Source organism: Elgaria multicarinata, chromosome 3 (genome assembly GCF_023053635.1).
Source record: "Elgaria multicarinata webbii isolate HBS135686 ecotype San Diego chromosome 3, rElgMul1.1.pri, whole genome shotgun sequence".
In the NCBI taxonomy this organism is placed as follows: Eukaryota; Metazoa; Chordata; class Lepidosauria; order Squamata; family Anguidae; genus Elgaria; species Elgaria multicarinata.
Window position 1 is genome coordinate 52046999 of NC_086173.1, and position 142147 is coordinate 52189145.

At 42.9% G+C, this 142147-nt stretch overlaps 8 protein-coding genes, 1 long non-coding RNA gene and 1 other non-coding gene across 12 annotated transcripts; 5 read left to right on the forward strand and 5 right to left on the reverse strand.

The window, feature by feature from the left end:
• Nucleotides 1-4793: 4793 nt before the first annotated feature.
• Nucleotides 4794-4866, reverse strand: TRNAR-UCG (transfer RNA arginine (anticodon UCG)). Its single transcript has one exon. It is a non-coding gene; the product is annotated as a tRNA-Arg (tRNA).
• Nucleotides 4867-12672: 7806 nt separating this feature from the next.
• Nucleotides 12673-17596, reverse strand: ATP5PD (ATP synthase peripheral stalk subunit d). Its single transcript, XM_063120261.1, has 6 exons — nucleotides 17537-17596; nucleotides 16686-16816; nucleotides 15957-16053; nucleotides 14403-14474; nucleotides 13021-13083; nucleotides 12673-12888 (listed from the first exon to the last, which is right to left on the reverse strand). The coding sequence occupies exons 2-6, from the start codon at nucleotides 16805-16807 to the stop codon at nucleotides 12757-12759; spliced, it is 486 nt and encodes a 161-aa protein (XP_062976331.1). The 5' UTR covers nucleotides 16808-16816; nucleotides 17537-17596; the 3' UTR covers nucleotides 12673-12756.
• Nucleotides 17597-18756: 1160 nt separating this feature from the next.
• KCTD2 (potassium channel tetramerization domain containing 2) lies at nucleotides 18757-30182 on the forward strand. Its single transcript, XM_063120295.1, has 6 exons — nucleotides 18757-19231; nucleotides 24126-24234; nucleotides 25143-25234; nucleotides 26123-26218; nucleotides 28391-28516; nucleotides 29620-30182. Exons 1-6 carry the CDS (start codon nucleotides 18908-18910, stop codon nucleotides 29647-29649), a joined length of 777 nt encoding a protein of 258 aa, XP_062976365.1. The 5' UTR covers nucleotides 18757-18907; the 3' UTR covers nucleotides 29650-30182.
• Nucleotides 30183-30617: 435 nt separating this feature from the next.
• On the forward strand, nucleotides 30618-33595 carry LOC134394667 (uncharacterized). Its single transcript, XR_010025192.1, has 2 exons — nucleotides 30618-30965; nucleotides 30997-33595. It is a non-coding gene; the product is annotated as an uncharacterized LOC134394667 (long non-coding RNA).
• A 3724-nt stretch (nucleotides 33596-37319) lies between these two features.
• Nucleotides 37320-59394, forward strand: LOC134394659 (E3 ubiquitin/ISG15 ligase TRIM25-like). Its single transcript, XM_063120291.1, has 6 exons — nucleotides 37320-37939; nucleotides 40910-41005; nucleotides 41807-42040; nucleotides 47225-47387; nucleotides 49081-49143; nucleotides 58630-59394. Exons 1-6 carry the CDS (start codon nucleotides 37355-37357, stop codon nucleotides 59166-59168), a joined length of 1680 nt encoding a protein of 559 aa, XP_062976361.1. The 5' UTR covers nucleotides 37320-37354; the 3' UTR covers nucleotides 59169-59394.
• Nucleotides 59395-65877: 6483 nt separating this feature from the next.
• Nucleotides 65878-84913, forward strand: SLC16A5 (solute carrier family 16 member 5). 2 transcript variants are annotated; one of them, XM_063120262.1, is made up of 5 exons: nucleotides 65878-66030; nucleotides 70434-70681; nucleotides 75442-75585; nucleotides 76473-77327; nucleotides 81269-84913. In XM_063120262.1, exons 2-5 carry the CDS (start codon nucleotides 70462-70464, stop codon nucleotides 81508-81510), a joined length of 1461 nt encoding a protein of 486 aa, XP_062976332.1. In that variant the 5' UTR covers nucleotides 65878-66030; nucleotides 70434-70461; the 3' UTR covers nucleotides 81511-84913. The 2 variants fall into 2 exon arrangements, with proteins under 2 accessions (XP_062976332.1, XP_062976333.1); XM_063120263.1 differs by lacking the exon at nucleotides 65878-66030 and adding an exon at nucleotides 70282-70295.
• Nucleotides 84914-88847: 3934 nt separating this feature from the next.
• Nucleotides 88848-100670, forward strand: ARMC7 (armadillo repeat containing 7). Its single transcript, XM_063120266.1, has 5 exons — nucleotides 88848-88969; nucleotides 90467-90561; nucleotides 90669-90812; nucleotides 93680-94088; nucleotides 100562-100670. The coding sequence occupies exons 2-4, from the start codon at nucleotides 90471-90473 to the stop codon at nucleotides 94015-94017; spliced, it is 573 nt and encodes a 190-aa protein (XP_062976336.1). The 5' UTR covers nucleotides 88848-88969; nucleotides 90467-90470; the 3' UTR covers nucleotides 94018-94088; nucleotides 100562-100670.
• On the reverse strand, nucleotides 94986-100867 carry NT5C (5', 3'-nucleotidase, cytosolic). The gene is made up of 5 exons (XM_063120264.1): nucleotides 100684-100867; nucleotides 97174-97274; nucleotides 97030-97090; nucleotides 95396-95510; nucleotides 94986-95290 (listed from the first exon to the last, which is right to left on the reverse strand). The coding sequence occupies exons 1-5, from the start codon at nucleotides 100852-100854 to the stop codon at nucleotides 95142-95144; spliced, it is 597 nt and encodes a 198-aa protein (XP_062976334.1). The 5' UTR covers nucleotides 100855-100867; the 3' UTR covers nucleotides 94986-95141.
• Nucleotides 100868-103693: 2826 nt separating this feature from the next.
• Nucleotides 103694-119935, reverse strand: JPT1 (Jupiter microtubule associated homolog 1). Of its 2 annotated transcripts, none has more exons than XM_063120268.1 (5): nucleotides 119773-119935; nucleotides 113501-113646; nucleotides 113128-113222; nucleotides 108216-108237; nucleotides 103694-104747 (listed from the first exon to the last, which is right to left on the reverse strand). In XM_063120268.1, exons 1-5 carry the CDS (start codon nucleotides 119826-119828, stop codon nucleotides 104599-104601), a joined length of 468 nt encoding a protein of 155 aa, XP_062976338.1. In that variant the 5' UTR covers nucleotides 119829-119935; the 3' UTR covers nucleotides 103694-104598. The 2 variants fall into 2 exon arrangements, with proteins under 2 accessions (XP_062976338.1, XP_062976337.1); XM_063120267.1 differs by having other exon boundaries at nucleotides 113128-113225.
• Nucleotides 119936-124699: 4764 nt separating this feature from the next.
• On the reverse strand, nucleotides 124700-132396 carry SUMO2 (small ubiquitin like modifier 2). The gene is made up of 4 exons (XM_063120269.1): nucleotides 132166-132396; nucleotides 129839-129970; nucleotides 127021-127092; nucleotides 124700-125321 (listed from the first exon to the last, which is right to left on the reverse strand). The coding sequence occupies exons 1-4, from the start codon at nucleotides 132184-132186 to the stop codon at nucleotides 125259-125261; spliced, it is 288 nt and encodes a 95-aa protein (XP_062976339.1). The 5' UTR covers nucleotides 132187-132396; the 3' UTR covers nucleotides 124700-125258.
• Nucleotides 132397-142147: the final 9751 nt, after the last annotated feature.

The window sequence follows — 142147 nt, forward strand, 5'->3', positions numbered from 1 at the left end:
GTGCCCAAGGGAGGTTACTCCCTTGACAGACTCTAAGAGAGTGCCCATAAGAGGAGGTTCCAACATAAATTGACTTCCTGTTTCTTGAAGTCTTTGCTCTGAGAGGGCATGTGCTTGCCATCATTTTTGGATGAACAAAAGGACTATTTCCTAAAAACCAAGTGAGGTTAGGAAGATCCTTCAGGGCAAATGACATCACAGCCCAGGTAACATGTAGAAAATCTGCATTGTTATATGGATGCTATTTTTAAAGTTGTGTCACTTCTTTTACTTTTAATGCATACCAATCCTATATCATTAAGATCTCAGAGCGGCGTACAGATAAAAACATACAGTATAAAACAATAAATATACACAGTTAAAAACAAATTAAACCATGATCCAAGTTAAAACAGTATATAATTTAAAAGCAGTTCAAACAGTTAAAACAATGTGCCAGTGAGTTTAACCATCAAAGGCTTTGTTTAAAAGCCATGTTTTTATTTGGCGTCGAAATGAAATCAATGTTGGCGCCAATCGGGCCTGATAGGAGCTGGATGATAGCAGCTGTAGTCCAACAAGAGCTTGAAGGGCATTTGTTTCTCCCCCATGCCATGTTCTTTGCCATCTCATTCTTTTTGTTTTCTTTTGCAGCCAAATTTTTCATGGGCATTTTCCTCTTGCTGGTTTCTAGCCTCCTTGAGAATTACGTAACCATGTCTCTGAAGGTAATGGAACCTCCTTCTTGGTTTCTCAAATGTGAGAGATGCCTTTGTTTTCAGAGGAAGAAGAAAACTTCTGACAATCCTGATCCTCATCCTGGTCAGTACCCAACAAAAAGTAGGCTTTTTATTGGGCAGCAAAGAACTTAGAGCATCATCAGACAAGTGTTTTAACGCATGCTCGCTACTATTTATTTATTTATTTATTTATTTATCATACTTATACCCCGCTCCTTAGCCAAAAAAGGCTCTCGGAGCGGCTTACACTTAGCAAAAAAGACAGTCCCTGCCCTCAGGCTTACAATCTAATAAAGACATGACACACAAGGAAAAGGAGTCAAGGAGGGAGGGAGGGAGGGGAGAGAAAGAAAGAAAGAGAGAGAGAGAGAGAGAGAGAGAGAGAGAGAGAGAGAGAGAGAGAGAGTCCAGCAGGAGCAGGCCCCGATGTTACTTCTGCCTGCTCCTGTCCCCTCGGTCCTCCTTCTTCTCCACAGGGCCAAGATGGCAGTTTGCCCTGTGGGGGGGGGAAGAGTCCAGCAGGAGCAGGCCCCGATGTTACTTCTGCCTGCTCCTGTCCCCTCGGTCCTCCTTCTTCTCCACAGGGCCAAGATGGCAGTTTGCCCTGTGGGGGGGGGGGGAAGAGTCCAGCAGGAGCAGGCCCCGATGTTACTTCTGCCTGCTCCTGTCCCCTCGGTCCTTCTTCTTCCCCACAGGGCCAAGATGGCAGTTTGCCCTGTGGGGGGGGGGAAGAGTCCAGCAGGAGCAGGCCCCGATGTTACTTCTGCCTGCTCCTGTCCCCTCGGTCCTTCTTCTTCCCCACAGGGCCAAGATGGCAGTTTGCCCTGTGGGGGGGGGGGGAAGAGTCCATTTACTACCCATTTACGGATGTTCACGCATCCTTTAGGTGACGTTGTCCGACTCCCATGCAAAATAGACCGCTTTTAAGCTGTCTTTTAAAAAGACGTTGCTTTGAAGCAATGAGTAAAAGAGGATAAGAGAATATTTGAAGAATGTTTATTTTATTTACATATATACATACTGAGAGAGAATCTGGGGAACATAAGCCAGCAGTTTGCTTGGGGTGTGGGTGTGCTAGAATGACCAGATACAAATGAGGGCAGGGCTCCTGCAGCTTTACCTGTTGTGATGAAGAGGGGATTTCACCAGGTGCTGCATATATACAAATGACACCTGCTGAAATTCCCTTTTCTAGACAGCTGTTAAAGATACAGGAGCCCCGTCCTCCTTTCCATATGGTCAGCCTAAATAAAGACACCATTATTTATTATTTAAATATTTTTACTCCACTCTTCAACTGATAAGGCTCTTAGAGGAGCTCACCTGAGAACAATAATTTATCATTAAACGAGTAAAAATAGTCTATTTATTGAAGAGGTTTGCTTTATCATGGGGGAAAGAAAACTTTCTTTCCTGAGATTATTCAGAATTTTCTTACATTTAGTTTTGTGGTGGCTGCATTCCCTCCCCTCAATGCCCTGTGTGGAATCCTAGGTATATGAAGGATGAAAAATGAGGCGGGGGGGGGGGGGGCAGGTTGCCAACATAGTTGATGCTGTTGCCACTTGCATTGGCAGTGCAACAAACAAACAAACCCAAAACCCTTAGGAAAAGGAAAACAAAGAAGCTGTTCTACAACCCTTGCCAATGGAGATGCCTACCTGTGAGAAATTGTTGGAGAATTTCTCCTCTCCCTGAAGACATTTGGTGAAATTGTCCCCCAAATTTCTCCATCCACAAATAGGGTGGAGAATTCTGAGTGGCCACTTGCGCACAGCTCTAGTTCTAATGTTGCTAAGGACAAAGTTGGTGCCAGCTCCAGGTTCTTGAGGGCAAGGCCCCTCCCTCAGTGAGTCTACAGTGTCACCAGCTGCTTTGGCTCCTCCTCCTCCTCATTGCTACCACTTGTTTGCTTGACAGGCAAAGAGCCAGTGAGCACGCAGGCATTTGCATCTACTGCTTCTCCTTCCCTCTCCACACCACCAATTTCTGGGCCAGAGTGAGAAGGCGGTGGACAAGCAGGAGAGGAGAGTGACAAGGAGGTGGACAAGCAGGTTATGATGGTGAGGAGGAGTATCTCCAGGGAGCTCTTGTCAGTAGGTCCCTGGTGAGCTGTGGGCCCTTGGCAGATGCCCAATGACCCTTGGTGCCAGCCCTGGCAAATTGTATATTAATAAACACATTCGTAAAGAAGCCCTGACTTCTATAAATGAGAACATCCTGGAAAGCTGTAATTTTAAGTGAATGTGAATGAATTTTAAGCAGCAGAGTTGTTAAGCTTTAAAATAGTATCAAAAGCCCTTTGATAACATCCACCATATATTGGTGAGCCATCTGGGGTAGCAAAGTTGTTACTTCTTTCCCAAGGCTTCCTCCAACGATACCAAATAAGAATTTGCTGTGATGTGTGCTTCTTTGTATTCTAGAAGAGATGGTGCAAAAGCAGGAAGAGCCCAGTGGTCACATCCTGGCAGGCAAAGGACGTGGAGAAAAAGAAGCCTATGCATTTCTCAGAAACATCTGCGATGAGGTGAAACTAATGAGGGAGCACCTGTCTGCTGAGAGAAGTGAAGTTCCTATTAATGCGAAATGGAATGGGTTTGTGCATCGTGTGGAGAAGCTGTTTTGCTATGTTCGGCTGGTTTTTTCAATATTGTTTATAACATACATTATTCTGAAATGGAAGGAGTAGACTCCTTAATCCTTGCAAATGAAATGTGGCTAGATGTAAAATCAAGGAATTATTATTCACATATATCATGCCCTTTCCTCAGCAGCTTTGTAAATGTTTATTTATTTATTTATTTATTACATTTATATACCGCCCCTCAGCCGAAACTCTCTGGGCGGTTTATAACAGTTAAAAATGGTAAACATTAAAAAGTATACAAAATTTAAAAAACATCAAAAACATAAAAACAAGATCTACTCTAAAAGCCCAGATGCCTTACCTTCCCAGAGGATTGCACAATTCTTAGAATCATAGAATAATAGAGTTGGAAGGGGCTCATGAGGCCATCAAGTCCAACCCCCTGCTCAATGCCTTGCTAGTGGCTGTTATTAGCCCCTTGAGGGAATCAGCTGTTATGGTGAAGTAGGCCAGGATGTTTTTAACGACTTACTACTCTCTGACACATTAATTATTTTTAAAATATGAAAATGTTACACTCTAAAGTGCAACACTGGGTGTATGAAATAGGAATGTAGCCAGGAGAAACTGAACAATTCAGCCAGAAAGGAAAGTCAAGGAAGTTATCTTGTGCAATAAATGAAAAGGAAATCTGGGTGATATTAGAATAATAGGTGGAAATAACGACAACATACACAAAACTAATGAAAGTTTCCAAGTTCTAAATGCTAACTTCTTTCACTACCTTGGAGTAATCATATAATAATAATAATAATAATAATAATAATAATAATAATAATAATAATAATAATAATAATAATAAAATAGTTATTCACTCTTAAATTTATTAAAATATTTATATGCCACTATGCCCAGTTGCTCAAAGCTGTTTCAAACATTATATATATTAAAAAAACTTTACGGGTGAAACAAATTCCAGAGGAGTAGCTCTGTTAGTCTGTTGTAGCAAAAACAAGAGTCTTGTGGCCCTTTAAAGACTAACACATTTATTTAGGCAAAAGCTTTCGTGGACACTGTCCACTTCAGCAGACAACATCAAGACAAACTAAAAAATATTAAGAATATCCAGTAATCAGTTGTAATAGGCATAAACTTTAACCAAAAGAGGAGGAGAAGGAGAAGATCTGTAGCCTTTGAGAAAACAAAATAAAAGATAGTTATCCAAACCTTCATTGGAAGGAGGTCCCAAAGCTTCTGTATGGCCAGGAGAGGTGGTCCTTGCAGATGGAGGGTCCCAGCCATGTAAGATTTTAAAGGTTAAAACTATTAATTAATTGAAGGAATGCAGTCTAAGAACTACTGAAATTACTTGGCTACTACCACACACACAGCATATACACAGTATATTTATCTCCAATTTCTACAGTGTTTATTACTATCCAAGGGGAGAAAAAATTATCTTCCTCTCTACAGGAAATTAAGACCAACCACGAAGGGACTCGAACCCTCAATCTTCTGATCCGAAGTCAGACGCCTTATCCATTAGGCCACGTGGTCATATATAGAACCTTTTTACAAAAAATCTTACTTACCTGATGCCCCCTAACTCAGGGTCAAGCGTATGCTATATAGTACTATTGCAAATAGTGACAGTGTCCCGTCGGTAATTTTCACCCAATGATCGAACTCCTGCAAGAGCTTCTTTTAAAAAAAAAAAAAAAAAAATCGGCTGCTTTGCACAAGAGAAGTTAATATCGAAATACTGGCTTACAAAATAAAATAAAAAGGTGGGGTGCCGAAGATTCTGGTAAGTAGCATAGAACGCTTTTTAAAAAATGCATATTCCTGGGTGCATCACCGAAATAATTAAATGGAAGCATTAAAACGCTTGTTCCCCTCTCCTTAACTCTGGACTGGAGGGACAAACGAAGCGGCGGGGGTAGGTGGGTGGGAATGCTTAGTATTCTGAATGCTAGGAAAGGCTGGATGTTGCTGTTTTAAAATAAATACAAGATGGAGTTGAGAAATGTAACTGGGGGAAGGCAGGTCCCACCGGATTAGCTCATCCACTCGACCCTGCGGATGAGGCTCATTGCGCGCCTTTAAATTGGAAAGAGTTCCCTCGTCGTTCTGCAAAACCAATCCCGCATCTCCCCGCCCCGAATTTGGACACGCCCGCCCAGACCGGGCTAGAGCGCCTCTCTACTTCTAGCCTGCTGAATTGTGTGTGTATGTTCACATAGTCCAGGCCCTCAGCAACAGCAGCTGAACTGGATCATCACGGGGTGGGGGGTGGGAGGTGGGGGGGGGGGGGAGAGAGATGATGCGTTGTCCTCCTTCTCTTTTTGCTCTTTGAGAGTTTTGTGATTAAGAAAATCGGGACGTGTTAAACCAGGGGTAGGGCACTGTGGCAGGATACCCTGGAGAAGATGCTGATGCTAGGGAAAGTGGAAGGCAAAAGGAAGAGGGGCCGACCAAGGGCAAGATGGATGGATGATATTCTGGAGGTGACGGACTCGACCTTGGGGGAGCTAGGGGTGGCGAAGGCCGACAGAAAGCTCTGGCATGGGCTGGTCCATGAAGTCACGAAGGAAGCGACTGAACGAATAAACAACAAAAGGGCACTGTGGCCCGCCAGATGTCGTTGGGCTGCAACTCCCATCAGCATAACCAATGGTGAGAGATAATGGGATTTGCAGTCCAACATCTGGAGCAGAGCTTTCCAAACTGTGTGTCGCGACACATTAGTGTGTCAGCTGCAGTGTGTAGGTGTGTCACACAAACGTAACGAGAAACCTCTGAGTCTATGTGAAATAAGCAATACCAACTTGCATGCATTTTTACGCAGCAAAGGTGCCGATTAACATGGTGCACTAGTGTATTCCCCTTCCGTCATATCCGTGTATGCACACCACAGTCGAGGGATCATACAGGTACTGCGCATGTGCAGTATGCATAATCGGGTCGAAACAGCTGATTCCGCTTCACCTCCAGTGATGCGGCTGCACCTGAAGTGACGCATTCGAGAAATTCCATGGGTCCAGTTTTTTGATAGAACACCGTCTCAACCGCCGCTCGATCGCAGCTCGACAAAATTGGTTTAATGTGAAAAGACTTGGAAATGTATGTTACCTTGCAAATCATATACCGTATTTCTTCGATTCTAAGGCGCCATCGATTGTAAGATGCACACTAATTTCAGTACCACCAACAGAAAAAAAGCTTTGATTCTAAGAATTAATAAACGCACCCGCGATTCTAAAACGCACCCTGTTTTTAGAGATGTTTATATGGGGGGGAAAGTGCGTCTTAGAATCAAAGAAATACGGTATTTTAAAAAATATAAATGAAAGGTTTTCTTGAGATATGTTGTGTCCCCATCAATTTCATTATTACAATTTATGTATGTGTCCATATCTCTTATAAGGAGTTAGTTTAACCTCCGGTTTGCCAGTAAAACTGAATTACTGTGTCGCGAAATGATGCATGTCTAAAAAGTGTGTCACCAACATGAAAAGTTTGGAAAGCTCTGATCTGGAGGGTCACATATTCACTAACCCTGTGTTAAACCATAGGCCGATTAAACGATGGTGCAAATGGGAGGTCTCTCAATACTCATAATTAACTCAAGCGTGTTCACAACAAGTACTTTTTAGCATCTTATTATCATTATAACTACTACATTACCATCGGTAAAGCCCTTTTTGAGTAATTACAGCCACGACTGCGCTATGTACAGAGATGACTTGAAAAGCAAGTAACTCCCCTTGCCTTCTCCTGCCTACCACAGAGAAATGAAACCTCTCTCAGCACTGGGTAAGGGAAAAGTCTTGTCTCCCAGGGCCAGCCCTATTATTAGGCAAAGTGAGGCAGTTGCCTCAAGCAGAAGTTGGGAGGTAGTGAGGTGTGAGGAAGAGCAATAGATGCTACGCAACCTGGAATGGCTTGCCAGGAGAGATTCGTCAACTTAACAGTCTTCCAGAATTTAAGAAAGCCATAAAGACTGATCTCTTCCGGCAGGCCTACCCAGCTGAATTTTAAGATGCCTTTTTTAATGGTGTACTTCTTTTAATGGTGCACTGGTTTTAAATGTTTGAATTAGTTTTCTGTATTTTATGTTGTTTTTAATTGTGTTGTACCCCACCGCGATCCAGAGGGAGAGGCTGGTAACAAATATATTATTATTATTATTATTATTATTATTATTATTATTACCACCCTGCCGCCCCCCAAGCAACCTTGCTGTCCTCAGGTATAGTGGAGGATGCTATCCCATTGCCAGTGTTGACATAAGATTTACTGCATAAAAGTCAGTTTATTTTTCAGTTCAGGTAGGAAAATGTCTTGGGCCAGCCCAGTTATCTCCAATTATTGCTTCCCCCGCCCCCAATTGCTAACCTTTGCTTTTGTTGTTCCCATGTATACAATGCTGTAATGTAAGATTTAGATGAGCAATGAATGGAAAATCCATTTCTGCTGTTCTCGGTCTTCTAGTTATTAAAACCATTGACAGAGAAAGGTAGCTTCCATTGCTTTTTGTATATATTCTGTAAGGGTAGTAGAAAACCTTCACACTAGAAACAGAGTCTTCCAATGATGGTGCTTATTGTACCAATTCCTGTTAAGACGTTGCTCCCTGTCTCCAACTTCGGGTTCTGGATAGCCGAGGAGGTGCGGTTGTGTGCTCCCTCAGTTCTTGAGGTACTTTGGAACATGTTTCCTATGAACTTGGTCTGTGGCGGGACCATCTGCCACCCTTGTTCTAGCCTTGGATTGTGCAACAGAGCAAGAAGGTGCTTGTCGAGAACCAACCTTTATTAAAAAAAACATCCATCATAGAAAACCCAAGGGAGAAGAGGGATTTTACAATATCCCAGGGATCAAAAGATGCCAGATCGGGATACTCAAGATCTGTGGTACTTTGTGACAAAAAAAAAACACACAGAGAGGAACAAGTAGCCTATAGGGCAAATCAATGAATCTTCAAGAAAAATAAGAGACTGCTTACCTGACAATGTGTGGCACTAATGCTACCTGCCACCCTCCTGGAATCTCTTTCCCCCCTTCCTGTCCTTGTTTTTTCCTCCCAGGCAGTGCAGTTGCATCTCCTCCACCTAATGGGAGCACTGAGTACCTGATTTGCTCATGAGTGATGCACAGCCTCCAATTTAGCCATGCTTATAAGAAGTGTGGTTGACATGGAGCAAGCCAGGAGTCTAGCTGAGCATGGGGGACTTGAAGCAGCTGCATGCAGCTCAGCAACACTGCTTGCTACCTCATGAATAGGCAAGCAAGTACCTGATGGAGCAAACTGCAGGGATGGGCAGTGTTAAAGTCAAAACTTCTGGAGGGCATCTCCCATCAGCCCTCACCATTGACTATGCTGACTAGGGCTGATGGGGGTTGTAGGCCAAAACATCTGGAGGGCCACAAGTTGCCCACCCTTGTGGTAGAGACTGGCTTGCTGAGGCCAGTACTCATTTACCCCCAGCCTATATGTGGCCCTTTCTTCTTGTTCCTGCACTGGTACTTTCAATGAGAAGACCTTAAGTCAATGGTAGAGCAGGTAGAGCATGTGCCTTGCATCTAGAAATTACCAGGTTCAATCCCTGGTCTAAGCAGGTAGACCCCTAGTCTGACATCTTGGGAAAGCTGCTTACCTGTCAACATAGACCATACTGAGCTAGATGGATCAAAGGGCTGACTTGGTAGGATATAACCCGAGCTGACTTTTTGCCTGGAAATTTGATTATATAGATTAGGGATTGTTTGGCAGATCCCAAAAATAAACTGCATTCCCAATGTATTTGCCCACCTAAGAAAAAAGTTACAGAGAACGTAATATTACTTGCTTTCAATTTGTATCAAGGTATTTACTAGAAGTATTTTTATGGTGCTCCTCAGCCAAAAAGGCTCCCAGAGATGTACGTAGAGTTCAACAGGACAGTCCCTGCCTGCCTGCCTGCCATCTTCCAATCTAAAGACACAACACACAGGAGAAGAGAAATTGGGGGAGAAGAGTGTGGGGGTGGGAGGTGATTAATTCTTCTAGCAGGGCTAGCGGAAGAGCCCTGCTTCCTTCTCTCATAGCCTGGTGGAATGGCTATTGGCAGTGACAGCTGAAGGAGGAGGAATCTTCACAGGGTGGGGTGGGGTATCTTGGGCAGGACTGGTGGGACAAGAGCCTGGTTGAACCTCTATTTGTTGGAAAGAACCACAATGCTCTGGCATTAAGAAACTGCAGTTATTATATAGTTACTGAATTAGGTGAGGTGGTGATTCAGAACCATAGTTTCTGGGCAATGTGAGACCAATAAGAGGCAGACAACGGCAACAGCGCCAGAAATGAGCTGACTAAGGAAAAGAAAAATATGTTTTCATAGAAGTCAACCAGGGACATCAGATATAAAACAAACACTGTGAGCCAGAATGCATCCACAATAAAGTTTGCTCATTTTTCATTTATATCGTATAACCCTCATCCCCTCTTATCATAGTTTTACTCTTGTGACTCATAACGTTAGCAGCAATTTCAAAGGCTGGTCCCAAGAGTTTGCTGAGTGCTTTGAGCAATTAGCATTGAATTCTTCATGAAAGCAATTTAGATCTTTCATTGCAGCAACTTCCACCCGTACGTTTTTACATCACATCTCTAACTGCACATCTGGAGTGATGTCCTATAGGTAACTCCTGGGGCCAACTAGAAAAGGGGGAATGTGGGGTATTTTCTCTTGGTTTGTTTCCAACAATTATGTTATAGTTTTCTGTCTTCTTTCTACTCCTGAGGGCAAGGAAGGGGGATGAAATTAGTGTTTATAGTCTTCTTGAAGTATACTTGGCAGAAAGTGCCTATTCCAATGTATTAATGCTAGTGCAAAATTTCAACTACAAGTCTTTTTGCCCTCTACTTGTGCTGACTCCACAATTGTTGAATTCACAGAAGACTGAAGCCAAGTTTTATTTCATTAGGGACAGATACTGTATAGTACAGATGTACACAAGTACCATGCTGTTGCAGAATACCTTTCAAACACAGTATTTTCTATCATATTTAACACCCAAGAAAGGCTGGAGAGAAATCCTGAAAGTGAAAATGGGTTTTACAGTAAATTCTATCCTGCCAATTTTAAGGGAGCACGGTCTCTCCAGATCAGGAAATAAAGCAGCAGTGACTAAACTGCAGTTGACCTGAACGGCTTATCTAAAAGGGCAAAACTATACTGTTAACCAGGGCTGAGGAACCTATGCCCCACCTCAAGATGCTCTTGGATTCCATCTCCCATCAGTTCTTGCCAGTATGCCCAATGATTGAGGATGGGAGTTGTAGTTTAACATCTGGATGGCCACAGATTCCCTACTCCCTTCTATTAATGAGCAATGGATGAGCGATCTGGATTCCTACTGCCCCCATCTTGCTTGATTAGGTTCATGGATGGACTAGGTGACTGCCATGTAATCTACACCTATGTCATCATGTTCAAATTGTTTTAAAAATCTCTATTGATAAATTTAATTTTCTCAGTGCTTCTTTTACAGAATCATCCTGGGAGAGGGGGGGGAGGCGTTACTAAAAGCCCCAAATCCACCAACCCAAGTCTGGTGCAAAGACAATCATTCTACATAATAAGTACTCCTGGTTATCCCAAGCTTTCTTCATTGCATGAATATAATTTAGGGGAGGGGTCATTTTGTTGCTGCAGATGATAAGCAATTGGAATCAGAAAGCTTTGATGATCTATTCAAATCACCCAGAGATATACTAGTAGATCTAGATCTACTTTCTTCTCACCTCTGCCCTGAGGACTGATTATTCCTAAATGAGCCTGTCCATGAACTAAGATCTTCAGAGACCCTTCTCCAAGCTATCCCACCATCAGAAGTGAACTGGATGGTGACAAGGGCCAAGACCTTTCTGTAGTGGCACCTAGACACTGCAATACCTTCCCCAGAGGTACATCTGCTCCCCACCCATTCTTTTAGATGCAAGTGAAAACTTTATTTAAAAGTGCCTCTACAGAAGGAGGGAGCTGCTGTTCTGTATTCCTTAGTTTTGATATCTCATTGTTTTGCTCTTAAAAAAAATATTATGTGATGTACCTGTATTAATAGCTTGTTAATGGAGCCGGATGGCAGGATTTACAAATTAGTATCAGCTACATGTACTTAAGTCGGTTTGCAATTACCATGATATAAGAACATAAGAAGAACCACACTGGATCCGACCAAGGGTCCATTTAGTCCAGCATTCTGTTCACACAGTGGCTAACCAGCTGCTGACCACAAGCAGGACTGCCAAATATCACTGATGAATTCAAATACCATTAGTAGGCAATGCCTTACATTACAGAAAGCGAATGAACAGAAACACAAAGCCAAGAATAAACTGTGTCAGTGGCACAGTTCGATAGAATATCACTCAGTGGGCAGCAAATATATATGCATGTGTGTTGCCATGTTTATACATATAGTGCTGCTACAGATTAATAAATGTAGTTTACACCTCACATTGAGAGGAATTAAAATAGGGATGGACTAGGGGTATGAACTACTCTGCAAAAGAAAGTTAATACCCTAATACCTGTTTGTTTGTGTGATCTTTACAAAAGCAGAGCCCACTCTCCCTTTTCCCAAGGTGCCCGTGTTGACCACCAGAGTCTGGTTACCTGCACTACAGGAAGCAAGAGATAGGAAATTTGGCATATCCTCATATGAATTTACCCAGTTTATTGCTCTTGGGAAAGCATTCAATACTTTCCATTTTGGGGAGAAATAGTTTTAAAAATTCTAACAGATCTGTTTTACAGCAGTCTTCCTCAACCTTGCACCCTCCAGATATTTTGGACTACTATCCCAGCATTCCTGACCATTGGCCATACTGGCTAGGGCTAATAGAAGTCATATTCCAAAATTTCTGGAGGGCACCAGTTTGTGGGAGGCTGTTTTAGAGGTACTGAATCCATTCACCCAAACTGGCATTTTAGAAAACCAACATTAAAAATAAGGGTGGGGAGGAAGGGTGGGAAAGTCTTCTCATTCCTTTCGACTGTACTCCTTCCCTACCCCCATGTGAAGTCAGGTCAATATTTGTTAAAGGATAACAATATTTCAAAATTTTAATGGTGACAAATAGTCTTACAAGATTAGACAACTGACCCAAGTTAGAATCTGGGGCCAAGATCAACAATTTTAACTGAACCACTTTTCAGAGCTCAAAAATGAAGATGAAGGCAACAATCTGACATAGTCTAATTTAGGATTAAGCTATATTGAGCTCAGCAAGTAAACATGCACCCGATATAACTTACTTCTGAGTAAACATGCCCCCAATTCAACTGCAAGATTCAGAGAGTAGACACAGATTGCTAAGGCTCCAGGACAATTACTTTATTTAATAATAGATTTCTGAAGATTGACGGATGCTGCAAAGTACTTTCAGTCAGCCAGCTTTTACAATTCAGCAATAGGCTTGTGTGGCCAAAATGGATATTTTTCTTTGTCCAACCTGGTTTCAGGAAATGCCTCATGGTAGTCCTCTAGTGTCATCTGTTCAAAAGGTATCATGTTTCTAAGCTTCTGAAGCTTGAAGGGAAGGAGAGATAATACCACAATTACCATATCATAAAGAGGAATACTTAAAAGGCATGGAGCTTTTTCAGAGAGAGCACTGCGTGGAGCAGCAGCCTGCTTGCATCATCAAGACCACCAGCTTACCTCCTTCTCATGCTCGACAATGCGGGCTTTAGACGCTTGTATAAAGGCAGCAGCACTCTTGTCCTGCAAGACAGCAAATTATTCAGTGACCATATTAGTGACATTATCTGAGACACTGAACAAGTATGGGAGGCTTGGCTTTGGACTCAAAACCTATAGCTCAACAATATTCAGTCCTATAGTTATCCTCTTGTGACGTGGATGGCTACTAAGAAGAGGGCCTTTTCTGCTGTGGCACCCCAGAGAGGCTCACCTGGTGCCTACATTGTGTTCTTTTCGGCACCAGACGAAGACCTTTTTATTTTCCCAGGCATTGTAATCCTTCAGTTTCTGTTGTTTTATGTCTATTACTGAATTTTAAATATTTGCACTCCTGCTAGCTTTTACTTTGGTTTTTATTTTATACTGTAATTTTAAACTTTTATATTGGATTTTATCATGTTGTATGTTATGGTTTCAATTGTTGTGAACCACTCAGAGAACTTCAGCTATTAGGCGGTATAGAAATGTAATCAATCAATCAATATGTGGGAAAACATGTAGACTTAAGGCAATTCACATACCCAGAAATAATGTGCATGCAGTGATCAGCCTATACACACCCACCCACACACCACTGCAAGTAAACCGGTATACATGGGATATGCATAATTCCTGTATTCCTTTTTTAGAGGGAGAAGGATCAAAAGAACTAGATATATCATCCATACATTGTACATACATTACCGCACTTGTGTGGTGGCAGGTGCATAGCCTCATTCTAATGGTGTGAACCAATCTTAAGCCATTGCCACTTATAACTTACAGCAAATAATTACCAGTAGGAACAGATGTCAACAAGGCTTAAGTGGAATCCACTACAACTAAAAAAATAAATAAGGAAATTGCTACTCTCTCCCTGATTTTGCAAGCACGTTCTAATTTTCTAGTTTTACCCTGACTCCCAACCTAACCTGATCTTCGGCTGTGGGGCGGTATATAAATGTAATAAATAAATAATTATTATTATTATTTTAAAATAAAAAATAAATATCAACTTGTTGGGTGTGGGCAGGAGAAAGTAGAAGGCCTCTATTACCTTATGCAACAAGAACACAATCTGAGGCCTGCAACTCTTGTAGTTAAAAAACATCCTCACCAGTGCCACAATTCCAGAAGAGGAAACTCAGAAGTATGGCTACTCACAAGCACATCGGATATGATCAGTGGTGAACAAAGAATTATGTCCAATCCCATTTGCTAAAATGAGATTTGTGAGAAGCTGTGACCAGAGATTAAGGTTGAGCACTACCTGGCAAAATCCCATGGGCTCCTCTTCTGCACATATCACTCACATGCACTCAAGAAAATTCACATAACTGGACAAAGGAGCAAACACTTACAGCCTCTTGTTCTTGGACATTTATCTTAGCCGACTGGGTATCCACAGGCTCAGCAATCTTGAGCGCCTTGAACTGTGAAATTAAAGGGGGTGGTGGTGGATATTTTAAGTGTGTTGCTTCCAATTCTGTCAGCACAATATTTGCTTCTCCCAAGCATCCCTGCCTGCACCCTTGAGCTACAGACCCTTTCTGCTCAGTGATAGAGTGCATGCTTGGCACTTGCTAGTTTTTCAAATCACTAGTCTCCTTCCCATCAGAGTCTTGAGAGTTTGATTCAAGACCATGCACGTCTGAAGTAGTGAGCTACATAGATATCTGAAGGGCTACAAGTTACTTACAGAAATCAACTGACCTTGCTGAGTTAATTTGCCAGCATCTTCATTATGCACAATGAAGGATACAGTTCTATATGCTACTATTAAGAATGCACAACATCTGCAGATTCTGTCCATAAAAAGTGTTAGGCTGCATGTTGAAGTTTTATTGCAATCCATAGAACTTAAACATTTAATGGACTTGATGTCATCTAACATTGTCTGAATTGCACCTTGGATAGCTTCTTTAGTGTTAAGCAAAAAGCCAAAATATTGAACCTAGTGCAAAAATTCCAATTTGAGCTAATTCTAGTTCCAAACTAGTTCCTTATAAAATTTGAAAAAACATGCAAATGCATAAACGGACAGGTGGAGGTGGAAGAGAATGACCAAATGAATCCTTCTTTCCAAGAGATTCACTTTGTTTAATATTATTTCTAGCTAACAGTGGGACAACAAAGCCTTTAGCTGAAACCGGAACAGCAAAGTCTCTACTATTTCATGTGGTTTGATGGAGCAAGTTAGAAAAATTGTAAGAGCATATCAGGACAACTGAAACCTTATTGGCTCATTCCTTTCTTATCTTCAGGTTTACCCCAACTTCAAACAGGTTACAAGTTCTTTTAGCAGGTATCCAGAAAGAACAGTAGTAGGGATCATCAGAATTTAATCTATACCTTTTCCTAGGGAATAATTTAGTATGAAATAGGAGCACAACAAAGCCAAGAAGTTCAAATGTTCAAAATCAGGCAATAGTCTTTACAAAACAAAAGTAATACTAAAAAGATCAACTTATCATCCAGAAAAAAATGATAAAACAACCAGAAATCTGGAGTATGAATAAAGTGTACATAGAACATTGTGGACTATAATGGGAATATGTACAAGGAATTCCTATATTCTCCTCCTCATATTGAGCAGATTGAGTGTGTATACTTACACAGCAAGCTCATACCCAGCAAAGAAATCAAAAACAGCAGGATTATTGCTTCAAGTTTAGGTTTAACATATCCTCCACAAGGCAATGCCTGCTGTTGCAGAAGGTGGGAGAAAAGTACTAATGCCCCAAGGAAGTTACAACCACTCCTATAAGCTTTATAGAAGTGTTCCATCACCGAGCTGCACCACTAGTGCCAACATTACCCAGAAAAAATATTACAATCAGTGTGACTTCCAGACTATGTGACATCCTGAGAGCTTCCATTTAGTTTCAGAAACATTCCAAGTATCGTAGTCTCACCTTTTTCTCAAATTCATCCACCATGCCAACTTTGGCAACAGCTGTCTTATAAAAAGCCCAGTCTATAGCTGGGGGAGTCTCTGGCAAAGAAGCAAGCCTATTGAGATGGAGAAAATAAATTAGAACAATTACTGGACAATTTAGGCATTCCTAGTTCTGCAGCCATCTCTCATTCTTGTCACTCACCCTAAGAGCAGCTAATCAAAGCTGCCAACATTCTCAGCCATTCAGGTGCAACCATAAATAAGCCTTGGAAGCCATTAACAAGAATGAATGATGGGTAGGCAACATATTTGGCTTTTAGACAGTATAGAAATGAAATGAATAAATATCCTCATTTTTATTTAACTATTTTTATGTTAAGTCTAGCCCAGTAGACTCACAGAGATAGTTCTGTCAGAGTTTGATACAAGGGTTTTGTCAAATCTTAAGGCAAACAAGCTTTAATAGTTACAAGAGATAGCATGTGGCATCTAAAATCTCACTCTTGTTATCATATTTTAATCATCCTTAAACTAAGGATTTTGCAACAGCAGTGAAATATATGACAAAGGCTAGTGAACAGTGTGGTGATTAAAGTAACCTGTAAAAATGCAACAAATCACATTAATATCACTGATAATACATAGCTTAAACCCACCCATCATACACAAACACAAAGATAGCTGAGCTGAGAAAAACCAATATCCTTTTGCCCACAGTGCCGTTCTCACACTGGGAGATACTCACTTGGATGACAGAACATCACTGCGTGTTTTCAGGGCATTAAACATGGTTTTCTGATTAGGAGGCACTCGCTCAGCAAATGCCATCCAGTCTATTGCTTTCAGAGCAGCTCTGCGGCCAGCCATTGTTACAATCTAGAAAATCAGAAGGCAGAAAGAAAACTAAGCAATAGGGAGAGAAAAGGGGAAATGCTGTATGTCACAGGATAGTTTTATAACCTGTAAAGCATAAAGTAAGAGATAAACAAAGAATAATAACCATACAAACAGATAAGCATTCCCCTTCATTTTAAACGAAACTCAAACTAGGACTGCAGCACAATGCATACTTATTTGGGTGTAAACCCTACGAACTCAATGACCTTTAAGTAAATACAATAGATGTACCTTGTAAAACTCAAAAACATGTACTTGCTTATCCAATAAAAAGTAAAGAAATATTATTTTCCTTACTCAGAGGAATAGTTTTATACGACTTTTACTTCATAGATAAAGATGCCACAAAACACTGTTTCTATGGGTTATATCCAACGTAAGTCTAATTTAAGACCCATTCATTTTAATGGTTCTCCTCTAAGTAAAACTAACACTGCTTATGATTACCCAATGACAAAATGCACAGTTTAAGAGAAAAGCTGCATTAAAAGAGCATCAAAAGGCAAACCAACTTGCAAATTCTTATCTCAGGAAAGGACATTAAAAAGTACTCCTGTCAGGACAAGGCTTAAGGACAACGAAACCCCAATATCACATCGTTATGAAGGAAAAAAGAAGAAGCACGGATAACAAAGAAACAGAAAACTAACAACAGGTTATTCCCAACCTCACCGCGACGGACGGCTGTTCTTCACTCACCTTCAGCAACCCTTTACCCCCAACCCAGCGCCCGCCGGAAACGTGTTCGCGGAAATGGAGCCTGACCGTGACCGGTGGGACCAATCAGGACTAACATCCCCGGAAATACTCTGCTGCACACTCGGCATCATAGAGAGAGAGAAAAATAGAGCACACTTTACTTTCTTAGGTGGGGAAAAGCCCAACGTGCAAAAGTCAAGAAAAGCAGCGCACACAAGCGCGGCTCTATTCAAGCGAACACGGGCTTTAGGGTTGGGCGCTTAGGCCGCCATCCTGGAAATAAACCTCATTGAACTCAATGGGCTTTACTTCTGAGTAGACACGTATAGGATTGGACTGGTAACTAGATATACCCTTGCTGCAATCGCGGTGTGTTTTGTTAGCGATTAAGCTTCTGCTGCACTGTCTGTTGTCAACATGCCGGTGTGAAGATTTTGGATCATTTAGGCATGCATGCGAAGACTGTTAGCTAAACGAGCTCGCTTGAAATATCTCTGTATCCCATGATACGATGGCCTGCATTATGGGGATGATAACACGAGACTACGCTGCAACACTCAGCCGCTCTCCAACCCCCAAAATAGGCATAATATAAGCCTTACTTCTTCTGTTCCCCATATCTGTAATATGAAGTAAATAATTTTGGACAGTTTTCTCTGTTCGGGAAGCACTAGCAATAAAAACGCACACTGGAATTTATTTATTTTTACACCCAAAGGCAAAACAAGTATTTGGCTCTGACTGGGGTGGGGGGGAGGACACGCAAGCTGCCAAATCAGAGCTTCGATAGAAGCCTGAATTTCTCTATTATAAGGAGCTGTCTAACTCAGCTCACACGGGGGGAGAAATGGTATCAAAAGTAACCAGGAAGTCCCATCTGCAGTAAAAGAAAGCGCCGCTCTCTAACTTTCTTGTGTCTACGGTTCATATTCGGAATGGAGAGGCGTATCTTTTTCCTTCCGGTTTCTGTGTGGGTATTCTTCCAATATTATTTCTAATTGTGCTTGAAAGTATATCCTCGTTCTAATTGTAGATTACTGGTGGGTGGGTGGTTGTTGTTGTTTTAAACAAAATCCACTCCTGTTGCTTTCCACCAACGTTACTGTTTCTTTAAACGCACGTGCGGCGGAGGGTAAGGCACAAGCTGCATAATATGGCCGGAAGTAGGTCGTTGTGCCCGGAAAGCTGTTGGTGACCCGGAAGTGACTTTTCATCCCGGAAGTCCGGCTCTCCCTGTCAGCAGGGACTAGGGTGATGGCAGCGGAGCCCCGTCGAGTGCAGCTCCAGTTTCTCCGTCCCGGCCGTTGAGCTGGAGCGGCCGCTGACTGACAGGCGGGAGTCCGACGCCCAGGGAAGAAGCTGCAGACAAGAATGGCGGAGTTGGCGGCAGGGGAGGGGCCGCCGCGGGGCCGCACTCCCAGCCCGCTGCCGCTCGCTGGGCCGCCCAGTCCTCGTCCAGCCGCGGCCCCTGCCTGCCCGGTGCGCAGCCCAGACCCCCCAGCGCCCGATAGGGCCATGCCGGGCGGCGGCGTCAGCAACAGCGGTGGGGGCAGCAGCGGTGGGGGCTCCAAGTGGGTCCGGCTCAACGTGGGCGGCACCTACTTCGTGAGCACCCGGCAGACGCTCTGCCGCGAGCCCAAGTCCTTCCTCTGCCGCCTCTGCTGCCAGGAGGGGCCTGAATTGGGCTCGGACAAGGTGAGCAGCGAGAGAGAGCCTTTAACCGCCCCGTTACTCCTTTCTTATAGTATCTCCACGGACAGCGTATTTGCCCACCCCTCAAGCCTTCCCCCTTGTCTCTTTCCTACTACTCATAGCGAGTAGCTTCTTCTCGCTGTTTTTGGTGGAATAGGCTTATTTGCATGCTGTTCGGTCCTTGTAAAGTTCCCGGCTCCTCAAATCCTCGATCGGACCAGGGAACAGAGGCTGCTCACAAGAGGCATGACCCTATAAAACATAGTACTGTAGGACTAGAGCAGACTTTAGGCTTATGGAATCTACTTTGTGTTTCACTAGAACCACAAGATCCACCACTTGGAGCCAGGGGCAGCTGCTCACGAGGACAAACATAAAAGGAAGAAATTAAAGCAAGGATCCGTGAAGTTATGAGGATCCTCAGGTATCCTCATGATTTCATATGATACACCCAGAAAATCACCATCCAATCACAGAGCACATCTGCAGCCACAGACTGAACCACTGTGCAAAAACATGGAAAACAGTCAAGGATCCTCAGGGGTCCTCATGATTTCATGCGATTTTTACAGAGCAACCCCCACCCCACCCCGGACGAACCAAAATCCAATCACAGGGCCCATCAGTTTCCATGGACTAAACCACCAAAATCAGGGATCCACCACTTGTATGGATCCTATGCTTCTCAGAGCCAGGATGGGTGTGGGGGACGATTCAAGATGCAGTTCATTATGAGTCCACGGGATTTTAATGTAGTGTCCCCACAAATGCACTGTTACAGCACAGGGCACATCATAAGAACCCTGCTGGATCAGACCAAGGGTCCATTTAGTCTAGCATTCTTCACACAGTGGCCAACCAGCTGTCGAGCAGGGACCCACAAGCAGGACATGGTGCAAAAGCACCCTGCCACCAATGTTCTCCAACAATCTGTGTATACAGGCTTACTGCCTCTGATACTGGAGGTAGCACTTAGCCATCAGGGCTAGTAGCCATTGATAGCCTTCTCATCCAGGAATTTATCCAACACTCTTTTAAAGACATCCAATTTGGTGGCCATCACTACATCTTGTGGTAGTGAGTTCCGTAGTTTAGCTATGTGCTGTGTGAAGTAGTTTTTTATCTGTCCTGAATCTCCCACCCATCAGCTTCATGGGATAACCTCTTTAGGTTCTAGTATTATGGGAGATTGCATGGTGGGGCTTGTGTGCAAGAATCATGAGGACCCTGGATCCATGCTGATTTTTATGGTGCACTCCATAGATAAGAGTGTAAAGTGAGAGTTAACATTATATTTTAGGTGTTCCATGTAAAAACTATTAAGATGGTTCAGGAAGATCCATTCCTCATATACCTGTTGTTCTGTGGGAATACCTTGCTCCAATTGATACATGCTTTATAGAGGCCAGAGTGTATAGAAGGATGACAGCTGTTTTGATTATGGATTTGGGGCTATTTCTCTGGCTTGTTCACAAAGAGAAAAACCAGACTTCCTTGTTTGCATATCATGAGAAACACCACAAGGACGAAACATGACTGAATTATTTAGTTGCTCTTAGGTCAGAGCAGAAGAGATCAGGCAGCATGCAGTAGCATGCTGACTCATTGATTAAAAAAAAGCAGGGTTTTAAAGAAATTACTACATGTTCAGCATTTTAAGGTTCAACTTTGAGGATATGTCCCTCAAATTAATGGTTTTGTACTGCAGTGGAACACTCAAATACATGATCAGTAATTTGGTTCACACTGAACAGTGTGATCTATGATTTGATTATGGGTCTATGTGGATCTCATATAAGATTCAGATCCATGTTTTTGTGTCGTAGTCACACCCATGAATGGTGGATCCTTGGTTTTTATGGTTTAGTCCATGGAAGCAGATATGATCTGTGATATGATGGTGTTTCAGTGTATTTGTCTTATAATCCTGAGGATCCCTGCCTCAGAACCATGTTTTTGCACTGTGGCTGCGCTCATGAGTGGTAGATCCCTGATTCTGGTGGTTCAGTCTGTGGAGGCCGATGGACTCTGTGATTCGATTGTGGTTTGGGGTGGTTGCTCTGTAAAAAGCATATGAAATTATGAGGATCCTCATGATTTCATTGGATCCTTGTTTTACTCTGACCCAACGTAAAATAACATTACAAAAAAAAGTGACTCTGAGGATATGCTCAGCTCAGGAATTTGTATTCAGAACCTGAACTGGAACTCGTGCATGTATCCTTTCACACTCTTGCTCTCTCTCCCCCACCCCAAATTTCCTTCATTTCAGTAGCTTAATTTAGAAAGGGAAAAGGTCTTTTTGTTTGTTCACCATTGGGGAAAAGCTCTGGCTAATGTACTGCAAATCACCTTGAAATCTACCAGTAAATTCCAATCTACTTTATGCCTGCCCCGTTCTACACTGTGTGTGAAAGTGGGGTGCATAGTATTTTCCTTTAAAAATTGTAGTCCCACCCATACCATGAAGCACTTTGTAATATATATAACACAGATTTGTTGTATTCTGGCAAAGGGTGAACCAGTTACCAACTGAAACTTACAATAGTGTATGTTTGACTTCTTGGTAAGTCTGTTGTGTGTGCAAATTTATAACCCTGTCAACTGGTAAGGTGAATATTACCATATCACAGGGGTGGATGTGTTGTAAAGTAGTGATCTCTACATCAACTCCAAACGTATCATAAGTAGTCATTTCTGTAAACTGAGACTCTGTCGCTACAGATGTTGATTGTACTATTTCAGGGTTGGGCGACTTGTGGCCCTCCAGATGTTTTGGCCTACAACTCCCATCATTCCTCATCAGTGGCTATGCGGACTATGTCTGATTTAACTTGTAGGCCAAAATATATGGAGGGCTCTAAGTTGCCTACCCCTGTATTATTTGGTGATCTTTATAAGATAGGGTAGGAGACCTTGATATTTGGAGGGATCACCCTTAAGTTGCAATCGAACACACACTTAAGTGGTGTATTCAGTTGGACTTTTCAGTAAACATGCATAGGATTATACTTTTAGAGCTGTACTTATGTGTATACTTTCTCTTCAAAAATAGCATCAACAGTTTCCACACACAGATTTTTGATATCTCTGGGGGTTGGGATTCTGGCAATTGTTGCTCCAGTCTTTTGCCCCTTCTTATATTGTATATATGTAGAGTCACTATTTTCTTTCCCTCCAAGTCAGCTAACCTATTCCCATCTCTTCCACCTCCTTCAATGAGAACATCATTTCCAGTTTGTAATTGCAACCATGATACTAAGTATAAGCAATTATCTGCAATTATTTTTCATCACAAGCACTGCTTCACTTTCTTTCTGTTGTTCCTTATGGGTGAGGTGAGGGAAGATTGGAAGCAGACCATAAATATGAACCTGCTTTCTTATACACAGCTGTCAAAGTATAACCTCTCAATTCAAGAGACTATACTCTTCTTGCTCCACAGGCCGTAAGACAGATTCTGCATGTGAGGCTTAATTTTGTTTGTAGCATGGCTTCCATTTTCACATTAGTGAAATAAGGAAGAACTTTGAAAATGAAATCAATACTCATACTTCAAAGTAGCTTGTCCAACTCCCATCATCAGTACTTAAAACTGTATGCCGAAATAGAGTTTGTTTAGAGTGGTTGCTTTCGGCATATAATGTTAAAATACTATGGAGGATTTTGAGTGTCCTGTAGTACATAATTATGTTACTTTACAGTAGAATTTTAATTGAAAAATCAGATGCTTACAGCATACTGTCTTAGACTGAAATAAACATAATTTAGTCATAAAAAGATACCTAAGCTGTGTTCCTTACTTACAGTTTTTGTGCAGTGCAATCCTATACACATCTACTCAGAACTAAGCCCAAAATTAATGGGACTTATTCCCAGATAAGAGATTATGAGATTGCAGCTTCCGGATGAGACTTTTATATCATTGCCCTGTGTTTACAGAATTTTACTGGGGGAGGGGGTGTCAAGACATCATTTTCCACTTGTCTCACCATGTTTTCCCACTGCTTCTGTCTTCTTTTCTTCCCGCAATAAATCCATTAAGGAAAATAAGGTAGCTGCACAATGTCTTCTAATTATTAGCACTAGGAGCCCTCCATCTAGAAGTACCCTTAGGAGCAATCCTGTGCATGTTTAGTCAGAAAAAAATCTCTAACTCCCAGCATTCTCCAGCCAGTTGTAAGACTTTTACTGTCTGAACATGCATAGGATTGCAATCTTGTGATTTTTCTAAAAGTATGTTCCAACCAGTAGCCAAATGAATTGTGTAGACTACGCTGATTGTATGTAGCAGATGTATTTTATGTATTAGAAAGTGCTGATGTGGTATATGGTCCATCTTTTGCTCTACATATGAGAAGATTCACAGTATGGATTGACAAAAGTGTTTCTTAGGTAATCAGTATGATGGTTGTATGCACTTTTACCTGTTCTTTCTTTTTCTTCTTGTTGCTCATAATTGCTGTCAAAACTTGGTGGCAATTCAGGAGCAGAACTCTCACCAATTTTGGAAAATGCCACTGATACAGATTTAAGAGCAGTTTATTTCAAGTAAATAAGCAAATGATTAGATCATTAGGTCTTTATAGTGTCATGGTGTCATCTAATAGTAAAGGCAGGAATAAAGACTTTTTGCTGTCCTGTGATGAAGTTACTTGGAACTCAAGTAGACATCTATGCCCTGCATTATAACCATAAGAACATTTTAAACCTAACTTCTGTCTTCTATGGATTATTCAGAATAGATTCAACTAGTTAAAAAGAACGCGCTTGCTTTGCTGAGAGGAGTGTTGATTCTCTGCAGAGAACCAAATTCCCATGCGTGTCCAGAGCCAAATGTCTTCCATTGAAATGTCCTTCTTGGCCTCAGAATCTGACACTGGTGTATCTCTAACAGGATGAAACGGGGGCATATCTCATTGATAGGGATCCCACATATTTTGGTCCAATCCTGAACTACCTCCGGCATGGAAAACTCATAATAAACAAGGAATTGGCAGAAGAAGGTAAGAAAAGGGGATTGCAATGCTTTGTCTGGCTTTGGCAAAGATATAAATCAATCTATATCCTTGAAAACCAGAGGGATCCTTAAAGTATGTTGGCCTCACTCCAGCCCAGAAGTACATGGGCTTAAGCCCACTGATTACATTGTATATATGTTCTGTTTCATGAGAATGTGGTTTATTTTAGACTGCCTTATCAAGGAATAATACAAATCCAACTTTGTTCATGGAGGCATGCATCTCTGACCACATTATCATGTGGTTACTGTCTCAGTATATAATAATAATATGTATGCATCACTTCCCACCATAAAAAGAAATCTTAAAGTAGCATACACACACACACACAATACAGAAATGTTTTGATTAATATAACGGGAATAAAACAAAATCAATATAAACCATAACCAGCACAATAATGCAAATGAAAATTATCATAAAAACATAAAGGTTCTACTAAAGAATATTCCAGAAGGGTTTGTTTTTCACTGGTGTGTGGTCTGCAAAAGCATATTTCTTTTTATGAAGAGATTCAAATGGGGGCATTTCTTGAATCCCCAGATTATTCTAGTTTTCTGTTGTGGGAAGAGGTATGCACAGATAATGCTGCATTAATGACACAGAAGTTTTTTCAGATGTTTGTGGTAGCATTATTAAAATCCTTTTTGTTTTTACTGCTATTAAAATGAGATTGTGTTATCATAACATATCTGTTGATTTGCCAATTAGCTATTGAATTAAAATATACATTTGTACTGTATATACTGCCATATTAAGAAAATGCTGCAATTTTGGTGCATAACATTCTGTGCACAGGAGACTTCAGGATTAGCATGGGGATAGTTTGCGGCATTCTTCCCTTTTTAAGGCTAGCAATGATTTCTAACTCTGTTTTTGATTCTTGCTCTTAGGTGTGCTGGAAGAAGCTGAGTTTTACAACATTGCATCTCTAGTGCGGTTGGTAAAAGAACGAATACGGGACAACGAAAGCAGAACTTCTCAAGTAATGCATGTTAAAAGGGGAAGGGGGGAATTTGTAAGAATTAGGAGTCCACAAATATTGACTTGGCCAAATATTATTTGTAGTTGCTACCAACCCCTAGCCTTTCCTCAAGTTCTTGGCGTGTGTAGAGAACTTGAGAAGAGAGTGGTGTTCTCTCTGCCCCTGTGATGGGCTTTTGCAGAAGACACAAGAACTATCTTGGTACTGCTACGAAAACAGGGAGAAATCACCCTTCCTCCCCATGGAGGAAAGGAGGGGCATTCTCTCCATTGTGTTAGGCTTGTGCAGGAGGTGCCAGCAGTGCCTCACTGTCAGTGCCGAATGCTCGGCAAGAAGACAGAGAAAGCAGCCCTTCACTCACCCAAATTTCCCATGAACTGCAGATAAATTCTGGCAGATGAGTTGCATTGCATTGGTGGCAGATGAGATGCATTATCTTCCCAAGAGTTAGTTCACGGAGGATTCGAGGGAGGAGATGTTTGTATTGGGCCAGTAGGGCAAGGCACGCATAACTGGCAGGCAAAGGAGTGGGTTTAGGGAATTGTGCGTGGAATTTAGGCATTCATAATCACATAGGCTGCCAAGTCAGAAAACCTGAGTCAGTTTTCATGTTTTCTCAGAACATTTGAGGGGGTTTAGAATTAGATTGCAACAAAACCCTGCCACATGTTTCAGGCTTTTCACCATCATAATAGCTAGAAATGTCCTTTAAAAATTATTTTAGAGGCATATATTCCCAGGTGTGAGCAGATGTTATGAAATGCCATATTAATTTTCTTGAGGCTAAGCGAGAGGTGCATTTACTTTTTCAATAAGCTGTTGGTACTTAGCAAAGGGACAAAGCCACTGATTTCTGATTTGTGGGTTGGCTTTCACCTTGTGTTCCAGGGACCTGTCAAGCATGTATACAGAGTCCTGCAGTGCCAAGAGGAAGAGCTCACGCAGATGGTGTCCACTATGTCTGATGGATGGAAATTTGAACAGGTATTCAGTGCTAATGAATAATTCCATATCCAGAACAAGGGCCCAATTCACTGAGTTGGGCTTATCTGCCCCTCATGAATTATGAGTGTATGTGTGTATTTTCCTTGCAACCTTTTCAGAATGTAGAGAGTATGGGTTTTCTAATGGAACTTAAGCTGTGCCTAGCCTGCTGATGCCTGGGGAGAAGTCTGATTTCCTAGACTACAGCAGATATTGCTGATCATCATCTGAGGAAACTGAATACAAGTTCCTTTCACCCCCATAGCAAGTTTTTTCCCCTCTTCCTTTCTCTCCCCCATCAGTTGATGGGGGATAGGGTAATGCTTATTAACGGCAATCATACATTCAGTACCATACATTCAGCACAGCTTGCTGGGACCAGTGCATCATTGGGGAAAACTGTTGCAAAATCCACTCTGGCCAATACTCTTCATCTTCAGATTATTGGTTTTGGATTGATACCTAGCTTGTGCAGTCCAGTCAACAGTTTCCATTTCTTCTTAATAAACTGGAATTTGTAAATTTTTCAGATTAGAATATTGTATTATGGTGAGCCACCTTTAGGGAGCTCTGTAGAACTTCAAGCCTTTTACCCAAGAAAATGCAACTTTGGGGTATTTCCAGATGACAGCTTCCCACACTCCTGATTTGAGGCAGTGTAGGGTTTGACCAACTCTGAAAGGCATCCTTCTCCTCCCCACCCCCCACAAATGCCTCCTGCTCAACTCAGCCACCCATGAGGCTGAATATCCAGTGCTTGTCCCTGTTCTTCTGTGTCCTGACAAGGACCAGGGCAAGTTGAGTCAGCATGCAGCACTGGGTGGCCAAAATCAGAACCGTTGAGCTCATTCAGTTTATGCCTTCAGAGTTACTCATCCATCCACTTACACAATAAAATATCATTTCATTCCTATGAAATAAGGTTTGAAGTACTCGTCGTTATACTCAGGATGTCTTTAAATCTTAGCGAGTTTTGCCCAATACAACTTCCCACACTGGGTTTTTTTCCTCTCCTACTATCTGGTATAACGCTGTTGCTCTCTGAACATTCAAATATGTTTTATCATATTGTGCTATCTTGCATGTCGTTGTCCAGGTGGGCTTTTTCTTTTAATAACTCATGCCTGTTGCCACTCCCTGACTGCTTATAATGATAAACACATCAGAATCCTGTTACTCAATACTGCTAGCTTCTGTACAAATGCCTTACATTTCTGTTTTTTTACTCTACTGCTGCTTGCATTTATCTATTTCAATTATATATATCTGTAGTTATGTACACATACAAGTACTTGTGTATCCCTCCTAGTACACTATGATTCTAAATCCTCCATTGTTTTGTTGGTGTTTACCCAGATGTATCTGGAGCTTGTAACTACACTTTTTATAATTTTAAAAGCTCCTCATATTTTAAATAGCATTGGTAGTGTTTTAAACAACAGTGGGAAGAACAAGGGTCATTACCATAGAAAGTTGAATTGATATCTATGATCAGTGTTACTCATGCGATTAGAACCCATTTAGAATGCCAATTGCACATATATGTATCACGGCAACAATACAGAAGATCCATTTGCCAGTACAATAGCAGAAAAAAAGTTGCACGGCTTACTTGTTTGGTTTCAGTGTATGACAGTATTTTTAGGACTTAAGCCAGGAGTGTTGAACCTCAGGCCTGCGGTCCAAATCCACCCTTCCAGCATTCCCTAGATGGCCATGCAACTTTCTGCTAATTCCATTCCCGTTTCCTGACTATTGGATGGTTTCCTCATTTTTCTTCTGCTGCCCCCTGCCCTTCTACAAGGTTGAAATGCCTATTTTACTGCTTAATTACAGTCACTAAGAGCTTTCTTCAAAACTACGCTGGTATTTTGGCCCCACACCTTTTGCCTTTGGCTCCACCCACCATTGGAATGTAGGCCCACAAGAGCGTCTCTAAAGTGTACTTTGGTTCTTGGGCTGAAAGAGGTTTAACAATCCTGTTTTAAGCCATCTAAAAGCTAATAAGGAATGTAAAGAAGCACAGAGTGCTTTGTCTTGGCTTTGTACTCTTTGGTGCTTCCCTCTGAAGGTAACTAGCCACTGTTGTAAACCGGATACATGGCTAGATGACATAGAATTTCCCTCAAATGTTGTTGCTTTTAACCTTTTCATTGTTTTCCTTTTTATCAGCTAATCAGTATTGGATCTTCATATAACTATGGGAATGAAGACCAAGCAGAATTTCTCTGTGTTGTATCCAGAGAACTCAATAACTCTACCAATGGCATTGTCATAGAGCCTAGTGAGAAAGCAAAGGTGAGGAACCTGTTTGTGATTGGATTCCTTAAGGATCATATTAATCTTTCCTTATAGAGGAGAATGAATGAATAAATAAATAAAAGAAGACAGATTGCTTTGATGCAGTTCATGACAGTTAGCATTTTGATAAAGTTTGTTGTAGTGGCCATTAACTGAAGTGTCCTAAATCCAGGATGGTCGTGGCTAATATTTCTTAGTGCATCAACCAGTTATTTTCCCAAAACATTTAGAGAAAAAGCTGTCCCAAGTTCTCAGTATGTTCCTCTAAGACCATCTCCAGAAAGGGTTTCTCTCCCCACGTTGAGTTTTTGTAAAGTTTCTGAGATAGAGTCTTAGAGGGTTTGTAATGCTTACAGCGCAATCCTGTGCCTGTCTGCTCAGAAGTTAATCCCATTGAGTTCTGCCAGTCATATTCCCAGGTAAATGTGTAAAGAATTTCAGCCTTGGATTCAGGGAGGATGACCTGCTGTCTGGCATTAATGCCATTGTGAATTTGGACAGAAAACATATCTTCCTTCTATAATGTGGACATAATATTTCTTGCATAGAGTTGTTGGCAGTGATTCTTTTAACATTTGTAAAATATATTAATGCTGTAGTCTCTAAAACTTATACTGGTGCTTGAAAATGAGAAGTGAGAGTGGACATGAGAGAAATTATGCGTAAAGATTGTACATGCGATCCAACTAAGGTGCAGCACAAGTAGAGAGCAGGAAGGGCCAAAGCACATCAGAGCCAAAAGTATTCACCAAGATGAGCTATGACCTTGACAGACTCAGCTGATGGAGTGCACCAGAAATGCGCCTTGCAAATATCAAATATTTTAGCACGGCCCATTTTCCCCGTACTAAATAATTGATTCAATTTAGCATTAATAAATAACCCAAATAAAGGGATGTGGGCTAATTTGGCCAGTGGGTTAGTTTGGCCCATGATTAATAAATTTTCCCTCTAATGCTGTGGCTAAGAAGCTCGTTGCTAAATACCAGGGAACAATGGAAGTTCAAAAGTTGCCTTCCAGTTGTTTTTTCCTCTGTTCGATGAGACACTGCTAAACTAAATCCTAGCTAATTGTTGTTCTACTGCTTCTCTTTTCCCAGATTCTTCAGGAGCGAGGATCACGGATGTAATCTAAGCATCTAATACTTTAAAACTCCCAGAGTTGTCAAAAGGGCAATCTAGCTGGGCAGAGCATTTCTCCTGCAGTCCAACCTTGCTTTTGTACAGTAATCAAACTAACACAAAGTAAAGCTGAGCCTGTCCTGCCAGTGGAGAATTAATCCTGGTAGAAAACATAGGCTCAACCCACTCCGTCTCAGAAAATGAAGAGGAAAGAAGAGAATCTTCCAGCCGGATAGTCCCTTTGCCCCACTAAACCTATTTCTTTTTCTTTCTGCCTTGGCACTGTTATGATTTTTTTCTTTTATTTGCAGGGGAGGGGGTGCTCTCCTTGGAGCCTTTTGTGAGGGCTACTCAGATTCCTGGGCTCTTTAAATCATTCCAGGCATCACTAGTCTTTAGTAAGGACAGTGAAATTTGGTTATACAGTCCCATTTGTCATGCTTATGTTAGGAAATTTGTCTCAGTTAGACTCACCCAGATCCGACAAACATGGATTTGGAAGAGAATGTCTGAATCAAGAACATCCTTTCTCCCCCCCCCCCCTCAAAAAACCTTTTCTGTTCTTTTTTTGGATTTGTTACTGGCTCATATAACTATTAAAGGCAAGGGTGGGACCAAGTAATCTTCAAAAATATTAGTAAAAGTTTTATTAAAGTGCCAGGTGCCTACGCATTTCGAACGCGGTTGCGTTCTTCCTCAGGGCTTTATAACGTTCGTGCAGCCTAGCAGCTTCTGCAGACAACTGCACGAACGTCATAAAGCCCTGAGGAAGAACGCAACCGTGTTCGAAACGCGTAGGCACCTGGCACTTTAATAAAACTTTTACTAATATTTTTGAAGATTACTTGGTTCCACCCTTGCCTTTGGCTATTTTTTACTCCCCTACGGGGTTTTCCTTACTTTCGCACTTTTCATATAACTATTTGACAGAAAGCTGCAGAGGGGTTTTTTGTGGGGGGCGGGGGGGGGAACCGCGGGGCCTTGGCTGCAAGGTTTTTCTTCTGATAACACTAAAAATATAAGCTCTAGATATCTCTCACAGTGTGGTTTGGTTGTCACCCTTCACACATCTTTTAAAATGTATGATTATTCCCAAGTTTCAGATTCAATTGTACTGTCTCTTCTTCTCTCAGTGTCAGTGGAGGGTGGTGATCAGGCATACGTCCCATTTCTCCTGCCAGAACCCTGAATATAGGCTCTTGGCTTATTAAAGTTGCTCTTTGATCTGGGGGGATTTGTTCCTGCCAAGTTCAGCTTTGCCTTCTCTTGTCTTCAACAGCATGAAATTATCCCCTTGTTCTCTTGCTGTCCTGCATTAAAGCAGGTTTTCTTTTGTACTCTAGTTATTTCGGTAGGATTTAACAACTCTTATCCAATACATTCAGGGGCAGAGGGTCCCTTATTTACACATGGTTATTCTGCGCTTGCAATTCCCCAAACCCCCCTTATTGTGTCATCTTACCCAAAATAATTAAGGGGCACTGCACAGGTTGGGGAGGGGGGGAGGGAAGGGGGTGATGAAAGTTGCCAAACTATAGTGATGTTTCTTGTCCAAAGTGGTGTGGAATTCTGTAATTTTTTTTTCCCTTTGGAATGCCTTGAATGGACGTGAAAATATTGTGCCTCTCTTGAATTCTAATCTTAGCCAAATGGGACTCACTGATCTTGTCAGTGAATTTGTGCCATCCCTAATCAGTGGAATGTCCCCTCCTAGTTGTTGGTAAATAGAATCCCCTTAAGCATTTGCTGCATGATACTCCTCCCCTCCACATCCTGGCTTCGTTCCTTGTTGGTTATCTTTGGCTTCTGGGCCTTTGAGTTAAGCCCCAAACATTCAAACTAAACTGTCAGATAAACTGAAATGATTTGGTCTCCCCAGGCAATAATCGAAACTCCCACATTAGCCTGTGATCAGAGGAGGATCCCTTGTATTTCAAGTGGTGTGCTTGGGCTATCTTATCAAGGAAATTGTCCTCTGTGTATTTTTCATGTTTTATGGTGTGAGGTAATGAGGCTTCCCATTCCATTTCTTCCTTGACAACATAAAGGGTGAGGGCAGTTGGTGGGGGAGGACAGTGTGTGCAGTATTACTGAGGCCATGGAAGACCTCATCGTAAAGCAGTAAGTGAGGTTTGGCACCAAATTCCCCCCTGCTCCACATTCTCCATTACTCTTTAGTGTTTTTGTGCATATATCACTGAGCTTCCCCACCAATTCTGCCAATATACCTCCAGTAAGGTTTTGGTGGGTCAGGGTTTGAATAACATGTACTAGTTCAGTCGTTGTAACAACAGACTGTACCAAAGGTCTTGAGGTCAGTTATTGGCTGCTGAAACTCAACTGGCTCCATACTGTGTTGAATTAAACCAACTTTCTTGTCTTATTCCGCCCTTCCTGTTTATAATGTGTTGGTATTGGCATGGTTAGACTGTACGTCTTGGCTGGATTTAACTAACACTGTGATGTGTACATAAATCTCTTGAGTATCTTGTACCTTCAGCCGTTGTCAGTGTATGTCCACAACTGAGAATTAACCAGATGTGTGTTTGCTGTGAGGAAGTATAAGAACCGCAGATGTATAGCATTCACATATACCCTCACAATCTCTCCTCAGGGAGGAGGAAAGAGCAGGTTGTGGAGATGTGAACTAGTTGAAAGAAAAAAGGCTGATGCCAAGAATAGCTGCCATTTCCAACATGGCCTAACCCAACTCATTCCCCACCTTGCTGGGCTCGTAGCAGTGTTAGGTTTGCTTGGAAGGAGACCTTACTGTGTAGCTTTAGTTAACCAAAACAAATACCTCATTGCTTTTTTTTTATGGTCACCAAAAACACCATGCATGGGGAAGCCCCATTAGAGGAGTGCCTGATGTCAGGATAATAGACTGGATTAAAACAACTCTTGTTTTGTTGCCATTGGGAACAGCTCCATTATAATCGGAGGAAAATCAGATTGTGAGATGAGCTGTAACTGGCAGGGTTGAAGGCTGTTCCGTGGCAGCAAAGTTGGAGCAAAACTGAGAATTAGCTGATAAATGGGGCAATCCTGTTGTATATACTCCACTTGCTGCTGACAACTAGTGAGAGGTTTTCAGTGGATTTAGTTTTTCACTGGAACACAGTTGCCTTCTCCTTCCCTTCCCTTGTTAAGTATTCTCAGCTAAAGTATTTAATCTTGTTGAGACCCTCCCTGGAGTGGTGAGTTCTGTTTAGTTGGAGATTGAAACAGTATTAGGGATTGGAAAAGCTGTTGGCTTTCCTAGTATAAGGGCTTGAAATCCAGCTACAGCAAGACACCATTCTAGATCATTTGCTTGTGATATTCTTTCCCCATCATGACAGGTCAATTTCAGGCCCCGTTAATCTCAAAGAACTGGCTTCCGTGTTCTGCACCAGTTGTATCTCTGCCTCTCTAGCAACAGGGCTTTTCCTTCCATTTGCCTTTTCTCGGTCAAAACATTCTCGCCGAAGCTAAAGCTGGAAAATAAATTATTTCCCCTACAGAAGGCAGCAAATGGAAAGAGAAGCAAATGGCAGGGTGGGTAATCATCTGAGTGATTTGCATCTCTTGAGGTTTTCTTTAAACCATTAGCTAGCCCCTGGGTACCAGTAGCAGGTCCAGTTTCCCAGTGGCCAATTGTTCCGTTACAGCAAGGTTGGAGCTAACCTTCTCTTAAAAGTGTCTTTGTTTCTGCACATTTTTAATCAATTTTTCTCAGGGGTGACTGAGTGGTCCGAGGGGAGGGGGCTACCCGCAAAGGGGTGGGCGTGGCTCCTCGGACCTCCGCAGCTGGGCCGTGGGCTCCTCACCCTCAGGTTTTGTCTGCAAACCTAGAGGTTTTGTACAGTTTGTCACATGTCAGTGCCCTTTGCTACTGTTTCTCTTTGTTTATTAAATGTGTTTGAATAATAATGGAGATGCTGTGATTTTTTTCCAATAAAGATTCTGACATGATTGAGCGTCTGAACTTTGTTCTTGTGCCCTGCTGCTTTGCTTGTACTGAAGAAAGCTTGGTGTGCCTTTCACAATGTTTTTCTCCATAGCAAGGGATGACAGCTTGTTCTTTCCTTGGTATTTAATACTCTTCCTCAGTTGGTGTCAAGGAAAGCAATAGCTTCTGGTGTCAAAGTTCTGTTGTTGTGAAAGCTTACAATCTCTTCAGCTTTACCAACAATTTGCAAGAGGAACAAAAGCAACGGTGCGACGGTGGAATCAGTTACCTAGAGAGGTTGTGGGCTCTCCCACACTAGAGGCCTTCAAGAGGCAGCTGGACAAGCATCTGTCAGGGATGCTTTAGGTTGGATTCCTGCATTGAGCAGGGGGTTGGACTAGATGGCCTTGTAGGCCCCTTCCAACTCTGCTATTCTATGAAGACACTGTAATGGAATGGATAAAAACCCCCAGCAAAGATGAAGAAAAACGTGTCTATTCACACTGTCTACTTATCTGACATAGATTGAAAACTAAGAGCACGGATGCTGATATATTGTCACCAGTAAAGCTGCCACATCTTAGATTAAACAATTTGGAGTCATTTCTAGTACTGTACTTCTAGTAAAATAGTGAAGCTACAATCTGTTAGGCAAAACAAGTAGTAGCCTGCTGTCCAGTAGAAATTTGCATCCTAGGCCTTTGAGAAGTGAATACTTATGTTTATTAGAAAAAGTAATGCAATATTTTCAAACGTACCAAGCAATGGTGAGTTGTCTTCCTTCTCTGATGACTCCAAGACTATAGAATTGGATTGTCTTAATCCAAACAAGCCACTGCCCTGCATTTTTCTCCTGAACCTGGCCGAATATCACTAAGGAATCACTAAGACCATCATATAAGGTGATATTAGCCTAGGGTCTCCAAAAAGCTCAAAGTTATAATACTCTGGAGTTTTTAACATTTAACTAGCATGTGCTGTACACATGTATCCCTTCTATTCATCACCATAGTTGCCTTGAGCAACTCCCATTGTTTCAGAGATAAACCATACTGTGATAATCCTATTTTACTTCCTTACTAGCATAACAAATGGATGCTACTAGAAGTGCATGGTATTTACCCCACTTTCTGCTGAATGCTAAGCAGTTGTATTTCACTCCAGAACTAGATACCTTAAGCAGGCAATGCTTCCAATGACACAAAGAATAAACCGATACACTGCATTTAAGGAGGAAGTGCTGGACCGAGTTGTACTGGTGCAATAATGCAAGTATATGAATCCTCATGGGATCTTCCTGAAATAGAATGAGGAGCCTAGTAAGATTCCAAAGACAAGCCCTGTAAGATTCCATCAGAAATTGATCCTGTAAAAAATACCCCTTTTGTGTGTGTATCATGAACCATTCTGACAAATCTATACCAAATTAAAAGGATGGGCTGAAACATTGTGCGGTCCACTCATTATCATTTCTCTGAGATGCCTGTAAGTCTACCTCCTCTTGCAATGGCACTGCAGAGTGGATCTTTAATAGTTTCACTTGGGTCAGCCTAGTAATGACATCATAACCACAGTGGTTAACTCCCTCTCCTTTGTAGTTTGAACTGTGATGTCAGCTAACAAATCCAAACCCCATGAAAGGCTGTAAAGTAGCAGGAACTGAATAGGAGCTGTTGCTTTGGGCCAAAAGGAACACGAAGTGAACCTCTGGTCACAAGCTTGGAGAGTCAGTTCTTCTCTGAATGGAAGAGTTTTTCGCTAGTACTCACTAGTGGCTTATTTTTTTTGCCAGATCATTTTCAGTGTTACTCAGCTGAACAGGTGAGTGTGTAATTTGTAGTACTGATCAAAATTAATCCATTTGTAGAATTATAAGATTACAAAGTGCAGGAACTGAAGGAATATGCATAATCTAGTTGAGTTCCCTCTACTGAGAGAGTACATTCTGTTTCCAAATCATGTTATCCAGTTATCCCATATGTTTTTGTCATATGTAGTACAGCAATAATTCCAAAACAAGTGTGCTGTGAGAAATAAATGTATGGAATAATTAAAGGCTGATACATGTAAAAGACTGATTGATGAAAAAGTGTAACAGACGATCTGTCTGCAAAGGAGGCTGCGAATTGCATCTCAGCATGAGTAAATTGCTCTGAGCTTGTCTCCTTCCAATGAAGAGACATGCTCAGGTCAGAAACTCATGCAAATTCCCAAGGTAAGCCTTTTTTCAGCCAGTATGTAGTATACTTCAAGGGGAACAATAGCTCAGTGGAAGAGCAATGCACCCAGCAAAATGCAAACAATTGTGCAGAACGACCCCTAGATGGACCACAGCATTGTTCACAAAGAGAAAAGGTCTGGTGTTTAGAAAAAAATCTCCATATCATTGTAGGTGGGAATAATATCCTTCTAATCAACTGAGGATGCCCATAGGTAAACACACACTTCATGGCTAGTGCCATGCAGAACATCAAAGTAGATGGCCATTGGGGCTGTGCATGGATCTGGCACAGTTGCCCTTTCAGGGAATGTTGCCTTTTTGAATCAGGTTTCCAGCCTTTCTTTCTTTCTTTTTGGGAGGGAAAGGCTTGAAAAATTGCAAGAGTGTGTATGTGTAAAGGATTTGTCAGAGTGTTGATTAAAGGATTCAGCTACAAAGATCCTTGAAAGACCTAGTAGATCCACCATGCTGCCTGTCTCCTTGCTCTCTATTGCCCTTGTCCTTGTGAAAAGAATTTGAGGCTGCAACCCTATAGACATTGATCTGGGAGTGAGCTCCCTTGGCCACAATGGGACTTACTTCTGAGTAAACATATGTAGGATTATTTATTTTGCAAAGCAAATTCTTTTTTGTAATATATCCAGTCCGGATTATATTGAGCAGTGTCTTGTGGCTTTTAACATCCACGTGAATCTAAAACAACGCTTCAGAATTTCTACAGTGTGCACTATTTAATACTGGGTGATCATTTAACCTATGTCTTCTAACTGGAATTACAACAGTGTAATGGCTGTATTAATTGAGTAAAAAAAAAAAAAAGACTAACCCACTCCCATTAACCTGGCAACACATTTAAATCTTTTATTTATTGTAAAAATAAGTTCATAATGTAAATGTAAGGGGCAGGTGGCGTCTTTCCCATTGCCCCTTGTCTCTCTCACGAGTGGGGTTGCGTTTTCTATGATTGTTCATGCTACACACTGAGAGCCAGTGTGGTGTAGTGGTTAGAGTGTCAGACTGGGATTCAGGAGATCTGGGTTCTAGTCCCCACTCAGCCATGGAAGTCCACTGGGTGACTTTGGGCCAGTCACAGACTCTCAGCCCAACCTGCCTCACAGGGTTGCTTTTGTGAGGATGAAATGGAAAGGAGGAGGATTATGTTCACCGCCTTGGGCTCCTTGGAGAAAAAAAGGTGAGATATAAATGCAATATCTAAAAAAAAAGAATAAAATATATATCATTTGAAACAGCCTTCTGCAACCTGGTGTCCTTCTGATGAATTGAAATGCATCTCCCATCATTTCTAGCCAGCATGGTCATTGGGAATGATGCAAGTTAGAGTCCAATGCATCTGGAGGTCACCAGGTTGTGGGGGAAAGACAGCATTATTCCCCCCCCCAAAAAAAATAATTTTGTAAGGTTTAATCAATCAAAATTCATATGGTTCAACAGCTTCTTCTTTTTTTAATAGGTGATAGCCCTACTTTTTACATTTCCCTAAGCTTTGCAAGCCTACACGTATTGGCTGAGTCCAAGCCAAAAATAAAAGTGCCCCATTGGGATGAAAAGAGCTAGCTTTCTTTTCCTCGAAGACAATATTGTGTGTCCGATATGCCTTGAGGTGTTCACCGACCCCGTCACCACGGCCTGCGGGCACAACTTCTGCATGGACTGTCTGCAGGATTACTGGGACCACCAAGCCATGATTGGGGAATGCCCCTACTGTCCTCAGTGCCGCGAGCCGTTCAGTTCGAGACCGCAACTCCGCAAAAACATAACCCTGGGAGAAATTGCCCTGAGATTCACCCGAGAGGAGGCTCAGGAGTCCTGGAAGCTAGCGGGTTCGAAAGATGTCCCGTGCGACTTTTGCTCCCCCAGGAAGTTCAAGGCGGTCAAGTCTTGCCTGCAGTGCATGGCTGCCTTGTGCGACGACCATCTCCGGTCCCACTATGAAGACAAGACCTTCAAGAACCACCAGCTGATAGAGCCTCTCAATGACCTGAAGGCCAATATGTGCCTGAAACATCGAAGGCTGTTGGAGCTGTTCTGCAAAATGGAAGGCGAGTTCATTTGCCAAATTTGCGTCCGGGAAGAACACAAGAACCACGAAGCAGTGTCTCTCAAAGAGGACAGAGGCAGGAAAGAAGTGAGTATTGTGCCCACTTTATACATATACCCTGTAAGGTCAGCAGCTAACTTTCCTGGAAGGCAACAATGAGAAGAGTACAAGCGTCTTCTCCATTGCTCCCTAAAAGTACCCCATCACCACAGGTGCCATTCTCTTCTTGTACCTCTGCATTGGCAACAGGGAGGAGGGGAGGGCAGGCATCCTCCCTCATAGGGCCCACATGGCTTCCAGTAGCACAACCTAATTTATACCTTGTTTCTCTCGTTGTCCTTTCTCAACATTTCTGCTCTTACCAGCAGCAGGCTCAATTTGCAGTTCCTTGTTCTTTATCCCAGAAGACACATTCATATGCTTCCAAAATGTGTCGCCTGTCTGTACCGATATGCTATATTCCACAGGGCATACTTTTTAACCTTAAAATCCTGAATGATTTCTGCATATAGATCTTTGAGTCAAAACATCAAGGGACTGATGTTTGGGATGGGAGTTTGGAATAGGGAAATCCCACTCAGACTACTTCCCCACCCCCACAAGATGTCCCATAAAAAGTTAAGACAGAGAGCTTTACTACACGAGGCTGTTCATCAGCAGTTAATCTACTGAATCTACTCTTGGTTTTGTTGCCTAATTGAGATCTGAACACTAAATGAATAGTGTTTCCTTTCCTGTTTTTCTGCTACATAACTTATAGGTGGCACTGTGATGTAGTGGAATAGCATGAATAAACAAGTGAACAAAGTGGTTTCTTTTGCAATTAAATACCACATTTTCCCTGTTATAATTTTTTTTGGGAGGGGAGCAAAAGTGCTCTATAGACACAGAAGCAAAACTGGAGGATCCCAATGTGGTCTAAAGAACCCGTAAACAACCATGAGTAGGGTGGTTTTTAATACCTCATGAAGAAAAGCCCAGACTCTCACAACTGTTAGTCTTTGATGACATGGGTGTAAAAGAAAATGGGCAATATCTGTATTCCATCTATGTTTAAAGGCAGGAAAAGAAGCAATGGGTTTTGAGCTGCAGGAATTCTATCCTGATAAATACGTTTCTGCAATTTATTTATTTATTTATTTATTTAGAATATTTATATACCACTCCCCATTGAAAAATTTCGGAGCAGTGTACAAGGTAAAATGAAAAAAAAACCAGTTAAAACAAAATTTAAAAAGAAGCAAAAACAGAAATCCAAGGCTGCATGTTAAAGAAAGACTTCTTGGAATAAAGATGTTTTCAGGAGGTGCCGAAAGGAGTACAAGGTTGGCGCCTGCCTGACTTCCAGAGGCAGGGAATTCCACAGGAGGGGTGCCACCACGCTGAAGGCTCTTCCCCTGGTGGATTCCAATAGGAGGATGGATCTAGGTGGAACCACCAGGAGCAGGCCCTCAGATGACCTCAGTGACCAGGCAGGTTGGTAAGGGAGAAGGCGCTCTCTCAGATATCCTGGTCCCAAGTTGCTTTTGATAATTGCTTTTGATATGCTGGATCTGATGCCACTGCTATGGATGGCTTATGTGCTTTTTATATATCCTTTTTTTCTGTTAGCCACTTTGTGATTCTAGATCAAAGGGGGGAAATGAAATCAAAAAATTTTTTTTTAAAAAGCGTAGTCGTTCTAGAAGGTTAGATTTCTTTTAATGGCATCTCTTCCTAACTTTAAAAACAGCTGGGCAACAGTACAACATTGGCTTGGTTTGTTGTTTGCTTGTTTTTAAGCTGCCGTCCTAGTTTAATTGGCTACATGGGGAAAGCTAGCCAAGGTTATAAAAGCAGGTCAGGCTTGCAAATGAGCCAGCTCTATCACCTCAAGAGGGAGCCCCAGCTGATGAAATGTCTCAGGCCCAAAGACAAAGTGTCAAAGTAATATGTTAAGCCAGGGACAGGCTACCCCTCTTGGGCCCATGGACACATCAGGCAATTTGAGGAACTGTCCTGAGCACCACCACAAAAAGGCTGCCATGGGAGGTATGGCTGGCTAGTCACGGAGACAACTCACCTGCCCAAAAGGCTGAGTATGAAGTCTGAGCCTCAACACACTAAGAAAAAAGGGAAAGGAACCTCCCATGCAAGCACTGAGTCATTACTGACTCTTGGAGGGACGCCAGCTTTCACGGACGTTTTCTTGGCAGGCCTTCTAGCGGGGTGGTTTACCATTGCCTTCCCCGACCGTTATTACCTTTCCCCCAGCTCACTGGGTACTCATTTTACCGACCTCGGGAGGATGGAAGGCTGGGTCGACCCGAGCCAGCTGCCTGAAACCAGCTTCCGCTGGGATCGAACTCAGGCCATGGGGAGAGTTTCAGCTGCAGAAACTGCTGCTTTAGCGCTCTGCGCCACACGAGGCTCTCAACACACTAAACAACCCCTTTTAAAACCTGCAGCTTTCAGCACCTTTTAACAGAAAGCAAACTCTTTTCCTCTCACTCAACCCTCTGCCAGATTGGGTTTTAAAATCTTTTTTTTAATTGTAAGCCTTTTGGAAGGAATAGAAGCTTTTATAAATATAAATAAATATTGAAGTGCTTAAGAATAGCAGCCTTACTAGCTCATTCTAATGGCTGCCCTTCTAACCTGGTACCTTGCAATGGAAGTCCAACAGCACCCTTTCCATGAAGTCAATCGAATTGTAATATAATTCCACAGCACATTTAAAGGGGTTTCACATGTTACATTGTGAATATGTACGCTTGTAGTTATTCACATGTAACATTCAACATGTGTACAATCTATGCACACTGTACAGATTGATGGTCTGTACACTTGAACAGTTATTCACATGTAATGGTGTGTACATGTGTTTCTGACATGTGACAGAATACTGTTAACTGTTACATTGTTGCTGTAATCAAACTTATTGATTAAAAAATGTAAATAAGGATTGTTCTGTCAGCAAAATTTGGAGGATACAGAGTGAAGAGTATTTAAAGAGGTATATGGAGGAGGAATCTCCCAGATGCTTCTTCTTCTATGTTCTAATTCTTTCTTTCCCAGGCAGAGGTCAAGAGAATACATGCCAATGTGGGAAACCAGATCCTGATTTTGGCAGCAGACAGTCAAAAACACCGGGGGAGAGTGAACTACCTCACGGTGAGAAAAGTGCCTGAGGGTATATTGTGCAAAGGGGCCAAGTACATGACACATGATCCAGCGTCAGTGGCACATATTAGTCCTGTTCAGGCATTCGCTGAGTTGGTCCTGTAAGTCTCATCACTGATGTGTGTGTGAGTTTAATGCATTGAGCTTTTACTATTTAGAAAAATAAAAGCAGCTAAACATGTTTTGCTTGTTGTGAAAGAGGCCACAATACAAGGCTACATACAGACATATCTGCAAATAGGAGTGTGAATACGGACAGTGTGAATACAGGGTTTCCTGCTGTGGGTGAGCTCAGCATTAGCCTGACTTTGCTCCTCAAGTGACAGATGAAGCAGATGCCAGAAAGCTAATTCCCTCTTCCTCTTCTCCCTGCCCTGCCCTCCACATGCTTCATGTGGGCTTCTCACTTTAAAACCATATAGAATGACTAGGATGTTTACCTGCTTAAATGTTTGTTTGGTGCCACGTTATTGTTTTTGTTCGATTTAAAAAAAAAACAGCCCTTTTTTAGGTTCCACAGTGGGCAACAGCTTTATTAGGACTAACCAAAATGCTACAAAAGGTTTTGCAAGCTCTCAAGAGAAGAAGGACATTGATAGCATGAGGACCAATTGGCTGGACAAAATAGGGTGAATGGGGTTCCATAATAGCCTGTCCACTTAGAAGGTGTCTTGTCTGTCTGTCTGTCTGTCTGTCTGTCCTTGGGCTGCAGCACCTTGCCTGAGAATTTCAGATAAATGGGCAGAGGGTAAATGAAAGTACATTGTGCTTGGCATTGCCTTTCCATTTCAGAAAGTGGTGAAGACTGCCAGAGATGAAGTGAATCGGGCCTTTGCCGAGGTGATGAAGGAACTCAAGAGATTGCAGACCATGGTGGTGGACTTCATAGACCAAGAGGAAAGGTTGGCCTTAGTTGGAATGGGAAATTCCATTCAGCAGAGGCAAGAGCAACTGGCCGATCTCAGGAAGCAGAACCTGTGGCTGGCAACGCTTGCGGGCGACCCAAGTGACCATCAGTTCCTGCAGGTAGAGTTCACTCCCTTCCACTCTGTGATGGGAATGCAGACAGCACCACTAGCGCCTGCCTTTGGCGGCGTGGTCTAGCAGCTCTCGCGTATCCATGCAATTTATTTATTTATTTATTTATTTATTTATTTAAAACATTTATATCCCACCCTATATCAATAAGATCTCAGGGCAGCATACAGATAAAAGCATACAATATAAAAACAGTAGATATACACAGCTAAAAACAAATTAAACCATAAACCAAGTTAAAACAATATATAATTTAAAAGCAGTAAAACTATTAAAACAGTTAAAACAATGTGCCTAGTGAATTCAGCCATTAAAAGCTTTGTTAAAAAGTCATGTTTTCACTTGGGGCCAGAATAAAATCAGCTTTGGCGCCAGTCGGGCCTCCAAGGGGAGGGCATTCCACAGTCAGGGTGCCACAGCAGAGAAAGCCCTCTCCCTTGTCCCATCATAGCAAATGTGTTGTGCTGGTGGGATGCGGAGAAGGGCTCCTCCAACAGATCTCAAGTCTCGGGCAGCCATATATAAGGAGAGGCGCTCCCTCAAGTATCGAGATCCCAAGCCATTAAGGGCTTTAAACGTCATTATCAACACCTTGAATTCTGACCGGAAGCGTATAGGCAGCCAGTGCAATTCCTTTAAGACCAGTGTTATGTAGTCTCTGTAAGATGTACCCACCAGTAGTCTAGCTACTGCATTTTGCACTAGCTGCAACTTCCGAGTCATCTTCAAGGGCAGCCCCATGTAGAGTGCATTGCAGTAGTCTAATCGGGAAGTTACCAGTGCATGCACTACTGTGCAATGATGTCTCTTGCGTTGTAGAGCTCTAGGCAATAATGTAAAACAGGTCCGGATGCTAGTGGCCTGTGTGGTCCAGTGGACAAAACACTGGCCTTGGGCAGCCTTAACATGGGCAGGGTAGAGGGCTTGCTTTGAATGCAGAACTTCCCTTCCTCGGTGTCTGGCAATTAGCTTCATTTAGAAGGATCACTTAGCAGATGTCACGAGAAAGCCCCCTTTCAGGAAGAGAACTGCTGCCATGACAGAGAAGGCAAAACTGGGTTAGATGGACAAGTACTCTGACCTTGTATAAGCTTGTTTCCTATGCTCTGAGTTCCCTGCCTCAGTCTCATTTCAAGTATGTGACCTGGGTATAAGAAGGTCCTACCTGTGAGGTCTATTACAAGGAGAAATGGGCTCAAAAACTAAAGTGTGCTCCACACCTTCCCCAACCTGGTGCCCCCCAGATGTGTGTTGGACTCCAACTCCCATCATCACATAACCTTGGAATGGACAGTGCTTCCTTTGTACTGTTGCTACATACGCTATTAGCATAGGAGAAAGAGAATGAATCTATCAGTGATTGTACAATGTTGGGTGGACCCACCTCCATGACCTTCTCCCTCTCTGATCTACTGGGTAGAGTCCCAGGAGCAAGGTCGTGTTCACATGGGCAAGCTTGGTGCAAACTTTTATCACCTGCCCCCCGTCATTTGATTGCTCTGCTTGTGTGTTTACAAAATACATTTCTCCCCTGGCACCAGTACGAGCCAGATCCTGACTTCAGTGCTGATAGTGGGCCCTTTCTTTCACCACAAAGCCATATTGGGCAAGAGACAAAGTCCTCTTCCTGCCCTCTTGTATGCTGCTGCTCATAAATGTTTCTGCAGCACCTCCTGCCTTGATTTTTAAAATCTCCAGCAGAGAACTCTCCTTTTGCTATAAACATGCCAAAAGAGTGTTATTTTATTTTGTTCAAACAGCTGGGAAATGTTTCTCTAATCTAAGTCAATACGGAAATACAAATAAATGGATCTTATCTAATCTCTTTTTATGCTTTTAAATTTTGTATATTGGTTGTTAATGTCCAGTGTTTTAATCTTTGTAAACCGCCCAGAGAGCTTCGGCGATGGGGCGTTATATAAATGTAATAAATAATGAAACAGAATCTAAATCAGACTTCTACTGAATATTGTGTCATGTGAGTAAAAGGGCCTCTGTGCCATTTGAGACAAGCTATGAAAACACGCACAAAAATTAGCTGTAGGAATGGACCTGTTGGCGTTTACCAAATGGATTTAGCCTATAGCAAAACAGTGATGAAGCACTCACTGATATTTCCAGCTGCCTTTTATATTTCCTAGTGGTATGTAGGGTATTTCTTGTGTTCGTTTGATCTGGAGGTTGGTTTGTTTTTATCAATTTTTTATTGTGAATTTTTAAACAAAATAAAAGGCATAAAATAAAATAATAAAAATAAATGTATACAACTACATACTTCAAAAGCCTCAGTTTCAAATATCACCATTTCTAAATGAAAAAAGAACAAAAAGAAAAGTAGCATATATACACATAGACATCGGGAAAGGCAGACCAAATGTCTGAGTAGAAGTCCATTCTTAAATGATGCCTGTATGCCACTTGTTCAAATGTTGCTAATGTTATTGTTGCTTTTTATACTTTTGGTGGTTTTAAATTTTGTATATCCATTTTCAATGTTCACTGTTTTTAACTTTTGTAAACCGCCCAGAGAGCTTCGGCTATGGGATGGTATATAAATGTAATAAATAAATAAATAAATAAATAAATCATTCAGTCTTCAATCCATTGCATTATAGGAAGTGTGGTTTTATCTTTATTAGTTGTAGAATAATTCTTTTGATGGTCAAAAGTGCTGCAATAACTTGTTGCAATCTATCAGCCAATATTGCAATCAATATTTTGATATCCACATTAATTAATGATATAGGTCGATAGTTAGCACAATTGGTATGGTCCTTGCCAGGCTTAGGGATCATGGCAATATAAGCATCATGATGAAGAAAGAAAGCCTGATTAAAAAATATGATTATAAAGACAACAGAGCTTTGGAGCTAGAAAGCTAGAGAATGTTTTATACCACTCAATTGAAACTCCATCTGGATCAGGTAATTTCGCCGTGTTCATATTCATTAATGCATTCATAATTACCTCCAAATATAGAGGAGCTAGAAGAAGCTGTTGTTGTGATGAATCCAAGCATGGAAAATTAATATTAGGGGGGAAAGCCTCCATGTCTTGCTCTGATATCTCGCTATCCTTACTGTAAAGATCAGTATAAAAAATTTAAAATGATGAGTTTATATCTATAGGAGTATATACTTCATCATTCTCATCCTTAATAGATGAGATAACATTTTGATGTTTTTGCTGCTTAAGTTGTGCAAGGATCTTACTAGGACATTCACCGTTTTCCCAGTATACTTGTCTTAAGCAAGTCAAAGCGAATTCCGCCTGTTGTGAAAGAATAATATTCAATTCATGCTTAGCGTTCTGCAATTCTTGGTAAAGTTGTGCAGTGGAGGAGATGGCAAACTGAGTTATAAGGGATTTCAGCTTCTTACCTAGATATATTTATTTATTTATTTATTTATTTAGATGAGCAACATAGGCAATAATTCAACCCCTGATAAAGGCTTTGCTAGCCTTTGATCTGGCGGTTGAGATCTTAGTCTCCACCAATGGTATTTTCTGCCCAAACAGGGTATCTTTTTTATTGTTATTTCTCTGATACATGTTGCACCCTTTTTGTGAGGATCTCAAAGCCGGTAGTTTAACCTTTCATAAGCACTGTCAAGCAGCATATGTGTTGTAACTTGCCCAAAGCCACTGAATGTATCACATAGGTGAGCAGAAATTTGAACGTGGATTACTGAATGTAACTCTTGATCCAGTGCACCACACCCATTCTTTTAGAGTGTTCCACATTACCCAGGACTTAAGGATCGCCTTTTGCATTTCCTACAACTTTATTCTACTATCACCTTTCTGTTCCTCCCAGGACCTGCTCAGTATTCTCCTCCCAGGATCCTGTTACTTCCTCCTAATTCTTTTCCTTCCGCTCCATCCCATCCATCAACAATCTCCTCTTTCCTTATTCTGTACCTCAGTGGTGCAGAACGTCATGCCCATGGGCCAAATCCAGCCTTCCTGGGGTCCCCAGATGGCCACGCCTCCTGATCATTTGGTGGTTTCCCACCTTTTGTGCAGTTTTTTTCCTTATTCTCAAAGGTTGAAATGCCTCTCCTGGCAGTAAGAGCTTTAAGTGAAAATACTTTGGGTTTGGGGCTCTGCCCATTTGCCCTCGCCCACCTGCTCCCCATCGTCCACTGGAATGCAGCCCCCACCACCACCGAGAGCTTTTCTGAAATGGAACTCAGCTCTTGGACTGAAAGAGGTACAAACCCCCTGCTTCACCTTAGTAGCAGCAGTCCAGTGCTCCTCATAGGCTGACCATCCAAGACTAATATTCAAGGTGCAACTACGAGCTACAAGGAAAACTATTGTGGTGGGGTGAGAGAGTCCTCCATATTTCCCTCATCATGTGAGCTGGTATTTGCAGGGAAGAATTGTTGGGAATGAGCGGCAGTGTGTAAGCCTTCCCCCGCACATTTCCTTGCAAATGCCTCCCAGTTTTTGTTCCTCATCCAGGCTCCAGAATCAGCGGTAAGAGCAGCTTGGGGAACCATTCCCAGGTGAGTTAAGTGTGTGGTGGGGGCGGAGAATTAAGTTGCCCCTCCCACCCACCAGTTCTTCTTTGTAAGTGCCTTTAGTATCTCAGCAAACATAGGTCAGCAAACACAAACACACATTTGTCCAGATGTCCTGCAGAGCCCCACCAGAGCCACAGAGAAGAGACAAGAAGCAGTTGCATATTATTTAATTATTACATTTCTCTCCAGCCTTCCAAGGAATCCATGGGCTTCCTAGGCAGTCTCTCATCCAGGCACTGGCCAGACCTAGACCTTAGCTTCAATAGGATTGATTCTGTGTACCTTCAGGCTATGCCCGGTTAGTTCTCTTGGGAAATTGGAAAGGGAAAAAGTTGATAACATTTTATTTTATCCCGCTTAAATATTTCTAGCATTTGCACAAGAGAGTGCAAAAACTTTATAATATTTCCCAAGGGATGGGTGGAAATATATATCAAGCTCTCAATGTGCCTTGTTATTATGATCGTGGCATTTCTGTACCCAGAGGATTATGCATGTCTGAATGCCCACATTGTTAGAGAAATTGTGCCAAACAAAAAGTTTCCTTTTTTTTTAACCAAGGAAATATAAATGTATTTATATTTATATTTTCCAATATAAATTGGAAAATTGTAATTCTTCTAAAATCTGTTTGTTCCTACAGGACTTCCCAAAGATAAAGATAATGTCCGGTTGCATGGAAGCCTTGGCTGGTCTGAAATGTGAAGAACCTACCAGTTTCGTAGGGCTTAAGCAGACACTGAGTGACTTGAAATCCCAGATGTCCATGACTGGACTCTGCTTTATCAACAAAGTCCTTCAGAAAGGTGAGTTAGCTTGGCACACTTGGACAGATCTCCTGCATTACACATTCCTGGGCTCAAATTACTTTGTTACCATTACCCAATTTACCTTTCAATCACTTCCGTCTCAATTTAACACCAAGAACCCCTTCAGAGTGGTGCAAGCAGGGCTAAAACACTTGAAATTGTGGGTCATTGCACCTTTAACATATCTACAAATTTAAACTGGTTTGTGTCAAGTTGTGCTGTTTTGTGACTGGGATACAGATCTTGGGGGTAATAGTGAATAGCTCCATGAAAATGTTGATTCAGTGTTTGACAGCTGCGAAAACACAAACTCCGTGCTATGGACTGTTAGGAAAGGGCCGAAAATAAAACTGATTACTTCTTCATAATGCAAATCTATGATGCGACCACACTTGGGATACTGTGTACAGTTCTAGTCACATCACCTCAAAACAGATGTTGTAGAACCAGAGAATATACAGAAAAGAGCAGCCAAAATGGTTTGGGACTAGAATAACTCCCTACACTGATGCAGCACATACAGTTTCCCCAAGCCATATTGCAGCCCATGTGGACACCCTGGAATTCCCCATGACAGATTGGGGAAATTAGCAGAGTAGATGGATTATTCCATCCACCAGGAAGAAGATCTGAAGAGTCCCTCCCAACACCCTAGTTTTGCAATAAAACTCCATGATCACTTGGAGTGTAGGGAGCTCCCATGGGAAACTGCTACCGTCTGTGCTACGTTATTCTGTCTAGTCCTAATTCCTGGCCAATGACACTTAGTTTTATGTTGTTTATCCATTTAATTTGAATGCAGGAAAGTAACTGAGCAAAGAAATGTTGCTGGCTCTTGCCACTTTTAAATATAGGCAAAGTCTTAGGAACAGCAACCGATTATGAGATAGCTCCTGGCACATGTCTTTTTTTAGTCCTGACATGCCAAAGGAGTCTGTTGTTTAACTATAACCGCCCCACCCGCAGATGGAATGCAGCCCCTGAGACCTTTCCCAGATTGGAATTCGGCCCTCTGGCCAAAAAAAGGTTCCCCATCCCCGCTATAACAGATTAAAATGGCTACTCTTCTGGAATAATAATTGGGGACTTTTCAGGGTAATGATATATTTGTTTTATTTATTTATTTTTGCCATTTGTATACCACTGAATATAGTAAAATCCCTCAGTGATTCACTATAAAGGCACCTACTCCTACTCAAGAGTAAAAGAGGACTTTCAGATGGGGGAAAATCGCATTTCCTTACCATCACTCTGCTTCCTGGTTCTCTTCCGCATTTGACATGAGCAGAATTACACGGAGAAGAGAGCAGCAATCATGTGGCCTCTACATTTCAATGGGACAGAGCTCTCTAGTGTTCATTTTATTGCACAACCTCACCTGCACACAGCAGGAAATCTTGACAAACTCAGCATATCTCAGAAGAGTCGGGTTTTCTGAGGTTTAGTTTGTGTCACTAAAACTGGAAGAAGAAGCGGGAGACACACAGGAGGCTCACGGCATCACCAAAATGACCCGTGAAGTGGCCAGTCTATAAAACACTCATTTAAAGAAGCCCCAAAAGTAAGTTTGAAACTTGCAGTTGTCCTTGCCATTGAGGGCAACAACTCAATTCTTATTTTTATGTAACACCACTGACAGGCCATCCTATATGCCCAGAATAAATAACTCAAAGCACTTTTATTCTTTCAGGGATCACTATGGTGCCTTATGAACTGATACCAGCACCCACAGACCGGAAGAGTCTCCTAAAGTGTAGGTGCTTCAGTTACATTTGTTTTCTCACTATTGTCCTCTGGATTGTCTTAAACTTGGAAGTAGTCAGTGTGTTGACTGACAGATCTCTACAAATTAACCTTGTTAGAGTTGTTTTTGTATGTGCCAGCCTATACATTCTTAAGGTATCAAAATGCTTGTGGATGATGAAAGGCCCCATAGAATTGTGAAGAGTTGGGCTCTTGCATTGTATCACTAAAAGTGGCATTCTTAGAATGCAAAAGCCATCAAAGCTGGGTTCACACAACATGCTAACTCACACTCAGTAGTTGAGTGTGAGTTGTTGTTGTTTTTAACTGTGGATTGTTTCTTGAACTGTGGGCATGTCTGAACCCACAACATTTCCTGCAAGACAGCTTGCTAACCAACCTGAACAATCCAACAACAAACCATGGATTCTCAAGGGGACTTGTTTGGGAAAAATAAGCCACACTGTAAGGTTACAAGTCACCCTGAAGAAAATGTCCAGGGTTCACACAACTCACTAACCCATGGTTCAAAAAACAAGCCACACTCAACTACTGTGTGAGTGAGCCTGTTGTGTGAACCAAGCCAATGACTGTGGCAATTAAGAAAAAGAAAAAGAACTGGAACACACAAATGCAAAATATTTTAAAAATACAAATACCAGAGAGTCAATAGGAATTCCATGTGCTGACCTACAGCAAAATTAACAATGCATAAATGGTGTTCAACCTGCCCTAAATTGGATTGCCCTTTCCCCAGAGGGGCAAGTTCGTAGTCTGGAGATGCTCATAGATCCATTTCTGTAATTTGAACCTCAGTGGCCTCATTGACATGCAATACTTTTTATCAGCATATATACCAGCTTTGACCCTCCTGGAACAGAGATGCTGTTGCTAACCACGTACTTGCAACCTCCTGCCTAGATTATTGCAATGCATTATATGTGGGGCTATCTCTGAAGACAGTCTGAAAACTTCAGTTAGTGCAGTGCAGAACAAAGAAAGGCTGCCTACTGGGAGAGGCCATTTCGAACCTATTACTCCAGTGCTACATCATCTGCACTGGTTGCCCATCAGGTCCTCCGCCCAATTCTACATGTCGATGCTGACCCCTAAAGCCCTAAGTGGTTTAGAATCTCCTACCTGAAGGAGTGCCTTCTCCCAAACATTTCTGCCTGATTGCCAAGATCATCTTCAGAGACTCTTCTCTGGGTGACAGGTGGCTACTAGGGAATGAGCCTTCTCCATAGTGCCCCATTCCATCTGTGGAATGCCCTTCCCAGGTGAGCCAGCTGGCACCCTCACCGTACACATTTAGACACCACTGTATACATTAGTGCCATCGTCTTTAAGCAGGAAAGCAGGAGTTTAATCTTTAATCTGTTGCTTTGATGATTAATTTTATTGCCGGCTCCTTAACATTTTAATATGTCCATTGTTGTATTTATTTTTTGTTTATGATTGTATACTGTCCTGAGGGCATCTACCAGTAAATAAACAGCCGAACCTCACCATGGCTTATCACGCTTAGGGAAATTCACTTTGATCTGTACCGCTGCTAATGCAGAGAAGGCATTCATGGAAGAAGTCAGGGTATTCTAATTAAACTTACAAACCAAACCAGCAGTTTGTTTTACAAAGGTGGGGGGAAGAATGTTTGTTCTGTTTTCTTTCTTCATCTACTTCCCCCAGCCCCACTGAATTCAGATGTGAAATATAAGAAGCATGATCCTATGCATGGAGGGAGGTTGCACACCATTAGCTGGCTGCAGGCAGGGAAGTGCATTCATGGGGATTTGGGGCTACTTGCCATAGTCCCCCACCTTGTACAAATTGGCTCAGCCTCCTTAACTGTGGCTTGTGCTACGTTTTGTGCATAATAATCCCATTAGATGAGTTGCCTGGGAACTAGCGTCATCCTGAGCCTCTTGACAGCAGCACGTGCTTTAATTCTGTGCCAAAAATTGCATTAAGGCCCTGATACAGAAAAGCCCTCAAGACAGGCACTTGGGTAAGATGGATATAAGTGTCACATTAGAAAACAAACCGCTTTCTTTTTTCGTAATCGACAAACAAGGACCAAAAAGCAAGGACCTCATTCAATATTATGAATTCTTCACATACACACACACACGCACACACACACACACACACAGAGAGAGAGAGAGAGAGAGAGAGAGAGAGAGAGAGAGAGAGAGAGGCCATAGCTAGACCTAAGGTTTATCCCTGGATCATCCAGGGGTCAAACCTGTTCATCTAGGTGACACCCGGGATCCAGTGCTCAGGCAGGGGCGAACCCTGGATGATCCCAGGATAAACCTTAGGTCTAGCTGTGGCCAGAGACAGAGACATTTTTGTTAAAGAAGAGCAGTAAACCTTGGTAATAGTCAGAATGTAATTTGCAAATGAAGACTTGGTCCACTTCTGTTTTGTTTGCATTATTCCAACTGTTGAAGCTGCATAATGTATGTGAATCTGAAGTCCAAGGTACTTGGTACACAATGCAGAAAGGAAGTGCAGGGCAGCTACATTATTGGGGGCAAAAGCAAGCTAGGGCTTGCCCATTCTTATTTTTCTAACTTCTTTCCTTGTCACTGCAACTGCACTGGAAAAGCCAGCCCTTGTGAGTTTGTGCCTGTTAAGCAAAGTCTCTGAAGTTTGGTCTGAAAAAGTAAATGGCAAACCCAAGGGAGACACTGACAATGTCATGAAAAATGGTTGCTGGGCCCACATTTTGGAAAGCTATAGTCCAGGGCATTTCCGGGAGAACTTTGCTAGCTCCTGCAAAATGTGCTATTAGCACAGAACTGCTGGTTCTAAGGCAGTGCTCATATGAAAAGTTACAAAAATAATCATAATTTTTAGAATGACTCTTCATGCAGTAAAGTATCCATCAGGCTTGCCAGCTTTTCCCATGACAGAAGCTACCCTAATCTTTAACTAGCAATTAGAGTATCTGCGTACATACATTCCTTAAAAAAAAAAAAAAAGAACATTCATCCTGGCTCTTGTTCCTGCAGAGCAGGCCTGGCTTCCTTCCCCACACCCACCTCCACCTCCACCTTTCACAATGCTTTTGATGGATGTACTCATCAGAGCATCACACTCTGATTCAATTGTCTGTCTGGCACCTCCCCTCATGTTTCAAAAAGTGGGGGCGGGGCGGGCTGCATCTTTCTTTTCTTTTCTTTTATGTTAAGCACCACTTGCAAGTTTAGTCTACTTAACCTTTGTTTGGTGTCTCATTTTGTAACAAAACAAAAAAGTTGAAAAATTGCTCTTCAGGAGTGGGGAGGGTGATGTCACAAGCCCCCAGGCTATCAGTGCTGTGCCCAAAGCACACAGAACCCATTCCTCCCCCCCCCCAGGGGAGAAGACTGTATGTATGAACAAAATGTTGTGATTGTGCTTATTTAACACACTGTCAGTTTCTCAGCAGAAGCCCTTTCCATACATTCATTTGGGGGGGGGGGCGGTGTTTACTGACCTCTTCACCTCATTCCTCCACAATCCCAAAGGTACTGTTTGCCCAGAGCCTAGTGGATGAGGGTACCTGCAACCAGACAAGTTGTTCACCACCTCACCCACTTCCATTGTAAGGACCTCTGGAGTTCCTAGAAGGAAAAGCACTGAATCTTATGTAATCTGAAATTAAGAGCCCTTTTTACACGGGGCTTACGTAGTGCAATAAAGATTGGCTCCTGCGGATGTTTGTGGTCCTTTTACATGACATAGTCAACCTTTAGGGCCCCTCCCACAGTTTATGACATTTATCCCACTTTCAAAAAGATCGGAGAGAACATGATACAAAATATTATTCTGATCAATCAGCCATATGAAATGCTGGTGTTGCGCTATAATTCAACCACTGTGTAATTGAAAAGATAGAAAAAGGAAATTTTCAATTAAATTCAAATCACATGCCCACCATGTAAAGGAACCTATCATAATCCCAGAAAGAAACTGGAAGCAGAAAGCCCCAGTAAGGGGGCCAGATTTCAACCTTGTGTGGTGAATCCCTGTAAATGAATTATAAACTGGGAATGAAGACAAGGCTGCAATTCTAAGCATGCTTGCTTGAAAGTTAACTCCATCAAAATCAACTGAACATACTTCAGATAAAATATGTTTATGAAAAAAAAACTGTTACTTCTCTTTCAGAAAAACCTAACATGTAGGGCAAAACTTCTTCCACCAGAGAAATAAACTTGCCACTTCTATCCCCCCCCCCCACAAAAAAAAATGTTTTCAGGTGCTGCCATAGTTCCACATCCACAATGGAGGATCCCAGAATGCCTGCATGGGAGCCTTCTGTGTATTTGCAAATGGTGCCTTTGAACATATAGACCAGGTTTGCACAATCATTGTGGGTTAAACGAGCCATTGTGATTGTACAAACAACCCAATAGTATGGATTCAGATCAAGTTAGATGTAGTTAGAGCCAACTGAAATTAGTGTGAAAAGATAGTCTTAACTTAAATTCCATTGACTTATTCTGCCATAAGCTTTCATGGATACTTCCACTTAATACTTCATGCATCAGATGAAGTGGATAGTGTCCATGAAAGCTTGTGCCAGAATAAATTAGTTAGTCTTGAAAGAGCCACAAGAATCATTGTTGTAGTCTTTCGTGACATCTTACTTAAGAGAAATCTCCAGTTATCTGGATACGGTTCTCCTGCCATCACCTCCCATTGACAAGCCATCAACCAAATATCTTGGCTTATTATCTAACAAAGGAACAGTCTGCTAGCAAACTGCTGTGGTTTTAGAGAATTGTAGAGATCCAACACTGACCCAGTTCTGACACACCAGCTTTGCCACTGTCCAATGTATTTTGGCCTAGCTTTGAAAAACACTTCAAGTTCTAGCACTTTACAAAATGTTTTAGGAAGCATTTCACTCCAAGTAGTGTAAGGAGCGGGGGGGAAACATTTTAAAAGTTGTTCAGAAGAGTGCTATTTCACCGCATTGTCACTCACTGGCAGAGATCCTGTTCTGTGCCTTGAACAGCTATATGAAGTTCAACAAGAATGACTCCCACACTAGAGGCCTTCAAGAGGCAGCTGGACAGCCATCTGTCAGGTATGCTTTAAGGTGAATTCCTGCATTGAGCAGGGGGTTGGACTCGATGGCCTTATAGGCCCCTTCCAACTCTACTATTCTATGATTCTATGTCTTTCCCAATCTTTGTATATCCATGCTGGGAAATTACGCCCGTTGGATTTCTTGTCTTCCCAGAGGAAAGACATTTGCGGTAAGTGGTTAATTATGGCCCACACCCAGAGACTCACTTGTAGCCTTATTTTATCCTAGTCCTATCTGGCTTTCTCTGATCCTGTCCGAGTACTTAATCACCATGAAATGCTTCGTGCCCTGGGCATTTCAACATTGACATTTATTGATGTTCAGCATTCCAGAAGGAATTGGATTAGCAGAATAATATGACAAGGTTCTGGAAACAATGAATACACATCTCTCTCCGCTATTGTTGTGATTGTTATTTTAATACTGTAATTTTTTTATATGCTCTTTTAACCAGTTTTATGTATTATATTTAATGTTGTTCCCTGCCTCGATCCAGAGGGAAAGGCAGGTAGGAAATATATTTAAATTATTATTATTATTATTATTATTATTATTATTATTAGGGGACCACCACATCTACACTAAGGATATCGATAATAATTTGGAGAGGGGGCATAGGGATGGGACTGTATTGTTTCCTCCACTCAACACAAACAACATGAACATGCCCCCCCCATGCATTTGAATGTGCACATGTTCTCATTTATCTATACAAATATCACATACAAATGCACATGTACACATGAATATGCATTCTACAGTAGACATGAAGAAACTGAGTTGGTGAAATATATGGGAGAGAAGGAAGAAGACCTTTTGACCTTCCCTCCTCTCTCTCCTCTCTCAGATTTTGTTCCTGGGCAGCATTTGGGGAGAAGTGGGGGCGGGCGGGCGAGGGGGGGGAGTCAGTTTAGTTGCTATTATTTTTTGCAGAGATAGAACATCTTGGTAGAGACACCCCCGCCCCTTTATTTTTGTCTTAGGCAATCATCACCAGGACTGACCAGGCTTGGAAATAGGATGCAGATACTCAGAATTTATGGAGCGCTTTTCCTAAGTCCTCTATGTTTTTCGCAAACACTGTCTCAGGGTGCTTCCAGGGTGCTTTTATTGTGCTATCGCCTCATTTGTTCACGGAATTTGGGGGGGTGAGATTAAGTTGTCTTCACACCACCAACACCCCGCATGTTTTCCCACCACTTCTTCCATCCTTTTTCTTACAATAGAAAATCAGTAAAGAAGCAGAAGATGGAATAGCAGCATGATGCTTCCTGATTCGTAGTACTCAGTGCCCTCTGTCTGGAAGCCCCTCAGTCAGTTTGGCGTGCATTGCAGATGGGCGCTGGAGATAGAGAGGCCATCAAGTGAGTTAATGGATAAGAGAGTGAGCTGGAAAGTCCCTATTTCAGCTCAGCCACAAACTCACTGGGTGGCCTTAAGTCCAGGGTGACCATATGAAAGGGAGGACAGGGCTCCTGTATCTTTAACAGTTGTATAGAAAAGGAAATTTCAGCAAGTGTCATTTGTATGCATGCAGCACCTGCTGAAATCCCCTCTTCATCACCACAGTTAAAGCTGCAGGAATCCTGCCCTCTTTTGTAACTGGTAACTCTAGCTATACTCCTGAAGCTTTAACTGTGGTGATGAAGAGGGAATTTCACCAGGTGCTGCATGCATGCAAATGAAGGAAAGGAAAGGAACATCTCGTGTAAGCACTTGAGTCATTGCTGACTCCTACAGGGACGCCTGTTTTCACTGATATTTTCTTTGCAGACTTTTTGTAGCGGGGTGGTTTGCCATTGCCTTCCCCAGTCGCAGTTACCTTTTCCCCAGCTAGCTGGGTACTCATTTTACCGACCTTGGGAGGATGGAAGGCTGAGTCAACCTGAGCCAGCTGCCTGAGAACCAGCTTTCGCTGGGATCGATCTCAGGCTGTGGGGAGAGTTTTGGCTGCAGTAACTACCGCTTACCACTCTGCACCACACGAGGCATGCAAATGACACCTGCTGAAATCCCCCTTTCAATACAACTGTTAAAGATACAGGAGCTCTGTCCTCTTTTCCATATGGTCACCCTACTTAAGTCTGGGCCCTACATCCCCACCCTCAAAGCTGTTATATGGGAATACCTATTCCTACTTTTTCTTTTTTTCCAAGAAAGGGCTAAGAACGGAACGACATTAAGCACTGTTTGGGGTTTCAGGAAGAAAACACTGGGGCCAGAAACTTCTGGTACTCTACCTCTGGGAAAAAACAACATCCTTGTACTAGAGGAAAGGTTAATGTCAACATTAATCTAATGATTAATAAGACTCACATTAAAATACCAGCCTGCAGTTACCAGCTTGCAATGCCCCTCAAAGAGAGTCAAATTTATGACTTCCTGATCATACAATGTGTGTGTTTTGGTTAGGGTGACCATGTGAAAAGGAGGCCAAGGCTCCTGTATCTTTAACAGTTGCATAGAGAAGGGAATTTCAGCAGGTGTCATTTGTATGCATGCAGCACTTGGTGAAATCACCACAGTTAAAGCTGCAGGAGTATAGACAGAGTGATCAGATACAAAAGAGGACAGGGCTCCTGCAGTTTTAACTGTGATGATGAAGAGGGGATTTCACCAGGTGCTGCATGTATACAAATGACACCTGCTGAAACTTCCTGTTCTATTCAACTGTTAAAGATACAGGAGCCCCGTCTTCCTTTTCATATGGTCACCCTATCCTCCACCACACCTGAGGGCAGCAGAATGGCTTAGGGGATGCAGGGACACTCATGCTGTGTAGCTTTGTCCTCCCAAGTGGGCTGAGGAAGAACATCCAGGCCACTGTTAGCACTGCCTCCTACTATCATCTACTGCCTGAGGCAGTTGCGTCACTCCTTCTAACGGTAGGGCCAGCTTGCCTGTGAGAACAATGGCTCTAGTGACATATGCTTGCCAGGGTGTTCCAAACACCCCATTTCTAGACTTCCAAATTCCAACACTGCGGCACAGTGAGGGCACAAGGTACATCTGCCAAATTTCTCCTTCTATTAAGACTACTATCCCCGATGAATTTAGATATTTTTTTTAAAAAAAAAGGTTATGGATGCAAGAATTAATGACTGTAAATTGGTACCTGAATACATTCCAAATGAAAATCATGAAAATATTTTCTACCCATTAGAAGTGTAACATGTAGCAATATTATTCCACATAGTGAAAGCAAATAAACTGGATATAAATGTTATTTTATGCTTTTGATTGCTTCAGTTGTGGTCCATTGGTATGAAAACCAATCTTTGAATTTCTTCCAAAGATACTGTCTGTTTGTTTGTTTGTTTGCTTCCGCTTCTTCAAAAATTGTCATGGTTGGACATGGGATGCTGGTGGAACCAATATTTCTTATAAGCCAAGAAGATGTTTTCCTTAGAGATGCTTTGCTGAAATCCTTAGGACTTGTGATTATTACATTTGGGAATGGGAAGGAATTTCTGTTCAGAAGAGGTGAGGCAGGAACTTTGGAGCTTTATCTTTCCTTCCGCTTTGTGGTCTTGCTCATTTGATTTAACCTCCTGGATTGCTTTACTTAACCCCCTCTTCTACTCAGATAGGCGCCTTTGACATGGATCCCTTTGTTTGCTGTTGCTGACCGCTTGTAGCACATATAAACACTATAAAGAACCAATGGGATGTTGTGGAAACTACGAGAGACCTAGGTACAAATTCCCTCACAGCCGTGGATGGTTCTGGATAAATTTATTGCCATTCCCTTTCGCAATCCATCTCACAGATGCCTTTTAATAATGTATTTGTTTTAAATGTTTTAATCAATTATATATATACTATGGTGTCTGCATTTGTGTTGTACCCTGCCTCGATCCAGAAGGAGAGGCGGGTAACAAATACATTGTTGTTGTTGTTGTTGTAACTGTCAGGATAAAAAAGGGGGCAAAGCTTCCTTTATGCTATCCTGAACTTTTTGGAGAATGGCTAAAAATAATACATGTGCAATAAATGAAGAGGATTGTCTACATTATTCTGTAGGGTGCTTGATGTGTAATCTGGATGTGGGACAATTTGTGGACATTCTTGCCTTGGGCAAGTGGTGGAGTAGTGGTTAGAGTGCAGGGCTAGGACTGAGGAGACCTAGGTTCAAATCCCAGTTCAACTGTGTAATAGATCTTACTGTGTGACTTGGGATAAAATGAGTCATCTAGAAAGGACCATGTATGCTTTCTTGAGCTCCTTGGAAAATAGGTGGGATATAAATCTAATAAATCAATAAATAAACACCTTCAGATCCCTTCTAGCCTCAGTGACTTGCTGGAACATGCGTTGATCATTCTGGGCCTCCTCACCTTTCTTCTCTTTTCTGGATTGGCTGCTTTTGACAATTCTCTGTTCTTTTTCTTTCCCCCCTTTCACAAACAGCTTATTGTATCCTGAATTTTGATGCCAGCACTGCCAACGAAGAGCTCTTCCTGTTTAAAGAGACCCACTCCGTGCTGAACCTGGGGATCTTGTTGGAGAACTGTTCAAAACCCAGCCAAGGCTTCAACCACTGGCCCCAGCTGCTGTGCACCCGCAGCCTGTGTGAGGGCTGCCATTACTGGGAAGCCGAGATCTCAAATGCGTGGCTCTGCTTAGGCGTCACCTACAGCTACAGGCATAGGACTGAAAAAGCCTGCATGATGTACCTGATTGGCAGGAATAGCAATTCATGGTGCCTGGAGTGGGACTCAGTGAAGTTCTCCGTCTGGAATAACAATATCCAGACTGTGCTGCAAGGCAACTACTACAAAACCATCGGGGTCTTGCTAGACTATGCTGCTGGATCTTTGACCTTCTATGGCATCGCCGATACCATGAACCTCATCTACCGTTTCCTAACCACATTTACTGAGCCGCTATATCCAGCTGCCATGGTAAGCAGCGGGGCTTCCATTACTTTGAAACAGCACCCAGAGTAGATAAAAAAAAAAAAAAACCCACCATCACCCACTCCCTAAAAGCAAAGGCTGATAAAATTAACTTTTGTCTCATTCCTATGCTGAGGGAGAATTCTACTTTATTTTTTTAAAAAAAAATTACATGGCTACAAGCAGAAACGAATGTTACAACTAAGTGTTTGAGTTTACAATGGTGTTTTGTTATGGGAGATTTTGACTTGCTACACATTTGGAGACATGACAGAAACTCGCTTAGTGCTTTGTTACCACTTTCCCTTTCTCCCTGAGTTTTCAACTGGCCTCACCAGAGAAAAACACACACACACACACTTTTCTTGTGTTTAAAGATGCTCTGTAACACTCTATCTACAGACTAACATTTTCATTGTTTCAGCTATCATAGCTTCTCTTAAAGAATCCTGTAAATAGGTGGATGGCTGCTGAAAACTCTTTTGTTTAAAGTCCATGGCTTTCCTACAGTGCTGTGGTTCTTGGAGATCTCCAGAGAGAGGAAATTATTATTATTAAACCACTTTAATTATGTAGATTAGATACGCCTGTTGAGGCACAGCTATGATATGTATTACAAAAAAACAACCAAAAAGGTTACTTTCAACTCGCAGTACCATTTTTATTAGCAGAGTGTGTATATTATTATTATTATTATTATTATTATTATTATTATTATTATTATTATTATTTGTTACCCGCCTCTCCCTCTGGATCGAGGTGGGGTACAACACAAATGCAAACACCATAAAATACATATAACTAATTAAAACATTTAAAACTAATACATTATTAAAAGCAGCACATTATTAAAAAAAGGCATCTTAAAATTCAACTGGGTAGGCCTGCCGGAAGAGATCAGTCTTTATGGCTTTCTTAAATTCTGGAAGACTGTTAAATTCATGAGTCTCTCCCGGCAAGCCATTCCACAAACTGGGAGCGGCAGAAGAAAAGGTCCTCTGGGTAATAGTTGTCAGCCTGGTTTTTGTTGGCTGGAGTAAATTCTTCCCAGAGGACCTGAGTGTGTGTGATTTTATTGATTTTCCAAAACAAAATCTACCAAAAGAAAGAAAAAGAAAAGGAGTAAATATATATAAAGAAATCCATTAAATTTAAATCAACCTATTGACAGAGGATAGTACATTTAACCTGTATTCATATTTTCACTTTGCTTTACAGACCAAAATATATGTGGAGCCCATGGGCTGCTTAGATATTTTCTTTATCATTCTTCTCTATATCAAATTTATATTTAGTCTCTTTTCCATAATCTGAGGAAAGGCTTTGATATATACTGCATATCCTTGATTGGTCATTAGCAAAATATTGACATCGATTGGCTTACTGGTTTTGAATCGGATGTTCCACCAGGAGACCTGAGGTAGCTCCCTAGTCCTGGTAGCAGTTCGAAGCTCATGCTGTCCCCCCTCCCTCTAGTAATGAGACAGGAAGTGTAACTTAATGGACATCAAACACCAATTCCCCAGTCCAGCAGGTTCCTTGAAATCCAAGGAATCTCATAGTTTGTTATATTTAAAGAGAACAGCAGGGCTGTGAGTATTCTGCAAGTCCTAGGCCAGATCTGCACGTTGTTGCGAAGGCGCTTCCGTGCACCTTTTTTAAAGACGTAACCTAAAAGAAGCGCCTCTTTCTTTACTGTGTGTACTGTGAGCTAGGCAGCGCCGCCTGCAGAAGAATCTCTACCCCATTCAAAGACACTGCTCTGGCCGCTTCCCCCTCGTGTGTTCTTCCATTCGAATAATCCCCCCTCCCACCCGGCGGCTCTTCTGGCGTGTCCCGGCGGTGGTGGCTCCTCCTGCAAAACACTTTTCTCCCTCGGTGTGTTTGTATTTGCGTTTGCGTGCATGTGTGTGAGCACACACCGAAGAGAGTCCCGGGGAGATGACACCGCGGGGGAGAGCGAGAGGCAGGAGCTGAACTTTTAAAAAGGCGCACGGAAGCGCCTTCGCAACGACTTGTAGATCTGGCCCTGATCTTGCTGGACAAGTGTAGGATTTGGCACTATGCAAAATAAGCAGTTAATTATCTTAATTTGACTAGTTTATACCAGTTTGGATTCTTAAGTGCAGAATTTGGATCACCAGCACAGAGTAAACATAGCCTTGGTATGGGAAATCCTAAATATACGCTTCACTGCCCAGTGCTGCCTGGTATTATAGGACTGAATATGACAAGCCATGCAGCAAAACATCATCTGACAAATCCCCTAGTCTTAAAAGCTCAGGACCATGCATGCATCTACAGTGCACCATAGGATTTTGCAGAGCTCCTGATCCTGCCTGTACAATGTACTACAGTTTGTCAGATCCCTTTTGCAAACTCACACCTTCAGCTCCCCTGCACGCTGTAGACCTAATGAAAAAAATCGACCTATTTTTACATTTTCAACCCACAGTGTTTATGTATATGCGCATGTGCTCAGTTTGAAAAAAGACAGGTGCTAAACTTCAAGCCTGCCTGTAAATCTTGTTGCTCCCTTATAAACACCCTGTCCCCAAAACCTCTATACATGAGGCTGGATATGGAGGCACATGTCCCAGAAGCATCCTTCCTTTTAGCTAACTAGCATGTTTGCAGAGACAAAATGCCAGTTATTCTAGTCACAACAATATTTATTTATTTATTTTTTAAAAAAATGGCTGCTTTTTAGTGCAGGGGCTGTCCCAAGGTGGTTTGCAGTAATAAAATCTCATATAATAATTTTTTTGCAGTAATAAAGTAGCAAAAATTCATAAAACCAATGAATACTAGCAATAAAACATCTGGCCCAAATAATAATAATAATAATAATAATAATAATAATAATAATAATAAATTTATTTCTTACCCGCCTCTCCATTTTGATCGAGGCAGGGAACAGCAAGTATAAAATACATAAAATACTGATTAAAAACATAGTATACATTGTTAAAAAGAGCCTCGTGTGGTGCAGAGTGGTAAGCGGCAGTTACTGTAGCTGAAACTCTCCCCACAGCCTGAGTTTGATCCCAGCGGAAGCTGGTTCTCAGGTCGACTCAGCTTTCCATCCTTCCGAGGTCGGTAAAATGAGTACCCAGCTAGCTGGGGGGGAAGGTAACTGCGACTGGGGAAGGCAATGGCAAACCATCCCGCTACAAAGTCTGCCAAGAAAACGTCAGCGAAAGCAGGCGTCCCTCTAGGGGTCAGCAATGACTCAAGTGCTTGCACGAGAGGTTCCTTTCCTTTTTCCTATACTTTGTTAAAACATCCTAAAATTCCACTGGATAGGCCTGCCAGAAGAGATCAGCCTTTATAGTTTTCTTAAATGCTAAAAGACTGTTAAGTTGACAAATCTCCTCCAGCAAGCTATTCCACAGTCTGGGAGCAGCAGAAGAGAAGGTCTTCTGGGTAATACCTGTCAGCCTAGTTTTGGCTGGCTGAAGGAAATTCTTCCAAGAGGACCTGAGTGTGTGGGGTGGATTGTACGGGAGAAGGCAATTCCACAGGTAGCCTGGTAGCAGCGACAAACCACAACAGTCCAGTAAAACATATTCTATGAAAGGCCAAAATAAACATGCAAGTTTTTAGGTCCTTTCTAAAAGTCTACAGTTATAGCGCCTGATGACCCTCCCCACCCCATGGCAGCCCATTCGGGTTGTGGGGCCACTGTAGGAAAGGCCCTTCCTCAAGTACTTGCCCACCTAACTTCCCTCAAAGGTGGACAAGTGATAAGGTCTTCTACTACTGATCCAGGAAGAGAACCCATACTTTATTGTTGGGTGGTGAACTCTGTGTTGTTTACAGACTTTCAAACTTGGTCCCCCACCCCTATTGAGTTTACAGATAGCCTGAAGGTTAAAACAGATCAGAAAATGATCTGCCTATGCCAATGGAGTCATTACTGGCTCCTCCAAGTCTAAGGTGACCATATGGAAAGGAAGAAAGGGCTCCTGTATCTTTAACAGTTGTATAGAAAAAGGAATTTCAGCAGGTGTCATATGCATGCGCGCAGCACTTGGAAAAATTCCCTCTTCATTACAACAGTTAAAGCTGCAGGAGACCTGCCTAGTGTGATCAGATACAAAAGAGGGCAGGGCTCCTGCAGCTTCAACTGTTGTGATGAAGAGGGAATTTCACCAGGTGCTGCATGCATACAAGTGACACCAGCTGAAATTCCCTTTTTTACACAACTGTTAAAGGTACAGGGAGCCTCGTGTGGCGCAGAGCGGTAAAGCAGCAGTTTCTGCAGCTGAAACTCTCCCCACGGCCTGAGTTCGATCCCAGCGGAAGCTGGTTTCAGGCAGCCAGCTTGGGTCGACTCAGCCTTCCATCCTCCCGAGGTCGGTGAAATGAGTACCCAGTTAGCTGGGGGAAAGATAATAACGGCCGGGGAAGGCAACGGCAAACCACCCCGCTATAAGGCCTGCCAAGAAAACGTCAGCGAAAGCAGGCATCCCTCTAGGAGTCAGCAATGACTCAAGTGCTTTGCACGAGAGGTTCCTTTCCTTTCCTTTTTAAAGGTACAGGAGCCCTATCCTGCTTTCCATATGGTCACCCTACTCACAATTTTAAATGTGGTAAAGCCAACACCAGTGGACTTTTCTGCAGGTTGTGATGTGGTTCAACCAGTCTTGTAATGGCTCCAGGGCGACCCATGACATCCTAGAATTGTTTTAAGTCAGACCCGGCTTTTCTTTTTTCAGGATGTGGTATCACAATTGGGACACAAGTTCACAAGTTTAGTCCAACATGTCAAAAGTCACTGGGAAAGCTCCATTCATGTTCATCACACCAGAGTTAGGCCTTACAGCTTTTATTTCCTTTCTAGCTTCTCTCACCCAGTGCAGCCACATACCCAAAAATGGTGCAATAATTTTACTGTTATGCTCATGTGATCTCATTTTCATGAGCTACAGTTTGATCATTTACAGACACCCAATACCCAGGAGTTTCCAGCTAGTTTGAAAAGCCCTGTCTGCCTTTGCTGTATAATATTCAGCAAAATATTATTTGGAATAGGCACAGTCCTTGTGTCCAGCGGATCCCCAGAGTAGCTGGATTAGCTTTACAAGTCATTACAGCCTCCTGACATGCTCTTTCAAGTTACATTTTAAGATCCTTTGATTGTTAATTATCCCTTGTCAGCAGTGATTGCCAGCCATTTGCCTCGGATGACAACCCTGGCTGCGTCCCAGTATCTCCAATCTCCATGGCTGCGTCCCAAGACACTGTCTATGCAGCAAGGCAGCCTCCAGTTCCCAGCCTCATTATCAGGGGTGTAGTCATCTGGCAGTTAGAAAACATTTGTTCACTTCAGTCCACGTTGTTCATTCTCCCTCTCTGGCTGTTTTCCAAGCAGCCCAACCAGAGTGAGGTTTTTGGGGGTCTGCACTTGGACAGGACTCCTGAGTGTACAATATGTATGCAAAGGGGCACTTGGGCAGTGGAGCTGCAGTGCACATTTTCAACCAAGCCTGGTTCATAACAGTCACATAGTCAGCATTCATGTAAAGAAATCTTGACTACAGCAAAGCTCTAACAAAGTAAAAGAAATCTTGAAAGTTATAATAAAGTTCAACAGATTAAAATTAGACCTTGTAATTTTTAAGACATGGCAAGTGGTTTTTGTTCTAGCTCATCAATAAGAGCAGTGTATGTGTGTGTGTGTGTTAGCATCTTGACAGATCTAACTCTGGAAAGCATGTTTCTTCTTGCTCAACCACAGAAGCCTTTAGCCCAGTATAGTAACATTGGCAGGCTGAAGGTATATAGGGATTTCTGGTAGATCTCTGGGTGATTTGCAGTATATCATTAAGGGTTACCGATTTCCAATAGTTTAACCATGGCAGGTCTTGTGCTAGTGGCTTACCATTTAGCCTCAATTGTTGTCTCTGACCTTTATGCATCTCTACTGGCCACTTATTTTTGCTGCTGTTAGAATCCCTGAACTATAGTAAATCAGATATAGGTTTGTATTTGAATATACAATGTATAGGTCATGGAGTGCAGCAGGTAATTGACTCCACTGCCTCCCTCAGTCTGTTGTACCTATCTCTGATTAGTGGATCTCAGTAGATTCCTTCCTAGACAATCAGTAGATTCTACAAGCCTGAGATCTATCCAGCCCTGCCCTGGAATTTAGCCTCTTATTCCCTACCCAAATTTACTATATTCCCCTTGGTCACTTCTAACCATAATGTAAGGTGACCATATGGAAAGGAGGACAGGGCTCCTGTACCTTTAACAGTTGCATAGAAATGGGAATTTCACCAGGTGTCATTTGTTTGCACGCCCCACCTGGTGAAATACGCTCTTCATCACAACAGTTAAAGCTGCAGGAGCCCTGCTGTACAGTAGCATAATATATGAGAGAGTGAGGCTGAGTTCGGACGACACACTAATCAGCGCGGGGGTGCGGCGGGGCGGGGCGAATAGGAACAAAATGGAAAACAACCTTTGATTAGCGTGTCGTCCGAACTCAGCCCTGGTCTGTCCGTCCCACTTGCAGCCTTTAGTGACATAGCCTCAGACATACCACTTCAGTGGGGTGGTTGAAAATAACTCTAAAAGAGATCTATAAAACAAAAACAAACAGAACGAGCCAGGCCGGATTCCTCCCGGATCACGTCCCATCCCCACAGCACCCTTGCTCCATCTCTGCCAGCCCGAGCGATAATCCACGCTCTCGCCAGCGAGTCTCCTCCTCCTCTTCCTCCGTTGGCAGCCGCGGCGGACGGAGCAAAGAGCTCCGACGGCCTTTCTAGGAAGAGGAGAGGGGAGAGCCAAGGTGCCGCGGGGCTCCCTCGGAGCGCGGGAAACAGCGTTGCCGCCGCCACTCTCTGCACGCACACGCACACACACACACACACACACGCAGCTCGGGCGGCGTCAACAGGTAAGGCGATCAGCGGGGAGACGAGCTCAGGATCACTTCGAGAAAGGCCGGGCGCGCGTGGGTGGACGCGTCGTACACTGCAACCCCACTCAGTGCCTTTTTACCTCGTCCCAGGGGGTCCTACACGACCCCCAGACCCTTTGGCAGGGGTGTGTATGAGAGATCAAGGTGGTTAGAGGGCGATATGGCAATGCGTGTGGCACACGAGTATTGCCTCCGTCCCTAAAAGGCACTGGACGGCTGGTGTTTGAACTGGGTTTCCTGTTGTCAAAAGAAAACGAAACGACCCCACCCCTGCCCCGCTCCAATTAATCCACAGTCGACAAGAACCGTGCTCCCCTCTTCCCCCGGGTGGACTAGTCCGTCCCCCCACCCCACCCCCGGCCAGCCAGTAGAACAAAACTGTTGTTGCTGATCTCACAAGCATTCTGGCTTCGGAAGTGTTAATTAACACATGTGGCGTGATTTAGAAAGAAAAAGAAACTTTATCCCGGAATGGAACCTTTTGATGGCGATTAATTCAGTGGTTAGCACTTTGAAGTTCCTTTAGTCTAGGGTTCCTTTGTCCAAGAATGATCTCTTTGAGGTCAGTGGCAGAGGGTCCCGGTAGACTGACCTGCCCTCTCCCCCCCCCGCCCCCTGCGCACGATTTTTTGCATATTGCCATCCCTGATGTCAGATTCGTATCCATTTGTTTCTTGGGATGGAGGGTTGGGATGCTTGTCCTGTATAAAACGCACAGGACACTAGGCAGAGGATGGCACGTATCACACTGCAAGACGAGGAGGTGAATGAAACCCCCTGATGTTGTGGATTGCCTTATTAGGTACAGTGATAGGCGACAGAATTGGCATCTGGGTTTGTTGCAGCCTCTGGTCCCTGTGTTTGTATCTTTGTTATGTGGCCTGTTGCTGCTAGTGACTAAGCATGTTCAGACCAACCAGGAGGGAAGTGTCATTGTCTAGGAAGGGCTGTAGCAAACTGATGATATGTTTGAGGGTTTCCTAGGGAAATGACCTAATGCAATAAACCTCAGCAACTGTCTGGAGGGCATCTTCCCTGGGATGCATGACACTTCTCGTGGTACATTTGCACACACTGTAGGACACACATCTTTTTCTCTCTTGGTGTACACTGTGCAGGCTCAAAAGAGCCTTTCTGCCTTCCGCTGCTTTCTGCCCCTGCCTTGGGATCTGGTTGGATTATGCAGTTCGAGAGAGTTCACCATGCTCTTTATTCTGCACTGGCCTTCTATAAAGCAACATGAAACAGACATTTGGAATCCTGTGAGGGTGCAATTTTCCAGCCTTCAATGTATTTTAATGTGTCATTGAAAATTCAGTCTCCTGAATTTTGGCGATGGGGTCACTTTAACTATTTCCTGTGTGTGAAAATGCCTGAGGGCAGCACAGTCTTAACTCATGTAAATCTTCTGGATCCAGGCATTCTGCTACAAGCCTCTGCACTACTACAACTTCTGATGTGATTTGGGAGTTAGAAAACAGACCGCTGCACATGTCCCATGCCCCCTCCCATGTGATGCCTGTGGGGCGACTATGCTGGCTGGTTTGTGGTGCTTATACCGCGGGAGAAACGTGCGGAGGAGGACATATTGCGGTTGTCTGGGAACTTTGTGACATCCCGAACACTTCCTCTTTCCAGAGAAATAAGAATGCTACTCTGCCCTTCTTCAGAAACTTTTGTAAACTGCCCAGAGAGCTTCTGCTATGGGGCAGTATATAAATGCAATAAATAAATAAATAAATAAATGAAGTTCCACTCAGGTGTGGCAGTGTTTGTGACCACATCAAGCATTTTTTTCAAATGAACCATAGAATCATAGAATAGCAGAGTTGGAAGGGGCCTATAGGCCATCGAGTCCAACCCCCTGCTCAATGCAGGAATCCACCCTAAAGCATCCCCGACAGATGGTTGTCCAGCTGCCTCTTGAATGCCTCTAGTGTGGGAGAGCCCACAACCTCCCTAGGTAACTGATTCTATTGTTGTGCTGCTCTAAAAAGTGGGTGCAGTGCTGATGCTTCAGTATATAGGCTGCTGCTCTTCATGCTTCACATTTTTCCCCTACCAGGCAAAATATGTTCAACGTGTGTGACTTTTGTAATAACTTCATTTACAGATCCAATGAAAGGCATATTGCATAATTATTAAAGAAAATGAGGTGGCAACCTTATACTCAAGCCATTGGATATTTCCTAACAAACGGCCTGTTTATCAAGCAAAAGCAGTTTACTATCACCTGTTCATTAAGACCTTTGTTAATTTCAATTTGGTTAACTAAAATTGAGCTTACACACTGAGATACACCATGGAATTTATGGGTTCAGGGTAGAAGTATGAATTCACACATTGAACCAGTTCGTATGACATGCCTGGCTCATGGGGGTTGTTATAGGGTCATGCAAGGGTTGTTTAACCCTCAAATATGCCTTGGTGGCTGGGTAGGAGTTGGAGAAGGAGTGGAGCTGATGCAGAAAGGGCCAACTCCTGAAGCCCCAGAAGTAAAGCTTTTAAAACTTGATGTTGTGCGGACTTTATACTGTTAGTTTTACCCTACCCTGTGCCTGCTTACCCTACCCTGTGCCTGTTGGCATTCTCTTCCCCTCCTTATTGTTTTACTATGACTTTATTAGATTGTAAGCCTATGCGGCAGGGCCTTGCTATTTACTGTTTTACTCTGTACAGCACCATGTACATTGATGGTGCTATATAAATAAATAATAATAATAATAATCTAACAGTCAGGAAGTTTTTCCTGATGTGCAACTGGAATCTGGCTTCCTTTAACTTGAGCGCGTTATTCCGTGTCCTGCACTCTGGGAGGATCGAGAAGAGATCCTGGCCCTCCTCTGTGTGACAACCTTTTAAGTATTTCAAGAGTGCTATCATGTCTCTCCTCAATCTTCTCTTCAGGCTAAACATGCCCAGTTCTTTCAGTCTCTCTTCATAGGGCTTTGTTTCCAGACCTCTGATCATCCTGGTTGCCCTCCTCTGAACACGCTCCAGCTTGTCTGTGTCCTTCTTGAATTGTGGAGCCCAGAACTGGACGCAATACTCTAGATGAGGCCTAACCAGGGCCAAATAGAGAGGAACCAGTACCTCACGTGATTTGGAAGCTATACTTCTATTAATGCAGCCCAAAATAGCATTTGCCTTTCTTGCAGCCATATCGCACTGTTGGCTCATATTCAGCTTGTGATCTACAACAATTCCAAGATCCTTCTCGTTTGTAGTATTGCTGAGCCAAGTATCCCCCGTCTTGAAACTGTGCATTTGGTTTCTATTTCCTAAATGCAGAACTTAGCATTTATCCCTATTAAATTTCATCCTGTTGTTTTCAGCCCAGCACTCCAGCCTATCAAGATCCCTTTGAAGTTTGTTTCTGTCTTCCAGGGTATTAGCTATCCCACCCAATTTTGTGTCATCTGCAAATTTGATAAGCGTTCCCTGCACCTCCTCGTCCAATTCATTAATAAAAATGTTGAAGAGCACTGGGCCCAGGACTGAGCCCTGCGGTACCCCACTAATCTTGGCCCTGCTAGAAAATGCCGAAATATGCATGCACTCTTTTGTATCTGCTTCTGCTGGCCATATGTGGGCCATTGAAATGGAGCAAATATGGCTTAAATTATTTCTCTGTCTCCACGCCAGCATAACATGGTTACAGCACTCCCAGAGCAACAACTGGTGGGTCTCCTTTGCATTTCTGAGCCTCTGTAGTTGCCAGGGTTTCCTGAGTCTTCTTGTGGACCCCAATTCAGGGGACAGCCTCTCCTTAAGGCATTTTTTTCTGTGACATTAAAATTAAATTTGAGGTATGTACGTGTCTTGTGCTATTGTGTGTGCATGTAAATATTTTTTGTGTGGGATAGAAAAAGGAAGAAAGCTGTTGTATATCAAGTGTACCTTCTAACCAATGTAAATGTTGCAGTAGAGGTTGAGTTGAAGGAGATTCAAGCAAACAAATGTAAATATAAATGTCATGTGTCAATGAATATTACAGCTAGCCAACATCTGAAATTTATCCCCAGGAGCTTGTGCAAGAGCACTCATTACAACTCTGAATGTTCAGCAAAACTAAATATACTTTGCATGGTCATTGACATTTGCATGCTTTCGCCTCTTGGCACAAAACCTCTGTGACATTAGATCGAAGCAGCAAGGGGACCACATAGACTGAAACCAGGTGAAAGGGAAAACAAGCCAGGGAACTGTGCTGAGTAATGCTAACTCATTCCTCACTGGAGGTGTGTCTAAGGCTACACCTAGATGCACCCATAGCTGTGTGAAATAAAAGGGAGAATTTTTCAGCAGCTCCTTCACTGTCAACTTTCTGTTGAATTGGCTGCTGCCCCACTCCCATTTCTTTGTTTTCCTCTAATTAGGGTCACTAAGGAAAAGCTCCAAGGGAAAATGACCCCAGGAGGAGGTGCAGTTTCTCTGGCCTCCAAAGTCCAAGATCAAGGATGGGCTTGGATGGTCTTAATAGCCACAGTGCTGGTTCAAGCACTGACACTGGGCTTTCCTTCCTGCATTGGGGTCTTCTTCAAGGATCTACAGTATGATTTCCAAGCTAGCAACAGTGAGACATCATGGTTCCCCTCCATCATGACAGCTGTGCTACATGCAGGTGGTGAGTATTTATTTTCTTTATAAACTTTCTTCCTTGAAAGGCATCTACGGTTGGGTGACTATATGAAAGTGAGGACAGGGCTCTTATATCTTTAACAGTAGAATAGAAAAGGGTGGCCCTATGATGTATTCACTCATGGAAAACCATCAAAGGTTGAAACCAACTGTAAGATATAATTTGGCTACCCTTTACTTCCTGATCAAAAGATGGGTGAGCAATTAGCAAATAATACTCTATTAAGGAGATCTACCCATGGAATTTCTGCTGTTCAGCCCCCCCACCCCTCCACCTTATGATTCTATAACCTGGCACAGACAGCAATTCCTTCTCAACCTTCAGTCCTGCCTTGCCTCAATCCAACATCTGTACTCTGGGTGGTTAAAATGTTTTTTATTTTACTTTTATGTCCACAATAGAATAAATGAAATAATATTGATAACAGATAAGGTGCATGTACTGCACTAGCTTACACAGTTTTATTGCTGTACTACTTCTGCTTTCAAAGGATTCTGATTATCTCCTGATAACTGTAACAACATGTTCTGTTCACCTGAGGATACCATTAGCTTAGTGGTCCCTCAGGTCAGGTGCTAGCAGGTGCACCTGGCTATTATCTCTTTTATATCCTCAAGCAAAGAAGTTTTCTATGTTGAAGGATGACAAATAAGCAGTGAAGTTACATCACAGAGGAACAGGAGCTGGACATGAGTCATTCCTGCTGCAAATAGAGCAACCTCATCTATTAAGGGTGCAGGGGGAACCTAGAAGGATTTGACCTTTCAGGTGACAGAACCACAGTGGACCAGTGCTGCGTTGATCTATAGTAGTTGCACACAACACAAATACAGCTGCTGCTCCTCCTCTCCTCTTTCTCTCTGTACACTATTGGCTCACCTGGCTGGGAGGGTGACCTAAACTAGTGATAAGGAAGAAAGTGATTTAAACGCTCACAGAGATTAATCATTTAATAGGGTAGTATTGAGCTTAAGGGAGGGGATATACCTCAAATTTCTCCAAGCAACAATCTGATTAGGCTTGCAAACTTTTTTCTGGCAAGGTTCCCCTACCTTTAACATCCTGCAGTTAAAAGCACAGTGCCTTGCCAGAAAAAGGGTTGGCAACCCTTTACTCCAGTTTTCAGAGACAAAGGGTTACGTGGAAGCTGGACTGGAATTTAATGTTGTATAAGAAGAAAGTGCATACTGACGCTACGTTAATGTAAGGTTCCCAACTGGCCAGAAAAATTGGCTGGCTTGCTCCTGTGCCTTTAACAGAGGTTTGCTGTGTAGAAATCAGCAGGTAACCGTGTTCTGCCACAAAAAGCTTCACCTTGTACTTTCTGCATATTAAACTTCTATTAAAGGCATAGGGACAGGTTAGGCCAGTTTTGTTCTGGCAGTTTGGCAGCCCTGTGTTGATCTACTACTTGAGCATACTTATAGCTAGTGTCAATACTTTATAGTCACTCTCATTTAACTTTGGATAAAAGGTCAGGAGCAACTTCCTGTTATTTCAGGTGTACAAAAGTGAAATTGTATCAGGGAGATGCCCTTAAATCACCCTGTGAGTTTATTAGTCAACAGAGACCCATTCGTATACTTGAGTATAACCCAAGGTTTGCCTAGGGTTGCCAATGGTTATTTTATTTTTTTGCTCCTGTGCATTTAACAGCTGTGTGACAAACAGAGTGTCAGTAGGTGAAATATGCTTTCCCTAACATGCAGAAGCAGTTCTGAGGGGGTGGGGAACCCTTTTTGCTTCCAGTCTGTTCTTCCATGTAAGGAAGCTAGACTTGATGGTGGGGCTAGAAATACCAGGGCCTGAAATGCCTGGATTCAGTTCCCCACTCAGCCATGAAGCTCACTGGGTGACCTTGGGCCAATCACCATCTCTCAGCCTAACCTACTTCCTAGGGTTGTTGTACAGATAATGGGGGTAGCGATGCACTTTCAAACGTTGGCTTCAGGCTAATTATGAGCATGAGTGAAAAATCCACCCATCCTGAGAACATCCATCCTTCCTTGTACAGACTTACTTTTATGGTGGCAGCAGCGGTTGTTTCTGCCCTGTACTTAGTCTTTGAACAGCCTGGAACTAGGGGAAAGAGCTGGGTTCCACCATGGGCTGAACCTTCTGCTTCATACACACCACTGTTGGGGAAATGTGAGTGGTTAAGAAATTCATCATGATGATTCCAAGGCCAACGATGGTGTTTGCTTTGTCCTGACTGAGGTCCATGAAAGAGGAGGAAGTACACATTGGTATAGGGATAATGTCTGTATGGCCTTGGTAGGCATGGGGTAGATAGTCTGCACCTATGCCTTTAACAAAAGGTTTAACATGCAGGTGACTATGGTTACCTCTGTGTCATGGAAAACATCATCCAGTAAGAGGGTGGCCATGTGTCCTCTTTGCAGTCCTCTATTTGTCCTTTAGTTGAAGGTACATTTTAGTTGAATGTACTTATTTCTATTGAAATTATAGTAACTCTTTCTAAATTTGCATCTATACATACAAATGAGCACAATCAATTTTTATGTAAGTTACTGTCCTCTTTTGTCCTATTTTTTGCAATGCATTTTTTCTCTTTTGCCAATTCATAAGTGACCATCCTATCTGGCAATTTTTCCTTATCAAATCTCCATTTCAAAGGTGCAGGAACAAGCTTGTTAGCAACGCAGACTTTTAGGCCTTGTGCCAGCTTTCCTGTTCTAGCTTCATTGAAGTATTACATAAGAAATAATGTTAAAATTATCCTTTTGAGGAGCTGGACTAATGGTCCGTTTACCCTAGTACTATGAAGCCATAGCACCAAATCTGGGCTCTTTGTTGGGTCTTTTAAGGTTGCCATGTTCTGTCTGGTAGATCTTGTGTGCCTATATCAGCTTCATGAGAGGCTGATATTAAAGGTACAGGAGCCCTGTCAGGGATGGGGGGAAGGATCCCCTACAAGCCTAAGAACTTTCCAGTCACTGGCCATGTTTCTATTTATTTATTTATTCATTCATTCATTCATTCATTCATTCCATTTCTATACCACCCAATAGCCGGAGCTCTCTGGGCGGTTCACAAAAATCTACCTCCTGCCCTAATAATTCTAGCCACAAGAGGTGGTCCCAACAAATTTTGTACCTCAGCTTTGACACTACTTCACATCCTTTGAAGATCTTGCGAGATTGATTTTCCAGGTGAAGCCTTTATTTTGAAATTGCCCTGCCTCGTCCACAGAATTTTACAGGGAGTCCAGACACTGCTGTCTTTTACTCATAATTCTCCCATGTTTTCTCAATGCTGCTTCCGTCTTTCTTCTTCCTGTGGAAAATCCATGAAGGAGGAAAAGACTGAAGAGCTGCACTGTGCCTTCTAATTAGTAGTGCTGGGATCCTGTGGTCTGGAAGCAGCCACAAAAAGTCACCTTCACAGAAACCAGGAATACAGAACAAGTTTAAGGTTACATAAAATAGTAGTTCAAGTCCATTGGAAAGTCACAAAACGGACAACTCCACTTCCTGCTCACGCCTGCTAGTGCTTACTTGTTGCAACTTACTGAAAAACTCATGTCCTGAGGGGAAACTGAATGTAGTTAAACCACTTTCCTATGAAGAAATTCTTACCAGAGGGGCATGTGGTAAACAAGGTATAATTGTGCTAAGATAAGTATGATGTGCCCATGTGGGTCACAGCTGCTTATTGTCATTATTGTTTTATACTCTTGTAAAACAAATTGTATTTATTCAGACTACTTTCCAGCTCCATCCCAAGAGCTCAGAGTAGCATATAAACGTCAATTCCTGTCTCCTAAGCTGAAAACCTACATCATGAGGTTGTGTTTGCATGCCCTCTCTTGCCCACATTATAAATGCTGCTGTTTTTTACTCCCATGGTATTTGCTAGTCTTTTGAACTGTTTATTCACAAAATAACATCTACGTTATATCCTCCCATTCCACCCCCCTCCTGGTTGTTTCAACCTTGAAGTAGGCCTCCTTTGTGTACTTAATATGCAAATAGAAGTATTTGTTTGGGAACTTTTATGCTGATACTCCTGTGCAGGAAGTTTTTTTTAAAGGCACAGAATTATCTACCTGCCCTTTAAATTTCTGTTTTTACATAACGTAGCCTTGACTTATGTGGGTGATAACTACTATTACATGCAAGGGATACATATTCATTCTTCTGAACTGCTTAATATATTAAAATCCCTAAGTAGCTTACATTAAAATACAACATAACAATATAACAGCCCAGATTAAAATAATAATTAGATGGGGAATGCTGGGAGTTGTAGCACTCTTCCTGGCTAAATATGCATAGGATTGCACCCTTAAAACATTACAATACTGTAACAATAACCACAGGGTAGCAAAAAAGTCCCACACAGATCAGGGAAAGCCTGTGTAAATAGGGGTGTTTTCAAGAGGCATTTAAAACTTGTCACTGTTTCTGCCCACCTGTCAAAATGTGGTTTAACTTCCCCAATGACACATAACCATAACGTGGAGCAAACTCGGACATGAGCGAAAAGGCACGGTAAATCGCTGATGCAAATATGCACATTATCACAGTTAAAACACGATGTTACCACGAATGGACGGCTGGCTTGTGTGTCCTGAAATAATAATATGCGCAGCTACATTGGGGTAAACAAGCTGTATAGACAAGCCCCTGGTGACATTACGTTTGCCGTGGAATGACTATTCTACTCCCAGTATTACTTACATATCTGATGCTTCTGCTCTGATACTGATGTTCATTTTTCAGGACCTCTTTGCAGCATTTTGGTGAAGCGATTTGGCTGCAGGACCACTGTCATGCTGGGAGGCCTTCTCAGTGGGGTGGGCATGGTGGCCAGCGCTTTCTCCAAGTCTGTTAGCCAGCTTTACATAACAGCTGGATTCATCACTGGTGAGTATAAGTTCATTGTTGAGTTGGTATATATGATCTTTATCCTGGTTTCCTGTCACACAGTTTCTCCTCATGTGTAATGGGAATTGAAGCAGCAAATGATGTAAGATGGTATAGCGTGGTGACAATGCAATCCTATGCATGTCTATACTCAGAAGTAAGCCCCATTGAACTCATACTCCCAGGAATATTTGTATAAGATTGCGGTCTGAGGATTGTGACCCTGGTTCAAATATTATCTCAACCCTAGATAGCATTAGACCAGCCAGTGTAAGCCCATACCACTACCCGCAATATAGGGATAACAATACATGCTTGCAGCACCCTTGGGTGCCAGTTCAGATTTCAACGGGAGGTGTGGGGAAGTGCTTTTAACAAGGTGTGGAGTGAGCTCTTGGATATGTTCACAACTGAATTGGCATCAAACAAGGTAGTTTAAAGAGCAGTTGTTGAGGTTATTTTTAAAAATGTTTCAAATCTATAGCAATGTTATCAAATTCCAGTGAGTCTGTCTCACACTCAGGCAGACACACACACACACACGTTCAAGCAAAGGGATGGCATAGCATGGGTAAACAGCCATTTCATTGTTTATAATAATAGTTTTTGATTGTATGGAATCAATCAGCTGGTGTAAAACATAGATGTGCCTGAAGAATAATTTCATCTTGTTTGAAACTGGGCGGAGGTTGTGGTGGTGCAGGGGGAGAACGAGAATGTCCCACCTCTGTCTTCCTTAAGTGGTGCCCCTGTCCTTACAGGGCCACTGTGCATTGAATCTTTAAAGGTGCTAGACAGATACTAAGTATTCATAATTAAACATCTATATCTATCTGTCATCTGTCTCCAGCTTTGCAAGTTCACATTCATTTCTTCTTTCTTTAAAGGCTTGGGATCGTGTTTTAGCTTCCAGGCAAGCATCACTGTGCTTGGCTACTACTTTATACGCCGGCAAGCCCTAGCCAATGCTCTTGCTTCCACGGGCGTCTCCATTGGCCTCACGCTGTGGCCACTGATCTCCCAGTACTTGCTTGATGAGATGGGGTGGAGAAACACTTTCCTCATCTTTGGGGGAGTGCTGCTGAACTGCTGTGTGTGTGGGGCTGTGATGAGACCCATCCCTGTCGAGCTACCTGCCCCATCATTGAATTCTTGTCATGGGGAGTCAGCGGAAGGGAGACATTTGTCCAACGGCAAGTCTGTGCATCAGGGGGAGCATCTGCGTCAGTCCAGGTTTACTGCTTGCCTCCAGACCCTGCAGAATTATCTGGCCTTTGACATCTTCTTCAAGAACAAAGGCTACCAGATCTACACCATTGGAGTGACCTGGATGGTGATGGGGTTTGTGCTGCCCCTCATTTACCTGGTGCCCTATGCCATTTTTAATGGAGTAGAGGAGCGCAAGGCAGCACTCCTCATCTCTATCATTGGGTTCATCAACATATTCATGCGCCCCATGGCAGGCCTGCTCTCAGGACTCAACGTCTTCACCGGCCGGCGGATCTACCTCTTTAGCTTGGCTGTCATGCTCAACGGCCTGAGCAACCTCATCTGTGCCATCTCGGCTGAGTACAGTATTCTTGTCCTCTACTGCATGGTCTACAGTGTTTCCATGAGTGTCATCGGTGCACTTATCTTCCAGGTATTAATGGATGTGGTGGACAGGGACAGGTTCTCCAGTGCCTTGGGTCTCTTCACCATCTTGGAGAGTATCACCATTCTCATTGGACCCCCTCTTGCAGGTGAGAGGTTAATAGAATCTGACACACACACCTCAAGTTTCGGCAATTACAGACGTTTGAGGAGAATTTAGCTGCTGCCATAGAAGTCCCTTCAGGAAATTTACATCAGCCTCAAAATGACAGGCACTAGGGCCTTAGAGACTCCAGCAGTCACCATCATTGACAAGGGACTAGGAAGGAAAAAGAGCTGCCAGGCAGTTTGCAGATAACTTTCTTGGATGGCCCATCTATCCCCTAACCTTGCCCCTTGCTGTAGGCCCTAACCCCTACCTTTCCCTTAAAGTCATCCCCCTATCCAAATTCCACTCCAGTAGTCACTTCACCCATTCTTTCTCAAGCTTTGCCAAAGAATCCCAACCCCACAAAGTAATTCAGATTAGTAGAAATGGAGAAGGCAAGCCTTGGGTTTCTTTGGAAGTGGTGGGCAGAAAAAGGGTTAAGCGCCACTTCTCTGGTCTCCATTGCCCTTCCCGAAGCTAGTTTCCTTTCCTTTTTATTTTTTTAATGTGGGGTGTCATGACTATAATACATGTATATGTAGTTAGTCCCTCACTTTATGTGGCAGTCATGTTTGGCACATATACGTGGATGTTTGCCATAGGGAGGCATGTCTTCAAACACCCAGAGCTCCATTGTAGACACATACTGGGGACTCACAATTAAACATGGTTCTCTGGTGGATTTCCACCCTTTCAACAAAAACAAGAAGAAAATGTTCATGGGTATTATAAAAGATTGCTTTTTAAAAAAAGAGGTGAATAAATATTTTGCTTGATATTGTTTTTCAAACTTGTCTTGTGTGAAATAGTAGAAGATATGACTTCCTCCATTATAATCAATGAGTTGGATCCAAACTTTGATCCATTGTGGGCCTCTGCAAATGGAAGGTGGGGAAGGAAAACTTTGCCAGTTCCCTTTCCCCACGTCACTAACTCCCACACCCAAACAGAGGCTACCTAAACCCACTAGATATTGAGGGAGAATCAGCAAAGTTTGCTTACCACCTTTGCATTAATGGGGACCGGGACTCCCTCTTTCCATGGTTAGGACTGTGCTGATGATTTTTCTTTCGTATTTTAGTGGCCTTGACAACAAGGTGAATATGTTGTCAGTTCAGCGCTGAGAATAAAAACAATATGTTAGAGGTAGGGCCTCCAGCACTGTGCCTGCGGGCACCAATGCTCCCACAGACACTACTTTTGGCACCCACCAGGCTCTCTACCCCACCTGATATTTATGTCGTATCTTAAGATTTTTTAGTGGGTTTTTTTTAAAAAAAAAAACCTGGTAGACTGGCATGCTGCAAAGCGAAAGTCTGGCTTCTGGCAACATCTCTCTCTTTTTGGTTCAAAGGAGTGTTTTCTGCACTGTACGTAGGTTCTTGAGCAAGGTACTTTTCTTTAAGACTAACCAGTTTGCCTTCTGGGAAATAAGTGTTTTGTGACCGACCATGCTCACTAAGGCAGCCATTTTATGAGAGCACCCATAACGCAAATGTGCCCACTGACCCAAAAAGGTTGGAAATCCCTGTGGATATTCCCTTCTTGTTGTTATTGTTGACTGGTTCAGCTCTCTTGCTTCTGTGTTCTGTTTACTGACATGCATCCTCTCTTCACACTTATGTGAAAAGAGGATGCAACAGACTTTGGGATACACACAGCAAACATGATTGCCACATAAAGTGTGAATTGGTTTTCAGATGCTCAGGATAGTTTTGTCTGATGTCCTAAGGCTTCCATAGGTAGGCAGTTGTTTTCAGTATCTGGAAATCTTTGGGAGCTACATATTCCAAGCCCTCTGGAGCAAGCAAAACTATCAAATTCCACAAAATGTTTTTCTTTTTTGGGTGTGTGTGGAATTAGAGTCAGGCCTTTGAGCAAATTATGACACAGCAAGTAAAAGACAGGGTTTTTTTAAAAATAGAGGCGACAGGAAGGAAATGTCAAATTTCTGCATGAACAATTCAGAGATGTTAGCATCTGAAGGGGGCTGGGATCTGCTTCAAACAAGAAGCAGACCAAACTGATTCTGAATAGTAGATTACTGTAAGACACTGATGCAAAATGATATTTAGACGGAACATGATAATTGGACAGGGAAAGTGGAGCCCAGATGACTTGAGTAGCCAAGGATAAAACTAGGCTGAGATTACTGAGGCTACAGTGCAGCTCTTATTCAGTTCAAATATTTATTGTAAAAGAATAAAGAATTTGGAAGTCCAAGAGGCAAAGAGAGTTGGAGCATAAGGATTCTGAGCTTGGAGCTGCAGTGACAGTTTGAGGCTTATTTCTTCAGTTTGCACAGTTTGTGCTATCCCTAGATGGGACTCCATGGCTCCAGTTTTCCCCAACCTCATGCAATGGACTACAACTCCGATTACACCCAAGCAACACAACCATTAACTATTCTGGCTGGGAATGATGGGTGTTGTAGCCCTATACATCAGAGGCGGGGCAGTTGGGGAAGGCTCAAGTACAGTTCTGCAAGGCTCATTTTTTTGTATTGAATAGCTACGGAGAACATCAGTAGCTTTAGTAAGCTACTGAACCTGTGCCGGCTGAATCACCTTGCACATCTGGTCCATGGGGATTCCATGTGGTGAAACTGCTCCTGATCCCCAAACTTACAGCTGTCTGGATATGTCTTTCAGAGGACAGGTCCCATAGGATGTCATGCTGTGTCAAAAACAAATCTCCAGATAAGATAAGGAAAGGACATGGGTAAGGGATAGGAAGAAAGTAGAGTGCAAGAACATAAAATGGCAAGAGAGATCGTGAATAAACAAAGGGAAAACATCACTGGCTTTCCCCCAAGGCTTTCTTCCATCTCTGCAGCCTAATTTAGAAGGGCCCTTTTGTTGTTGCATTTGTTAAACACCTGGGAGTCAGAAACCACTGGTGGATCACCCAGAGATCTAAAAGTAGATCCTGATCTACCTTCTGCCCAATCCAGACATAGAACACTATATTTATTCTAGTTTACATATGGGGGTGGAGAGTGGGATTTGCTTGAGCTTGCACAGTAATTCCATGGCTGAGTTGGTATTTGGGGATCCACCTCCCAGTCCACCTGTCCTCATCCTTTCCAAGCAAAGCTCCATGCTATGTGTTTAAATCAGCATTAGTCACAATGAGATTGTGCTTGGTTTTGGCTGACACTATGATGGCAAGAAACACTTACTTTAGGAAAAGAGAGATTAGTCATATCTATATCACAGAGTTAAAGCTAGTTTAATAGTGACCAGATTCAGGAATAAAAGAAGCCATAGTGGCTTCTCCATCTGCCCCTGTATGTGTGACCATGATTTCCATAACCACCCGCGATGCAGCGCAGGTTGCTGTGTTGTCTAAACTCAGCACAGTGCACGGTGGGAATAGCTTCTTACGCACACCACAAATCATGGCTTATATTAAGGGTTGTGCCGTTGGTAAGAAGCCACCCTCGCTGGGCACTGCACCATGTTCAGATGACACGGCAACCCATGCTGCATCATGAGTAATTATGCAAATTGTGGTCACATGTGCAGGGGTGGATGGAGAAGCCATGATGGCTTCTTCTACCATGTGATCATCCGAATATGGGCAGTCATTCCCTTTCCCCAGGAATCCTGGAAAGTGTTGTCCTCTCTTTGTGTGTGTTTTAAAGATCTCCAACAACTGAGAATTCTCAGCACTTTCACCAAACCACAATTCCAAGAATTTATTTTGGGGTTGGGGAGGGGAAGCCATGACAGTTAAGTTGGCGTACATTTGTAATACAGATACGCCCTTTGACTGGAAAGAGGAAGAAAAGGAAGGCCCCAGAGACAGCTGTGTTCAGTGCTTTATGAGGGCAACTAGACATGCTAGTTAGCATTCTGGAGAAGACAGGAATCATATTAAGAAACTGAACACTGTACTTCAGCATTCCTTTGCCTGAGCTTTGAAACTTTTATGTTTCAGGTCTTCTTGTGGATGTTACAGGCCACTTCAGTTACGTCTTCTATGCTTCTAGTTTCTTCATGGTATCGGCTGCTCTCTTCATGGGTCTTAGCTTCTGCACCATGGAGGCAAAGAACAAATTGATAGAAACACAGAAGCCGCCCCCTGAGGACTCCTCCAGGGGCAAATACACAGAAGTGCCAACTGAATTGGGGCCTGACAAAAATGGCCCTCCTGCAGTCATCTACATAACCAGCATCTGAATCCAGTGGAGCTGGAAGAATGTTGCATTCCTCACAAATGCAAGAGATCTGGAAGCAGAAGGGAAAAACAAGTGCCTGCTGTCTCTGGTGCCCACCTCCTTTCTGTTGCAACTTTCTACACAGCTGTGTTGGGCTCAGAACTCTACATGAAGGTTCCAGATCTGAAGACATATGCACAAAGCTATTCACAATTCCAAAGAGCACTTTAAACAAATCGTACATGATGCAAGCCATGAGAGCAAAGAAGGACATGGTTCTGTGACATCTGTATTACTTGAAGCGTAAACATTTTTATTATTATCATCATCTGGTCTTTATTATATATTCCAGCATATAAGAATGGAAGGACTTATTCACTCATTGGGCTATGGATTACCTTAGACCCCTGACAATTCCAGCAAGGGATCGTTATAGAGGAGTTAAAAATCAATAGGCCAATTTTCCATAACTGAACTCAGTGTGAAGTCAGTTGTCTGATTTCTCTCCAAGCACAAAAATAGAGCTCTTCTTTATGGAGCTTTACAGCTGGGATCCTTGAATAGAATTTTTCATTCTTGCTGTATAATCCCAGGCCAGTTCTTATATGAACATATCACTTATTTCAGCCAGATCAGAGGTGGTCGTATGTACTACTAACCAAAGTGAGCCATTTCTACATTTCAAGGGTATTTGGGGGAATAACAAATGCTCAAATTTGAAGCTACTGTTCACCGAAAAGCTGGATAGGATGAAAGTACCTATATATTCTAGCCAATAGTGTCTTAAATCCCCTTTGCTCCCATTTGGAAGACATGCTGCAGTAAAGAAAAGGCCATAGCTGATCAAACAAGATGGCCATTTTGTTTTTTTCAGGAACAATTCTTGGAGCACTGATTAGACCATAGTAATAGTACAAATGGGAACACAGAGGCATGATTAATTTAATCTCATCCAGTGGGGCATCTTCACCTCTTTAAACTTCCATAATCTCTATACAGTCAACTCAGTAGGAATGTATAAGCTATATAAGCGTAATAAATTAAATGTGAGTAAATTGACACCAGTGTATACATTGGTGTGAAAAAAATTAAGAACGAGAAGTGCTGTGACTACCTGCATACCTGAAGCAACAGATTACAATCAGTGCCATCTTTGCTGGTCAAAGTCAAGACAATTTTTGATGCAGAAATAAATAGTTAGGAAAATGGCACTCCCTCTGGAATACTGTTCCTAAAGTGATGGCTTCACATTGTTTCATGGTAAGACTCGTCCTGGAAATGGCCCAGGATGCTTATTGAGCTGGCTGGAAAAATTGTAGCTACTTTTGCCAGACCCTCTGCATTTGATCCACAGACCTAGGCGTGTTAAAATAGTAGTGTTTGAACTGGAACACAGCAATGCTTTAATTCAGATTTACTTGCTTGTTTTGCACAGTTCCAACCCTTCATCTCACATTCCACTCTTCCAGTTCTTGTATCTCTGTAAACATTAACTTCAAATGTTCTGAGTGATACAGGTTTTGAATGGCAGGGTATAATGGTTATGCAATCTAGCTATTTTAGCAGCAGAAAACTTTGAGAGGTGAGTGGGATTACAACTGAACAACAAGGTAGTCACAACTGAAGGATTCTGACCTTCCAAGTCCATTTGAATTAAAAGGGCCACCTTTAGGGAATGTGCACGCAAGACTGGCCCAAAACATGTTGGTGTTTTGTGACAGAAAAAAGTGGTTCTCCCTCACCAATTAACATGAGGCACAATCCATTTCTCCTGCATAGACCTCACTGACATGAGTGAGAGCTGCACAAGAACACAGTAGCCCCATGTTTCAATGGGGCTTCAAGTGACTTCCCAGTGGCTCATGTCTCCTGCATCAGATATGTCTGCCATTCTGCTACCATTAACACTGTCCAGAATCTGTCTTCTGAGGTAACTACTTCACCCTACCCCCGTGGCTAGGCTGCAACATAGAATCATAGAATACCATAGAATAGAGAATAGAATAGAGTTGGAAGGAGCCTAAAAGACCATCGAGTCCAACCCCCTGCTCAATGCAGGAATCCACCCTAAAGCATCCCTGACAGATGGCTGTCCAGCTGCCTCTTGAATGCCTCTAGTGTGGGAGAGCCCACAAGCTCCCTAGGTAACTGGTTCCATTGTTGTACTGCTCTAACAGTCAGGAAGAAGCCCAGCCTCTAACAACAGTTTAGAAAGCACACAAAAACTAGCAAAACAGATGGGTAAGTAGACCAATTTCTCACATGTCTCCTTAAAGCGAAGATTCTCCTTAGACAAGATAGTTTGAAAACCATTTCACTCCATGGTCATCATCTATAGCTGTTGAGCAGGCAGGCATGGTGTGGAGAATGTGGATAGGGAGACGTTCTTCTCCCTCGCTCAAAATACTAGAACCTGGATTCATCCCATGAAGCTGATTGGTGGGAGATTCAGGACAAATAAAAGGGAATACTTCTTCACACAGTGCATAGTTAAATTATGGAACTCATTGCCACAAGATGTAGTTAGTGATGGCCACCAATTTGGATGGCTTTAAAAGGGGGTTGGATAAATTCCTGGAGGCAAAGGCTATCAATGGCTACTGGCCCTGATGGTTGTGTGCTATCTCCAGTATTCGAGGCAGTGAGCCTGTGTGCACCAATTGCTGGGGAACATGGGTGGGGGGTGCTGTTGCACCATGTATTGCTTTGTTGGTCCCAGGCCAACGGCTGGTTGGCCACTGTGTGAACAGAGTGCTGGGGGGGATCTACACTACTGCTTTAAAGCGCTTTATAACAGTTTTGACAACTGTTGGGGCCCAGGACACACTGCATATACAGGTTTCAAAACATTTTCAAAGCGCTTTAAAGCGCTTTAAAAGCAGTAGTGTAGATCCCCCCCTGGACTAGGTGGACCTTCGGTCTGGTTCAGCATGGCACTTCTTGCGTTCTTATGCATGGAAGCCTCTAGAGGCGGCTAAAAACAGACTTCCATTCCATTTCCCCTGATGATTTAGCACAGGGCTGTTGAACTTCTTTCAGCCTGAAGACTGAATTTCATTTGGGAGGAAGACTTGGGAGAGGGGGCACATTTGAGTGGTGGGTGGGGCTAAAATACCAGCCAATTGTAGCTTAAAGCTCTTTCTGCCAGTAATGAAGCCTTAGAATTCCGATCTTTTAGAATGGGGAGAAGCTGCACGGAAGCCAGGAAACCACAAGGTGGGAATGGGGAATCTCAGAGGGCTGGATTTAGCCCATGAGTGTATGGCTCCATCCTCCTGGAAGAAATGTGGAGATATGTAATGCTTGCAGATGGGCTCCGAGTGGTGTTTGTGTACAACTACACAATGAATCCACAATGATCCACTGATTCCTAGTAGCAGCATAACAAGTAGAACCATCAGGTTTAACTTGTGCTTCGAGTCTTTTGGGGGTGTTGGGGGCGGGGGGCAGAAGCAGGGGAATTTGCCATGTCTGGAGAATGACCAAAGTCATTTGCCCTGCACAGCGCACATAAACATAGTTCAGAAATGTCCTGTTTTACAATGTTAAGCCTCCAAGCTTTACAAGACTGCATGTTTTTGCACATGTCACAAGACACCTTTGAGCCTCTCTCAAGTTATTCATATGCAAATATGTGTGAATGCTGTCAATACACAAGGTAGAAAGTGCTTTATTAAAAGAGAATAGCTGTACCAAGTTCAGGGTTGTTTGGGGGCATGCAAAAACAGATTTGTAGTCCAATTCTATGCAAGTTTCAGCTGCTACCTTAGAAAGCTTTTTAAAGGGGTTAGAAAATTTCACAGGAGATCACAAGGATAAATTCACATTATTAATAAAGGTGCAAATTGCTAGTGGCTCGATATCAGATAATTACCCCACACAGATGTACACACATATACACTGCAATGGTGTGTTTATGTAATAGACATTGAAAGTAGTTGACAAAGAGTTTAACATTGTATGCCACTCCCACAAATCAATTTGCAATGTCTTGGTTTCAGGATTGTGGCCAGTTTGTTCAAAGACTGCTGCATTGCTGGAAAATGTATGTGTAGTCTATTGAAAAAAATATAAGTCAAATGCACTTAGTAACTTTTGTAATGTTGAAAGCACTAAAGCAAATTGACAGACTGAAGACTTTTGAATTGTAATGCACACCAGCCTTTGTGCTTCTTTCAGGTTTAGGGAATATATTATGGTTTCTTTGTCTTTCACAATACACTATTTCTGAGAAGGGACCAAATCTTTGAAATTTTTCTATCCTTTTTTGAATAAAAAAGCTTAGTAATAAAATGTGTTTTGCTTGAGTTATTTGTTTTTGCATATGATTACTAGTGTCAACTTAATTTGTTTTTTTGATACCTGGCATTCTCTCATTTCTCTATACCCTTCTCCTCTGGATCTTGCAAAGAAGCATATTTCTCCATAAATAGGGTTTCACATAAAAATAGATAATCATGCCTCTGGCAAAGGAAAGCAGGGATATGACTTTTCTAGAACCTGTGAAACCAATTCCAAAACTGTTTCTAGTAGAGGGCCTTTATACTTTCCCACTTTGTCAATTACAGCTGTCATTTCACTCTGTTTGCCAATGGCTGTACTAGTTTCCTAGCTGCCAAGGTAAGTATTAACTTTCCTGGCTTCATAACAAGGTATGTGGCATTTTTTAAAATGCTATTTATGTTTAAATAAATTAAAGCAGCAATCCTATGGTCCTGGAGAGGGTGCCTCACAGGCCATAGGATAGTGTGCATATGCACCCTCCAAGGGCGGGGGAGAGATGCCAACTCCAAGGCCCCAGGGAAACATCTATTTTGACACTGAAAGAAGCAGAAAGGGGCAAGGCTCATGGAGGCCTCTATGGGGGGCTGGAGGAGTTATCTGAGATCAGATTTACCCCTCTGAGAGTGGACCCCTTTCCTCCCTTGAGGGCGGGTATTCAAAGTATCCAATCGCCCTGGGATGACCCTGCCACGACACAGGCTCTGAACAACAGGCCTGGCCGCGGACACGCCCTGCTCAAGCCAAGCACCAGTGGACACTCCCTGCTCAAGCCAAGCACCACCCCTTGATATGCCTGAGGCGAGGGACAAACACCGCCTTTGTCCAAACTATGTGGAGAAAGGAGTTAAATGGAGAAGGATTTCAATAATAAAATAATGCGCTGTGAATTATATGTGATGAGGTGAATTATTGTCAGAGTGGGTGCTAAATGAATAAACTTCAGATGATAAATGCCAAACAGACACATTAGGCTCACTACTCCGTCTCTCGCCTGCCACCATCGCATTATTTCTGGATCTAAGCCTGGTTGCACATCTCCCCTAATTTCTTTTTCTAAGCAAGAACCCAGAGTGCAGCCACACTTCCACAGTTGGTTTAAAACCATCACATGGGGATACTATGCTGCTGGTGCAGGACCTGCATTAACTCCAGTACAGTGCACTGCTGAAAGGACAGTTCGGGGTTTTAAATGTCTGGCAATGTAATAAGTCATACAGGTTTATTTCATTAGGAATTAAAGTCACTGTATTATGAAATGCGAGTTCTCCTTGAACACTAAGGCAGAACCGGTTTCTTCAGACTTTCAAGATAGGAAGGCTGGGGAAATAAGCTCTAATTAAATTTAATAGCTAGGTAACACAAACACAACTAGTTTTATTACACAACACTGAAACGTGGCAAAACTGGGAAACAAGTTCCTAAGAAGTTACTCCCAGTCTTCCTGACCTTTCACTGTCACTACATTGTGTGTGTGTTTTCTTTTCAAAATCATAGAATGCTTTTAGAAAAGACATGTGGATCAAATTACATGAAGCAGAGACCGAATACTGAGGGGAGGGGCCATTGCTCAGTGGTGGAACACCTGCTCTGCACATGCAGAAGGTCCCAGGTTAAATCCCCAGCATCTGCAACTAGGGCTGGATAAACCCTTGCTTGAAACCCTGGAGAACTGCTGCTGCCAGTGTTGACAATTCCGGGCTGGATGCACTAAAGGTCTGACTCAATCAAAGGCCGCTTCCTATATTCTTATGTTCTCCAAAAATATGTTTTTAGATTGCTTAAAGATTATGGTAAATGTAAACTTTTCATTATTTGTTAATCAATACATGTTACATTCCTGGAGCCTCTAAAATAATAATAATAAAAAACCTTACAAGTCACTCTGTGCAGAGAAGATTGAGTGCCTCACACACATCGAGTGGGACCCTCTGGTTCCAACCCAACTGATTGCCTAAGAAGGAAAGGTGTTGACAAAATCCTGTACTCCTTTTCATCACAAGGCTTGGCTTGAGAGCAGCATGTATTTTCTTCCTAGTCGTTTCCTCCTTCTCCCATGGCCATTTCCTCTCCCACCACCTCTCCATTCTTTAAACAACTCAGTGGGGCTCAAGTCAGTATGCATAGGCTTGTAGCCTGGGCCTCTTACAGCAAGAACTGTGCATGTATGTGTGTATGGCTATTCTATTTTGTGGAACACACGAACAAAACAGTCATTACTTTAAATGTGTGTCTAGCCGCTATGTCTCCTTTTCATTTTTATTCTACAGTAGAGTAACCATATGGAAAGGAGATATACTAATGTGACCATATGCAAAAGAGAGCAGGACTCCTGCAGCTTTCATTGTTGTGATAAAGAGGGAAATTCACATGGTGCTGCAGGCATACAAATGACATCTGCTGAAATTCCCTTTTCTATACAGCTGTTAAAGATACAGGGGGGCCCTCCTCCTTTCCATATGGTCACCCTAGAATAGGTGCAGGGCCCCTACGCCTGATCCAGATCTCAAAAGTCCACCTACCCTCTACCAGGGGCACAATGGGGGGGGGGGGGGCTGCATCAACTCAGAGTAAGTGAGGTGGGAAAACATAGCTGCTAGGATCATTTTTAAAGTAATTTCTGTTTTGGGCCTCAAAATAAGGATTATGTATGGATAGGGCAAGTAAGACCCACTGTGTTCAACGGGGCTTGCTCCCAGGTAAGTGCTCAGGACCACAGGCTTAAGCAACCACTTTAAATCCAGGCCGCTTGAGAAGCACATGCACTTTCCGTCCGGGTTCAACAGCTCCACTCGCAAGAGCCTCCTCTCTTCCCGTCCCTGCGCCGTCAGCTGTACACGAAGGCGGTCGCCAGAGCGCACGAGAGGTTTCCAAATAACAGAGGCGTAGAAAGCCGCTTCTGCACCGATAGGCTGGGAGGAACTTGGCAGCGAAGGGGGCGGCTGGTGGCAGCGGTAAGTGCGCCCCCTTCGGGCTTCCGTAGCCGCCCAATTCTGAGCAAAGAATTGTGGTCTATGGTATTGCCATTACGGGAGCTTTTCCGCCCGCCTGTGTACGTCACTTCCGGTTTCCTGTGCTTTGCTGGTCTCCCTTAGTATTGCTCTTTCATTTGTTTTATTTTATTATTTTGCGTTACCCCAAAACATTAATACAGGTTGGGGTGTAAAATGAGGGGGCTACGAACGATCCCAGGATAGCAGGTAATAAAAGAATGGGGACTCCCCCCACCCCCCACCCGGGGCTTGGCCGAAGACGTTCGCTGCCATTCGCTTTCCTAACGTTTGGTCTACATACCTCCTAAAACAGCCGTCTCCAGCACGGTGCCCTCCAATGCTGGCTGGGGGTGATGGGAGTTGTAGTCCCAACACATCTGGAGGGCATCAAGTTGGGGAAGGCTGCTCTAGAGAGTGGAGAGCCAAAAAAAACCCCACCCACCCCTCTATATATACGGTATCATGCTGGTCATGTTCCCACAACAACTAGCATTGAGTGGCACAGTGCCTCTGATATTGGAGGTAATATATAGCTTGTCTAGCTGTCATGATAGCCTTATCATCCATGAATTTGCCTAATTCACTTTTAAAGTTGCCCAAGTCAGTGGCCATCACTACATCTTGCAGTAGCAAATGCCATACTTTTACATGCTGTGTAAAAAATACTTCCTTTTATCTGTCCTGAATCTCTCACCATTCTCTTTCATTGGGTTCTAGTATCATGAGAGAGGGAGAAAAATGTCTCCCTATCCATTTTTTCCACACCTTGCATGATTTTATACACCTCTATCATTTCTCCACCACCACCCCACTGCTTTCTCATCTTTTTTCCTAAGCTAAAAATCCCCAAACATTGTGCCTTTTCCTTCCAGGGGACTTGCTGCAGCCCCTTGATAATTTTGATTGCACTTTTTTTCAACACTACAATATCCTTTTTAAGTTGTGGTAACCAGAAATGTACACTGTATTCCAAGTGTGGTTGCACAATAGATTTGTCAGAATGGCATTATGGATACTGTCCGTTTTATTATTTATTCTTTTCCAAACGTTCTCCAACATGAAAGTTTTCATCAAACTATCCACCTCAATCCCAAGATCACTTTCCTGGTCGGTCGCTGCCCACTCAGTCCCCATCAGTGTATATGTAAGGTTATGGACTGTTGTTTTTTAAATCCCAATATGTATCACTTTACACTTGCTTACAATGAACTGCATTTGCCATTTTAAATTCCATTCCCTCAGTTTGCAGAGATCATTATGGAGTTCTTCACTATCCCGTTTTGTTTTATGCACCCTAAATAATTTGGTGTCATCAGGTAACATGGCCACCTCACTGCTCATCCCTAGCTCCAGATCATTTAGTAACATTGTTCCTTATACATTACTAGGAAGTAATTCCCACTGTTTCAATGGAAGCCCTACTGAATGGAGGCCCACATGATGGGCATCCTTCCCCATGTGGGGCAGTACAATAGGATTTCCATAGAGCATAACAGAGCTCTGTTTTATCCCTCCCCTTTTGGCACATATGTTCAGGAACTCCATGTGCCAGGTTGTTATGAGGAAAGGGGGCCTGGGAGGTGTGCACAGACTGGATAAGTGCTATACCCATATGCAGCTAATATCAAGTTCATTGAGTCTGGGATCAGTAGTAGTATGTAGTGCAGAATATTATTTCAAATGTAACATTGCCTTTTTATCTAGCACCATGTCCCAAAACCAGAAGGATCTGCTAAGTCTGGGTCGACTTGAATACTTGCAAGCCCTAGTCACTGAATTCCAGGTGTCAGAGAGCTCTGGTGAGCATAGTTTATTGGCCACTGGCTATTTTTTTCTGGTTCATGGATGCCTTGTCCATTTCAGTTGCTTCTTTCCTAACCTCAGGGATTGTTTTATTATATTGCAGAAGCCAAGGAGCAGGTCCTGGCCAATCTAGCTAACTTTGCTTATGACCCCAAGAATTATGAATTTCTCCGGCAACTCAAGGTCTTGGACCTATTCCTGGATATGCTCACTGAAGACAATGGAACCCTTGTGGAATTTGCACTTGGTAAAGCTTGGATTTAAACCGTTATTTGCTGTGATTTACAATTTCAAAAACCACATGATTCTAGGGTGTTAACCTCTGCACTTGGAATTAGACTGCCACAAGTTTGAGGGGCCATGGCTCAGTGGTAGAGCATCTGCTTTGCATGCAGAAAGGTCCAAGGTTCAATCCCTGGCATCTCCACCTAGGTCTGGAAAAAATCCTGCCTGAAACCCTGGAGAGCTGCTGCCAGTCAGTGTTGATAATACTGGGCTAGATGGACCAATGGTCTGACTCAGTTTCCTATGTTTTCGAGTTTAGGGCAAGGGACACCTCCAGACACCTTTCTTGTTGTCTACCAAAGTACTCTACCCCTCCCACTTAATATGTTTTCTTGCAGCTGGGATGACTGTGAAATCAGTTTTTGTTGGTGCTGAAAACTTTGGGTTCAAAGTTGTTTAGAATGTTGTGATTCAGACCCTACCTCTTCCTTATAGTCAGTGTTTTGGGCAGATTATTTGTCCTTTGCTGTGGCTCCCATGGCAGCCATTTGTCATGGTGCCCAGTACAGTTTTTCAAATTGTCAGTTGTGCCCACCTTGGGATGTCATAAAGCTGTCAGTGTAAGAGTAATGATGGAGAGGGTTACGTATTTTAGCTCAAAGCAGTTTTATTCATTTTCCCATAATATAGTGCTGATATAATGCGGTGGTTAAGATTATAAGAAGGGACATGCTCAGTACAGATTTGGTCTCAGCTGTGAATTCACCAAGTGGCCATAGATGAGCTCTTATCTCTCAGACCCAGACCTCCATCTAATACAGGATGTTTGTGTTTTACATGTAAGGATTACTGAGATAATGTATGTGAAACACTTTGAACAGAAGAAATGCCATGCTGGATCAGACTAAGGGTCCATCTAGTTCAGCACTCTGTTCACACAGTGGCCAACCAACCAGTGACCAACAAGCAGGACATGGTGCAACAACACCCTCCCACCCATGTTCCCCAGCAACTGGTGCACACAGGCCTATTGCCTCGAATACTGGAGATAGCACACAACCATCAGGACTAGTAGCCATTGATAGCCTTCGCCTCCAGGAATTTATCCAACCCCCTTTTAAAGCCATCCAAATTGGTGGCCATCACTACATCCTGTGGTAGTGAATTCCATACTTTAACTATGCCCTGTGTGAAGAAGTACTTCCTTTTATTTGTTCTGGATCTCCCACCAATCAGATTCATGGGATGCCCCCTGCTTCTAGCATTTTGAAAGAGGAAGCACTATATGAAAGCACTATACTAAGTATTATCATAATTAAAATCTGCATCCTTGATTGAGGAAAAAATCTAGTTAGCCAAAATGGTAATCTTAGGAGAGGAAAAGGTACTACTCTGAAATAAACATATTGACCCATCCAGTGTGGAAGCACACTCTTATGCAGGGACTACTACAGTTATAGTGGCACAGTGCCTTCTAGTGTCTTGTGGGGAGATTAGCATGAGTGCTTTGGTTGAAAAGCCAGTGAAAGGGTTTTTCAGACTGAAATCAAGCGATATTATTGCAGACTGAGTTTTGTGATCATGAATATTCTAGATAGCTAACTTTTGTTACAATACTGCACTCTTACAAGTGTCCTACCTAAAATAGTTACAATTTTTTATTATTTTAAAGCAGGAAACCATGTGTTAAACTATATTCTAATCAAGAGAAACCCCTGGCAGTGTCAAAATGGTTAAACATGAACTAGTATTGTCACATTGTGAGAACCTGAGTTTGTAGCCCATAATGCACCATGCCTCTTTGCTTGCCCTTCCCTTTACCAACAGATTCTAAATTTTTATTAAGCCTGTTTTGCAAGTGTAAGTACCATGCAAAGATGTGCAATGTATATTTAACAGATGACCAATTTACCAAGAGGTTGCACTCACATTGTGGTACAGTAGGTTACCACTTGGTAAACTGTTGCCTGCATTCAGCCTTTTTTGTTCAGATTTCGTAAAATCATTGGAATCCATGCAAAGGTTAGGAAAGAACAAGGGTTGGATCCAGATGTGTCATTCTGCCAGCTCCAATGCTCAGGAGATTTGGAGGGCATGTGGTGAGGGCAGGATGAGAAAACACGGACATTCCATTCTACCAGTGGTATTCTTCCAATGGTATAACAACAGATCTGGATCCAACCCAAGGAATATAGTTTTCTGAATACTGTTATTAAAAATCGCAATCCTGTAATCAGAATAGTTTGTACTGTCAAGTACCAAGGAGATTCTCCAGATTTCTGATCAGGTGCAGAAGTGTGATAAGATTTTACTCACCCTTTGGCAAGACAGTACAGATGACTGGCTTTCATAGTGGCTATATTCACGCTGTGGTAAGTTACCACTCAGATAATAGTTGTCTTTAATTCACCCAAACATTATACTTATTCCAGCATGCCACTGTCAGGACTGACAGAGGTTTCATAGAACAGTAGAGCTGGAAGGGGCCTACAAGGCCACGAGTCCAACCCCCTGCTCATTGCAGGAATCCACGCTAAAGCATACCTGATAGATGGCTATCTTGCACTTCCTGAGGGTTGCTCTTTATGGTCAGCATTATTATTCATAGCTTAATTCAATGGACGTGAATTCAGTGGGAATTACTTCTCATACCTGTGCTAAGGACTGCAGACAGAGGAAGCAGCAAAATTTCTAGGTGGAAACAGGGCGGAGATGTATTCCAAAGCTAGTTCATTTAGTATTTGCAGAAGTGGGAACCCAAAATGCAAAGGGGACCAGGGGGAATTAAAAACCTAGTTGGCTCAAAACTGCTTGGAACAGAAAGACGTTAATATCTGAGAAGCAAAAATCCTGTGACTCTGATCTCATTCTCTCTCTCTCCTGTCTCAGGTGGCCTTTGTAACCTCTGCCTGGATAAAATCAACAAAGAATATATCTTGGAGGCCAATGGGGTAGGAGCTGTAGTCAACTGCCTGTCAAGTTCCAACGAGGAGACTGTGTTGTCCGCAGTGACTACTTTAATGTACTTGACCACATCCCAGTCTCGCCAACAGATCACTGCTCTTCCCGTGGTGGAGTGCATGCTGCGCTTTTCCCTGTCAGCCAACCGGAGGCTACGAAACCTGGCAACTGTCTTCCTTGAAGATTATTGCACCCCTCTTCAGGTAGAGGAGGCCAAGAACCTGACCAAGCACACAGCTTTAGGAATCCCGCTGCCAAAGGATTAATGCAGCAGAACGGGCAGCCAGAAAGATTTTTTTTGAATGGGAAACAGCGTATTAGAAAAGCCAGTTCTAAGGTGAGGAGGTCATGTCAGAAATCTCACTTTTGACATGATGGTTAGGGAATTTGGGGGTAAGTGCATGCTTGAGACTGTGTCATTTTAGGGGCTCCTCAAGTATTTTTGGTGCTTTTCAATTGGTTCTGTTATGTGGTGGTGTAAATAGTTGCTAGAGGGCCTTATTGTGGAAGGGAAGTGGGAGGATAGGATGCAGTTCCTTGAAGAGAGATGAAGAGAGACTGAAAGAACTGGGCATGTTTAGCCTGGAGAAGAGAAGATTGAGGGGAGACATGATAGCACTCTTCAAATACTTAAAAGGTTGTCACACAGAGGAGGGCCAGGATCTCTTCTCGATCCTCCCAGAGTGCAGGACATGGAATAACGGGCTCAAGTTAAAGGAAGCCAGATTCCGGCTGGACATCAGGAAAAACTTCCTGACTGTTAGAGCAGTGCGACAATGGAATCAGCTACCTAGGGAGGTTGTGGGCTCTCCCACACTAGAGGCATTCAAGAGGCAGCTGGACAGCCATCTATCAGAGATGCTTAAGGTGGATTCCTGCATTGAGCAGGGGGTTGGACTCGATGGCCTTGTAGGCCCCTTCCAACTCTGCTATTCTATGATTCTATGATTCTATAACTCAGGGGTGGGGAACTTGCGGCTCTCCAGATGTTTTTGCCTGTAGCTTCCCTCAGCCTTAGCCAGCATAGCCAATGAAGAAGGATGGGATGAGGCTTTAACTGGAGCTGATTTGTCATTAAGAAACAGAGTACCAAGATAGTGGTACCCTAAGGGACCACTCTAAGTTCTTAGTGCTCTGGGGCCCCAACCAATCCTCTTCTGGCTCTGCACACATCAACCACTGATATTTTGCCGTTTTATTTACCTATGAATATAACAAAGATTCCCCACAGGGATTTAACATTTAATAGGTCAACTAAAGCAAGCATAATTAGGATAAGATACTATTGTGTTGCGCATTTGAGGGGCGTAAATGGGACATCTGTTCCCGTCTAGGCCAGCTGACTGGGGATGTTCTTCCGTGCAGTGGAGTTTCCTTCATGCCCCTCTCCTTAGGCACCCTGGCAGCGTTTGCTCTCCAGTATTGTCCTCCAGTCATCAGTCCAAGACTCCAGTCTCCTTTGTGGGGGCTGCAGCTTTAGATGCTGGTTATGGCAACAAGAGAACAAAATGTGCTCCCAGCTCGGGTTAGGCTCCACCCCTGAGAAGAATCAGAATGGAAAGTCGAAAGATCAAATACTTCATCATCACCTGAGCAAATGGGAACGTGCTTTGATGTAAAAGCCGCGCCTCAAATTCTCATTACCTTTAACAACGTCCTTGTCATCAAAAAGCAGGTCAGCTGACACCACTGTCTTATCCCTGGTCAGAATTAGTCGCTCCACAAATTTGGGACCCAAGTGTTTTGCAATCCAGCTATACTGTCAGATGAGGAGGGAGCACTGTTAGAATAATTTTAAAGAGAGCTTAAACAAAAAGCCCTGTTCACCATAGGATATCAGATTTGACATGGCATTCAGACCCCAGTCAGAGTACAACAGAAACCGATGATAAAGCTCATCTGAAATATATTCTACAAGCTGTCAAAGACGTTTTGTCATTCTGCATATCACTTAAGCTGCAATCCTTAACACTTACTTGGGAGTAAACCCAACTAAACACAGTGAGATTTACTTCTGAGTAAACATGCACAGGACTATACAGTTAATTTGGCTTCTAGACTAGAGGCAAGTGGCTTCCTTCAGAATCTGGCAACCTTTGGGGGTGAAAATTCTTCAGTCAACTTAGTACTTTCTCCCTTATCCTGGAATCTCACATTTTGTTCATAGAAAAGAATCTTTAAATAAATGGAGCAAAAGGGCCAAGAAAAGAAAGAATTTAAGCAATAGGTTGGTTAGCTTTGTTTACATACAAGATTCACAGCACAATCCTATGCACATTTACTCAGAAGAAAGTCTGATGGTAAAAATGGGGCTTTCTCCTTCGTTGTGTGTGTTTTAGGATTGCAACTTCAGTCATATGTGGTTACACAAAAGAATACTGCTCATTTATAACCTTCATAGAATCGTGACACACCTATTGCTGCCTTTTTCATTCCTTTGGCCTTCTGACTGCATTGGCTTGGAGAAGCTCCTTCCTCCACTCTCCAGATCAGCTTGGGAGGGTTGGGAGACCTTCTGGAGCAGATTTGGAGAGTGGTGTTCTGCTGTTGGAACAATGGATATGGATCCAACTCAATGTCTACTTAAAAGCTTTTCTTTACAGTCATTTCTAGTAACTCTTAACAACTCCTGTATAGCTAAGATACTATTCTGTTTTTCAATTGCTGTCCCGGTGATTTCGATTGAAGGGTGTGACAAAGAATAGAAAATAAATACATATTATGCATTTAAAAGGGCAAAATGTGTCTTTTCCCCCACCAATGTCTCCTGCAGAAGGGAATGTATATCCTTCATGCCTGTGACAAAGTGGGCTGTGGTGGCCTACAGAAGCTTATGCTATGTATGCCTCATCAAGCCTGAATGGCTAGAATTAGGCTGGTGTCTGTTTAAAATATCAAGAGCAGTGAGCAGATCACTTCCAAGAAGCTGCTTCTAAAACAAGTTTGGAATAGTCTTAACAGTTGACAGGGCCTATTGAGCTTCCCAGGCCAAGGCAGGCGAGCCCCTCCATGACAACAGGGCAGCTAAGTGAATGGCATTGCTGGGGAATCAACCCTCACTTCCCCCGCCCCCTGACAAAGTAGATCAAACACCGGCATCAGTGATGAGCATGAGCCACTGGCATCAGAGATAAGGCAAGGAGGACAAAGGAAAAGTGTGGAAGACATTGCAATAACTCTCATAATTCATCATACCAATAGATGCTTTGCATTACATAAGGTTGGAGCCGGAGAAAGTGAGCCAAAAAGGAAGAGGGGGAAGGCTAACAATTACCAACCTTCTCTGGAACGCAGTACTCGTATTTCTGTAGAGGGCTTGTGCAAATAAAAACGTCGGTGCTGAAAAGACAGGGCATTATTAGTCTTCATAGGAGAACATGTGGGCTAATAGCAAAATGTGATGTATTTTAAATGGTCCTTACTTGGGCATTTGGATCATTTCTTGCATTGCTTCAATAGCTCCAGGAATGGGATCCAAACCCAGAAAGAAGCCTGGTGACTCATACACGCTGGCTAACTTCATCTAAAATTTCATACAGAGAATTTTATTTCTTACTACAATGCTCTGAACAGAGTTTACTTAACGCTTAACATTTAACTAACTTTGGAGAACAAATGTAGGAAGAGAGTTTTCCTGCCCGTTAAAAGTGCTAAAGAACCAAACCATATTAATTTTCAAAACCACGTCCCATGTATACCATCAAGTAGTACAAGTGGTAAAGCTGGCGTTAAAAGCAGGTAGTTAAGAATGTTTTATTTACACATCCATGCTGTTTTATATTTAGTGTTTGCTCTTACAGTTACGACTTATTCCTATGCTTGCTTTGTTCTCTCATAATACTAGAACCCAGGGTCATCCAGTGAAGCTAAATGGTGGGAGATTCATAGCAATCAAAAGGAAATACTTCTTCACACAGCGGGTAATTAAATTATAGAATTCACTAACACAAGATGTAGTGTTAGCTGCCAATTTGGGTGGCTTTAAAGGGGGATTAGACAAATTTGTGGAGCATATGGCTATCAATGACTACTAATCATGATGCCTATGTATTACCTCCAGCTTCAAAAACAATATGCTTCTATGTGTACACCAGTTGCTGGGGTACTTGACCTGGGGGGAGCTGCTGCACTTCCCACAGGCAGCTGGTCAGCCACTGTGTGAACAGAACACTGGACTTAGATCCAGCTATGCTCTTCTTACATCATTAAAACTGATTTTATAATGCTTTTTTTTAAACTTTATTCCTCACTTTAAGAGTATCAGTTGCAAATCATTTAGAACAGGCACTGCACAGTTCTGCTTTTCATTGTTGATCGTGCAAAGGTTCCTGGCAGGGAAGAGCCCCCAAACAGTGAAGCGAGGTAGGTTCTCAGCTGAAGCGTCCCGTTACACCATCCAGTTACTGGCCAAAGTGCCCTCTGAAGCTCATCCAACTGGTGCTTCAGCTGGGAACCTTAAAAAAACCTGACACCACAGCAGGCCCCTACATCTGACTTGCACAAAAGCATGTTTTTTCTTTGCTTATGTAGACATTAATAACTAATCTGTAGTTATGAGAGTGAATCACTAGTGGTCATTCAGACCTAGTAGTTAACATATGGAGCTTTTTCATAGAATCATAGAATAGCTGAGTTGGAAGGGGCCTACAAGGCCATCTAGTCCAACCCCCTGCTCAATGCAGGAATCCACCCTGTTGTTGTTGTTGTTTTTATGTGAAATGTAATGGTATGTTTAAGTAATGTAGAAAAATAAATATATATATATATATATAAAAAATGCAGGAATCAACCCTAAAGCATCCCTGACAGATGCTTGTCCAGCTGCCTCTTGAATGCCTCTAGTGTGGGAGAGCCCACAACCTCCCTAGGTAACTGATTCCACCGTCGCACTGCTCTAACAGTCAGGAAGTTTTTCCTGACGTCCAGCTGGAATCTGGCTTCCTTTAACTTGAGCCCGTTATTCCGTGTCCTGCACTCTGGGAGGATCGAGAAGAGATCCTGGCCCTCCTCTGTGTGACAACCTTTTAAGTATTTAAAGAGTGCTATCATGTCTCCTCTCAATCTTCTCTTCTGCAGGCTAAACATGCCCAGTTCTTTCAGTCTTTCTTCATAGGGCTTTGTTTCCAGACCCCTGATCATCCTGGTTGCCCTCCTCTGAACACGCTCCAGCTTGTCTGCGTCCTTCTTGAATTGTGGAGCCCAGAACTGGATGCAATACTCTAGATGAGGCCTAACCAGGGCCGAAAAGAGAGGAACCAGTTCCTCACACGATTTGGAAACTATACTGCTATTAATGCAGCCCAAAATAGCATTTGCCTTTCTTGCAGCAGTATCGCACTGTTGGCTCATATTCAGCTTGCAATCTACAACAATTCCAAGATCCTTCTCATTTGTAGTATTGCTGAGTAGTATTTCGCTTTCCATCAGTATACCACTCAGTACTACTCAGTATACTACTAAATAGTTTGTATTTTCTGTCTCATGTGAAGAATTTTGAATTATGATACACACGCTACTGATGGAAAGCAGCGTGTGTATCTAATAGGAGTTGTGCCTAGCGCAATAACAGGAATTGCGCTAGGCACTTTTTAAAATAACTTTTCTAGGATGGAAGTAAATGTGGGTGAAAGAACAGGTTTAAACGGTATTTTTAAATGCTATTTTCTATAAATTGAGTCTCAGTTTCTTGGGCTATACTCATGTATTGGATAATATCATGATTCTACTACACTGCTACAGAACTTGGCAAAATTCAACACATTGAGAGTTTCTGCAATTGTTTTAAAAGCAAATTTCTAGCTCACAAGGCCCAATTGTAGCCCTGAATTGAAGATCCAGTTGGTTTGCTTGTAATTGTTACTATTGAGAGAAATATGCAGAATCCTTCCTGGATTATACCACTACAGAAAAGATATGGGAAAATATCTTTGCTTGAATGCTTCTTTCATGTTTGTTCTGAAACACTGTGTAAATGAAAAGCTGGCATGCCTTGGAAAAATGTTTTAGCCTTTCTTGATCTGCTAGTTTACCACATGCAAGGAGGAAACCATGTTTGCTTTCAACATGGAAGAGTAATCAAACTTTCCCCTGCATATTTCAATCTGCCCTGTGCCTTTAGGGAAAAGGCAGGCATTTTATATTGCTTTCACAGTATGCAAGCAATTGTTGCATCTCTGGTGCAGCTCTACCCAAAACTGCACCATCCCCATCCCCACCCCTCCCGAGTGCTGCACCAGCTGAATTTCTGTCTACCCCACACTATTAAAGGCACAAAAACTCTGTAGGGAGGGGGAACTAGAGCAACTCTAAACTGATATCTTGATTACAAACCTTAGCATCAAAAGCTCTTGGTGTTCTGTATCAATAATCCCTCAGAATGGATAGTGTGCTAGTTACTTGTTAAGGGCCTCTAACTATTAAAAAAATAGAATAGATGTAGTTTTCCCTCTTCCTGCCTGCTACACTTGTTGAAGTTTTGCCCATCGTATAATTCAGCCTAGCCTCAACTTGGCATCCCTCCAGATGTTTTGGACTTCAACCCCAGCCAGCTCGGCCAATGGTCAGGAATGCTGTGAGTTGTAGTCGAAAACATCTGGAGAGCATCCGATTGGGGAAGCCTGTACTAAGGAAGAAATGCCCTATCTAATTGAGGGGAGGGCAACTTGTGATCCTCTGGAAGTTTTGGCCTACAGCTCCCATCATCCCTCACCATTGGCTATACCTGATGGGAGTTGTGGGCCTATAATAGAGATTTTCACGGACAAGACTTGGCAATCGACTCAGCCTCGCTTCCCCTTTCTACCCCCATAGCACGCCGTGGAAAGCATCAAAGGCTCCCCGACGAGGCTTTTATCGCGCCATCGCAGGACTGAAAGACGCCTAGAAGCGCCCCTGCCCCACAATCCCGCTACCCGCCGACCAGAGAAGCTCACCCCCAGATCCTCCCGCAGGCACCGATATTGCTCCTTCGCTGAAAAGCCCCTTCGCTGCGCCAATTCTATGTGAGGCTCCCCCGGGTAGGCCGCGAGGAAGCCTCGCAACATCCCGCCTTCGAAATCGGCCAGGACCCCGTCCATGTCCACCAGCACCCGAAGAGAAGCCATGCTTCCCCGGCGCCAGGCAGAACACATGCGAGCCGATAGAGCAGGCTTTGTATATTCAAGTGGTGGGTGGAGTCGAAGCTTTGGGAGAAGCCGGGGATTGGTTTTGGCTCCGACGACGCATGATCCGGTTCCAAAAAAGGGCTCGCTGCAAAGGGGAAAAGAGGGAAACGGAGCGTTTCAATCCCATGATCAGAAGTCGGAGTTGGAAGCGAAAACACGCGGAAGGCGTTGCCCGCCTGCCTACCCAGCAGGAGTATTGTGGGAAGGAATGGAGAAGTCTTTCTCTGGTCATCGATTTACAGAGGAGTGAGTAGTAAGTCACCCACGCGCTTAGAACACGCTTCCCGTTTTAAGTTAATGAGTTATTAAGCAGCATCTTTAGAAAGAGCAAGACTAGTCCTCGAAGGGATGTGTTTAAAGTTATCGCAAGGTCGCTTTGTACAATCAGTATCAAATGGTGAAGATGGTACATTTTAGAAAAATATTTTTGACCCTTGTATAAAATGTGACTGTCAACCGATAAATTTTATTATTATTATTATTATTATTATTATTATTACTGCTACTACTACTACTACTACTACTATTTGCATTTATATACCGCCCCATAGCCGAAGATCTCTGAGCGGTTTACAAAACAATTCTGCATATAAATTCATTCTATGTCCTATTGGCCCTGAGACATCAATTACACCACTGCCATAATAAACTGGAAGACTTGCACTGAGTAATAAATACAAAATGATTAAGCTTACAGTCATCCTTTTTAGTATTTAGTAATACTATTTTAATACAAAAACACATGGTTGTTTAGCCTTACATGTGAGATTGTACTGCCTCCAGCATAATATATTTAAGCAGGCCCCAATTTTTACTTAACTTAGTGTATATTGCTCTGACAGTTGATTGACTGAAGTCCACTATATAATCAAGGCATTTCAAACAATTGATACGATTTTAACATTTGTATATACCTTTGTATCTATTATAATGTGTCACCTGAGGTTGGCAGATGGCAGACATAAAAAGGAAAAAAACCATGGATTTATTGGGAGAAGAAAAATTGGAGAACTACTGCCAAAGTAATTAGTGAAGCTACAAAGCCCTCTTGTTCTGCCTAAAATCCACCACCCCTCCCATATGTACAATCTTCCCCATATTTGAGTTAGTTTCAGCTGAGGCAGAAAGATTGACTTCTCACCAAATGAATCCATAGCTAGAGCTGGGCTTACCCCACATTCAATTTGCTTTTAATCCTCACCCCACCCCACCCCCATAGAAGCAGGGTTAAAATCATTGAGAAGATAAAGTGGTTCATGTAGGAAGAGGCAACCACTGGAAAACATTCTCAAACGGCAGAGCACTCCAGAGCAAGCTATAGTGTATGAATCAGGCATGCCTCAAAACTATTAGCCAGACTTGTTCTACTCTGGCTGCATATTTGAGAAATAGCATTTGGTCTACTTTTAATCGCTTACCGAAGACCATGCCAAAGAAATCCAAATTGCATAACGTTCTTCAGGAAGTATGTTATACAGTTCACTCTGTCCCACTGTCAAAATGCTCTTAGCATTACAATGGGGTTAGTGGCTTTCAAAAAAAAAATAATGAATACCCACCCAAAAATGACTCAACTACCTCAAAGTCAGCACTTTATCCAGGAGTGTTTGGCCTTCTACCATCCTCTTTACCATTTAGCAGGGTGTTGTTTTACACCAAAGGTGCATCTGAATGAGGTCAAATGTAGACATACAAGCATAGGATGGTAGAGACCACACTGCCAAATTAACCCTCAGACACCGACTGCAAGTGAGCAGTCAGAACTCTACACTTTTTTCCCATTTGCAATAACATCTCTAGACCGTATTGCACTATAGACTAAGTTTGCTGCAAACAACCATGTTTTCATTCAGTTGGTGACCTGGTTCATACATAATACTAACCCATGATTTATTTAATCCTTTGAGGTATGGTTTGCTGCAGAGCCGGCACAAACTCTCTGCCACTGCATCTGCCCACCCCCACTACTAAGCTCCTACCCTTGCTCCAGTGCTTCCTGTTCTTGCCCATAGGCCTGTGCTATGCCATCAGGTTCCATCTTGTTAAACAGCATGGAGCACATCTAGAGGAAGCCATTGGGCAAGGTCATGCAGAAATTTGTTGTCACCACTATGCATACAATACTCAGTTTTCTCCCTAGGGAGGTGATTGAGGTACTGAACCAGTACTTTCAAGTCTGTAATGGTCTAGATAGTGAACTTGAAGCTTAATCCAGACAAAACAGAAGTGCTCCCTCTCTATTAGTTGAGCTGCCAATGTGGGAAGGGGAGTTCAGACTGGTTCTCAGCCTGGGGGTGGGGTGGCTGCTCCTGGATCCAGTCTCAAACCTGGGATGTCTATGTGTACCAATCCCCTTAGACTGGTATGCTAGCTTCACCTGTTCCTACAAAAGACAGATCTGACCATGGTGACACATGCCTTAGTTACATCATATCCAGGCTACTACAATGCACCTATGCTGGTTTGGAATGTCCAAAAACTTCAGCTATTGGTTTGACCTTTAAAGCCCTAAATGGTTTGGGAATGAAGTACTTTAAAAACGATTTGCTCCTTAAGATGTTCTGGAGAGGCTCTTTTGCATTTTACAGTTTTTGATGGAATACAAAAGAGGGCCTGTGCTGTGGCCACCCCTAGACTATGGAGCTCCCTCCCTAGCGAGGCCTACCTCACCCCTCTCTGATGGCTTTCTTGACTGTACAAAGGACCACAACTTGGGAATTCGACAAGTGATAAGCAGGCAGCATCCAAACAGCCCCCCAAAATAACGCTCCGACACTGCTTCAAAATTTCTATATCCTTTATTTGTAAGCAACAATCCAGCTTTATCAAGATACAACACACATTTAGAAGGATGAGATTTTCACCTCATGGTCAAGCACCAGCATGATCAAGCATAGCACTGGAGTCAGAATGTGTCTTAAGAGATTGTTCTCCACCCAATACTTACTTTTGTAAGATCCATTCCACCGTCACTACTTAAGGTGGGGCCCGATACTCGGGGAACAGAACAGCAGGCTCACATCACCAGCCCTATATTTGGCACTGGACCCATCTTGTCATGATTGAACCAAGATTCCTCTGGTTGAAGGCAGCATGGTTAATTACTAGCACCACAACGCTACTGTTCTGTAATGTACAACAGGGCTTCAGGAATTTACCTGTTATTGAATGATATCTTGGATAACCAATCAGGTTGTGTTGCAGAGATGGGTAGGGAAGAGAAAGGGAGAGAACACACATTTTGTCGCCCATCTTCTGAACTGTACAAACCCCAACTTTCAACCCTTCTAAGCCAACTAAGGGGTTTTTACGTGTTTCAGGACAAAAATGCCACCTAGCACACTCAGAACCAACCAGCCTAGTTTAGGATACACACTACTATATACCTTCGAAAACTTTCGGTCAGCCATGGGCTGCATAGCGAAGACCACTGCTCTACATCTACCACGAGGAAAAGAAATCACACATGCCACTTCCATTAGACCCAAGGGAGACAAGACAGAAGTTGAAGAGAGGGGAAAAAAGACCTTCTTTAAAAAAATGATGAAGTACATAAAGTGCTTCTTTAATGATAGTTTGAGAAGTACAGTCAGGCTCAAGTTGTGCAGTTCACAAGCATGGAAGGAAAACAAAGATGACAGACATGAGTTCCAAGTAGTTAGAAGGAGCAAAGGAGGATGAAGTTTAACCAAGAACTAGGCTGGACTTTCCGCCAGGTGGATTTCTCCTGGATGGCACAGGTGCTGGTGCTTCTGGGCTAGGAACAGGTGCCGCTGGCAGGGGTTTCTCTTCACTTGGGCCTGAAGCAGCTTCTATTTCGACCTCTGTGTTTTCTGGAAAAAGAAGAATAGTAATTAGGTGGGAATAAAATCATTCCCCGTTCGCTGAGGATGTGCCAGTGTTGGCAAGACGATTAGAAGGTCGATGCTTCAAGAACACCTAAAGCTTGTGCTGCTGCAACCAAATGGGGATCATATTAGCCCAGCAGTCCCTTACACACACCCCTCTTCTTCCCACAAAGTGTCAGAGCTACTCTGGAGAAACACTGGCTCCATAGCAAGTCTTCAAACAACGGGAGGGGAAAGACTACTGGCCACTGCCCAGAAGCTCCATCCTGCAGATACACCGGCCCGATTTCCATTGTTTGTTGGGTTTACTTTGTACAGAACATTGTCTCAAGGAAAGGGGACTTGAACGTTTATTTTATTCCAGCACTCCAGTTCTAAGGGTTAGAAGGGGAATGGCTGCAGCTCAGTGCTAGAGCACCTTCTTTGCATGTAGAAGTTCTCCAGCACCTCCAGGGAGGGCTAGGAAAGAATACTGCCTGAAACCCTGGAGCGTTGCTGCCAGCCAGTGTCAACAATACTGAGCTAGATGGGCGGAGGGTCTGGACTCAGTATAAGGCAGCTCCCTGTGTTCTTAACTAATTGCAAAGTCTGGATCCAGCCCAGAACAATTCCATTGTTACTGATTTGCATTTCCAAGATTTACCAAGTACCCAATGGTTCGTTGGTTTTGACTGATCAGAACTCTCATCTAAGACAGCCCATTTAGCAAGGGAAAAGCTTTAAGGCCAATCTGGATTATGCATCTGTACTTTAGCTTTACTGAATATGGTGGGGAGCCATGAATGTTCAAGAAGCCTCATTTCCACATGAAAAATGGATACCAGCATTTGCTTAATTCAATAATCTGTTTGTGGACGACACACCCATAGGTCAGCAGAAGACACTATGCAGCATGGCTAGGATGAATGTTGTTGTGAAATTAAATGTAGGTGAAGCAATCCAACGGGAGTGGGAAAAGCAGTGGTGGATAAACCTGCTCAATCCAAAACCCTGCTAGATTCAGGTAGGCCAGACCTGGGGAACACACTATTTCATGAGATGTCACAATTACTGTAAAGAAAAGCTGTATTCATAGGTAGAAACAAACATAAGGAGAGCCATGCTGGATCAGACCAAGGGTCCACCGAGCCCAGCACTGTGTTCAAACAGTGGCCAACCAGTTGCCCAAGGGAAACCTATAAACAGGAGGGCAACAGCAATCTCCCACCCATGTTCCTCACAATTGTGTACAGCCATACTGCCTCTGATACTGGAGCTAGCACACGGCCATCAGGATTACTAGCCATTGATAGCCTTCTCCTCCAGAAATGTATCCAATCCCCTTTTAAAGTCATTCCAACTGGTGGCCATCAGCACATCTTGTGGTAGTGAACTATGTGCTGTGTGAAGAAATGCTTCCTTTTATCTGTCCTGACTCTCCCACCAATCAGTTTCATGGGATAACCCCATTGCATTCTAGTATATGAGAGGGAGAAAAATGTCTCCCTATCTACTTTCTCCACGCCATGCATGCATAATAGATCATTCATGTTCTCCCCATTGCCATAGGGCAATTGTAAATGTCACAGAAGAGACAACTTTACTTCTTTTTGTGGAGGAAGTGGTCTGTGCTGGCGGAGATCAGGATCTCAGTTTTCTCACATTCTGTCTCAGGGAGCCTTCCCAAAATATGGGAAGTATTTGAAAATCCCCAACTATGAGGGCAGAATTGCTTCTGGAGGGGCTAACTCCACCTTAAGCCTGAGGCAGAAAGATCAAGCAAGAAACAACCTGCCCTGGAACCTACGGCATCGTGCAAAGTTTGGGGGAAGATTGATCAATGCAAAGGATGGGTGGGGTTGGCAACATAATTCCCAAGTTCCTCTTGATTGGATTAGATGTTCTTCTCCATCCTATCCACCAGGCTTTGAGAGGCCAACCTCACACTGGAATGCAATAATCTAACTCAGCCTTCCCCAATCTGCCCTCGCAGATGTTTTGGACTACAACTCCTAGCATTCCTGATGATTGGCCATGCTGGCTAGGGGCTTATGGGAGTCCAAAATATGTGGAAGGCACCAGGCTGTGGAAGGCTGGTCTAATTAATTGCCAGTGGCATAGGTCTGCCTTTCCCACAGTGTTTTGTACATTGATGGTGCTATATAAATAAATAATAATAATAATAATAATAACAGTGCCATTCCTGGACTGTAACCATATTCGTGCAGGCATGAGTTTGCAGGGGGTTAACACACACCGGGAGAGTTTTATCTCATCACCTTTCCAGGTCAGGTTGTCTTTTTGACCTTGATTTCAAGATCTACCTTAACTGGCAGATTTCTGCATGGTTAACCACAAGTTTAAAAAGCCCTGGATCCAGCTCAATAAGAAACGTTTTGACTCAATACAGGGAGACTGAGGTCAGCTATGTGTGGTGAGCACTAGACAGAGCAACCCGCTAAGGCTATTTGCTGGAACCTTGAAGATCAGTCATCTTAGAAAGCTGTCCCATGCATGTAAAAAGCCAACTAAGAGAAGGCCTGCAGAGAGATTCGGTGACTAATGACAACTGCCTGCTAAAAGAAAGGTGTGCTATTTCACACCTGATAAAGCCATCCATGTGCACGAGGCATTAAGCACCCTGAGTAGTTGTTCTGCTCGACAGAAAACTGGACTAATGCCATTCCAGCCCTGCCGCTTCTCCTACAAATGAGTGTGCCGATCCTGGATTGCTTCAGTTTAGCCCAGGAATCCCTTCTCATTGTGTGTTAGGCACCCTTTGGTCAACTGCTAAAAGCAGCGCAAGTCTCTTAAGCACAACTTCCAAAACATGCTGCTTGTTGCAGGAAGGATTCTGACACATAACAGAGCACCAGCAAGACGAGTGCTGGAGAGTTACAGAGTGGACCCCAAGTTCATTAAGGTGGAGGTTTTCTACATTCTTGAGGCCCTCACGAGCTATCTTATGCTCTGCGCAAGCCTCCCTGATCCACCTCACCTAATGTGCCTTCCGCTGCTATAAGCATTATGGAGGTGGGTGGGAGGAAGTGATGAGAGGAAGGAGGGATGAAAAGGAGAATTTCTGAGGGGACAGGTGAAGGACCGGCGGAGCTCCACAGAGAGGACCGTGTCTGTTTAATATAGCCCTGCCTACTGGAGCAAGTGAGAGAAACACTCCACGCAAGGTTACCTTCCTCCACTGTAGGAAAATGTAAGTCTTCCACGTTTACAAATGTGTGAACTGCTCCTCAAATGCTACCTAATGTAAGACCCACAGAACCGACAGGCAGATCTGCAATATGAAAGCACTTATCTTCAAATCCCACTCTGATCCTCTTAAAGCCCTCATTTCATCCTTGAGGCCTCAAATATAGCTCTTGCAATTCAGTCAGTGCCACTCCTCAAGATGTTGTTCCTTTTTGTTTTAGCTTAAGGCTCCTTAAGAGGTATTGGGGGGGAGGGAAAGGTACTTACCAGGAATCTCGCCTTCCGCGCCCTGCAATTAAAAAGAAAACTGATGTTATTCCCAGTATTTTGTAACACCAACTAGTGACTATTACTTCTGTAGTCAAGCTAACTTAACAAGTAGGCAGAATTATCTATAGCAGAGCCCCGTACATTCTGACATACTGAACAATTTAGGTTTTTTTTTTTATGACAATAGCATCAAGATGGACACGCATTTTCCAATTTGCTAGACCACTAATTCCCAAACTGTATGGTGAGGCAAACTACTGTGCCATGAGAGAACTGCTCTCCAAGAAATAAACCAGTTGAAAAAAATTAAGTGGATGTTTGAGGATCACAGACTCGCACAAGTGCCTGCCCATTGTGCCTCTGTGTGATTTACTGCTTTGACCCAGCCTTCTTCCAGTCAGGCATTACTGGAGGCTGGTAATTCTGCTGTATTAGGAGCGACTAGATTATTCAATCCCTCCGAATCACAGGCCAAACATGCACAGACAGTGGTATCCTGAAAACAAGATTGTTGTTATTCTTATGAACAAACTTTACAATCACAGAGTTGGAAAGGATCCTAGAGGTCATCTAGTCCAACCCCTTGTTAAATGCAGGCTCTCCACTGCAAAGTGCAGCTACAACATCCCTGACAGAGGGCCATCCGGAGGCTGCTTAATCTCCAGCAAAGGAGAACCCAACATCTCCCAAAGCAATCTGTTCCACTGCCCAACAGCTCTGTTAAGACATTTCTCCTACTATTTAGCTGAAATCAGCTTCCCTGTAACTTCCACTCACTGGTTCTAGTCCTGTTCTTGGGAGCAACTGAGAACAACTCTGCCCCATCATGACAGCCTTTCAGATATTTGAAGACTGCTACCATGTCTCCCCTTAATTTTCTGTTCTCCAGGCTAAACATACCCAGCTCTTTTAACTGTTCCTCACAGGATTTGATTTCCAACCCCCTCATCTTCTGATGTACAAGACTGATTTTTTTTAAAAAAAAAGAGATTGGGAAACACTATGCTTGACTTGTGCCAGTTATAGAGGTGAATTTAATATATAGCAAAATTACAGATCTAGACCTAGTGCAGGGCCATCTATTCTAAACCTGACCTGTTTGGCCCCGAAAGCCACATATGATGGCGAATATCACTCCAACTATCACATACTAGCAGTGGGTGTGGCCAGAGCCAGAAGTGGGCACAGCCTGGGCTTCCCTCCATAAACACGCACATAGCCTTCCCCATACTTCCACAGACACACACACTCCCCCTTACCTTCCCCACCCATGGAGAAAGGGAGGAGTTTCATCAAGATCTGGGAGGGGGAGGGCTAAATCTTCTGTCTCCGAGTGACTCCCCCTCCCTGGGGAGAGAAGGCTTTTTAATCTCTGCTTGGAGAGATGACTACTCCAGCCGACCTTACTCCATGGTTTCTTTCTCAAAAGTGAAAGAGATTGTTCAGAGAGAGAAACCATGGTGGGCTAGAATGACCACAAAACAAAGGGGGGAGCCCATTTGGGGCTGCAGGGGGAACTACCAGTAGAGAGGTGAGTGATGAGGGCGATTTGAGTGGCAGGTTAGATTCCAGAGGGCTGCTAATAGCCCGCTCACTGCCCACATGAGGTCTAGAAACTGTATGGCATCTCTGAATCCTGAAAATCAAAAACCTAACTTCAAGACAATGTTTTAACACTTATGGATGTAGAGGGATCAGTAACCATGGCCGCCTCATCATCAGTTTATTTGTATGCCACTTTTCCAAAAGCCTAAGCCCAAACTGGCTCACAGCATACCAAATAAACAACAACACAATTAAAAGAATAGGTATTCGTATAAAAGTACATACATAATAATAAAAAAAACAAATCCATAGAACTTTGGATAAAACACATACAAAGTGACTGAATCCAACTGTTTAGAAAGAAACGTGAGAGAATAAAGCCTAAAGCATAAATTACATATAAGGCCAAATAAGGTTTCTTTTCCACAACAGCAAACTGGGGCACTCCACTATTAGCTGACACACATTCATCGGTTCTCATTTCTGGCAGCCTTCCAGTTTTCACTGCATCTCCTCTCAATCCCTTCTCCATCTCTCACCTAGGGAGGGAAAGACTGCCACACCTTCAAGCCCCCCATAAACTCAAGTCTCTCACCACCAGGCACCCTTCCAACAGTCTTCAAGGCAGAAAGCTCGCTCAGGCTCAGGGGTAGGTGGGGAAAGACAGGTGGAAATGCTCATTTCACCACCACACACCTTGAATCCAGATGTTCAGGATGTACAAGCTATTGAGACTCAGCTGGCCAATACCAACTACATGTTTCCACAGGGATCTATAGATGTGGACTTTCCTGACCTTCCTGGTGTACCGATTCACACACATAGGTGCAGGTATCTATCCGAGCTTGAAATCAAGCGTCAAGCAAGGCCATGATGGTTCCTTCGGGGGTGGGAGTGGCAGAGAAAAGAATGGGGAAGGCCAGCACAATCCAAATTCTTCATTCCAAATGTCTAGGAGCTGAATGGGGCTTCCGAGGCTGTATTCCTGCCCCCCCCCCTTGCCATTCCTACATTTAGGGCACAATCCCATGCATATTTAGACAGAAAAAAGTCATGGGGAATGCTAGGAGTTGTAAGACTTTTTTCTGTCTGAACATGCATAGGATTGTATCCTTAGCCTCTAATAATCCACCACTCCTAGACCACAATTACATCCTACATCAGTATTGTCCCCAACAGTACTGCCCTCAAATTCTGGCACTGTAGTCTGGTAACAAGCCTACAATTTGAAGATTCTCAGAACCGCCACAAGACTTATGTTAAAAAGGCCCTGGGAAGAAGCTATGATAACCAAAGTCATGTACGTTGGTAGGATAGAAACAGTTACATTCGATCTGGGTTTCATATCCAGCTTAGGTCTATGGGCAGCTACACTCAGACTCAACCACAAAAGATAACCTACTCATAAAAGTTCCAATTTGAATGATTCAAGTTGCTGAATATCTATTGTAGGAACATAAAGATGAAAATTTACAATGTTTAGTGGTCCCAGCACAGTGCATGACAACCAGTTGTGCCATGCATAACTGTGATCAGCAACATGTCTTACTGGAGGATCACAGGCCAGCTTCCACTTCCATCCCCAAAGGACTCCTGGTAAGTCCCATGGCCACAACCACTACTCCATCTATTTGCCAGTGAATTTGCCACTGAGGGGCAGATTGTACCCACGAGGGATTTTTCCCTTAGTGACCACTGCTGATCCATAGGCTATAGTAAGAACAGAATAGCTACACCCTACAACTTCAGTGAGAGGAAAAATTGAGCATAAGCTAGATTAAACCCAACTGCTGCCACTTTAGTGAGAGCGACCCATCCACGTAAAATAAAATACAGAATTCTAATACTGTAAGATCAGTAAAGAAACTAAATTGGTACCATGTGTACTGAAGGAAGCTTACAGGCCTATGACATTTTAACAGCCTATTTCTACTTGAGAAACAGGATAAAAGCATGCCATTAGTTAGCACAGAATCTGGAGCACAGGCCAACCTTTAATCACTAATGATCTAGCATACAAGCCAAAATTTGAAGGAAGTTCAACCCTACCCCGGCTGGCTTTCCCCCTCCCTGCCCTGTCTATTATTGTGGTTTTAGATTGTAAGCCATATGGCAGACTGTCTTGTTTTGTACAGCGCCATGAACATTGATGGCGCTATATAAATAAATAAATGAATAATAATAATAATAATGAGTAACTTAACAGCTTCAAGTAGCACCACCATGCAAATTGCCTTCACCTAATAACATTTGAGGGATCCCTAGGCTAAAACAATTGGTATTCTAACTATTATTAGAGAACCAAACACCAAAATAGTTAGGTTACAATGCTACAGGCCCTGATTCCATGTCCTCCTCCATCACCTTCCCCCTAAGAATCTTTTATGTCAAAAGGCTCTCAAGTCCATACATAGCACAAACACGCGTTGAGTGAAGTCACAACAAGCAGTTCACACGTTAAGGAACCAATCTTTTCAGAATAGCCATTTGCTTGAGAGTTAATCCTCTATCAAGATCTCAGAGGAATCTTAGTGAAATTACTGTAAAGGGTGAACAAAGTAAGGCAGGGAGTTACATCTAACAGAGTCATTCAAACGTATAAGACTGACTCTGGTCCGCTTTTATTGACTGTTTCCGAGCCCGATTCAAGGTGCTGCTTTTAACCTATAAAGTCTTACACGGTTTGGGACCATAACGGAACACCTCTCCCGACACTACGCTCAACATCTAAGGTCCTCCTCAGGGTGCCTATTCAAGGGAAGCTCAGAGGATGGCAACAAGGGAGAGTGTCTTCTCAGTGATGGCCCCCCAATTATGGAATGATCTCCCCAACAAGGCCCGCCTGGTGCCAACATTGCTATCTTTTTGGTGCCAGGTCAAGGCTTTTCTTTTCTCCCAGGCATTTAACAGCAAATGCTGAGTTTTTAATTGACCCCAAATCTATATTTAGGCCTGGCTGAGAGTTCACAATTGTTTTAAATATATATTGTCCATGTACATTGTCTGTTTTTATGCTTTTATGGTTTTAAAGTTTGTATATCAATTTTTACTGTTCAACGTTTTAATCTTTGTAAACTTCCCAGAGAGCTTCGGCTATGGGGCAGTATATAAACAGAATTAATAATAATAACAACTCTGCTGATGGAGCCAGTTGCCCCTGCAAAAACAGCTCTGGAAGCCTGTGAAAAACCTCTGGAGAAGATTTTCAGATGGTGTGGAAGGCTGCAGGAGAGAGGAGAAAACACCTAGTGAACCTCTGCTTACTGCTTTGTTGGATCTAACTCAGTAGAACTGTCTTTCCTAAGGTTTAGAAGGTCTCTCGCACCACCTTAATATTTACAATTAAAAGGAAAGCAGCTCTTACCTTTGGGTCTATGTAGTCACCAGAGTTTGCATCAGAAGAGTCGGTCCTTTGCAACCCAAGAGCTTCAGAACTTTCACTGACATCACTTGACAAGGCTGCTGCAAATACATTTGTCACTGTAGCATGTACATAAATTAGATCAAGACTAACAAAAACATTATGTATACTGCACCATGTATAATATTTCCAAGCACTAACCAGTGGCATCTAACCCGCCCCAAAATAATTTGTAGCTGCATTTGAAAGGATAATGAACACCATACCTAGCACAGTCCAAACTGTACATAAAGGGTTTTAGATTAGCAAGGCCAAGCAGCCTAATCCAAATGCAGATATTGAAGCATGGGCATTGCCATAAGAAAGGAAGCTTTACCTGTTGACCTGGCCCAGGAGGGTGGATTCTCTTCTGGAGTCCCAAAGATATTGGATGCCATCTTGTGTCTTCTTGTTCCTTGCTGCTCTTTTGGCAAATCAAAGCCCAAGTTGAAATTGGAGCCACCACCTGGTGGGCGAAGAACCCTAGGAAGAGATGCAGGAGTTAAGTTTAAAGCATTTTAGTTGCTGCAAGATTACAGTGTAGACAATACGGCATTAATGCTTCTATATGTAACTTATAACGGGGGTGGGCAGAAGGCAGACCTCCAGATATTTGGTATTTCACCTCCAAGCATTAGTCATGCTGGCAGGGGCTTCTGGAGTGAAACTCCAAAACACTTGGAGATCTGCCTTCTGTGCATCTGTGACCTAGAAGGTGTGGTACACTTTTAGCCCATTTTAAACTATTCTTATTTCCCATCCTATAGGAAAGACAAACATGGCTAGGAGCTCACCAATTCTCTTTAGTCCCACTTAGATGATTGAGGCATTGATTTACAATTAAATGCTTAGCAATGGCCACACAGCGACACCAAGAGATTAGTGCCCATAACCCTTTTAAAGAAGGAGAAAGGAGTCAAGTTAGACTATTTGCAGAGTAAATTGAAAGCAATTTCTGGAACTTTCCCAAAGGGGGCACCCAGTATTCATGATAAGGAATCACAGATGGATACGGTCAATCTGGAGAGAAAAATGCTCTTCTGATCCACCAAGGTAGACATGTGTGCATCAGGTAAATCCAACGGACACAGGAACCCAGCTGTGTTGACAATGCTTTATAAGGTGGCTTGCCAAAATCCAAGAACCTGGCAAAAAAAAAAAGCATTCCAGAATAATCCCTATTCTACAATTTAATAGGCAATAAAGTTTGCATTGTGGCCTGACTGTGATTGTGCTATAAGGGCATGAAAGGTGTGACATGCAGATCTCAACATCTGAAGTAGACAAGCATAGCAATTCAAAAATGGCTGACGGGTGGTGGGGAGAGCAGCACCCAAGGTAGAGCAGCCACCAAAGCCTTCCTGAACCTGCACAACCAACAGGGAGGAGGGAAGAAGACCAGGGGAATGGAAGGACTTTGGATCCAGTGGATCCCCCATTTTGGCCTCAGCATGCACCCTTTTTGCTGGTACTGCTATCAGACCACCAGTGGTGAAGCAGCAAGGGAAGCAGAGATTTCAGTGCCATGCCGTGGGGAGGCCTGCAGTCAGGATATCCTTCTCCCTGGTTGAAGAGGAAGATCCCTGAAATCCTATGACCTGTGGGACATCTCAGGGACTATAGGAATGCTGCCTAAATAATGGCTAACATTTAACCAAAAGACCCCGGCCCACAATGCTATAGTCTAATATACTTTTTCACACTGCTAGGCTAGCAGTCAAGAAGGTATGCCCATGTCAAGAATATAACATGGCATCTTATCAGGACAGCATGAAGGTCACTGATCTTTCTTGATTCCTGATCAGCTCCTTTTGTGGAAGGGTGGCATGTCTCCCTTACTCATAAGAGTGGGTTAGAAAATAATTTAAGAATACCCTGAGCATGAGCTAAGAGCAAACTTTGGTCCAGTCAGGAAAACTGTACCTCCCAATCTTTAATATTCTGTTTCATAATGACCACTTTTTGTAATAATTAGCAAAATTGGCTCATACATCAGCTGTATTATTACAAATCCCATCAGAGCCCAGGCAATTTGGAAGTCATCCACATTTTCATTATATGGGCTATTCCTGAACGAAAATAAGGGATGAGCTAAGTATTAACATTAAGGGTCATCTACTTTCATAGGATTCAGCGGTCAAGCAGATAAACCCCATCACGAGCACAGAGGGAAAAGTTAAAGGAAGTACTGGAGTCCTATAGGCATTATCCCTAAAGGTTTCTTCATATGAATCCAGATGTCCATCACCATTAACTTGCAGTATGCATGTAGGATTGTTACACATACGCGGTTGCCATAAGTTTACCACAGAAGCAACCCAGTTGTGCAAAATCAAAGAGATCCGCAAAGAGAGTGTCCCATTCCTATAGGCAAGTCCTTTTTATGCAAAGACTTTTTGTGCTGAAGTGGGAATAACTCAGCAGTGCAATCTGATGAAACTAAAGAGGAAGAGGAGGACGGCTTCTGTGGGTTGCCATCGTTGCCATCAGCAAACTCCCAAGTGCATCTACAGCTCCTCTTCCTCTGGAGGGAAGAGCCTGGACTGCAAGGAACCAGAAGAGACTACTATAAACACCTCCACACACCCCTAATTACACCTTCTTGTAGATTTAATTGTAAGTTGCTTTATCTTGGCTAAAAAGTAGGTTAATAATAAGACACAGGGGGATTTTTTTTTAAAAAAAAGTATTTACAGACTGAGGTTTACCAAACTTCATTTTTGCTTTGCAAATAAGTCAACAGATGTTATTGTTCTACTAGATTATTATGTATTTTCACAGACACAGTGTGCAGCTACTTTCTTACACTATTTTAGTCATTCATGGAAGAATAGTAGGGTGTGTGTGAGAGAGAGAGAGAGAGAGATGGAGAGACCAAGTATAATAAAACTTCCTGGCCATGTTGCCGAGAGGCTATCCTTATTCACCAGACCTGTCTAAACAACTGCCTTTTTCTACATTACCTTTCTACGTTACTGCTTCAGTTGGCTCTGAAATAAATGACAGCTCTATGATACCATTAGCAGAGAGAGAAAGAAAGCCAATCATTCAAAGTTAAAGTTTCAAGAGAAGCCAGGGCCTCCCATGAGCAGACTTAAATAGGACCAACAAAAAATGAGCATTCTCTCTTAATGTACAAGCATTCATCTATATTAAATTGCAAGAAAAAAAATTCTTGCAATTTAACAGAGATTCGTTAGAGTATAACCTCATTTGCACCCTGATTTGCTTAGCACCATTCATGTACTTTCCCCACCTCCATATCCTTTCTTCCCACAAAAAAAGTAGCAGTCTCATTGATGCTTGAAATCAGAATTGAAGAAAAACAGCTACGTTAGTCTTCTCTATTCCAATATACCATAGAATTTTCTTCAGCTAGGGATGGGGAACGTGTGGCCCTCCAGATGTTGGTGGATTGCATTTCTCACCATCCCTTACCATTAGCTATGCTGGCTGTGGCTGATGGGGATTGTAGTCTCACAACCCTAAACCCCACACAAATCTCTTATATTCTAACCTGTGACTACACAAACATTTTGCACAGTGACAGGCAGAACAATCCAACAGCAACCGGGAAGGGAGAAACTGTGAACAAACTGCCACTTCTTACAGTCCGCTGGGTTTGCGCTGGCAGAGTAGAACTTGGAGAGAGCAGCATTTTTTTGCCTGTTTCCTTTTTAATCTTCCCCTCTCATTGCTCCAGAGCTGGCATAGTTCCCCCCACCCCATTTGGGAGTATCAGAAGCATGAGAAGATTTTGGATTCTGCAGACGCAAAGCCCCCTCCCCAGTGCCTCTTTTGTTGTTGTTGCAATCTCTGGAGTTCCAGCAATGGTGGCCTTTTCTGCCATCACGTTAGAAAGCTTGCAAGGATAGACCTCCCTCTCTGCCCACAGAGAGAGATAGAGAAGAGAGAGATCTGCTAAATCAGGGATAGGGAACCTTTGGCCCTCCAGAAGGTGCAGGACAACTCTCATCATCCCTAACTGGGCTGATGGGACCTGGAGAGCCAGAGATACCTATGCTAAATCCGAAGGCCCCTGAAATTTATTTATTTATTAAATTTATATACCACCCCATAGCCGAAGCTCTCTGGGCGGTTTACAAAAGTTAAAACAGTGAACATTAAAAAGTATACAAAATTTAAAACCATCAAAAATATAAAAAACAGTATAAAACAGCAGTATCCATTTAAACAACAGTTCTGGGGTCCATTAAAAAAAACCCTTAGCATATGTTGTTAAATGCTGTTAAATGCCTGGGAGAAGAGAAAAGTTTTGACCTGGCGCCGAAAAGATAACAATGTTATCTTTTCATTGTTATCTTGACCAGGTGAGCCTCATCAGGTAGATCATTCCATAATTGGGGGCCCACCACTAAAAAGGCCCTCTCCCTTACTGCCATCCTTCGAGCTTCCCTCGGAGTAGGCACTCGGAGGAGGACCTTAGATGTAGAGCGCAGTGAGCAGATAGGTTCATGTCGGGAGAGGCGTTCCGTCAGGTATTGTGGTCCCAAGCCGTGTAAGGTTTTATAGGTTAAAACCAGCACCTTGAATTGGGCTCAGAAACATATAGGCAGCCAATGCAAGCAGGCCAGAATGGCGACTCAGGGACTGCAGGGCTGAAGTCTGAGAAGCAAATATCAAGATCACAATGTGAAAAAGCTCACTTTTGCGTTCATTTAGATTAAGGACATTTGCCGTTTTTATTTTTTAAAATAAAAATAACAAAAATTAAAACAAATGTTATTTTTATTATAACACACTGTATCCATAGACCTTTGTTTTGTTCTTCTGTAATACAGCGATTTGTTACCACAGTTTCACAAGGCTACTGAAATAACGCAACCCTTACTAAGTTTCTTTGTTCTAAGACAAGGCATTCTTTTAATACTAGCTTTTGAAAAAGGTCCTCTGAGACCCCCCTCCCATCCCCATGACCACTCATAAACCCATCATCAACCAATGCAACAACTGCAAGGGTTTGACCAGTAGCACCATGGCCAGAGCACGCTTACGAGCCAATCCATTTAAAGCAACAGTACACAATAAGCTTCACACACCTTCACTGCTAGCAAGTCTAGCTTGAAGTTCCACCAACAGGCAAAAGTTGGATCAAGATGGGGACAGCCTTGCAGAAGATGTCCAGAGAAGTTGCTGGCATTCACAGCCTCTAAGGCTAGAGTTAACAGGTACAGATGGCCATAGATGCGAGACAATAGAAGTGTGCTCAAGCCCCACCCAGTGAAAAGGATCACTTACAGGAGCCGTGCCAGACTAAGGCATTCGCTAGCAAAATGGACAAGACAGAACAAAATAGAAGCCAACGAACAGTGCCAAGGGTGACGCAGAAGAGCACCTAATCCAGCTGCAAGGTTGATCGGGGAGGGCCTGATGCCTCCTTTGTTAGGCTTAGGGGTAGAAGCGCACTGATCACTCCGTGCTGTGCGAATCTAGCACTGCCTCGCGTTGCAGTGTGCCCCACCACCTGTTTCTTTGGGCAGAAGGAATAAAAAGGGATTGTGGCAGAGAGAACGCTCAAAAGCCCCACAAGATCGAAAATGGGGGTGGGGCAGAAAGTGGAGCCCAAGCCAGACCGACATGGCTGGGGTGGGGGGAGAGGAAGGTGCTCCTATACACATAATACCGCCGCCCCCAGCCCTCCACACACACACACAAACTCAATTAGCTTGTTCAAGGGTTCAACCCTAAAGCAGCCTTGTGTGCAGATTTCGCCACTGCCCGTCAGAGGCAGCTCCAAGGCCAGGAAGAGGGCGGACTCCGGGCTCTCAAAATGTACAAAAAAAGAGGGGGCTAAGGGAGAGAAGAAGGGAGTATGTACGCCACAGGTCCGGAAATAGAGCGAGGCCTAAAGCGAAAGGAGGATCTCTCCGATCACCCAAGGAAGGCTGCCCCCTCGGCCAGGTAGCCGGGCATCCTGGTAGACACGGGGAAGGCGGAGGCAGCTATCGCCTGCCCGAGACACGCGTACAAGGCGACGTGGGTGTGGGCCGCCAGGCGGAAGCTCCAGAGCCACGGCGTGACAATAGGCCATGGCATCTGCCCACCTCGCGGAAAGCGGAGGGAGAGAGGGGGAGGGGGGGAGAGACGATGATGATGCCGCCAGACCCGCGGGACGCGTAGCGTGCAGACTCCGATCCAACCCTCGCCCTCCACACCCACATCCCTAACTACGCAGCAATCGGGCCAGAGATTCCGCCACCCGCCGCGGCCACTGAATGAGGGAGGGAGACAGACCCACCCACCCAGGCCAAGGAAAGGAAATCCCACCCTTTCCCTCTCCAGGATCTGAGGAGGGCTCACGTGTCCGGTGGCAAGACAGAGTCAGCGGAAGCCTGTGAGCCGCCAGCCCCCCGCCCGGGTCGAAACCTGCGGAGCATTGCCTTTGCCTGGAGAAACCCGTCATCGTCCGATCCCACCGACCCTAGGAGAAATGGCAACTGAGTAGGAAGCGGGGGCTCTTTTTAAAAAAAGAAAAAGAGAAAGAGAAAGAAACCACGGTCTCTCGCTCTCTTCCCTCACCCCTGTCGCCTCACGGAAATTGGATCGAGCAGCCCCCGTCGCGCACCCACCCCCACCCAGCACACGCACCTGGAACTGCTTCGCCCGCTGGGGTCCATCCCCTTGTAAGTGGTCGTGGTGGTCATGGCGGGGAAGAACCGGAATGAGGAAACCGCCCGAGTAAGAGGCTAGCGGAAGATGATATTCCCGCACCTCCACACTCAGTTGCTGCCGGCGACAACTGCAGTAGCCGCCCGGCGCTGGCAGCTCCTTTTATACCCATCGCGCCTTGAGTCATCTCATTGGACAGTTCAAACCCACACTCCCAATCTCATTCGCCAGCCTCACGCCACTCCAGATATTGTTCCGCCTCCAAGCGCCGGAGTTCTGTCAGCTCCCCGCCTGCTAAACAGAGAGGGGTCGGAAGCTACTTCTACTTAGCGCTTATTGGTTCTTAGCCGGTCACCCCCTTTATGATTTAACAGTGTGACTGTCGCTCAAACGAAGTGGGCTGTGATTGGCTGGACCACACATGAGGCAATAACAACTGACTTGGCCTTTCTTTATGAAATAACAATTTAAGGGGATCCCTTCACAGGGAGTGGCATAGCCTGGCATGGCACCAATACATTACTAATGAGCAGTTTTCAGTCCCTCCCATTAATCTTGCATAAGGCTAGCATTTCAACTTACCCAAAGCAAAAACTGCAGGAGCCCTGCTCTCTTCAGCTAGTGACCAGATGCAGAAGAGGGCAGGGCTCCTGCAGCTTTAACTGTTGTGATGAAGAGGGAATTTCACCAGGTGCTGCATGCATACAGATAAGGTAGATAGAAGGCTGTGGTTGAAATTAACAAAACACAATAAGGGTGATAACACTCAACCACAAAAATTCACTTAAGAGATGTAAAATATTTTACATCTCTAAGTGAATTTTTGTGGTTGAGTGTTATCACCCTTATTGTGCTTTGCATACATATAACACCTGCTAAAGTTCCCTTTTCTATTCAACTGTTAAAGATTTTATTTATTTATCATTGCATTTATATCCCGCCTTTTTTTCTCCAAGGAACCCAAGGCAGCATACATAATCTTCCTCCTCTCCATTTTTATCCTCACAACAACCACCCTGTGAGGTAGACTGGGCTGAGAGTCTGTGACTGACCCAGTCACCCAGTGGGTTTCCATGGCCAAGTGAGAACTAGAACTCAGATCTCCCGAATCCCAGTCTGACACTTTAGCCACTACATCACACTGGCTCTCGAGCCCTGTCCTCCTTTCCATAGTCACGCCACCAAAACAACACTGAACTCTGACAGTAACATTACCACTTCCTGAACAGAAGACAAAACACAAGGATGCAATACTAGGGGATCACATGTGATTCCTACTGTGCTGTAATGATGTGTATGAAAGAAGAAAAAACCAAGCCGCAGTCTTTGGATCTAGTTAATGTGATTGGCTATGAAATATAGGCAGCCATCTGCATGTCAAAGAAAAATAATTTCAAAGTTTCAGGGGAGGGGCAGAAACATCAGTGCTTGACACTCTCCTACATGTAGGTTCTCTAACACCTGCTCCTTGAAGCACTTCATACGCTTTTCAAAACACTAAGCCTGCAATCCTATACATCAGCCCTCCCCAACCTGGGGGATACTGGGAGGTATAGTCCAACAAATCCAGAGGACACGGGGTTAGGGAAGGCTAGTATACTTACTTACCCAGTCCCATAAAGCTTACTTCTGAGTAGAAATTTACAAGATTGCACTGTTAAATGTTTAAGGTGGACAGGACTCTCAAGTGTTCCTTAAATTTTGCAAAAGGAGAAATGCAGGGGTAACTAGGACCAAAGCTGTTGCTCTCTCAGGGAAGAAAGGGAGAAAGGAGCTGAATACAAGATAGCATCTTATGTCCACAAATTACCAAAATTACATTTCTAATTTTTACAGTTTTCCTGATTCACACTTTTACATCTAGCGTGTTTAGAAGCTTGAGAGTTAACATGTTACATAAACAAACATTTCAAAACCACATAAACTGCTTTAAGCTGTGCCAACCAAGAGAATTGCAAGAGTTAGAAATGTTACAGATATAACAGGAATGAATAGTTTAATGTGTGAATAAACCTTTGCAGAGATTTTTCATTCTATATAGTTGTGAGCTTGTATGTGCATAATGCTAGAAGCCATGAAGCGTCTCCAAACTTTTGGGGCCTATGGGCACATTCAGAAACCTGAAAAATGTCATGAGCGCCATCACAATATGGCTATGGGGGTCTGCGTAATCATGAAGTGGCTGCTGTGGGGACATGCTTAGTCACAAAAGACATGTAACTTGCCCAAGAAACTCAGCAAAAGGCAGAGATACCATTTAACAGAAAACTGGTAATTCTGTGAGAAACCCTCCCCGCTAAAAACACATGCATACACGAACTATCCCCACAAAACTCACACAGGCAAAACGAAGAGCCAAACTACCCCCACAAACACACACAAAAGCCCAGGTAACAATCCCACCTGCAACCCCATCTGGGGCAACAGCAGCGTCCTTCTATTTATTTTTTAGCTGGCTGCCTGCACATACTAGAAATCAGAGGTGCAGTTGCCTGCTCACCTTTTATTACAAATGCCTCTGGAGCCATGTTGGGTCCAGAGGCCTGCTGGAGAGAGAAGCAAGAGAGAACAGGGCTGGAAGCCAGAGCTCTGCTTTCCAGCCATTCAAGATCTTTAGAAAAGGATAGATTAAACAGAATGAAACCTCAAAAACTCTACAGACCTGTTCAGAAGACACCTTAAACCCTGCTGGTTAGGGCTTTTGGTTAAGCAACAGGGTTTAACGTGTCTTGTGCAAATGTGTTTTGCTAAACCCTGCTCACTCACTAACCAGTCGGACCATCTGCATCAGGGTTAGCAACTCTAACCGCGGCTTACAAGTGTTATGTGCAACAGCATTGCTTGTGGTTAGTGCTAAGCCAAGAAAACCACAATTTCACTAACCATAGAGCCTGAAATGTCATCTGAACAGGCCCTACAGTGCTGCTTCAATAATCTGACGTAAGCGAAAGGAAGGACATTAGCCTGTACTTTTCCGGTGACAGATTGGTTACAAGATGCTGGTCTCAACATTAATAGTTCTCTAACATGGTACTAGTAAAATATGATCAGTGAAATTACAGAATGAAAAATCAACTTTAAGCAGAGGCATCAGGGAACACTACATAGGTAGATCCTCAGTAGTGCTTTTGGAAGAAGCCTTTCTCCTGCGTATGTTTCTATTCAGTTCCCCAAATCAAGTAATGATAGAAGAAAAAACAATGTCATTCAGTGAAAAAGGAAAGATACAGTAGTGACTGGGTTTGGAATCATGATTGTCTCAGTTGAGGTAAATAAGGAAAAAGGAATTGAAATTGCCTGTCAAAACATCTCAGACATTGCACTTCCTGAAAGCTTGTTATTTCATGTACTTCGTCTTGAGATAATTACCCTCTTTGACATCCTTTACTCCTGTGCCATCATGTGATTCATAGCCTGATACTCTTGAGACAGGGTGAAAAGAGCAACACATGCAATCTGCACACTACCTTTTGCTCTTCCATGACACCAGAACTTTCATTACACACAGTGGTTTTGCTCAGCAACTAGCACCCATTTTGTGAATAATCCACCTCATGCTAAATCAATTAAGTAAGCAGCTGCTTTGTAAGTTAGCTACTGGTGCCGCGAACATTTGTCTTATTTGTACTACAGACCAATACAAACTACTTAGTCCAGTTATTTGTAATTATTGTTTTGGTTTGTTAACTGAGAGGTCTACATTATTTATTTAGTTCTAAAATGCATCCCCATTTCATTACAACTTAGGCACAGCCTTAAAGAGGTAATATGTAAGACAGATTTGGGGGTTCTCAACTATCTTTTACCCTCAATCATTAATATAGTAGCATTATCCTATTTAGAGACCAATCCTTTCATCCCTAGAGAGCCTCTTGGGAGCCACAGGATATTTTGGATTTCTGAATCCAAGGTTGGAGACACCGCTCCAACCTTGGAGTCGGGAATCTGCACTCCCCTCCCCAACCTTACCAGCATGGGAAGCTCCATACCTGCTGCCTCTCTGAGGTCACAAAAGCAAGGAGAGGAAGGGATCTGGCTAAGTTACACTGCATCTTTGGGCCTCTCCAGGCTCCTTCCCTCCCCCTCTGACATGCCCCAGCTGGTTGGTGAAAAAGCCCGCCTAGCTAAAATACAGAACAGGAGGAGAGGGGAGGCAAAGATGGCCTCTGCCACTCTTCCCGTTCTGCATTCGGAGGTGTATAGCTATCCCAATAGAATTGGGCCCCTAGATAAATTAGTGACAGTTTCTATTATAAGGAACAGAACTTTGTATTTCACAGATCACATTCTATTGTAACATCACAAAACAACTTAGCCTGGCCAAACTAGATGTGCCACAGGAGATGCATTATCAGGATTTCTCAAAGTTAATTTATTATTATTATTAACTGAATAAACAGCTCTATCCAGCTGCTTTGAAGCATGGGGAAGTAGCACTTCAGAATTGTCAAAGCAAATATGTGGGTCTGTTCATCACTAAAAAAAAGCTATGGAGGACAATCTGATTACAATCCAGCAGTTTGATCTTAGTTTTCCAAAATAGTTGCCCAATTATAGGCCAACATAAATGTACATGCAAATTGAATTTTATAAAATCCCAGTATTTGCAGAAGTAAACCAAATATTACATTTCAATCTGGCTATTTACATTATATTAGATTACAAAACTCATTTCTTTTCAGGGTTTCCAGTGGAAGAAAGTCTATTCACAAAACCCTTGCAAAAAAAATACCTCCAAAACTACTGCTTAGCCTTCGTGTCTCTGGTAATTTTTTCTTGTCTAGACAGTAGAAAGAAGTACAATAATTGGGTATGAAATCTGATGAAACAGCAAGCAATTCTGTGTCTGCCACAGCAGCTGACTGGTCCCAAGCTAAGTGTTATGACAGCAGAGAAAAATAAGCTGTTTATTTTAAACAAGAAGTTTATTTAAACAACAAGACGGAAGGGAAAACTATCCAAGATCATTTTTTTTGTTTAGAGTAATTTACCCCTACTTAAAGACAGATTGCTCTACATGTAACAGCTACGTACAAAAAAGTTATAAAATCGTCCTTGGTTGAACAACGATAAAAGAAAAACATTAAAATTATCCAATCAAATAAGGTATGCAAGGTTTTGTTTTTTTTCAACGATGAGAGCAAAATAACTTACTGGAATATAAAGATAAAAGTTAGAGGAGCATGCCACTAATGGAGACATGGGGTATTTTCACAGACCAGTTTGTTTTTACCACCCCATCTCCATATGATGTTGATCAAAACATACCATTGGCCATTTAGTTTAAAAAAAATATGCATGTCTGTGCACATACACCAGTTACTTTATGTACAATAGAAGGAATAGGAAAAGAAATAAAAGAAGAGAGAAAGCTATACTGCAGTAGTCAAGATGTGGCTGAACCGAGTCTTGTTTTTCTAATTGTGAATGTGTTGTCTGTGGGAAAGGAAGTTTGGTTCTCTCTTTTAGTACACTCCTCCTGTCTGCTGCTGGAACACGTCAATTGTATCTTCATCCTCCATTTCCAACTGTATTAAAAAGGTTAAAAAATTAATTCAAATGTTAACAAAGTATACAATCCAAACATACGTCATATTTTTACGTCCCAAAAAGAACAAGGCCAACACAACAAAAGCCTAAAGATTAGTTCATGCAATGGAGCCCTTCTGGCCCCTCCAAAGCTGCTCCTGAGAGTCAGAGGACTCTCTGAAACAACAAGGAAAGGAGCCCAGACAGCTGGAAAGAAATGGGAAATCTGACAGAATTCTGGGGAAGCTGCCTTGTGCAAGTGGAAATGTCTTTCTACTTGTGTAAGACATCTTTGGATCTAAGCCAACAGACTCTGATTGCCCAGAATTAATTTTAACAAACCATGGTTGTATATTATTATTAGCTAAAAACAATAACCCTAAATTAAACACACAACAATAATAGAATAAAACAGCATCAGATTAGTAGGCCTGCTTACACACCATAGGCCCACTAGAATAAAGCCATCTTTGTCTGCTGGTGGAAGGACAGCAGAGAGGGAGCAATCCTAGTTTACCTTAGCAGGGAGGTCAACAGCCAGGGAGTAAGAAGGCCCTCTCTCACATTTCCACCAAACACGCTTCTGAAGGTGGTGGTCTCAAAAGAAGAGCCTCTCCCGAAGTTCTTAAGAACCAGGCAGGCTTGTTACAACAGTCTGGCTGCATCATTCTGGGGCACCTGAAAGTTTCTGAACAGTTTTTGAAGGCAGCCCCATGTAGAACACGTTACAGTAGTTCAAATGGGATATATAAGGCATTTGTGACTGTGGGTGGATCAAACATCTCTAGGAACGGGCACAGATAGTGAACTAGCCTCAACTGTGCAAACGCACTCCTGGCCACTGCCGAAACCTGGGCATCCAGGTTCAAAACCAAGTCCAGAAGTACACCCACACTGCGAGCTTAGGTCTTCAGGAGGAGTGCAATCCCAAACAGGAGAAGTTGAATCCTTTTTCCCTGATCTACCTTTTGACTAACCAAGAGAACGTCTGTCTTGTCTGGATTAAGCTTCAATTTGTTTGCCCTCATCCAGTCCATTACCGATATCAGACACCAATTTAGAACTAGAACAACTTCCTTGGATTTGGGCGGAAAGGAGTTGAGTGTCATCAGCAAACTCTCCCAGCAGTTCAACAGCATGGGGGAATAAGATGGAACCCTGAGGGACACCACAGGCCATTGGCCACAGTGTCGAAGAAGAGTCACCCAACACCACCTTTTGAGATTGCCCCTCCACTCCCCCTATCCACATGTTCCAGCACCTTACCCAAGAATAGAATATTAGAGACTGGACAGAAATTATCCAATCCAGTGGGCTTTAAGGAGAGTTATTTTTTAAACTAAGGTCCTACCACCAACTTCTTTAGGCAAGATGAAACCTCACCTTGCCATAAAGAGGTGTTTATTTATTTATTTACCACTGCCATTACCCACAGGGTGTTTAGATTGTATTTTGACGTTTTATAAACTACGTTGAGGACCCAATGCTCAAAAATTGGGACACTGAATAAATTTCTGTATGTAGAATGTTTATTCTACATACAGAAGAATTACATTATTTCCCTAAATCAGTATGATCTAGCTATAAACATAACAGTATGAATAAGGTCTAGTATTAAACCATTCCTTGGTTAATATTTGTATCCTTGATTTTAGTTTTCTATCTATAGCAGGAACTTTTTAGGAGCTTTCTTTTTACCTGTGCAGGTGTATCTGTTTCATTGATGGGCTGTCCATCGAACCGGAATCTGATTTGCCTCATTGACAAACCCTACATAGAGAACAAAAAGAAAAATAAGCAACAGGCTAAAATACTGCTCGGATAAATCAAGCAGCTACCACAGACTATCCTACATACTTTCCTATCACTGAATGCTACATTTGTATTTACAGTAAGTGTGCCAAAATCTACATTAACAATCAAAGGATAGATTACATGTTAAATTTTATCTAGTAGGAGTGCTCACAAGTGCCCCTATTGGCTGCATTTAGGAGATGGGCAATAATTAGATAAATCTTCAAATCCAGAAGCAGTGATTTGGGACCAATAAATTCAAGTAAAACTGAAAAATAATTCGGGATGGCAAGTCTTGGATGTGTGGCAGCCTAAGCCTCAGATGTGTGGCAGCCTTCTTACAATAGATAAGTCACTACAAAGCAAGCTTTCCCAAATTCTCTAGGATGGCACTATATTTTATATCTAGGATTTCTCCAAGATTGCATTGAATTTTTTTAAATTTTTTAACACAGAAACAGCTATTTCTGCAACACTGACCACCTGCCTATAAGTTCTGCTAACCCAACAAAAATACACATAATTCTTAGATTGCCACATTCTTTGAAATTTCTATGGGGCAATTTATGATAACCCATTCCACAAAGTGAAGATGAGATGGTGAATTTATCTGCAAGCATTGCTACCTTCAAGTGTGAATTGGCCCTCACTCCCAGCTAAAACTGGCCCTAGATTAAACCCTGACTGCTCTGCCCTCCTTAGCCCACTCCTGCTTCATTCCATATTTCTAGGGCTGCCACTTAACCACCTGAACACACACAATTAACCACAAGTAGAAATCCTTAACTTGTAAAATCCTGTACTTTAGCTAATTTATGTTACTTCCAGCACCAGAATATTCACTGGCTGAACCTCAGCCAGGTCTCTCACATGCCCAGTGTCTAAAAGATCATCATATCTGAGGATGGACATAAAGATATAGGGCAGAATTGTATTCAACACTACCACTAATGTAAATTATGTTGCACTAGCATAGATGGCCTCTAGTGCAAAGCCAATAGCATTTGCTGGCATGATGGGTTTCCGGGGGAAACCCATCACAACATCACTGCTATTGGCACTGCATTGCTAGAGGTTGCTTAAGCTAGAGCAACATGATTTACGCAGTGACAAAAATGATGCTGCCCATAAGGCAGACTGGCTATTTTGGACTTATTAAAAAAAATCCATTTTGTCTGCTGTCACTACCCATCTTCCAATTGGATAAGGACAACCTTGTTTCAGACATGACATTATAGGCTACGGACAATGTTCTGCTCTGGAATTCATTCTTGACATGCAGTATTTCTAGAGCCGAGCAAAATATAGGCTAGCTCCATCTCTCCTCCCAAGTTTGGAGCAGAGGTTGTCCCTGCAATGTCACTGTGCTACTGAAGTGTTGGGGCTAGTCATTTGCCTTGTACTATGTACCATTATGCACCTGTGTTAGCTAATGGATTGTTAGTGGATTGTTAATGGATTCACAACCTATTGTGAAGAATATAACTATGATAGAAAGGAGTGGGGCCCTTTTCCATCCTATGGCATAGCCACAGCACATTGCATAACAAGCAAGCAAGTCAGAAGGCACTGCAAAGCATGTGCTCTGCCCGACACAAACCTTTAAGGTGAATCCTGTTCACAACCCTTAATGGTTATGCTCTTAACAACTTGTTCACAATGCCATATTTTAAATTTAGAAAAGTGCCAGAATAGAGCTAACTTTGGAAACTCACTCAATGTTACCCTGATGTTTACATGAACCTAAAATATCCAAATGATTCAAGAGTTAATAATACTTTCAAATCACCCAAGTATGGCAATTACTCCTATCGTTACTTATTGGAAGCCCTAGTAGTCCAATGTGGAAGTATACACCTTTTGAAATGCATCCATTTCCAAGGAGGGCCTTAATTCAGTAAGTCCACTTACACATTCAAATATTCTGTAACAATATTCCCTTTGCATAATCCTCAGATTTCCAGAAGTTTTAGGATCAATTCAAAATCAGAAGTAGAAAAGAGGTACATCATTAACAGTTAACTTTGATATAAAAGAAAACCACAGAATAATGTGAATAGGGTATCATGGTTTATGTTTCATATATCCCACCACATAATTACCAAACTAATGTTCTTGTTCTGACAACATTTTTGAGAAATGTATTTTGAATAATCACATTTTCTTTACTATAATAATGTATTTTACATTTCTTAAAGTTACAATTCCAGGTGCCTGAAAGCCTTCAGGGGAGTATACTTAGAAATTTATCTCTAAACCTAGAAGGGGCCAATAAGTTCATTTCAACTAGAGCTAAAATAATGATTATAAGATGGGACATATTGCTTCACTGTCCCAAAACCAACCCACTTTCAATTCCAGAAACAGCTATCCATTCACTGTTGCTATTGCAAGTGTATATAAAGTTATGTTAATTCGATATAAAAAAACAAATACTGGAAAAGTTAAGGTTAACTAGTATCAGCCTCAAAGGTCCTAGGAACTCTTCCTTGTGAAGGCTTCTGCCTAATTCAACAGGTTAGAATCCTCAAAGAGCAATGCACAGTTATCTTCTAAACAGGAGGGAACTGTACATCAGGCTGAACAGAGATAGCAAGCCTTTAATTTTCCAGTTTCATGCCAGTTTATCTTGACAACAGTAAAAGGTATAACTGGATGCATTTTCATTAAACAAATTATCACAGTGTTAAGACGCTTTCAAGTACCCATACAACCTTCTCACCTGTCGTTCGCAATAAGCTTTCATTAGTTTGTTAAGTGGTGTATGCCTTTTAATCTTAAACTGCACCACAGATCCATCTTGCCCTGCAACTTTCAGATTAATGTGGTCATTATTTTCAGTCTTCACTCCTTCCTGTAAAGGGGAAAAAGCAGAATGTTTTTAAAGGCAAGTTATTCCACCTAGTAATAAATCTTCAGGTTCAATGTTCAGATCACACACCCTAATCCTGAAGGTCTAGCCACTAGTTTTCTGCTTCAGAATTATCATTCACTAGTCAGGAGCCTGTAGGTAAAGTTCTAGTGAGCTGCTATCAAAAAACAATGGATCATGGTAACCCAGTCAATTAGACCATTGCAAATACTTCCATGCTTCATGTTTTAACGAAAAATATGAAGTTGATTTTCCTACCATACAGTATTCTTAACACACAGCAATACTGAAACTAACAAACGTCATTATGGTTACAATCCTACACATACTTACTTGAGAGTATGCCCTATCGAACTCAGTGGGGCTTACTTATGATTAGACATGTATGGGATTTATTGTAAATCACCCAGTGAAATTGACTAGCATAATATAATGATGATTATTTGGAAGACCAAAGTCCTGACTTTTTACAAGGGAAAGTTTTTAAAGAGTTAAGGCAGCAGCCTACAGTTGTAAAGAGCACAGTAGTTAATTTTATCCTTCTTAGGAAAGCTACATCTATTCTTGGAGCTTTAGCTTCTAACATGCTAATTACGAACACCTCCTCTTGCTTTATTTGAACTAAGCCAAGCATTAAGTTACTGTTCTAATGCATACAATTCTTTAGCACATCATTTTTATACTTGTTTTATTCTGCTCCTTTAACACAATGAGCACATAGATCTATTTTTGTTTGTTTGTTTCATATAGCTCCTCCTTTTCAATAAAGGTGCATTAAGAATTTGCCTATTTATCTTAATTCAAAGGATTTTTTTTAAAAATGGCAAATTCTAGTAAGTCCATAAAAGACATAAATACTTTTAAATATTCACTGTTAATATACAATAGAGTGGGAAGCACAGAAAAACAATACCAAAGAACTGTTGTTGTTTATTCGTTCAGTCCTTTCCGACTCTTCGTGACTTCATGGAACTGGACTAGCTTAAATTTATAAGCATGCAACAAGCAATCTTCAAAATGAATGTAGCATCAACTAGTTTGTGTCTGGATAAATCTATTCTAGTATACTATAGAGATGTGTTAGGGTGGTGGGGAGAGATAAGATACTGCCATGCCAGTTTAAAGGGCATCGTCTAACATAAGAACATCCCTTATTCCAGATAACAACTAGCTCAGAGCCTCATGAAACACCTTGCACCTCCACAGAACCCACGATTCTAACACCCCCCATGAAATTCATAGTATGCAAAACTCTACATAGATGCTCCTCATGCCTACTTCCAATGCACCCAGTATCCCTCGGACACACACATCAGTTCAGCACACAGAGGGTGGTATCCAACGTTAGTCTAACTTAAATCCCATTCATTTCAATGGGTCTACTCCATGTAGGCCTAACACAGGATGCAACTCACGGCTTCCACATTACAAGCCTTCCCAGATCTCTAAGAAAATACACACAGTCCCACTGCACCGATCTTTCCCCTGCACAACACACAAAGCAAACTCCGTGAATCCCCGTCCCCTTTAAAACGTTACTCTATTCAGCCGGCTTAAGCGGCAAGCCCTTTCATGGCACAAGATCCTGCGGAGTCCTGCAGAGAGAGAGAGAAAGAGGACGGGTCTTTGCAGCAGCTAAGGTTTTGGCGCCTCCCGAAGTCACATTTAAAACAAGGCGAAGGAGGAAGAGGAAAACCCAGGCCACCAGCTGCCAGTTAACCCCTCGGGAGGGGAGAGAAAAGGGGTTACCTGCTGCTGGACTACTCAAGGAGCAGCGGCGTGCAGGGCGGCAGGGAGGGAAGCAACACAAAGAGGCCTTTCTAACATTCCCAGTCAAGTAAAGCTGCGGACGGCGCCCAGCACGTGAGGGACTAGCGCCTGTTTCTTTTTTTCTAAACGAAGGGTGGGGGAGGGACGGCGAAAAAAAGGAGCCCGTCCCGCGGAAAGCGAAACAACATCCCCCCGTGCAATGGCAAGGAAGGCTCCCTACTTTAAAGGCTAGGGGGAGAACGAATTCCTCGATAGGGCGCCCCTTTTCCTCGTCCGCCCTCCGGAAAGAATCCAGACTAAGAGCTGGGGGGAGGGGAGGAAAATGGCGCGCAAGAACCGGCGCGGTAGAGCCAGCGCTGCGCTCCCTCCTCCCCCACATGCCGGTTCGCAGCCCTTCCCTCGCTCACCTTGGGCTTCTCGTCAGCCATGGCGAGTCAGCGGGGTCTGGTCCGCTCCAAGCACCTCACAACAAGAGGGGGGACGGAAAGATGAAAAAGCGACCACGACGGCCGAGACAGAAAGACTGGGGGAGGGGGCGAGTGAGCGCGCACGTACTGCCGCGGGGCCGCGCCTAAGCTTACGAGAGCGCGCACGCACTGCCTCCCCCTCCCCCCTCAGCCGCATCCCCATTGGGCCTCAGCCTGCGAGAGCGCGCAGCGCCGTTACATAACTCGGAGGAGAATGGCGGAGGGAGGGGAAAGTAGACGTGCGTGCGCGCACCCAAGGGCGTCGTCGTCCGCGTCCCTGACCAACGTGCGCGCACCCCGCTGGGCGCAGCGAGCTTTGCTCTTGCTCGTGAAGAGGGTATTGTCTTTTCAAAATGGCCGCCGGGCCTTTTAATACTGCAGACGGTTCCACCTAGCCAGTTTGTTCTTCAAAGCAACTTACTGTTCATGTATAAATTACATATCCAGTGTATCTCTTTGCATTTTAATTTTGCATGTTGGTTTGGTTAATGCACCAGCCACATTGATCCTTGTTGAATTTTTGTGCATAAGCATTCTGTTCCTAATGTACCCCATCCAATACCACGGTACTTCACTGCCTCCTTTCCCAGGTATCATATATGGTTACTCATTCACATAACCTAAAGTGTCCTTTCACTAACACCATTGTGTTTCTTTATACCCCACTAAGTTGCAACACATCTGGGGTGCTGAACAATATATGAGGGGATCAAATTGCCCCCCACTGGGCCTTGTGTGGGCTGGACAATGTCAGTGGCTGGGAGTTTTCTAACTTCCCATTTCATTGTTCCATTCCTAGTTTTGTTACACACCAGGTGAGCACAGGAACATTTGTTAGCCAAAATAAAAATGGCAGAGAAGAGGCATAAAGATACAAACAGCAGCTGGGTTTGGACAACACGATAATCAACCTGGTATGTGTGATAGGCAATTGTTCGTTGTGTTGATTATTGTGTCGTCTGGGGGGCAACACAATGGGCACACAACTTACGTACATTATTTTCTGGAATTAAACAACGGGGGGAAAACAACGGGCTGCTCCGTTGCTTATCCGGAGACCTGTTGATTAACATGTCGTGTGGCGGGCTCCATTGTGTAATCTCCCCCATCGAGTGCACTATTCTGGAAGGTCAGAGTTCTCCAGCAGAAGCAGCCGAAAGCCCCCCAGCCACTCCTGTACAGCTGGCAGAACTTGCAATGCTTGATGGGAAAGGGCCAAGAGGAGGGAGGGCGGAGCACCAGCCACCCAGAAGGACACAGGGACTTTCAGCCATGTGACAGGGAGAGGGGCAACACATTATGAGGGGAGTATCTCTGAAATAAGGTACTGTGTGTTGCCTGTTCCCTCCTCCGTTGCCTAAAGTGTCAGCCGAACGCAGCCAACCTATTGCATTTTTTTAGCAGTCCTATAATCCAACTACAATGAAAGGCCCCTTACAGTGCTGCAATGTTGGTGTAACATAGTTCATATCCTACACTACACCAGTACAAGACAGGTGGGGGTGGGGAAGAAAAAAATGAGTTAATGCTATCAATCCCAGCCCCAGATCCATGACAATGTTGCTGATTCCTATCAACCACAAGTCAGCATAATGACAATGCCCCTATATGAACCAGCCACAAAAGGAGCCAATCCATGCATAGCGACTGGTATACAACACACAAAACAACCCTGGCACAATGACGTCATACCATCTTTTATTGCTTGAGTGACTATGGCCTTAGCTAGACCTAAAGTTTATCCCGGGATCATCCCAGGATCGTCCCTGCCTGCTCCCGGGATCCCCTGTGTGACATTTACATGAACAGGGATGACCCCAGGACGATCCCGGGATAAACCTTAGGTCTGGCTAAGGCCTCAGACACAGGTAGCTATATCTAGATTACAGGTAGCCAGTGCTTTGGAGTCCCAAATAATTTCCACACACACTGGGGTTGGAATTCCCTTATACTACTCATATGCACAGGCTGTTTGTATGAACTCTTGAGTGGAAACCTGTATGTTAAAAAAAAAAAAGACTTCCCAAGGACCAAAGTTCAAGACAACAGGAGTGGAAAGACAGGAGTCTTTTGTCAAACATGGAAAAAGAGGAACTAGGACAGGCCACAAGGGAAACATTAGGTAGAGTGAGGAGGCTGGTTCAGGAGGACAGAGATGTGTCCCCCCCCCCCCCCCCGTTTCCCCTAAACTAGCCTGCTACTGAGTGGAGGATGCTATCCCTTCACCAGTGTTGAGGTAAGATTTAACTGTCAGCTTGGTTGCTTTTGAATGTGGAATAGGGGAATGCCATCTTGTCCTTCACTGCAGACAGTAAAATATCTTGAGCTGGCTCTGAATGGAAGCCACAACTGCACAACACAGCAGCAATTTTCATTAGCTAACTGTGAAGGACCTAGGATTAAGAAACAGGAGGTTCATGCCCCACCATGAGCTATGGTATATATGTGAAGTTGTTTTTACCTCAGTATTGAACCACATTTGCCATTTTATTTCCCTTTCACCAGTTTGGAAAAACCTTTCTGGAACTCTGCACTCCCTTTTTGTTTTTACCATCTTGAAGGATGTGGTGTCCTCAGCAAATTTGGTCACCTCACTGTTCACCCCTAACTGCAGATCATTTATGGACAAGTTAAAAAGCACCAGTCTCACTACAGTTCCTTGGGGGATCCCATTTCTAACTTACTTCCATTGTGAGAACTATTCATTTATTCCTGCTCTCTGCTTCCTGTTGTTTAACCCATTACTGATCCATAAGAGGACCCATCCTCTTATCCCTTGACTGCTAAGTTTACTCAGGAGCCTTAGTGAAAGACTTTGTCAAAAACTTTTTATAACTCCAGATATGCAATATCTACCTGATCCTTCCACAACAACAGGATAGTTGCTGTGGATCTTAATGTGTGCAGTGGACCATTTTTTCTGCTTCATGTGTCCAGGGTCAAAAGTGCTCTTCATTGTTTGACCAGTGGTAGCAATAGATTGCTTGGCATTCACCAATGGAGAGCTTACATGCATGCAGGGGTGCATGCTTATCCTTGTGTCTCCTGCGTGGGAGAAACAGCTTCCAGGTGTTGAGGAGAAAGGGTTGTTTTTCCGATACTTTAGCCAAGATAGGGTTATTATCAGGTATAGCAATGAGAGAAACATGGGAGTCATTTGCAGATGTTATACTTTATAATCTGGATTTCCGCTCTCCTTGTTTACTTGTGTAGGGTGTGCTGCCTTTGTATCCCCAATTATAGGTTTGGAGTGGGATTGCTGGGGGTTGGTGTCGTATTGCCAACTTTGAGTGTGTAACTTGAAGAAACTCAGCCAGAACCAAGCTAGGCAAGGGTGAGAAAATATGACAGAACAATTCTGCCCAAAACCTAGCATTTATTCAAAGGTAAATTTAGCCAAAATATTCAAATCAGAACTGCATGTAATTAAGAGCCCCATACTGAGTGGGCAATAATTAAATTACCAGAGCATATTCTACCCCTGGAGTGATCTCTCCCAGGTATGATCTAATCACAAGTCTAGTTGCAGATTGGGAATTTTCCAGCATTTTGGAAAATATCACAACTTTGAGTAACTTTAGGCACAACACCGCCTTGAATAGTTTTGCCTATCCTAAATCACCCTTTTGACATTTGTCATGGCTCCTGCAATTAACCTTTCCCACTTTTTGTTGATAGTGTAAACCCTTTGACTCTTCCTCTCAAGTCTTCCTCTTTCCCTTTGTGCTATTATCATGTTTGGACTTGGCACCTTTAGTCCCTTCGAAACCTTTGTGAAAATGGTATAAGAATCTTGGCCTCCAACCCCTCAGTGTTACGGTGAATCCAACCAGTGATAAACTTCTGAAATCATTCATTGTGGTTCCTAGCCATCCCAAGGCAAGGCTCTACACCGCTAAGATCACTTGGTTTTCCTGGTCACATCATTCTTGGCAAGATTCCACACTTGCTCCACACTGTGTGGCAAATTGCGGAGTTCCACATCTTCCCAAGGGCCTGATATCCCAGTTAGTCCGGTTACCTCCACTGGCCTTCACTTGCCTAAATGAAATCTAAGCCAAGGAATGCTATTGTTCTGACACCCCTTTTTGCCCATATCCGCAGAGTCTGGCCACCTAGGCCCCTTCCTTGCCAAAGCAGAGACGTGCTACGACTTTTTTTGAAATAGAAATATTTTTCTTCCCTGAAATTTAAACGAGTTCCAATCTTCAGCTTCAGGAAAGAGTCTAGCATGATTCAGGAAAAGCCCTATTCTATCTTCTTGAGGGGTTTCTACCCACAAATTGTAGCCTCCTAATCTGTACATACACTAGCACAAAGTTGTGCTGTTGTCTTTCCACTGATGGAGGAGGCATATCTCAAGTTATGCCAGCTTAGTGGGAATTCAGCCATGCCCTATAGCCCTCCAACCAGCATATATGTAAGCATAGGACTACATCAACACTCTTTTTATAGGTTTTTTTTAAGAGTGTTAAAAAAATATGACAAAATAATAATAATAATAATAATAATAATAATAATAATAATAATAATGCCTCTTATTTACTGGATACAACAAAAGAACAGCCAAGAACAAGCAGGAAATACATTGTTGGCTAATGACTGAGGCTAATGATTGAGCCGCATATAACAATGAAGCATATACAGTGAGAGTGATACGAATAATATTATCCCCTTCCACCTGGATTTACTCCTTAATAAAATATTTCTTACAAAGCAAAAATAGCTCAATCTCAAATGTTTTTACACAGTTTTGATAGTCTACAAAGATTGAGGTCATTTCCCTCAGAAACTGGAATATGAAGGGTTAATTTGTGAGATCTTAGCCACTATCATTATATGTCCGTTTAGGAACATAGGAAGCTGCCTTATACCTAGGCAGACCAATGGTCCATCTAGCCCAGTATTGTTGACACTGACTGGATGTGGCTCTTCAGGATTTCTGGCAGGAGTTTTTCCAGCTCTAACTGGGCATGTCAGGGATTAAACCTGGAACCTTCTGTATTCAGACCATGTGCTTTACCACCAAGTTATGGCCCCTTCCACTTATCAAATCACCCATTACTGGGGTGATGAGATAGCGTTACTTTTTCCCACCATTTAATTATCTGAAACTTTGGCGACATCCCCAAATAACAAAAGTAAAACCAACTTCCTCTGTATATTTGAAATGAGATTACAGTTTAATGAGCCTAGTATATATATTTCTTAATTTGATTTGTACCCCTGCCCTTTGACCAAGAAAAATGGCAAGTAAGACTTCAATTGAGCCTAAAGGAACTAAATATTTGGTTATGGTCAGTATTTACATTAAAGGATGCTGTGAGTTGTGAATACTGCATCTCATAGGAACATAGGATGCAGCTTTATACTGAGTCAGATCACTGGTCCATCAAACCCAGTATTGGCAACACTGACTGGCAGTGATGCTCCAGGGTTTCAGGCAGACTCTTTCCAACGAAGCCAGGGATTGAACCTGGGACCTTCTGCATTGAAAGCTACACTGAACTACTACCCATCCCCACTGTAAGTGGGGTAGTAGTTCAGCAGTAGTAGTAGTTCAGCAGTAGTAGTTCAGCATTGAAAGCTACACTGAACTACTACCCATCCCCACTGTAAGTGATGGGTAGTAGTTACAGCAGTGTTCGCACTGTAGTCATCAAATGATGAAGATGTATATGTGTACCAGCCAAAAGAATCATCAGCAAAACATTCACCACTTGGAATTTTCTGATGTTAGGTCTGCATAGATTTTGCTCTGAAACACATTCCCTTTGAGATATTAGTCCTTCGCTGTTCAATACAACACTAGTATTGATATTGATTCTCATTTCTATTACCTTCTATTCCCAATCTTATACATGAATGTACTCCTTATCAATTACACTAAACTAATACTGTACCATTATACTCATGCTGCTGATCAATATTGCAATCACCAGTAGTGAGCAGTAGCTATTTTATAAGCTTTGCAGTACCATCTGATACATTACAACAGTTCAGCAAGCTACCACAAATCTATTATTAAACAGGTGCCATAAAAGCTCTCAGTTTCAATAAGACTTTACAAGGAAAGGCAAAAATTAAAATTAAAATGTGACTTAAAAGAAATAGCCTCTGAAAAAATGTATCTTGGATCATTCCCCATTTCTGATCAATATGTTCAGCCAAGAGTAGCTTCTTCATAGTGCGTGCCAAATAGCAGGTACTAATGATAACAACTTTCCCTAAGTGGTGAGAAGTTCCAGGACTGCAGTGCTTATCCCCCAGTCTGGTTCCCTTTGGAAGGAGGTCATTGAAGGGTTTGTTGATATTTTGTAATATTTGGTTTATTTACAAATATACAGGTCGAGCATAGGTAGAGTTACTGCTTAAATATTCCAGCAATTAGCCAAATCCACTGCCGGCAGATCAGATCTCAAGAGAAGCAGCCAATATCCCTTCTCAGAATCCAAAACTCAGCTCTCTGCCTCTCACTCCAAAGTGCAGTCCATTACATCATCCCCAGCTGGGAGTGGGGAGAAGAGGCATCCCCCATTCAGATATTTGCTATCCATTCAGAAGGCTAGCTATTGAGAGAAATCAGATAACTATTTAGTTCCCATGACAACATATCGCCTGCAATTTACCTAACAAAGGAATATGCAAGACTAGACCTGGCCAGCAAGTTTGACCACTTTAGCATTCCTACTCTTGTCAGGACCCCAATCGTAGCATCATGGAGTTGGAAGGAACCTTAGAAGTCATCTAGTCAAACCCTTATACACTTCCTTAGAAAAATAGTTTGTTCCATCAGATCAGCCTTAAGAGAATACACATACACACAGCTCAATAAAGACATTTTTAAAACCCATGTATGATTAGTGAAATTAAAGCGTATAAACACTTCCAGGAAACCGGTAGATAATTTAGAAGGACATGCACGTTCTTCCATATTATAGATTGCTTCAGTACAAAGTTCATCCTTATTATAACCTCCTCCCAAAAGGGGGTAACTACTGGGCATTGCCAAAGCATATGACTTAAAAAAGCATTAGATGTATTGCATCTCCAGCAATTATGCAAGTTAGACAAACCCTTATTGAAAAGACGTTGTGGAGTCCAATAAGGAAAAGGAGGAAGGAAAGGAACCTCTCGTGCAAGCACTGAGTCATTACTGACTCTTAGAGGGACGCCAGCTTTCGCTGACGTTTTCTTGGCAGGCCTTATAGCGGGGTGGTTTGCCGTTGCCTTCCCCGGCTGTTATTACCTTTCCCCCAGCTAACTGGGTACTCATTCTACCGACCTCAGGAGGATGGAAGGCTGAGTCAACCTGTGCCGGCTGCCTGAAACCAGCTTCCGCTGGAATCGAACTCAGGCCGTGGGGAGAGTTTCAGCTGCAGAAACTGCTGCTTTACCGCTCTGCAAAACAAAACTTTTTGCTGAATAAGACGTAGCCTAAGCTGTAAATTGGGAGCTGGGTCAAGCCATAATTCTTTACTTGGGAGTCCCTTCTTCAAGGCTAACTGGATTAGCCAACTCAGGTTGGCATCAACAAATATGCCCCCCTCTGTCCCAAATCTCTTTTTCCCCAATAACTCTGCTGGAGCTTGCATCTGGGATGCACCAACTGTAGGGGCTTAATCCCACCCAATAAAGTCTTCATGTGGCACCCCATGGAGCAAAGAAGGTGCGTGTGTGTGTGTTTGCCCTTCCCACTGATAACATTGTTGCCACCCTACCTCCCACCCTTTCTCTCTCTCTCTGCTAGGAGTGGCACAGAGTTCTATGCTTCCTCCCAGAATGAAGAAAGGGACTTAGCTGGCAGAGGCTTCTTCTCCTAGCACCATCCCAGTCCTGGCTACACATAGCACTTGGTGCCTACATGGACATACTTGTGTCATATAAAGCTACTCCACCCAAGCCAGGAAGAATTAACACTTCCCAGCATGGACAGAGACCCCCACTGCCTGCATCCCTCTTGCTATTTCTAATATCAGACGGATAATAGCTGGGATAATAGCCTAGAGTGGAGGGTGGGGCGATTCCTTGAGGGGGAGGAGCTTGGCCTTATCCCCTAGGAACCCCAGGATTGGGAACCCAGCAGGCCAGAGGTTCTGTTCCCTTGTTCTAAGGTCTTCATAAAACTCCTGGTGGCTCTGCTACAAGGCCTACATTTGCTATTGGAACATAATTTGGACTAGAAGCATTGCTGTTACAGCTTAGGCACACCAGCTGACAGTTTCTCTCCAAGGAAACACAATCCTTCTCCTGACACTAGTATTCCTACCACCACCCCGCCTCTTCACACTGCAATGCTTACCAGGATTTGCTTTCTGGAAGCAGTGTCAAACCAAGCATGAAATCAAGCACTGATTTAGAGTTTTTTTCATTAAACCTGAACCGAAGCAGGCCACTAAATGCCTCACTTGTAGTTTAAAACAAGTAGTTTAATAATAAGATGCCCACGGGGTTCTTTTGAGGCTGGTGAAACAGGGTCTCTTCTCATTCTCTTGTTCACCTCCAAACTAGAGTTCCATAAATTAATTGTGCACAGTGTGAAAATAGTAAATTCTTTGTTCAGCTCTGGATGTACTGCCAATCAACTTTGGTAGGTGTTTCAATATGATGAATGGGGGAAATGAATGATGCAGAGAGCTTCAGCTATTGGGTGATATAGTAATGTAATAAATACATACGCTGCATAGCCATTTTGATAATTTTATAAATCTTTATCATGTTCTCCCACACCAGTTGCCTTTTATTTTAAACCAAAAAGCCTCAAATACTTTCCTTTCCTTATACAAAGGTACTCCAGGTTTTGATCACTTTGGACTGCAATCTTGTGCACACGTACTTGGAAAATTAAGTCCCACTGAACAGACCAGTCCTTTTAAGAAAAAAATGCGTAAGATACAGGTGCAAATTACCTGTTTCTTTTTGTGCTCTAGGGTGACTAGAACTGTACACAGTATTCTAAGTGTTTTCACACCATAGGGTTGTTTAAGGGGAGCAGTTTTATTTTCAATTCCTTTCCTAATGACACCTAACATGGAATTTCTTGCACAACCTCTCATCTCCAAATGATTTAATTTTCACTCTTCACATACTTTTCTGGCTGTTGACTAGAGGATCACCACATAAACTTGACCCAATGCAATACCATTAAAGAACACCCTAACAAAACCCCAAGATCCTGATAGCATTAGCAGTAGGACCTAGAGGCAATCCAAAGATATACATATATAGAGAGAGTTTAAATTTACACATTCCTGTGGATCAGCCAGGACTGTTTCCCATTTTTCAGGCCCAGGAGAGAGGCAGGGCCTTAAGCTGAGTTGGATGGAGCCTGGGAGCCAAAACCAGCAGTTCAGACACAGAGCTGTGGTTTCTGGTGAGGCTGGAGTCTAGTGCAAAGGCTGTCTATTCACCCAAAGTAGAGAAAAATACAATGGTAAGATAAGAGAAACATATATGCTGATAACAAAGTTTTGTGGCATTTTAAACACATTTATTCTGGCATAAGCTTCTGTGGACTGTAGCCCACTTCATCAGATGCAACGTGAGCTATTGTCCACAAAAACGTATGCCAGAATAAATGCATAAATAAAAGACTAATGTCTTTGAGGTGCCACAAGACTCTTTGCTGCTGTTGCTACAAGAGACTTAACGAGACTACTCTCTGAAAAATATATTGTTATTGTAGTTTTGCACATTTTGGATCCTCCTGATTTTTCATCAGGGAATTTCTGATGTGGATATGCTGACCCCAGACGAACCAGGCCAACTGGGAAATTTTGCAGCCTTTTAACGGACGCTCCAGAAAGCATTCCCTTGCTACAGTATTTCTTCCCCGACTTCCCTAAAAGCGCTCTTGACACGGGCGCACATCAAAGTATTATGCTTCAAAAGGAGCCAGCACAAATGGAACCACCCAGTACCG

Excerpts from the sequence above, each read along its gene's own strand:
- KCTD2 (XM_063120295.1), top strand. The coding sequence starts at position 18,908 with ATGGCGGAGTTGGCGGCAGGGGAGGGGCCGCCGCGGGGCCGCACTCCC. Across the intron at positions 19,232-24,125 it reads CTGAATTGGGCTCGGACAAG|GATGAAACGGGGGCATATCT; the intron begins GTGAGCAGCGAG and ends TATCTCTAACAG. Across the intron at positions 28,517-29,619 it reads AGCCTAGTGAGAAAGCAAAG|ATTCTTCAGGAGCGAGGATC; the intron begins GTGAGGAACCTG and ends CTCTTTTCCCAG.
- SLC16A5 (XM_063120262.1), top strand. The coding sequence starts at position 70,462 with ATGACCCCAGGAGGAGGTGCAGTTTCTCTGGCCTCCAAAGTCCAAGAT. Across the intron at positions 70,682-75,441 it reads AGCTGTGCTACATGCAGGTG|GACCTCTTTGCAGCATTTTG; the intron begins GTGAGTATTTAT and ends TTCATTTTTCAG. Across the intron at positions 77,328-81,268 it reads CATTGGACCCCCTCTTGCAG|GTCTTCTTGTGGATGTTACA; the intron begins GTGAGAGGTTAA and ends TTTATGTTTCAG.
- ARMC7 (XM_063120266.1), top strand. The coding sequence starts at position 90,471 with ATGTCCCAAAACCAGAAGGATCTGCTAAGTCTGGGTCGACTTGAATAC. Across the intron at positions 90,562-90,668 it reads CCAGGTGTCAGAGAGCTCTG|AAGCCAAGGAGCAGGTCCTG; the intron begins GTGAGCATAGTT and ends ATTATATTGCAG. Across the intron at positions 90,813-93,679 it reads CCTTGTGGAATTTGCACTTG|GTGGCCTTTGTAACCTCTGC; the intron begins GTAAAGCTTGGA and ends CTCCTGTCTCAG.
- SUMO2 (XM_063120269.1), bottom strand. The coding sequence starts at position 132,186 with ATGGCTGACGAGAAGCCCAAG. Across the intron at positions 127,093-129,838 it reads AAGCTTATTGCGAACGACAG|GGTTTGTCAATGAGGCAAAT; the intron begins GTGAGAAGGTTG and ends TTCTCTATGTAG. Across the intron at positions 125,322-127,020 it reads AAACAGATACACCTGCACAG|TTGGAAATGGAGGATGAAGA; the intron begins GTAAAAAGAAAG and ends TTTTTAATACAG.
- NT5C (XM_063120264.1), bottom strand. The coding sequence starts at position 100,854 with ATGGCTTCTCTTCGGGTGCTGGTGGACATGGACGGGGTCCTGGCCGAT. Across the intron at positions 97,275-100,683 it reads GCCTGCGGGAGGATCTGGGG|ATGAAGTTAGCCAGCGTGTA; the intron begins GTGAGCTTCTCT and ends ATGAAATTTTAG. Across the intron at positions 95,291-95,395 it reads TGACAAGGACGTTGTTAAAG|GGGTGGAGCCTAACCCGAGC; the intron begins GTAATGAGAATT and ends GATTCTTCTCAG.
- ATP5PD (XM_063120261.1), bottom strand. The coding sequence starts at position 16,807 with ATGGCTGGCCGCAGAGCTGCTCTGAAAGCAATAGACTGGATGGCATTT. Across the intron at positions 14,475-15,956 it reads TGGATGAATTTGAGAAAAAG|TTCAAGGCGCTCAAGATTGC; the intron begins GTGAGACTACGA and ends TTAATTTCACAG. Across the intron at positions 12,889-13,020 it reads TTGTCGAGCATGAGAAGGAG|CTTCAGAAGCTTAGAAACAT; the intron begins GTAAGCTGGTGG and ends CTTCCCTTCAAG.
- LOC134394659 (XM_063120291.1), top strand. The coding sequence starts at position 37,355 with ATGAAAAGAGCTAGCTTTCTTTTCCTCGAAGACAATATTGTGTGTCCG. Across the intron at positions 47,388-49,080 it reads CAACAAAGTCCTTCAGAAAG|GGATCACTATGGTGCCTTAT; the intron begins GTGAGTTAGCTT and ends TTATTCTTTCAG. Across the intron at positions 49,144-58,629 it reads CCGGAAGAGTCTCCTAAAGT|CTTATTGTATCCTGAATTTT; the intron begins GTAGGTGCTTCA and ends TTTCACAAACAG.
- JPT1 (XM_063120267.1), bottom strand. The coding sequence starts at position 119,828 with ATGACCACCACGACCACTTACAAGGGGATGGACCCCAGCGGGCGAAGC. Across the intron at positions 113,226-113,500 it reads CTCCTGGGCCAGGTCAACAG|CAGCCTTGTCAAGTGATGTC; the intron begins GTAAAGCTTCCT and ends ATGTATTTGCAG. Across the intron at positions 104,748-108,215 it reads CGCGGAAGGCGAGATTCCTG|AAAACACAGAGGTCGAAATA; the intron begins GTAAGTACCTTT and ends TTCTTTTTCCAG.